The sequence below is a fragment of the Nelusetta ayraudi genome, unplaced genomic scaffold (genome assembly GCF_046127955.1).
Source record: "Nelusetta ayraudi isolate G7.1 ecotype Tasmania unplaced genomic scaffold, CSIRO-AGI_Nayr_v1 ptg000048l, whole genome shotgun sequence".
Taxonomy (NCBI): Eukaryota; Metazoa; Chordata; class Actinopteri; order Tetraodontiformes; family Monacanthidae; genus Nelusetta; species Nelusetta ayraudi.
Genome location: NW_027466098.1, coordinates 16,119,946 through 16,264,124, shown reverse-complemented (window position 1 = coordinate 16,264,124; position 144,179 = coordinate 16,119,946). Strand labels below are relative to the sequence as shown.

General features: G+C 46.0%; 2 protein-coding genes across 8 annotated transcripts in view; both read right to left on the bottom strand.

The window, feature by feature from the left end:
- arhgap42b (Rho GTPase activating protein 42b) overlaps positions 1 to 695 on the bottom strand; it is a 69,739-nt gene extending 69,044 nt beyond the window's left edge. For all 5 annotated transcript variants that reach the window (XM_076036704.1, XM_076036705.1, XM_076036707.1 and 2 more), the window contains exon 1: positions 359 to 695. In XM_076036704.1, the coding sequence (XP_075892819.1) occupies positions 359 to 512 (154 nt within the window). In that variant the 5' untranslated portion in view covers positions 513 to 695. The remainder of the gene's footprint in view (positions 1 to 358) is intronic.
- Positions 696 to 27,277: 26,582 nt separating this feature from the next.
- On the bottom strand, positions 27,278 to 127,320 carry cntn5 (contactin 5). Of its 3 annotated transcripts, none has more exons than XM_076036701.1 (24): positions 126,960 to 127,320; positions 99,775 to 99,893; positions 88,936 to 89,145; positions 82,124 to 82,247; positions 81,835 to 82,010; positions 74,536 to 74,631; positions 71,759 to 71,962; positions 65,648 to 65,750; positions 59,866 to 60,047; positions 58,174 to 58,310; positions 57,915 to 58,044; positions 52,943 to 53,087; positions 47,213 to 47,340; positions 45,739 to 45,950; positions 43,986 to 44,106; positions 42,400 to 42,558; positions 38,351 to 38,500; positions 37,408 to 37,478; positions 31,374 to 31,608; positions 30,752 to 30,861; positions 30,471 to 30,657; positions 30,270 to 30,382; positions 28,701 to 28,869; positions 27,278 to 28,275 (listed from the first exon to the last, which is right to left on the bottom strand). In XM_076036701.1, exons 2-24 carry the CDS (start codon positions 99,827 to 99,829, stop codon positions 28,172 to 28,174), a joined length of 3,321 nt encoding a protein of 1,106 aa, XP_075892816.1. In that variant the 5' UTR covers positions 99,830 to 99,893; positions 126,960 to 127,320; the 3' UTR covers positions 27,278 to 28,171. The 3 variants fall into 3 exon arrangements, with proteins under 3 accessions (XP_075892816.1, XP_075892817.1, XP_075892818.1); XM_076036702.1 differs by having other exon boundaries at positions 45,751 to 45,950; XM_076036703.1 differs by having other exon boundaries at positions 45,763 to 45,950.
- Between the last annotated feature and the right edge of the window lie 16,859 nt (positions 127,321 to 144,179).

The window sequence follows — 144,179 nt, the reverse complement described above, 5'->3', positions numbered from 1 at the left end:
GTGTGTGTGTGTGTGATCAGAGTTGAGAGAAGATTCCATCAACTCTTTGGAAAAGCCGACCCTGAACAAGTGAATTACAACAGCTCCGACAGCAATGAATTAAATGTGCGTTAGTTAAGATGGAGAGCTTCTCCCCGCCGGTGAAACGCTCTCTAATGGAGGGGGGGGGTTCAGCTCGGGGTGGAGGAGTTCAAAGAGGAACCACTCACTCACTCACACACACACACACCGACTCTGGCACACGCATACCGCGAATGCATCATCTCATTACGAGCCGCCTGTGGCTTCCAGGTATAGTTCCACTTATTAGGGCTGATTTCTGCCGCCCTAGGAGGTTCCACGGCCGGGGCCTACTTACTCTTGAGCGCCGCGATGAGCATGTTCCCGTCCTTGATGAGCTCTTTGATGAATTTATTCGTCCGCTCCAGCTCGATTTCATGGCATTTGATGCGCTCTCTGAAGTCCGGGCTGTCCAGGAAGGAGTCGCTGAACTCCAGCGTGGGGAGCCCCATGGTGGCGCGGTGGCAGACGGACGAAGTTTCCTCCTTTTGTCGGAAAGCTACTCGACTCGGCCCGGGCTCGACTTTCTTTGGCCGGTGGAGAGGCTTTTCATCCCGGTGCAGCACCAGCAGCAGCGGCGGCAGTTCAGTCACGGAGCCCCGTTTGAGTTACACTCGCCGAAAACTTTTTTTTTTTTTTTTTTCTTCCCTCCCCCTCCCTCTCACGCTCACTTCCGCTTACAAGAGTTCGCCCCCTTCGGCTACCTTTAATAAAAAACAGCGGTCGTGTGACTCCTGCTGGAGGATTTACCACAGTGTCTGGAGACTCCGTTCACGTCTCATCCGATTTTTCATGGACTTAGAATTCATCCGGCCAACTGTAAGAAAAAGAAGAAAAAAAAACGTCTCAAAAACAAAGGTGAAAGAAGATGTGGAAGAAGTAAAAATACTTCGTTACTATACTAAAGTGAAATTTAATACTTTAACTCCTTCCATTGGAAAACCACGATGGTTACTTTCGTGTTTTGAAAGTGTTTAAAAGATACAAATTCTGTTCAAAGTGGACCATTTTTAGAGGGAGATTATTTTTTTAGAGTACCCTCAGTAACCCTTTTGGGGTTACTCACTAAGACAAAGGAAAATTAAAACGAGTAGAAAATGACATTGGTCTTTGTATTTAAAAGTATCAACATCATTAACCAAATACTGATTACAGTTTGGTCCTGCTGCAGTTGTACTGAGAGTAGCAAAGCAATTAAAAGTGATGCAGAAGCCCATCAAGGCCTCTGAACTTCTGACTGCTTACCTCTGGCCAGCTCAGTCCACTTACTGTCTACAAAATGATCAATAAATCTATTTGCTGTTTCATTATTGTTTTGTTTTTTTTACTTTTTCATTAAGAACATTTCAGAACGTTCAGTACATTACAGAACTTTCTTACTTTTACTTATGTAAAATACATTTGGCAAAGTACAGAATGTTATGAAAGCAACAATACACCATGTGTTCCTATAGTTTCACACACACACACACACACACACACACACACACATATATATATATATATATATATATATATATATATATATATATATATATATATATATATATATATATATATATATATATATATATATATATATATATATGTATGTATACATACATATACTGTATATATACATATATATAACTTTAAAGGACCTGTGTGAAAGTTTCGGAGAGATTTACCACGCATGCATGTATGAGGTTAGGGTCAATATATATATATATATATATATATATATGTATATGTATACATACATATACTGTATATATACATATATATAACTTTAAAGGACCTGTGTGAAAGTTTCGGAGAGATTTACCACGCATGCATGTATGAGGTTAGGGTTAATATTTGGTCGAGGATAAATTGCAATTAAAAAGTTGATCCCAACAACCCGTTCTGCAAAAAGCAGTGGATAAGATACTAACTCATGAAAGTGGGAAAAAAAAAGAAGTATTTTTCCATTGATCGCTTGAGGGCAGCAGCATCAGAACGAGATGGAGACGATTGGCAAAGGAGGACAGATGAGTGTCTCAAAGCTGCTCCGGCAGACAGACATGATGTGGTCTGACCTTAAAGCCGACAGGTGGACAACCCGGCAGGTGACTTGAGCGGCGCTCTGCAAACACTCTTCTCTCATCAGCAAATTCCATCTGGGAAAAGGCCAGACTGCTGCTAATCCTTTCTGATGTGGCTCTTGATCGCGTGTCTTTCTTGTGCGAGCTGTGATGTTGGGCTGAAAAAAAAAATAGCAAAAACACGAGCAGCTCCACACTCTGGACTCTTGTAGATATCTAGCGGGCAATAAGGCTGCCTCCTCTTTTTTGTAGATATAGACATGAACATAACATGATCATAAACAAAGCAAATATAGTGATCTGCTAATTATTCTTAGTCATATCATTCCATAAAATAATCAAATGTTTTTTCAATTATATTTTCTGCCAATGGATCTTGGCAAATTATGCACATTGGACCTTGAAATATGATATTAATCCTTTACCTTTCAGTTACATTACAACATTCCCCAGAAAACAGTGTTGAAGAGAATTTAGTCCCTGTAGGCACATTCATTAGTTCGTTAAAGTTAATAAATAAATAAAAAGATTAGAAAAGCTTTAATCTTTTACATTCTTTTCATTACCAGCTGGAGAGTTGTTTTCCTTCCCGTGTTTTGTTTTTTAAAGTTTATTTTAAATATGTATCAGCTTTACCAAGATAAGCTCTGCTTTGGAGAATATTTTTCCATTAAAAAAACAAAAAACAAAAACAAACCTGTTTATCATCTCTTTTAAATTATTCCTCACGATGGCCCGTTTCTTAAACTGACACCCTAGGAGATGTGAGTCATCTCAACTTTTCAGATAAATGCTGAGTGTTCCCACCTTTTTGTTCTCTCCAAAATATTGAACTCTTTAAAAAAAAAAAAAAAAAGAACAAGAAGAAAAAGGAGAAAGGAGTGTCAGTGCACCATAAAGAGAGAGGGATGTGGAATAACACCTTGGTTAAATGGAAGTAATTAAACAGGAGCCTAATTGGACCCGTGGGGATTGGTCACATTCTCTTCATGGAAAGTGGGGAGAAAGGGCGGCGGCAGTAATGTCACACTGAGAAATGAGTGTTTTGTTTGGCGCCGTGGCTCAATCACCAGTGGAACTAAATCTTTTTTGCGGACGACTCTTTCCTGAACACAAGTGTGGCAAGGCGCAGAGGGCCCGGGTGGGCTTTGAACCCCAGACTCCCGGGTAATAGCCATGCGCGCTTAACCATTTGGCCAAAGGGATATCCCCTTGGCCAAGTAGCCAAGGACACATGATCAATTGGAGGCATAGTGACAGGACCGCCACTGTCACATCTCTCCCCCTCTTTTTACAAGCACGTCCCTGTGCTCCGCGCAGGCTGCCACACAAATGAGGAATCCATGGACCCACCCGTAGTGCTACATGGATCCTGCCGACAACAGCAGAATGTGGCCAAGGCCGAATGGTTAAGAGCACATGGCTATTACCTGGGAGTCTGGGGTTCGAAGCCCGCCCGGGCCCTCTGCGCCTTGCCACACAAGCTTCATTTGATTTTTATAGAGGAGGGTCTCCAAAGCACCTCTGCAGAGATGCGCCGCCGTGTGCTGAAAGCACCCGCAAATGATAAAGCGTTAATAATTCAACGCTTTGCCATCAGCGGGAGCCCACGAGCTCCGTGGCCGAGGGGCCGTGCGCGTCGTCGCTCCGCAACCTCCTTCCTTGATAACTGATAGTCGCCGGTCGACAGCTGCTTTGACTGGAGCAGAGGCCGCAGACAGATAAATCATCGGTGACAGATAGCCGCGGCGGTCCGTGTCACGCGGCTCGGCGTCGCCTCGGCCGCTGTACGTGCTAATGTCACATTCCCAGAATCAGCTTATCCAGGACTTAATGAAAGCTGCAGCAGGAAGATTTATTCAGCTCGCTGCAAAAACAACCGAGGTGTTTATTTTGATGCCGTGTTTAGTCAGGGCGAGACGTCCATTTGCCGATAGAGTAAATGGGTCGGGAGTGGCGCTTGAAGATTTCTGAAGCCGAACGGAGAAACACCGGGTGTCTCTGAAGATGTGACGCAAGTTTACCGAGAGCATCTTGACAAATTGGTCAAAGGAGGATGACAAATTGATCAACAAAGTGAAAATGCAATATATGCAAAATCTCCAGGCCGGTGTTTTCTATTAACAGCACGTCAGTGAGCTGCGCAGCAATAAGGAAACTCCGTCCTTTACTTACATTTGCATGCTGAAAAACACAGGAAATCAACGTCCCCTGTGATGTCACAAAGGGGACCCTACCATGCCAAGGCCAAGGTGTGTGCCACACCCTCTGAGACCACCTGGCAAGCCGCCTCATTAGGTTAGAGCAGCAAACGAAAATTGAAGGTTGTAAACAGCGGGCTAAATATCCCATTTACTTACCTGAGAAAAATAAGTGATGTGGAGCTGCTGAAAATAGCTGTAATATAAGGCACATTTTGGCACACAGTCATAGGTGGTGGGCGAAGCTGTGAGTTGGAAGTGTTGACTAGCTATACTTGCAAGTATTAACAGTTCAACACAACTGCCACCACACGCAAAGTGGCTAATCAGCTCGTCAATCAGCTAATCTACAGTGTCGTTGCTCAAATTGAATTGAGACGTAGTGCACAGACACACATTATTGGGGTGTCTGGATAATTGAACCACATTAGTTAAACTGAGCGCCTACATCGAATTGGCACATTCACAAAATCAGATTTTGTGAAAAAGTGTTTTGATTTGAACTGAACTGAAGCGTGCGTCACTGTCCTGATGCGATACTGCCGACGGCCCAAAGCAATCTTCCGTTGACACTGAAAGCCTGCCAGCTAAGGAAACAAACCGTTTGATGCATGTTTACCTGGCTGTCTATCAATCCATCAGTGTTGCTTGGATCACACACGTACATGCACACACACACACACACACACACACACACACACACACACACACACACACACACACGCACACACTTAGTACAGTGTTGAACAGCAGACCTCATCTGAAAGTTCAGAAATGCACCTCAGATGTCACCAGTGGTCTACCTGGCATATTCAATCAATCAATCAATCAATCAATCAATCAAACAAACAAACAAACAAACAAAAACAAAAACTAACAAGCAGCCTTTTTTTGGACACGTGTGGGCTGGCCCCCGCCCCCTGCGTGTCCATTTTGTCAGCTGACACAAACACCCGGTGCCCGTAACCCGCAAAATCAGCGCTTGATTGTCTGTGATCACAGGGTTGTTTATCGGTACGATGCTCGGAGCTCAGGTGAGGATGTGCCGGGCTGCAGAAACGAGATGAGTGTTTACTGAGGCTGCGACGGAAGAGACGCCGGCGATCCGCGGCCAATTTTCAAATTTACAACCATTTGCCAGGCTTTCCCTTTCCTATAGTGAAGGGTTTTTTTTTCTTCTCTGCATTATCTCATGCAAGTCACTGATAATATTATCCTGAATGGCCTGAATTTAGTAGAACCAGCACTCTGTCTGTTTGTCTGTCTGTGCGGCGTAAAAAAGCCTTGAATTCCTCCACGGGCGGCAGCAGCGAGCTGCACTAAAAAACATTTATAGGGACACAGAAGGTGAAGGAAGACAGACCCCGGGCGGCACCGGAGGAATCACAAATAACGGCCGCCGCATCTGTTTCCTCGCACATCTGAATTTAAGGTGATGGCGGGGAGGGGATGGGGGTTGGGGGGGGGGGGGGCGATAAAATAAAGAAAGACAAAGTCTAATAAACGTCGACAGGAGAAGCCGGGTGATTCATTGGAAGGTGTAACACCGGTGGTTGTGGCGGTCATTAAATTATTAAAGTTGCAAGCTGACCAGGTTGCCCCGATCGCCCGCAGGCTACGTGATTATTGCAGCCGCAATTATGCATGCGTTATCCACCGGGGTGGGATTGAGACGGCGGCAGAGGCGGCGGTTCAGTGATCAGGTAATTGTATGGAAATAAAAATAAATAGGACGCGCATTACGCTTGTTTGCCGCTTCTTGAGAGAATGCCGGCGTGGAGAAGCGCCGAGCTGTGCGAACCGGGGCTAATTGCCGCCTGTCTCCGAGGGACATTTGGTTTAATGATGCTCACAGTACGCAAGCATGTCCCCGCTGCGCCTTTTCAGAAGGGCATTCACACCCTCGTATTAGTCATGCAGGAGCAGCACCAAGTCCGGGAGGCGGTGGTGGAGCCCAGGCGACCGCAAATAAACCGAGAGCCACGAGCTGGGAGAGAGAGAGAGAGAGAGAGAGAGAGAGAGAGAGAGAGAGAGAGAGAAAGTAAGAGCATCCACGAACTTGTGTGTCACACACATACACACGGGTTTCACTTCTTCCTTGCACACCAAGTGATTGAGAGTGTCAGCCTTGACCTGACTGCGCTGAAGGGAACAGATCAGGTCTTGTTCAGTGGGAGTATCAATATGTTTGTTTGTTTTGGTTCAGAATTTTGGACGCACGTTTCCAAGTTAGCCAGTGTGCTATTTATCAGTTCAACGCACCTAAACTTCTGGTTTCGCTGAGTTTGCTGGTGCCAGGCTAGCGCAAGTCAACGTTTTATGCTAGCCTGCCAATGAGACAACAATCTCGGCAACTCCACAGAATATACAGAGATGAATGAACCATTACGCCAGACTGAGATTGTTGTGAGTGTCTATGTTGATAGAACAATGTTAGAAATAAAACTACCCTGGCGCCGCATATTGCATTTTGATGGACTAGTTTCTCAGCAGGGGTGAAATTTGCTCTGGTTCGTAGCGCAGCAAGCTGCACTGGATAATATCAGCCCATCGCTTTCAGTGGCCTGCTACCAGCTTCAGGAAGTGTGTTGTTTTTATTAACAGGCTAGCAGAAACCCCTTGACTAGCGTTTAGCCTAGCACCAATGAAGTCTGCTAAACTAGCGGGACTGCGTGAAATGTGTTGAAACGTTTTCCACTGATAAATAGCACATTGGCTAACTTGAAAATGAGGTCCTACTGTATGTCCAAAATTCTGTTCCGCCCCATTTAAAGGCAAGCCTCTGATTTGACAGCAGATATTAATAATCCACGGGGGAACAAGCGTTGATAAACTCTGCAGTGATTTATGCACGAGCAGAGTTAGCTTCTGATTAGATCTCCCCTGCAATCGCTCCATCAAGCAGCAGGATGCTCAGCACATTTGGGATGAGGCCTGGCCCCCTAGTGGTGGGGTGGAGAGGCGGTGTCAGTCCACGTCAATTTCAAGCACTCGTGCCGTCGCTCCTGCAGCAGCCAGTCCTCGGGGGAGGGAAAGGTTTGCAATACAGGAGAAGCAGAGAAACGCCATTCATTAGCTCAGCTGTTGCTCCCGGTTAATTGCCCCGTGCACGGCGCACGGTCGGACTGTTTGGTGAGAGATGATGATTGTGAGATGGACTCCTGGAAGAGAGAGAGAGAGAGAGAGAGAGAGAGAGAGAGAGAGAAAATTATATATGTGAGTCTTCTCTCAAAACGCGGCCCCTCAATTTGCCGTTTGAAAGTGGAGAGATGGAGTGAGATATCACACTTGACATGTGTATTATAGGCTGGGTTACAGCCAGAAGGTCTGACTTATAAAGAAAAAGAGAGAGCTGGGAGGGGGCGGGGGAGGAGTCAGGGAGGATGCGTAGGATGAAATGGAGGCGCACGCTTAATGCTGGGACACACACATCTGATTCTGGAGACCTTCAGCAGTAGTCGGCTGGTTATTAAAAAAATAGAATGAAAAACAATAATTTATGAAAAATACTCCTCCGGAGTGTGGCGTCAGCATGGTTAGCACTTTCTATGGAGAAGCTAAAAAAAACAACAAAAAAACAAGGAAAGAAAGAAACCAATAAAAGAAAAAGACAAACTGTAGTAAGACTTAGAAGGAAAATGGGTGGATAAGAGTCGCAGCAATGTTTTCTCCTGGAGTCACATTTAATCAAACAATCGCCCTCGTTGAGCGCTCGGTGCAGACGGTGGGTGTTTGGTCCACTGCTCCGGGGGAATCTAGTGCCTGTTGAGGGATTATGCAGTTTAAAAGCGCTCCACTGCTGCTGCCACACATTAAAAAAAAAAAAATAATAATCAATTATTACTTCATTATCACCGTGCGTGAGGTCTTGTTCAGCGGAATGGAAATAAAAGCCCAAAAGAATCAAGCGAGAGAGAAGAGGATCAGACAGCCACACCTCAACGCTCCATTTCTTTCTAAATCATGTGACCTGTTTTAGCCGTCGAGGAGCTGACGCCGTCACGCCGACTCTTCATCTCCAAATCAGGTGTTGAGCTAATTGCTTAATTTCCGGGTGGAAGTTTCATTGGGAAGCCTCTGAGAAGCAGACCTGTCACTGTTTTTCGCAGCTCCTGATTAATGACCCTAATTTAGATTTTTTTTTTTTTTTCCCTGCCGCCTTCATGCAATCATGTTCTGACATTTCCTATCAGATGAATCGTTCCTCACGCTTTCAGGGTTTTTTTTTCTTCTTCCTCCCTCTCTCACCCCAATATTGTGCAAGCCGCTATGCATGATTACTTCATCTTTGCGGTTCTGAAGCATCAATGGTGTTTGCAGAAATTCCTCAGAGGGAACTTTGAACACTGCGGCAATGCAGATTGTCGGTTTAGTTCTAAAAAAAAAATGAAGGTTCAAGCCACAGATGTTGGCCCTCACACATTTATCTGAATTAAAACTTTCAGATTTTTAGGAATTTGTTATTCGAGTGTCATTGACTTTGCTGAGCCAACCAATTGTTCCGGCCGATGACGATGTCCGAGCAGAGGAGACGTCGGAAAACGGAAGAAGCGGACGTCAGTTCTTTTCTCCGGCTCTCGCGGAGAAGCTATTGCGTTTCAAGGCAGAATATCGCAGACCCGCAGATCCTTCGCTGGAAAACGAGTGACTGACAAATTCCTCGTCTTCGTTTCTGCAAACAGTCAAAGTCAACAGTCACGCCGGTTCATTAGTCTCACTTGCAAAGAAACTTTGTCATTATTAGCTACGCGATGTTTCATCAAACCAGCCGTGCTGATTTAATTAACGCCGTGCACCCAGTTAAAGTTTCCTTCTGCAAAGAAACCCTGAGGCCCTGTGTGAATCCAGAAGCTCTTATGAGGCCTTGACATCAGTGTTTCTCACCTGATGATGTCTTTGGGGGGCTTTTTCCACATAATCCCAAGGAAAGACTGAGCTCGGGGAAGCGGAAGAGAAATGTTTTGCAATGTGTATTTTCATCTAGTCTTGCCTAATTTATTCAAAGAGAAAATGTTTGACGGGATGAAAGAGATATTAAGAGATATGCTTTGACCTGCTTGTTTAAGTAGAAAGAAAAGTTTGGTTAATTTGGCAAAAGTTTGAAAAACTGACTTTTTTTTTAACCAATTTTGTATGCATAAAATGACAATTAGCACATGCTAGTTCTCTTCCCCTACTGGGTGCAAGGGCCAATTCCAATTCCTCCCTTAACTCCTCAATCTCAACCCTCGCCCTTAACCCTCAATCTTTGGCCCTCAATCTTGGCCCTCAAAAATAAGTGTAAGGGCTATCTTGTGACTCAGAAATGGGACACCCCTTAAGTGCAGTTACGTCTTCAGACTGTGATGGGCGGCCTTACGCCAAAGCTACGTCCAGTCAGTCAAGAAGACGACGACGACGAAGAAGAAGGAGAAGAAGAAAAAGGAATAAGTCCTCCGTCGCTACACAACGAGGTACACAAGTAACGTGAAGCCGGGACCGCCGGTCCGGTTGACAAACCTCGTAAAGTAAAAAAAAAAAAATGTTACGCAACAACGATGTTAATAATCCATAAAAAAAAGTCTTAAACTAAGACAATAAAATGGTTTCGTAATATTTATATCTTTATTAACTAAGAAAATACTTCCATTTGTAGCGCGCTTTTACATCGCCATCTTTTTCGAAGATGTCTTGGCGAAAATACACAATGCCTTCTGGGTAGCCCTTACTGCCAAGGGTGGTGCCGGAGAATCTCAATATTGAGGGCGATACAGCCCTTAAACCCGTCCCTCAACTTGACGTTCTTAGAATCGGGATAGCACTTGCACCTCGCGGGAGCGCGCATTTTTGAGATTGAAGGTTAAGGGAGGAATTGGAATTCACCCCAAGACAGTGAAGACAAAACTTTTGTTTTTTTTTGTTTTTTTTCTCATGAATGATGAATATTATGATACATACAAGGCTTGTGAATTCCTCCTCCTTTCCTTTTTTGGAGCAAAACCCTCTACAAAGGTTTATTAGTATTCATCTAGCAGCCAGGAAAAGCTGTTGATACACTCTTGACTGGATAATTTAGTCTTATGAGTTCTTTATTAGAGAGAGTATTACACAAGTCCTCCAAAGCCTCTGAATTTCCTGCAAGGATGCCAAGCTTTAATTGAACATTCCTCCCCCTAAAAAAATAACCCTATTCCAATCACCCGGCCTTCTTCTGGCTGAATTTAAAGCCTATTAGTTTTATGTCACCTGAAGTTTCTTTATCCGGTATATTTGGTCATGCCGACAAGGGTAATGTTAGGGGGGCTGAGGGTGGGTGAGACATTAACTTCCGCTGAGCACAAGAAGAGAAATATGGCAAACAATTTAAGCGAAAACTCTAAATTGCACAGCCGTGGCGTTGAGTTTACAGAGGGAGAGGAGGAGGAAGTCATTGCAAATTCCAGTCGAGCTTCGTGGGCATACAGGCAGAGCCCATGGAGGTGGTAGTGAAACCCGGTGGCTGCGAGAACTTTCAGTCCATGTCGAATCAGAGGATGAGCGCCAGGACGTGGAGCACTGAGCGGGGGGTCAGAATCTGACCCTGGGTTCAGAAATCGCGTTCATTCGTGTCTCCACTGCATGTGATGGACCAATGAAAGCTTCAATTTGCTCTCACTGCACTTCGTATAGCTTTGGGCGAGGGAAATTGGGTAAAATAATAATATGTGATGATAATAAAAAAAAGTTCTGCGTTGGCCCTCACGAGTAACGACACGACGCTGCATGAATCACCAAATGTTGTTCCTCTGCTGGGTGAAGGTCTGGATTCAGTCCACACTTCCCCGCTCGGAAAGCATTAAAATTACATAAAGATTTTTTTTTCTCTCCCCCCCCTTCTTCTCTTTTTTCCTTCTACAGCCCTTCAGTGAGGTTTGTAGACTGTCACCCCTCAGGGTAAATGCTGCCTCAGCGCAGAAAGTCTAAAGACTAAATCCTGGGCACAGATGACAGGAAACGCTCCCAGTCTCATCAGCGGTTATATAATCCTGGAGCAGCTCAATGGACTGAGGCTGCACAGGCCTGTGTTATAATGCAGCACGGCTCACACTCTCAATCAAGCCGCAGCGGATGGCGGCTAATAACATCCGAGAATGCTTCACCCTTTATGATAGAGATACTTTTGCGAACAGCTAACATTGTCTCTCAGCTGCGTTACCTTGAAACGCCTGCCAAAAAATAGGCCGAAGTTCTGCAAGACGCCGTGAGATGTCTCGAAACTTAAAAAAAAACGAATTTAATCGCGACGACGACGACGACGACGACGCGTCTTTTTGAATTTACCACGTCCTGTTGTCGCAGTGAGTCTGTGCGCGACATTCGCTGCAATTAGAAACGCCGCGCCGTTGTCGCACCGTGTGAATGTCACGTCGTCTGCAAGCTGACTCAGTGGTTACCCCCCCCCAAAAAAAAAAAAAATTATCCTCCGCGGACCGAAGCTGTGTTTTGCTCCGAGAGTGAGAAAAGTAAACTGGACTGGGTTTGCTGTGTGTTTACTCCAGACTTCAGCATCCCGCTTTTGTTGTTGGTTTTCAGAGAGCCACTTCTCAGTCTCGTGGAACCATGATTTTGCAACTCGACGACCCTGAAATGAAGATGAGCTTCGGGAACATGCAGCCAAGTCGCCACGGCCTGATACCGATCGGGAAAAGAAAGCGATCGCTTCAGATGCAGTAAGTCGGAGCATCTGAAGCGACGGTTCAGCCAGGAGTGGTGAGTCATTCCACCCGTTTCGCGACTCACCACTCCGTTGGCGTAGGATCCGGTGACATTTCATAATCTGTGGAATTCCAGACAACTGTTCTCAAAACAGTCAAATGTGCGTGTCGGTGGACTTCTGACTGGGGGAACCTGTAGAGAAACACGATGATTTCAACACGGAGGAAGAGCGCTCGAGGACGATGGTCTGAATGAAAAGGCAGCTGCAATGTTGTCATTGACAGTCAATACGTTTTTATCTAATATCTGTTTCAAATACCAAAATGGAAAAAAAAAAACGATAAATCGTTTTTCCAATTTTAGAGTTTGCGTTCAAATGTAAAAAAGGACAAAATGGATAATGGCCGAATGTCCAATTTGGATGCTTTGATTTGAGGCGAGGCGAGTGACTGGAGTGAGGGGAAGTTTTCTACAATGTCTATGTGATTTTTTTTTTTTTCCAGACAAGGTCAGAGGCTGACGCTGAGAGTAGGAGATACGTCCACCTGCTGCTACCGGCTATCGAAACAGATTTTTCAAAAAAAGTTGTTATTTTGGCTTTTGGTTTTATATTGAAAAACAAATGAACAAATGGTCCACAGATTAGAATCATACCGGACTGGTCGCTACCTGCAGACACCAGAGCAGCAGCTTGACAATGTTGCTCCTCTACTGTCAGTGTAGGTTGGAATCCCTTTGGTGGAGTCCTTTCCATCGGTATTGTAACTGAGCACCAGAACTATTACAAAGTAGTGAACAAGACAAAACAAACCAAACGTCATCCAAACCAGGAAGTGGCCCATAGACACTCAGGTCCTCGTCAAACTCCCCGGCGTGTCAACTGTCCCCACCGTCTTTTCCCGGAATAGCGCCGGGATCGCCGTCTGCACTTTTGGAATGCGGTCTCAGTCCGGGTGTAAAAAACAAAGGCCCCCCCCCCCCCCCCCCCCGGTGAGGACCAGACTAATGACTTCCCCCTTTTCTCGGCCCGCCATCCATCGTGTTGGCGGCGCGGCGTCCTTGCACGAGCTCGGTAAACAAGCGTCGGGGAGTTTGGAGACGCCGCCTGACAGAAGCTCAATAATTCAAGGTCACGGCATTTAGCAGCCAAAGACAAAAGGCTTATCTGGCTGCGCCGCGTTTGCCTCGCGCCGCCGCTAATGCCAGTCAAGCCAGATGAGTGACAGCCACCCCCAATCCCACTATAAAGGTAATCTAAGAAGGCTGCCGAGTCGTCATGCTATGTGAACAATGTCTGCAGGAAAATAAACAGGACTATATTTATCTGATCTGCGAGCCGGTAATTATGCTACGCGGGGAAAACGCTAAATATTTGTTTTGAACGTCTCTTTTCTTTGGCCATCGCACCGTCGGCGTCTCACTTTCATCTGATGCGCGTCTGGATTTATCCTCCTCTTGAAGGCAGATTATACCCTCGGCTTTCATGTGTCGCACGAATTGATGCGCGCCGTTGCCAAACATCACTCAATGGTAAATGTGAACGACTGCGAAGGGGGACATCTGATATTCCAACGCTGAGGTGGGAATAATCCCCCCCCCCCGCCACCACCACCACCACCACCGTGGAGAGAGATGCTGATCGTTAAACAAGCTGCTCCGGGTGGGATGTGACACTGCTGACAGGTAGAAGTAAAATCAGGTGGTGCGTGTTTTTTTTTCTTTCTATTTAGTCATTAACAGATTTGAATTTCAGCTCAGTTTGCTGAGGTCAAACACATGAGAACATCTGCCAGTAAATATCGTAATTATGCGATTTCTGCCAAAATAGTTACTTACAAATGAATAACCCATTTACAAGCAGTTTAGAGATTCCACTAATCTTTAAACTGCCTAATGTCAGTCTGTTTGGACTGTGGAGGAGAGAACCTTGGACCTGGGAATCAAACCTGCGACCTTCTTCCTGTGAGGAGACACCCGCAGCGTCACGTTGCTCTGACAGCAATCAAACATGCCGTACGTACAAACCCCACGGTGAAAGGCACACCATAGTCGGACCACCATGCGCTTCAGAGGAGTTCTCTTCAAAGGAATGTACCTTTTCTAATCACACAATCAAAAACGCAGGTTGGGTTTTAGACAAACAGAAATGCACGCTGACAGACACACTGCACGCCGCCTCTGCATTCATAAGCCATCGCAAAAAAAAAGCAGCATGAAGTCTCGGACTGACAGGATGGTTGGAAAAAAAAGAATAAATCTTAGACCACGTTCTCCTCCCACCACTTTATGGTACATTTCTATCTCCCCAGGCCAGTGCGCAGTGCTTTCCTCTTTTTATGCCAGCTGCACTCGAGCCACAAAATCTCCCTTTTACTGCCGTCCTCGTGTTCCTCTTGAAAGGTTTAAACAATCAAAAAGAAATCAAATCAATGTTCATTATTACGCTTATCTCGAAATCTTTTTCGCTTTCATTTGTTTTTCACAACATACGCCTCAGCTTCATTTTAAACAGGATATATAAATATATAAATATATAGATATATAGATATATAGCTGACGATCACAGGTTTTGGCAGTGAGCGCCAGCTTTATTAATATGCACAGTGAGAGCGATAAAAACCGAGTGTGGGTTTCGACACGTCGGAGCTGTGAGATCACTGCGCTGCTGTTTCCACCCCGATGGCCTCGTGTGATCAACCGCCGCGCAACCGACTTTGCATCCCTTTCGTTTCGGGCTCCTCGTCGAGAGACCTGCCCGTCCATCTCGCCACCATCCGTAGGAGAGCGTTTTTCAGTCAATCACCAGGATCAGGGTGGAATCCATAACCAATCAACCGTCCCCGTGGTTGTGCTCGCGCTCGATTCCTGGCGTGTGCCGAGGTTCCCAGGAGGGTTCAATCTACGTGCGTGTGCACTCAGGGGGCCTAAATCCCAGGACACGCTGATACCACCCTTCACATCAAAACACCCACTTCCTCGGATAAAAACCCACAATGGCAGCTAGATGTATTTAGTAAGTGGGCTTTTTGTTGGCTCGTTAACTGTTTTGTTTTGAATCTTGGTGTGTATATCAGCAGGCTCTGACTGGGAAACTGATCTGAAGTTCCAACACCGAGGAGGCTTTGCACATTTCAAGCTGCGTTTGGTGGCACTGTTGTGTTTTGTTTGGATAAATTCATTATTCCCGTACTCCCCCCCCCCCTCTAACCCAAAACCTTTGAAACAATGGTCGCCTGGGAGCATCAGACACTAAAACTCGGAAACATTTTGCCTGGTACCACTGTCTGCCATGGTCATCTGTGGAACCTGGAGCCCCTGAGTCAAGCTGCCCCTCATAGCCCTGGGAAAAGTCTAAAAGAACAGACAGGAAGTGACGGCAGGCCTTGCTGGTCTGCTAACGCTAACCAGACTAGCCTGGTTACTGCTGTGGCAGCTGTATTAAGAGAAAGGGGTGGACTTTTTTTTTTTTTTTTACACATAAAGACAAAGAGAGTCACTGTAAACCACAGTGCACCACTGAGCTGTACTTTCCTTGCTAAAAAGAAAAATCTAAATAATTCAGAAGGCATTCTCCCGATAATGTATACAGAAAAACAATCTAGGAATCCAAGAATTAGCGCCAATTTTGGAAAATATTCTTCACCTGTTGGAAAATTCGGCAAGCATTCTTCACCGGGTTTTTAGCTTCACTCGAAATTCATCGGCATTCAAAGCTCACAATTGATTTGGTCCTTATTGCAATTTTCTTTCTTTCTTTCCTTTAGTTAATTTTTCTCCCACTTGCAGTCATCACATCTCGCCGAGTCCGTCCCAAATAGAACACAAACACGTCACAGCGCCTTCTGCGCAATAATAATACACCGGCGCTGGTGTCAGGGGATCCGGGCCTCGGGGAGAGTCCGGTGGCGAAACAACTTGAGCTGCGGCTTACATGAACAAACTGTCATTTACCCCCACAAAGAGCGAAAACCGGCATGTCCTTGTTTTCACAAAGGAGGCCCCCGATCTGAGGCTTCTAGTGGCCTCACAATTGTTTGAGTGAGCACAAAGAGTGCTTTTGTGGCGGAAAATGCTAAACTGAGATTAGTTCTCGAATTCTAGCAGGAGACGCGGCGCCTTTTAGAAGAAGCGGCGTAATCGCACGACCGCTGCGACGGTGCAGCAAAGCCTTCGAAGAGAAGCACTTGAAACAAAACTGCACAGCTGCTCCGACGAAAACTAAGAGGGAATCTCTGGAGACTACCCCACCACCGGCACATGAGAGGACATCCAGCAGGATATTCAGAATTTAGAATTTAGATTTCGTGCCACTGTGAAATACAGTAGAGCGACAGAAGTGCTCCGTCGGCGTCCGCGAGGGTTTTTTTTTTTATCCCTTTTCCTACAAAAGTCGGTCTGCGCAAAACATGGATCACATGGATGGTGAGCACTTTGAGCGCAGCTTTTTTTTTTTAATTTATTTTTTTTGTAATAGAGCCATCTATCAGCGGTGTAATGCTCAGACCGGTGTGACTCCGCCACAATATTAATTTTCGCCGCAGTGCTCGATCACTTAAATTCCGCTAACGCAGAAGCAGAAACACAACATAAATCACTTTTTTCCCTTTGCGCGTCGCGTCGTGTCGCGCGGCGTGGCGTGGCGTCTGCGGCGGCGGATAAGGATTCTCCCGTTGTTAAAACGGATAAATGCCCAACAACAATAAGATTATCTCCCCTCGGGCGCGCTCGTGTTTTTTTTCGGAGACGCCGCCGATCCTCGCCAAACGAGAGGCATCTCGTTCAGCGCCAGGATCCGCCAAGTGTGAAGCCGACGCCTCCCGACGGCAACGGAGCCGTGATTTGATCATTCGTAGTCAACTTCTCCCCGGCTCTCGTCCCGCGCTTCGTTTCGGGCTCTTTACTGTTCCGCGCTCCCGCTTTGCGGCGGCCGTGAAAAGAAAACCGTCGTCTGACCCGGGATCGGGTCTGGGAGACGCCATGGGTCAGGAGGTCGTCCCAACAGGAAGGACTTTGATGTCCGTCCCACCCCAGCAGATTGCGCCGCCATCTGCGGCCCATCCCAGTCGCTTTGAGTGCTGCATTTCATTTATTTATTTATTTATTTATTTTTTTTATTTTCAACTCCTCCTTCTTCTCGTCCTCCCCCACTGATTTAATTTGGGCTTTTCGCTTCACTATGCAAAAGGAGGGATTTGCCGGACTGATGCGCCATTCGGAGGGGGGGGGGGTGGAGGAATACAACCTGCTCGTGTGACACGCTGGTCCGAGCGAAGGGCTAAAAGGCCACCGCTCTCCGGAGCAATTTCCTCGTTTGAGCTTTAAGTCAATAAGGTCAAGCGCAGAGACATTAATCACCGCGCTTAAGAGGGGAGAAAAAAAAAAAAAAAAGGAACATCTTTACATCTCGGTACTGAAGAGCGGTGGCTTTCTGCGTCGTCGACGAGCGCAAACCCCGGTTTCCCGGTCCACACACAGCTCATTAAGTCTAAATTGAATTTCTTTTCAAGTGCCCCGCCGCCGCATATCTGTATTCACCTTGGGTGATAAAACTCTTCTGGCTACCAATTAAGGGAAAACATTTACATGCACGGCACCAATTTGAATGCACCACCGCCGGAGCAGACATGCTCAATCACCCCCCGAGTCGGTCTCATTCATCACGCTCTTACTTAAAGCTGCAATCTCCACGCATATTGATTCCACAGCTTGTGCGTACCTGTCCCCCCCGCCCCAGTCTACCAAGACGTCTGAGAGGACGTCCAGGGCTCTTGCGGGACCCTCCCCTCCCCCCCGTACCCCCCAGGCTGCCGATGGGCTTTTCGCAATCGCGCGAGTGTCATACGGAGCGGAGCCGCTGACAGCCGCTCGTGTTAGACACCGGAGGTAAATGATTTAAGCCCTGAGCGTATTGGCACTTTGCATGGTAATGATGCGCCGATCGATTCAACAAGTATCACCGTCGCACGCGCCCTTCCCTGCCGTGGGGGGCTGCCGCCGCGCATTTGCGACGCACACCGCCGTGACCTTGCGCGGCGCCGGCGCTCGTAACGTCGCTCCCCGGTGGAGGAAGTCGGAATTTTAAAGGTCCCTCGTTATGCCGAGCTGCAATTTGGGACGTCGCAAAGGGCTGATTTCCATACCCGTGTCTTCTAAAAATAAACAAATAAAAGACAGAAAAGCCAAGGCGACACAGTCTCCCGGGTTGGACTACACACGTTACAGTTAGAAAATATTTATGAAGTGAAATTTGATCGGCAAGGGATCATTTAAATCTGATTATTAACATGTATTGCACATTTGTTTTTACAGCATCATCATGTTCGACATCATCATGTTCAATCCCTGTAAAAATACCTTTTTCTGATCTCCTGACAAAAAAATAAATAAAAACAGGGCACAAATAACAGCCCACAACGATCCGCAGCACATTAAAAAGCATTCACACATTCGAGACGGCTGGGGGTTTCGCTGCCAATCCAGATTCTCGGCCCCTTTTGTGTCAGTGAATGAGACGGGACAACGCGGACGTCTCCCAGGGGCTTGTTTCATAATGCACGCGGACCATATTTGGTTCCAATGCGACCATCGCAGGTTAGTTTCCATGACAACTTGCGCTGGGAACAATTGACTTAAAATAAAGATGACAACAGGAAAAAAAAAAAAAAAAAACCCACGGAGAGAGAGAGAGAGAGAGAAGGAGAGAAAGAGAGAGAGAGAGAGAGAGAGAGAGAGAGAGAGAGAGAAGGAGAGAAGGAGAGAAAGAGAGAGAGAGAGAGAGAGAGAGAAGGAGAGAAAGAGAGAGAGCAGGAGCTACAACATGAAGACGTCGTGTATTTTAAATGTACATTCATTACACTTTTTCCAATATTCTTTCCGTCTCGTCGGCATTCCAGGTCCCTTTATGGCTCCGGATCGATTGACGAGGACAACTCGCTCAACCCCAAGGCGAAGCCGGCGCGGAATGCAAAGCGCGCACTCCGGCTTAATGCCTTGCGAAAATACACGGCGTATTAACGCAGAGCAAATATTGAAGTGGCGGCTGAGATTCCGTCCCTAAAAAAAACTGCGGAATGTCAGCGTGTCCGGGAGAGGAAAAACCAAAAACACACAATCCAGCGGTGAGCTGACACGCTTTGATGACGTGTCGCGGGCACCTTGCGGGGATCTACCCGCACCCGAAGTGATCCGGCCGTCTTGCAAGGTCGGCCTAATGTAGGCAAATACGGGGGGTTGGGGGGGGATTTCCGATAATCTGGCAATTTTAATCTGGATAAGAAAGGCGAAAAGTCGGTCGTCAGTGTGTGTCGTCTCCTCTGTTTGACGACTTAGTTTCACTTTGATGAAAAACTCAGACCGCCTCCTCTGAGCCCGGGGTTTTACGGCGGCGCTGCGGCCACCCGGGGAATCTTTAAATCAGGTAATATGTCAGCCCAATGAAAGGTTCGCCGCGCTGGGGCTTTACTGTTAAAGCAGGCAATGAAGCCGTAAAAGGCCAAAGCGATGAAGCGGATGCTGCACCGGCCCAGCCTGCTCCACACCGGGGATAAACTCGGCATTTACCGCCGTCCTCCCCGCTCACCTGCTTAATGCCGGACTGCGGCGGGGTCTTAGCGGCGGGGGTCTTAGCGGCGGGGTCGGGGCCCCTTCGATCGGCAAAGAAGACCAGTGCATTAGCGGGAAGCCGATGACGCTCTGATTTCATTTCGACGTGAACGGCGATGAATAAAACATCAGGCGTAACCTCCGGGATTTAATCGTCATTAAGATCTTGAAAAAGTCGGAACTCGTGACAAAGTCCGGCTAGCCCGACCGAAGCGGGCGCGATTTTGATTGGTTTGAAAGCAGGAAAAACCAGCTGGAATATATTTGCGGGGCGTGACGACGTGGGGCAGTAAATGAGGCAGTTGTGTGCAGCCTCACAGCGGCCACATTTAGGAGCGGGCGAGCGCTAATTTCAGCTGAAGAATGAGGAGCCGCGGCGGCGGCGGCGGCAGCAGCAGCAGCAGCAGCAGCAGCAGCAGCAGCAGCAGCAGTCAGGAGGAAATTCGCAGACCTCGACACAATTAGACGTTACCATCTGTAACCTTGCATTCCCTGCTGTCGAGACCGGTGACGAAATGTCAGAAATGTCTGTGACATTTCACTGAATTACTTGTTGTTTCCTGGTATTTTTCTTTTTTCTTTTTAATGAATCACTGAATTGTTGCATATCTTTTTCAGCCCGGCCGTCTTTTTCCCCTCTAAGCAGCGACTCTTAACAAACACGCTCCGGTTTGAACTCGTACGACTTGGTAAAACGCGTCTTCGCATCTCAAACCGGCAGCGGCCGGCCCATCGTTGTGTTTATTTCAGTTTGCGTTGAGTCACTTCGACAGCAATTAAAAAGTTTTGGCTGACTCAAAAGTGCCCTGTTGACTTTCACTTTGTTTGGCTTTCTTTTTATTTTTTTTTATTGGACCTTATTAATTACAATTTGTTCCATGACTACCGCTGCAGTTTTTCCCCGAAGTCTGACAACACCTGACTGTGGTGCGTTGGCACCAAGACGAGAGGCATCAGTACCCTTTGTGAGGTCACAAACAGCTGATTTCCAGAACCGTATTAGCGTGTACTTTCTGAAAAGCAAAGCAACTGTCATTGACAGAATGGAAACATATGATGACACTTGTCAAGTTTTTTTTTTTAAAAAAAACTCATATATAGGACAATTAAAATCAGAGCTTCTTCAGAATAACGTCTCATCTCTGGAACTGTAAACTAAGGCTTACAGTGCAAACAGTTTCGATATGCGACTGTATTGAAACAAGGGGCAAAAATTCTGCAGGGAAAACACGAGGGGGGGCGAATCTTTGAGAAAGCAAAACAGAAGACAAAGCAAATGTATTTGTCTTCTTGTCTCCTCTGACGGAGTCATAAATGCGGCTCCCCGACGATTCCTCGCAGCAGGACCCCTCTGCTCGCCGCCTGTCACAGTGGCTGCCGTCTCTTCAAAGTTCGCCTCCGACACCGTCACAGAGGGACCAACAATTAGTGTGTCGGTGTGGGGCTGGGGGGGCGGGGGGGTGAAAACGCACATTGGGTAGTGACTGTAATAATAAAGAAAAACTCCCAGTCTTTTCATGCTCATTTATTTGTTGCCTCTGGCTCTTTCTGATGGTGGTGATGGTGGTGGTGGTGGTGGTGATGTGGTTGGGGGGGGGTGTTCTGGCTGTTTTCTTATGCAAACAAGGCCGAGTCGGGAGTGCGAGGCGGCGCTATGGAGCGACGAGCAGGAGACGTACGCGGCTGAACGTCAACGCGAGGGGTCACTCCGAGGACGGCGCCACCCGGTGCATTGTGAACGCCGCAGCGCTTCATTTCTGTCTGAATGTTAACCGGCAAGTTTCCACAGTTTGCAGTCGCATAGCAGCACAGCCGGAGTGTGAAGTGCTTGGCCTGAGGGTGTATGTATTAAAGAAGAGGGGTGGGTGGGGGGGGGTTTATCGCGTGGCAACCGGCCGGCACTCAAAGATGATTGTAAAATCTGCTAATTAGATTTTATATTTTCCATGAGCACCATTTGCACTTTGCTCTCAAGCTACAGAAAAAAAAAGGTGAAAAGACTGACAACTGAAAATATCTACAGCTTGACTTTCACTGCAGGGGAAAAGTTCTCGGGATTAATAAATGTGCAACCCCAGAAGTTCTACAGAATCAGGCTTCGCCTTTTTAAAAATGAATTTTCCGAGTCGCAGCGAGGGAAGCTTCTGACTTCACCGGCGCAGACTGAGGGAAGTTCGGCTGGCAGGATCAGAGCTGGAACCTGCGGCGCTGCCCGACTTGACAGCTGGGCCCCGGAAGGTCAAGTCACCAATCACGACACAAGAAGGCGAGACCAGGCCACAAAACCACACAAACAGAGAAAACACACAACTCGGTCACTGCTGCTGACAACGGCTCTGCTGACTTGGCGGATGATGCAAAAACAGATCGTCTGGGTTGTGTTGTTGCGGTGGCGAGGTGACACTGGAGCTCTGGGTGACAGAACCGGACGGCTTGGCTCGGCTGAACGCAGACTTCAGAGATACCGCTGCTGGTTTGAGTGGCTGCTGGGTTAATGAGCTGCGCGATTTCCAGAAACCGACCATCGCCAACAGCTCAAACCAAAACAAAAACAAAAAACGCTGCATTCAGTTCAAACTGACTTGTAAAAATAGACATAAAGATTTATAAATACAGACGTGAAAACCTTGCATGACAGCACAGTGAATCGAACGACGATTCCGCCAAACAAAATTAAACAAAATCTTTCTTTAAGCCCCACAAACCTCAAGAGCGGAGAACTCTGTTCTGCTGCCCGTTCTCTCTCTTTGTGTGCATGTGTGTGTGTGTGTGTGTGTGTTTGTGTGTGTGACAGTACTGCAGCTTTTAGAGGTCAGAAGACATCTTCAATTATAACTTCTATATTTACTGGACTGGAGCAATTCAAGGCTGACTGTTGACTCGGCTGTGTGCGAGGACGGCCCCTCTAATCCCTCTGTTCACAGGCTTCAGTGGAACGCGGCACACTTTTCTAATTCTCATTCTTTGCCACCGCCGCCTGCTGCAGCCAGGGGGACCGACCGACGGTCCAAAAATCCAAACATCAGAGAGGGAGAAAAAAAAACAGGGGGGCGGGGGGAGAGAAAACGCCCGCAGCGCAAACACACATTATAGAGAAGTTCCAGCCGTTCTATCCCCTCCCCCGGCCCCCCCTCCCCTCCGCCACATTCGTACGGCGGAAAGAAAACAAACACCTGAGTCATTTCACGTGTTAATTCAAAAAAGCTTCCAAAAGGAAATTTGGCCTAATTAAAAAACAGGGAAGGCACAGTTAGAGTCTTTCATGTGTATTTAAATTAACCCGACTCGCGTTGCAACACTCTGCGCCAGTCATTAACTCTTTGATTGTTTTTTTGTTTGTTTGTTTGTATGTTAAGGGGAAAACGTGTTTTTCTCCTCACTGTAGGCTCCAGGCTGTAAACACACACACAGCCCCCACAACACCGCAGTGAACTACCGGCACGCCATGTGTTGTTGTTGTTGCGTTCGTTTTCTTTTTTCCTTTTTTGTTTTTAATAAATGCAAAACAAAACAACGTTCCGCTGCAAAGAGAACATCAAGAGTCAAAAAAAAAGAAAAGAAAAGAAAAGGAAGAGGAAATGTCACATCCCACAGTCGGCGCCGACTGTACGATAGCGCACTTCTTCATCCCCTCCCCGTGGCAGCGGCATCTGTCGGAGGGGCCGCCGGCTCCTGGGGCAACTTCAGGATGAGTGTTCAACTGTGACCCCGCTGAGAAGCAAAGTCGCAGCTCCGCTCTCATTTAGCAAACGCACACATGAGCGCCGCCGCTGCCGCCGCCGCCGCCGCTGCCGAGTAAACAATTTACTGCTCAACTCCGCTGAGGATTCTAAAGGTGCGTCTGGGAACAGGCGGAGACGACTGGTGGCGTCTGATGCGTTCCTTGTTTGAATTTAAAGGAACCTCAACATATGTGAACACAGAGCTGTGTTGAAGGGTGACCCTCACGATAGTCCAACCAGACCAGGGCTGGGCAAACCTTTTAGACTGGTGCGTCGCAGTGGGTTCTAATATTTGACAGAGGGGTCGGAGCAGCAGCAGCAGGTCGATGGAGTGTTTTAGGCGATTCACCTCTTGGCAGGAAAAATATATATCATGGGAATCTGTAGAAACCGTCGTGCTTCGATGTCAACTGTAGATGAACAAAAGTGTTTCAACACAGCAGGTGTCTTTGAAGCCCCATGGTATTAAGCTCTTTATTGAAATCATTCTTAAAACACTAAAAACAGATGAAATACAGCTATTTTATTACTTAATGACTCATAAAATGTCTTTAAATTCAGCGGGCTGCATATGGTCCCCGGGCCGTAGTTTGCCCAATGCCTGAACGAGGCCGTTGCTGAATTGCTGAGTGTTCTTCCGGCCGACGCTTCCCTGGATCAGACTCTTTGTTCCGTTCTTCTGAATCGGCGGTCAGAGATGAAATATGGGGCGGGACTTGACTTCGCAGATTGACACGTGGTCCATCCAGTCAGATTTGTGAGAACAATGTGAATGATTGATGAATGAATGAATGAATGAATGAACACAATGAGGTATGTTTTTGTCATTCAGCCAGTCTTAAAACACCAATTGGCACTGCATTTGTTTCCATACTGCAATTTATTTCATGCTTTGCATTGTGTACTATTGTGAATATGATATAGTGAGTACCAGGGTACAAGCGGTGACACCTAATCAATTTGAGGAACTTTTGGCTGGGCCTCACTTTTGCTCACAAGATCATTATTTAATTTTAAGTTTGTAGACTTAAAAATAGGTGAAAGTCAATGTGTGTGTGTGTGTGTGTGTGTGTGTGTGTGTGTGTATTTATGCAATAAAAAAACTCTGAGGCCCACCCAGATATCGACCGACTCACGCAGCATCGGTGTTCTCCATCTGCCGCTGTCACTTTCCTCTTGAATAAGCAGAAAATTCAAGACAGAGGTCACGCACATCATAAACAAGAGGATGCTTCAGAATCACCTGTCGATAGGATCAATGTTTCGTTTGTCACTCAGAAATGCCACGCAGCAGCACACCTCGGCACAAGTGATGCCGGCCACTCTCAAGCAGACGAGTTTACGAGTTAAGATTCCAAAATGTGACAGAATAGAAATGCAAATGTTTGGAACTGACTTTCTGTGCTATCAAACTTTTCAACTCCAGTTTTTCCCCAAAGACCCCCCCCGTCCTCTCTCTCTCATTTTGTGCTGCCTTCACTTCCCTTCGCGTGTTTGTCCCAGTATAGTGTGAGCAAATGCCTCTGGAATGTGAGATAAAAAGCTGTCCAGTAAGAATGAAACAAGTTTTTGAACAGTTTATATTTTTATTTTTAATGAAATGAGAGAGTACAAAGTTATTAAAAATCAGAGAGATGTGAACCCATTTGATCCGCGCTGTCGTCTTCTGAACAGCATCAGTTTTTCTTGGAGCACTTGTGTTTAGTTAATTGGAAGAAGTCGGCGTGGACGATGTTGCAGGCACCATGGAGAACCAGATCTTCTAGGCTGAGGAGTAGGGCCACAAGAAGTGAAAAAAATATTACAGGGAGGAGATTTTCACTGAAGTTTTCTTTTCGAGTTTTACGTTGAAATTTCGAGAATAAAGTCAAAATTTCGTGAAAGAAGTCCACGTAAAAAAAAGACGAAATTCTGTGAATAAAGTTACCCAGTTACCCGCAGTTAAAACTGCAGAAAACAGATGTATCCCACAAGGTTCACCCACAGTAATCAGAAAACTGGTGAAAACGGAAGTACTAGTACCCTTTCCACTTTATTCACGACATTTTCACTTATTTCACGTTGAAATTAATTGCAAAATTGCGATTTTGTTCACGAAATTTCATCTTTTTTTTTAACGTCAACTTCAATTTAGCTCAAATTTAACTTTTCAACTTTATTCTAGAATTGGAAACTTGAAAAAAAAAATCGATCTTTTTTTTTTCTCCTCTTATGGTCCTAATCATCTTCCGTAGTGTCGCCCCAGATCCACTGAATAAAGAGGAGATTCGAGGTTGTGCTCAGGGACTCCCTCTTCTTATTCTTAACGAGAGGTGGTCGGCTGCGTTGTCCAGTTGGACTGCTTTTGATCCGCCTTTCCGATCAACAATCTGCGCTGCTCTCGTCTTCTCACGCCGAGGAGCCACAGGAAAACAGCAGAACCATAAATAACGAGGGATTTAAGAATGCGTTCTTTAATGGTGCGTATGAAAACACTCTGCAGGTAACGTAGTAGCGTGTAAGGCCGACGCCTACGCCGGCGCGCAACCCCCGGCATTTACCAGAGGGGGAGTTCACGTTTTTAATTGCCGACACTGTACGCGTCTGGCTCTCTGGAAACCTCCCCCCCCCCCATCGCTCCTCCTCCACACCTCCCTCTCGCAGGGAGACATCATCCATTATCATATATCAGATCCCGCAGCGCAGACAGGTGCCGCATGAATAATTAAAGGTCGATACATTAGCACTTGTGCGGAGGTATGTGTGTTTGAGCAGATGTCATCCGCCGCGACTAAAAGCACCAAGAACCTCTCCATCCGCATTAAAACGCCTGACGCTCCGCACTACAGAGCACGCGGAGGGATGACGCACGGGCTGCAGAGACGAGAGGCTGACACACATACACACACACACACACACACACACACACCTCTGAATATATCCAAACCTGAGTGGTCTGGCTGAACAGGAGTATCTGCTGAGGGATTGGGGCGCTCGGAGCAGCGTCTGTCCTCCTGCTCCTTATCTGCTGCTCCTGAGCTGGGTCCCCTCGCTTAAACTGCAGGTTCCTTTGACTCTCTGCCGAGGAAGTCAAACGCTGGTGGCTGGAGGCTGGAGGCAGAGGGGAGCTCGAGAGAAGGCAAGTTAAAAACTGCCTTCTCACGTTAATTACACCTGAGGCAGAGTCATTTGGATTTTTGCCTGGTTGGAGATAAGCTGCTTCTCCTGCGCGGAGAGGCCGGCCGAGGAGCGATACCGCTCACGTCGCTGCGCCGTGGCTTTTTATCGGGGGGGATGTTTTGCAGGGGGAATTTAACGCGGTCAGATTTTTACGGTGTGCAGGGGTTGGGGAAGTCACTGGCTTGTGAATTAACAGATTAGACTTGGATACGATGTCAAATCCTGGTATTGTAAAGTGGATTTACCAACAAGAAAAAAATCCCCATCCATCCATCCATCCATCCATCCATCCCTTAGAGAAACAAACACATTCGCACTCACAACGATGGGCCATACAGAGTTGCCAGTTAGCCTGTTGTTTAGGGTCGGGCTTCTGCTGTTCCCCAACCGAACTGTCATGTTAACGTGTGTGAACCTCTTCGTCCTCTGTCCCTCTGAAACCCCCCCCCCCCAGCAACAGCTAACTGCTAACCCATGATGCTAATGACAATATAGCATGCTAAGATTGTTTCCAAAATGTACTTTACAAGAACTCAGAACGTTAAAGGGAATGAGCAACATGAACATCCTCTGGCTGCAAATACTTACTTGACTTGGTTGACTTGACTTTGTCCACATGACAAGTGAATACGTCCCCATAACGTCCTTGTTTATGGAGGTTCAGCGCTGGTGGCAACACCACAGGCCAATGAGGAGGTGCAGGTTGCCGGTTTGTTTTGGTGGGACAGCTAGCGGTGAGACGGTATCGTGCACAGCCGGTAAAGTCATCAGAAAAGCAATTCATCCACAGGTGCTTAAAAAATATACATCACGTTTATTTTCACTGATACCAAGAGTCCACACAGTTTTTGTCTTTGTCTATCGATGTGTTTTTGGGCACAACCTGTTTCCTACTTCCGTACATCCAACAGTCAACAAAGTGTATCACCGGGCGTTTATCACTACCAAAGACAAGAGAGTTTCAACGAAGCTGACACACATCACCGTGGTGTTTTAGTTCTAAAAGTAACACAATGTACAAAAAAATCAAGTCTTGAAATAGCAAGATTCTCGGTTCCATAAAAAACTTTGTTTTTGTTTTTCTTCTTCTTTTTCTTCTTCTTCTTCTTCTTCTCCATCTTTTTCTTCTTCTTCTTCTTCTTCTTCTTCTTCTTCTTCTCAATGTCTGGATAAGAAAACAATGCACTTATCTCTACGGAGCTTCTGCCGCATTACTTGTTAGGCAGCCGAGGGGTAAATTGATGCAGATAAGTACTGAAAAGAAACAGGCCGGCTGATCCCCGCATTACCGCCGCGGCAGCTTTCCAAGTAGTCACTCAGTCACTGTGGAACTCCGAAAAGCTGCGGCAGAGGCCGTCTGGAAGTGGTTAGAATGGAGGAAAAGAGTCCGAGAGAGGAGGAGTGCGTGACGCTCCGGCGAACGGTGGAATAAATCTTCCCACAGATTGTACAGGACAGTACGACACCATTGTTACGTCGGAAAGAGCTGTGCAAATTAGAAGTGGTAAAAACAAGACAAAAAAAAGAAAAAAAGAAAAGAGAGAACCTGAGGGATGGATGAACACTGATGGGCTGCGTGTTAAATGGTTGATTAAAGCCCCTTTGGCAGTCCTCGGGCCCCGTCGGGATGGAGAAGGCCGAAGCAGGAGCGCAGTCGGCGGGGAAAGAGGGGAGCGGCGGCACAGCGGCCTCAACAGGAAGCTAAAGGCACCAGGAGAACCAGGAGCAGCGTCGTCCAGGTTCGGCTTCGCGGGCGGCCGTGCACGGAGCGCTGGCTGCTCTTCGCACGGACACCTGAGGGAAGACGAGCGGGTTTAATTAAAAACTCCCAAAAAACACATTTATCTTTAACTGCATTGAATTGAGGGAAAAACAACTCCATTTCTCAGTTGGAAAAACATAAAAATCAGACACCCAAAAAACCAGCAGCCTGTTGCTGTGAAGCCTCCCTGGTCATGTGACACACACACACACACACAGGCGCGCGCTGCTCAGAACTTTGCGTTCGTCTTGTTGCTTCGAGGTTAATTGGCTGTGCCAGCGAAGGAAGGCTTGTGTGGGAGAGGTAATTAAAAGAGTATTAGCCAAAGAAAACTTAGCTCGCGCAACAGCTGCACCGACTTAATTACAGAGCTGCAGCCTGCACACAGCGGCTGGATTCCAGAGGTCGTGTGTGTGTGCGCGCGTGTGTGTGAGAGGGGGGTCACTCAGTGCCTTACCGGAGGAGGTGACCAGTCGAACTTGGGAGCTGACCGCGCCCTCCCCTCCCTCGCTGAGAGCGCGCACCTCGATGATGTAGGTGCCCCCCTCGGGCAGCGACAGCATGGTGGAGGGGTTGATGGTCCTCGTCACCTGCCTGTGGCTCCGCCCCTCCTGTTTGAGCAGCACCTGCGGGTTTTTTTTTTTTACAGAGAACAGTCAGAGTGCTCAAGTGGATGCGAAAGAATTAAAAGGCCCCGTATTGTTTTGAAATCAGGGCCAGCCTCTCAAAATTAATTCTCACAAAAGGTCTCCAGAAAACAGCCATATTTAGCTCCTTGTTTACAGCCTTCTGCAAAAAGAATTGCATTCAGCTTCCAGTTAGAGCTGATCCTTTGTTGGACTAGAGCAGTGTTTTTCAAAGTGGGTGGGAACTAATAACGTCGGAACTTTTTCCACGGCGGAACAATTAACAAAAAGTTTTCAGTAGGTTGTAGCAAAGAAAAACGCTGCTCAGGTACACAGGATGGACAAATATTTGACAGGGACGAAAACAAGGGCATGAAAATTTTTCTTCCTCCAAGATGTGGAGGGCGTGACAGAGAAAGTTTGAGAACCACTGCCCTAATGCCATGCAAGTCTATGGGGTCAAAAGTCAACATTGTCCTAGAGACATGGGGCCACTTGCAGGTTCATCGGGATCCCTCAAGACACAGCCACGTCAAATTTGGGGCTTCTATCCCATGAGGAACCTCGAAACCCTAACCCTAATTCCAGCAGTAACCCTAACCCTAACCCTAATTCCAGCCTTATCGCTAACCCTAGTGCCATGCAAGTCTATGGGGTCAAAAGTCAACTTTGTCCTAGAGACATGGGACCACTTACAGGTTCATCGGGATCCCTCAAGACACAGCCACGTCAAATTTGGGGCTTCTGAAAAATTATCTTCCTCCAAGGTGGGGTGTGACAGAGAAAGTTTGAGAACCACTGGACTAGAGAGAGGAACCATCACACACTACACTAAATTGGTAACGTTAAAAGCAGGATTTGTGTTTAATATAACGGCCAAAGGAATGCAACTGAAATGTGGGTTGAGTTATTCTGGACACCTTGGTTAATATTTATGGTAATATCACATCAATTCCAGGTCACTTCTGCTTTTATGGCCCCATTTTTTTGGGAAACTGTCCTTCCTGATTTTCTAACATTGTGTCTCAAGGATGCAAGTGAAATGAGAGCTTCACCCTCGACTGCTTTGCTTGCTCTACCTTTCAGCTGTAAAATCAGTTAAATCGGGGAGATGTCACAGATAGCAATTTAACGTTGGCTAAGACAGGGTGTTTTGAGGGATGCCGTAAACAAAGGGTCAAACGTTCATCCATGCTTATTTTCCGCAGATTTACATGGATTGTAAAGGGGTTCAGTTGACGCTTTGAGAAACTGATGGTGGTGATGTAGCGCAGTACAAGTAAAAGCTGACCGATGGACTGATTGGTTGAAAAAAGAAAGACCAAAGAACAGTTTTTAATGGGACCTTAAAAAACAAAAAACAAAAAAAAGAAAAATATGACTTTTGCACAAGTCATTACCATGTATCCAATGACGTCCGACTCGTTTTCTTTCGCCTTGACCGGGTCCCAGCTCAGGGACACGTTGTTGCCCTCTTGGATCCACAAGAGGTTGTTGGGTGGCTGTGCGGGAGCTGGAGGGCAGAAGAGCAGAACCCTGGAGCATACCTTTCTCCCCCACACACTGTGTTGCGTGATTAGCGTCGGCGCGGCACCACTCACGGGTTCTCCTGGTGCGGGCGGTGACGGCGGCGGTGGCGGGACCCTGGCCGATGCTGTTGAACCCCTTCACGGTGACCAGGTACACGCTGTTGCCCTCCAGTCCCATCAGGATCATGGACGTTTCGTTCTTGGCCGTCCTCTGTTTCCGACCTGACTCCTCCTGGTCACTGTCTCTCCAGTAGCTGACCTGGAGACGGGCAGCGAAGAGCGTCTCAGCACCTCGGCTCCAGAAAAACCCAACAAAAAAACAGATGTGCGAGCGCGGCATTTAACAGTCCAACCTCGTATCCTTTGGGCCTGCCAGGTCCCGGGCTCGGCGGTTTCCAAGTCACCCTTATTTCCGAGGAAGAGATGCTGTAGGCTTTCACATCAGAAGGCGCCTCTTTTGGCTCTGAGGGAGAAAAAAAAAATTATGTGATGAAATGAAAGAAATGGTGACAGTTGAAAATGCGCCTCCCAAGAAACTTTTTTCTTACTATCCATCCTTAAAGGTTGAGTGTGTAATATTTGGAGATTTGGAGAAAAAACAGCGACACCAAGTGGTTACATTTTAGATTGCAGTGCTCATTGGCTCTGCCTCCCTCTCCTGAGCTTGCCAGTAAACTACAGTCGCCTGTGCCCACAAACCTGGATCCCTCGTCCACCTTCTTCTAGTTGGATTGCACACTGGGCTTCCTTAGAAACATGGTGGCGCTAGATAGCAGCTAACTTGTTCCGTGTATTTTCTTATATATGAGTAAGAACCGTTCTATGGGTAGGAAAACCAAATGACTTTTATTGTACTGCAAGCATACAAAGCATCAATGTTTAACATTAAGCTTTTACCAATACAAAAATCATAAATCAAGTCAGATTTTACACACTGGACCTTTAAATCCCCGACAGGCGAGCAGAAGGACTCACCCCCCTCGGCGGAGTGGATGACCACGACTCTGCTGAAAGGCCCGTCGCCCTTGTTGTTGTACACCCCGACCTTGACTTCGAAGGCGGTGAGCGGCGGGAACGTCTCGTCCCGGTATTTGTACATGGTGGAGTCGGCCGAGGTCACCATCTTCTCCTTCCAGCCTCGGGTCCCGTTGGCGCGGAACGCCACGATGTAGCCGAAGCCCTCGCCGTTTTGGAACTCCTCGGACACAGGCTGGGGGAGAGAGGGAGGGAGGGAGGTGTGGCGGAGGGATGGAGGACAATCGGCCCACAAAGATTAAGAATCAACTCGCCTCGATGAGACGTTGAGCTCTGTGACTGAAGGCGACGTATCGTCACGGAAAGAAAACAGGCCTTCCTGCACGTTTGGAAAATCCCATTAGACCAGCTGCATTTGATCAACAATTGGCCGTGATTGCCTGCCATTGTTAATAAAGACGCAGGGAACCTTAAGTAATGGAAACAAATCGGATCTGCCTAAATTGTGTGGTTGTCTGGTTATTTATCTTTTGACAGAGGGCTTTGGGACGCTGGTTTTCCAGGCTCTGCTCCAGCTGCTCTGCGCTCCATCAAATCAAAGGCTGTTTTATTGGTTGAGCTTAATTTTTCCCATTCATATCCGAACGACAGGGATTCGGTCTTGTGATAAATGTGATGAATGACAAACACCTGCGCTTTTCATTGTAGATCTTTCAGGTGGACCTTTCAGGTATTTGGACTTTACTTAAGTATTTTCGATCAAGGTGCTCATCAGGACTCATCAGGACCTCTGACCTCTGACCTCTGGTCAGCCCAGTGCTCATTTTTGAAAAATAAACCAATGTATTGTTTAATTCATAGCAATTTCTTTTTCTTTTACCTGCCTTTTACCGACAAGTACATTTCAGAGTTTGTACTTTCTCACTTTCACTTGAGTAAAGGAGTTGAATAAGTACTTTGACATTCACCAGAGCATTTTTTTTATACTTTACCATGAAGTACGAAGTGTGAGTACTTTTATCACCTTCTGGTAGCGGCTTCCAAAACAACACTGCCGTGTGAAGACATCGCCCAGATTAGCACAAAACACTTCGAGGCTGCGGGGCGGGGGTGGGGGCGAGGGGGGGATCACATCTCATCCGCCGACCAATCACCGTGACTGGCTAATTACGGGGATGATCAGCGATAATGAATTACCTTCCATCACGGTTATTATTGGCGCTAGCGATGCTCTTTAAGAGACGGTGAGGGATGTTGGTGGGGGAATGGGGGGAGGGGGGGCGGGGGGGGGGGGTCCTTGACGAAAAACAGCGAGAATTAATTAGCGAGTTCGTGTCTTGAGACGCTCGCGGGTTTTGTTTTGGGGGGGGGGTTGTGGTGGATATTTTCGTTCAGTCGAGGTGCGAGCGAGGCGGCCCAGGAGCATCTGGCGGTTGAGGCCCCGTGGCCCCCCGCCGCTGACAGCGACTCCGGGTCCCGCACTAATGGCCCTCCCCGAAGAAGAGGCAGCCGGTCTCTCACCGTCGACTCTAATGAGACGGCTGAATGAAGCTGCGGAGACTATTTAGTCATTCATCCTGCTTAATAACGCTGCCCACCGTGACCGCTCGGCCTCTGACAACCTCGACACAGATGACTGGAGAGGAGGAGCGAGCCGAGCTCGCCAGCCTCAAACTGCCAGGGAAAAAGTGGCGCCAACGTCGCCGCTCCGTCTCCTCTGATATCCGTCCTCGTTCATCACCGACACAGAGTTCTTGTTTTTTTTTCTTTTTTGCGCTCAAAGAGCTTTTAGGGATGAAAGGAAAAGAGGAAACGAGAACCGGGGAGGACGCGGAAGCTGCGCTTACAAATTGCGTACTTCTGTTTGAATACTTCAGGCGCAGCAGTATTTAATGCAGTGCACTAACTGGAGAGGGTGATCCAGTCCCACATTGGAGTTTTTGCACTTACTGAAAGTGATTTTTATTTTCCTCCAACTCGCACACGTCTCCGCGAATGACTTGTTTCTCATTGAGCCGTATGCAAACATGCAGTGTCGTATTCATGCTCTAAAAACTGTCCAAGAATTTGAGTGTAAAAAAAACAAACAATGGACCCTTCACACTTCCAACAAACACCAGATGGGTGATTTAGCCTAAGTGGTGCGATCGTGCTAGTGTGTTTGCGGGAGTTACTATCTGCAAACTACCTAACATTTTAATCAGGCATTAACACCGCGGTAAGCGTGTGCTTCGTGTGTGATAAACTGATGTCCGGGCTGCCTTTACCATCTGTTTGCAATTGGCTGTAAAAAAAACAAAACAAAACAAAAAAAAACAAAAAAAATGGGGGCGAAGTTATTGTAAATGAAAAACAGTGATACGCAATATTTACAATATTGCCTATATAAAAATGAGAGCACCGCACAATATGTCCACTGCATTTCAGCACCCAGTGCTAACAACAGACTGCAATTTTGGACAATGATAACATCAGACTTACTAAGATGAACATTCGCAACTTATCAGAGTTTTAATGCCAATGTCACCGTGCTAGCTATGGGCATGTTAGCTCGCACCTACAAACATGAACTCGCAGCCCCGCAGCCATTTCAAATGTTCAGAATTTTGGACGATGGTTGAGATCTCCAATATTTCACGCACTCAATCGTTGGAGTGTTTTGAGTGCGAAATACGCTGAGTAATAACGCCGCATTCGTGCATTCTCCTCAGCGTGGAGGCCCTTCACGCTCAAGTGCTGGTGAGCTCTGCGATTCGGATCACACCTCGTGTACCAACCACGTCAGATCCCCGCTGTCAGCCCCCATTCCATGGCGGCGGATTCGTCCGATTAACAAGAATGTTTCCCCAACAAACAGGCGTGCGACATATGTCGATACCGCGTCGATTCCATTGTTGATACCGTCTGCGACGCTGATCCTTTTCACTTCAGACGCCTCCGCTGTCACGGGTCTTGCAACCAGCTTGGTTTTCAACTCGACTTCAGGCGTCTTTGTTCTCTTAATACGCGGCCCTGTCGGCCTAATTATTTGTAAGGAGGTTGTCACAGCGTTGTAGCGGCCCCTCTAATGACATTCTGGGTTTATAAATAGGAAATGGGTGACTAGCAAACACCATCCCATCTGGAAGAGACATTATCCCCCATAATGTGCCACGGAGGGGCTCTTCTCCTCGTGTGAAGGTTATCTTCCCAGTGGCAGTTGGGCTTCCATACTTAATAACTACAAGAATAACTGTCAGTCGCCTGCACATCTGTTCACCGCTCCCCTGTTAATATATCCTTCCGCTGATCTCAATTGCAAATTTCTCCGCTTTTGCTCATAGATATTCAGCCGCTCGCTGTGCCCTAAATCTGGCGACGCGCCAAGCTGTCCGACTGGAAATAGCCTCGCGCCGATATCCCGCTAATGCCACGCGATAAGCTATGAAAATCTTGCAGGGGCCGGCGTCCACGCGGACGTGACGAGCGCGAATCCGTGTTTGGGGGCGCCTTGTGGGACGGTTGTAAGGACGACCCTGAGCGCGAGACTCAAGGCCCCGCGTCGTAATTGCTTGTCTCCGGTGGGAGCGCCATTAACATTCACAACATTCACAACATCTTAATCCACCGCCGGTGGCTGACGGAGCAAAACCAAGAAGAAAGTTAGTCAGTGAAGCGTCATTGACCAAAATGTAATAATTGTGAACAAATTCTGCCCCCAACAGGACTAGTGTGCTGCCTCTGAGGCATTCTTTTATTTATTTATTTATTTTTTTTACTAATTTCTTCTTCTGATGATTGTTTCCTGCTTATTTCTGCCAGAAGTTTGAGTTGATCGTGAGAATGATTTATTTTGAAGTTGAGTCATTTATGACAGTGGTGCCCAACGCCCGGGCCGCAGACCGGTACCGATCCATGGGTCATGTGATACGGGGCCGCGGGACTTTAGCTCGATTTTCAACCCCCTGCTGCAAAATATTGTTTTATACTAATATTGACATTTCTCTATCACACAAAATCTCCGCTACAACACGATAAAAATCACTGCCAACACTACAAATGGATGTGGATCGAACCGTGTTTCGGTTTGCCCCCCCCTCCCCAAAAAAAAAAGAAAATAAAAAAAGTCTCCCAATCAGGAGAATCAAGAGCCGTCTCTTAGATCCAGTTGCTTGTGCTCGTCAGCAATGAAGATGTTGTTGTTGCACTACTTTCAAAATCAGTCGGCACATTGAAAAGACTTACAAACCTGCGCTGAGAATAATGCAAATTCTTTATACCATCCCTCCTTCGGAAGGGTCGGCGCTGCCCGCAGGCTACGAGTGTCTTTGCTTCCTCCCCGAGTCACGCTGCTCGACGTGTTGCAGAGGTAGCTGCTCAAATATTAAACCATTGGCAATGTGCTGCTTTGTAGCAACTGTTCGGTTTTTCTTTGGTGTTGGCAAGTGACTTTGGCAGTGGGTGGGTGGGTGGGGGGGGGAACCGTGTTTCACAGCCACGGCAGACGCAAACAGACGGACACACACGAACAAAACAAAATATAATCCTATTAAATATCATCAGCTGATTGTTTGCTTGGGCATTCCATGCGTGTAATTCGCCCAGCAAATAATGTAACAGATTTTTTATTTTTTTTTTTTTGCCTCTAATCAGATATAATCCATACGGTTGCTGCTCAAGTTCAATGTTTAGCCCAGTAAAAAAGACACTCCCACTTTAGAAGATCCGCAACAGATCTATTTTCACACACCCATTTAACTGCATCTCCTCCGAGACTATTCAGAATGCTTCCAGACTCTCTCCATCATCTTCTTCCCTCTTGAGCAGCCCTGAAATTCCTCGACATTTTAATTACATCCTACTTTGAAGGTTCTGGGAGTAACAGAGGAAAAAGCAAACCCCCCCCGCCTGCCGAGTCCAGACTGAGCCCCACTCGTCATACTTCACCTCCGCTGAGCGCAACCAAGTGGAAAGTGATTCAATCCTCTGTATATCTCCAGAAGCATCAGTGCATTTCATTGGAGCTTAGAAAGCACAAGGCCCAGCCATGTGTCGCATCCCGCTTCAACAAGTCCCAGGCATGGAAAACTAAAGCTTTTTAATGACGGATTTAGGCAGCAGCAGCCTCTTCTTATTACCCACTCGTATTTACGTGCAGGATTTATTGCTGACACTCTCAAGGGAGCTGTGGCAAAGCTGCAAAGTCACAGAGAAAGTTTCAAGAAAAGACAGTTTTAGCAATTTTTTTTTGTTCTTTTCAATTTATTCGTCTACAGAAACTGCTTCGAAACGGCAATGGAATAGAAATTACGCTGATTATCATTTGGATTCATGATCACGGTTGCTCTGCTGGTGACTCGAACTTTCTCACATTTAATAATAAAGACCTGTGTGGGTCTCCTCACATATTTAATCACGCAACCTTAACATTCCCGGCAACTTGTCATGCTGCGCTCTGAATTTGTTCACTTAACGGAAGTTAATATCCTGCCGCTGTTGCACAGTAAGCAGCTAAAGTAGTTGGAGTTCAATTAAGAATTGTCGTCTATAGCAATTTATAAATTTTTGCTGATTGGTTTTTAACACTTTAAGATATCTTGAACATTTTTAAATGGTTATTTGTTGTTTTCTTTGCTGAGTATTTTTCAATATCAGGCCTCTTATTTTGTAGTTGGTCTTGAGAAACAAGAGGTGACGGTAAAGATTTGATCAGAACTGCTTTCTCCAACCTGCAATGCTTTTATTACTTTCTTTATATTTCCAAAATTACACTTAAGTCCTGAAATAATTATATTGGAAATAAAAAGGGATGACCTGTGTTTTTTCTCTATTATTTCACCACTAACTGTGGAGCCAAAACAGTTTGAGCAATTGGATTTCAGTGGACAAAACCCTAAATGCTTGTGCTGTCTTTAATAAGATATGAACAGTACAACAAATAAAGGTTATTATTGGTGATGTGTAAAAAAAAAAGGAACTCAACCCAAACTCCAGACTCAATATTGTATTTGTGTGTAACACAACTCCCGCTAAAGTGGCGTGTTCGAGGGCTCACCTCCCACAAGATGACCAGCTCGTGCCTGCGGCCGTTTCCTCCGCTCACATTGGCCGGAGCCACCGAGGGAACTGTTGGAAACGGAGAGTTTAGTAGCGGATCGCTGAGAGTACAGAAAACTAATAACATCAGCACAAACCTTCACGCCTGCAGTGTATCTGGGGACAACAATGGCTCAAACAAAACTACAATTCTGGACGTTATCCACATTTTTAATAACTACTTAACTAAAGCTACAACTTTTAATATTATGTCTGATTAAATAAAAAAATATCAATTACCAAAATGTTTGTAAGGTAAAATCAAATTCTAATTAAAAAACAAAAACAAAAAAAAACAATACACCTATTTGCCTGCATGAAATAAAAGCTCAAAGAAAATATATGCACAAAAAGATTTTTTCTTTGGGAAAATATTTTAGCCCACATTAAAAACACCTGTCAATGGATCTGGCGGATGACATTTGGATGGTTTAATTATAACTTTTGGGGTGCATAAATTAGCACGAGTCCGTGTCGCCACAGTAATTAGCGTGTTAATTACGCCGAGGAGATAGGACTGATTAAATAAGCCACTTACGCACGACCAACGACCTTTGCAATTATTACATTCTGAGATGACAAACGAGCCGTTGGCGTGCGCCATCCAACCCCGGCTCAGTAAAATTTGGCCGACCATAAATCTTGCAGTTCGCTTCACCTCGGGCCGTTAAGGGACCGGGCGGTTTTGGCAGGAACACTAAACACTTCCAAATTTGTGTAAGCCACTTATTTTTTTTGGACTTGTGACTCAATTAAACTTGAGTACATTTAACGACGGGCACGTAATGGTCAGAAGTGGCCTTCGGGTGCACAAGCTCCTGTTTGGCTCTCATTTCAATCTTAGCAGGAATACGTAGTCGATACGTGACGTTGATTTTTCCAGGACGGGGTGGAGAAATTACCCGCTTCTTTGGTCCTGACGGCCCTGGACGGCGCGCTGGGGTCCCCGGTGCCGATGGCATTACTGGCCACCACTCGGAACTCGTACTCCACCCAGGGGTTGAGCTGCACGGCCATGGCCGACTCCATGTCTCCTGTCACGGGGTCTGGGTCTGCACACAGAATCAGGGTAATGGTCGGTACTCAGGGTGTGGTTCTCCCCGCTGTCCACCTTGCGAAGAAGCCATGGAAGGCAAAACCAGGCAGTTTTGTTAAGCTATGTCACTAGTCGCTACAGTCAAAGTCTTCCATGAATTTCCTGTAGCTAGCTTGACGACAAACCACCCACTTTGAGAAACACTGCTCTATTGTAACATATGCGCTAATTCATTTAAACAGGCTAAACGTCTTCCTGCAGAGTTGCGTTTCTTCCCACTTTAGTCAGACCCAAGCTGACAAGTCAAGATTCTCAGTCGTCTAGGTCATTGTAGTCTTGAGGAATATGTTAAAGGCGACTGAACTGGTTTTGGTATCGTGAAGATGTTTTGCCTCTAATTTTGGAAGGATTCTTCAGTTCGGAAAAAACAAACAAACAAACCAAAAAAAAAAAAAAAAACGGGATGGAGAGTCCCCTATATTTCACCACCAAATTGGAGCAAAAAAACTTGGAGGTGGTCCTGAAATGTTTAGCCACCCTATCAGCAGAAGGTGTTTTGTTACGCTGACACAGTGAAACCCATGCAGGTGGTTATTTCCGAGCGGTGAGATCCAGCTGCTGTACGACGTACGGTACAGATCACCTAGCCTCAATCTTCGAAAACGGTTAGGGGAACGCACACCGCCTCACAGGGGGAAATGTGTTTATTAATTTTTTTTCCTAATGGCTGAACAATTAAGCGGGAGTTCCGGGCGGCCGCTGTCTTGGGCTTAGCATAGCAGGTGTTTTACTGCCTAATGCCGCGTTCAAACGAGCAGGAAGTGAAGCAGACTGGCAGAGCGTCATCGGGGGAGGGAAGCAGGTGTCGTAGCCGAGAGACGGTCATTAAATGAAAAACCTGTGTATGACGACTCTGAGACTGCGGCGAATGCGTCCAGTTTGCAGGACTTTGCTGAAATGGGCCGATAACTCGCTCCGTCGTCACAGCCGCACAAGCTGCGGCTTAACTGTTTCACCTCGCAGCCATTGTTTCATTTCTGCATCCAGGTTGCAGCCGAAAGGAGCCAAACACAACCCCACTCACCCCCCCACTGTCTTCATTCTAATGAGCTGCACTGTATCACACTGCACCCACTTGGCATTTTCCCTCAGCATTTTGAAACCATTTCATAGACACATTTCTGCCCCGCTGCGAAGTCTGAAAGCACATTTACTAGCAGCTCTTTTAATTGAAATAAAATAAAGATTTAAAGGTCCCACACTAAACCCAATTTTCAGGGCTTTATCTTTCATGCCAGACTCCCGAGTGGAGCAGCCCGGCACGATTAATTGTCCCTCCAAAAATTGTATCTGTAGATCTCCAGGAAACAGTCAAACAATCAGACCAAATTGTACAGAGAACTGCAAGAACAAATAACGATAATAAGAAAACGCTTTCCACTTTAAATGATGCCCTCTTTTTTCTAACTTCCACTTCCCGCCCAGAGTGGCACAGCAGGGGTTCTGGGAAAATTCCCAACGAGCTGGTCTGGTCTGGTCTTATTCTTCTTCTTCTTCTTCTTCTTCTTTTTTTTCGTTTCGACTCCAGCAAACACCAGCACCTCGCCTTGTTGTCCAGTTGAACCAGTGGTGCTCGTTGGAGGAGAATGAATGGAGAGATGAGGGCTGAAACACTGAGAGCTCTGCAAACTGAAACATCTCATTTTGCCAAAGCGAGGAACTCTTTTATTAGAACCAGCTGAAGGTTTAAAAGGTCAAGTGCCAAATGAAGGTAATAACATCGGCGGGTTGAGTCGCTGGTGCATGTGCTGTGCAAAAATTTACAGCGCTGCCTGTGAGGTCCAAGCCAGTTTTCCCGAAAGTAAATGAATCCTGTGGAGTTATGTCATACAGTGTACCGCTATGGGAAATATTTGGCAAAGACTATTTTACACTGAATTAGAAATTCTGATATCTTGGAAAAAAAATACCCTGATTGCTGCACACTTAGAAACAAAGCTTGTAATTATAGCATTTAATTCTAATAGGTTGGGGATTAAAGAGAAAATGGGTCCAGCTACAAGATGCTTGGAAAGAGACAAAAACAACAAGCCTGGCTGTGTGTGTGTGTGTGTGTGTGTGTGAGTGAGTTGCCTCTTATGTGTTTTCGCGCAACCCCCCCCCCAAAAAAAAAAAAAAAAAAAAAAAAAATGAAGCAAGAAAAATAAGGAAACGGGGGTCTTGTCTCCAGTCTGGGGAGTTCCCTGGCAGGATAGAGACACAGATAAGAGAAACGGATGGGGAGCAGTCAACTTTAATGAGCGTGCGCTTGGATGCACTTGCAGCCAGGTAACGCCAGTTGTCAAGGCTCTTCAGGGCTGCTGTAATCAGGCTTTGTCAATACTGATCCGGCTGCAAAAACAAACATTGACTGAAAGCATTCCCATGTCAGAAGCGGGCAACTCGGGGTAACGTTTCGGCGGAGCAGCCGAGCTCATGTTTTAATCAGCTGCTGCCGCCGCTGCCGCCGCCGCTGCTGCGCTTGTACCCTGAACCACTCAGACGTGGAGCTCCTCCTCCTCCTCCTCCTCCTCCTCCTCCTCCTCCGGGTGCGAGCAGATAAGTTGGGCTCGCGAGCCGTCTGGGGTTAAAGAGGCTGATCCACCCGGCTTTGTGCGGGTTCAACACCGGCGATACATCACGTGGGGGCCTAATTGTTCTTTATCAAATTAAAGTGGGCTTGAGCAGACATGATGCGAGGAGCGTATACATAAGTGTGATTCATTCCTCCGGGGATGAATGATTACCGCAGACCAAAATTAGGCTATTATTAGCTATTACCATCATGCCGCGAATTAAGACGGATTACACATGCTCGGCAAGCCCTCCGCGCCAACGCTAAGTAATTGATGGGTTTTTCTGTCAAGGTTCGGGAAGGAGGGGTGGAAAAAAAAAAGAACCCCGAAAAAAGTAGGGAGGTAGATTTCTGTCTGAAGCGGGTAAAAGTGCTAAATGGATGCCGACAACACCTTTTAGTTCAGGCCCAGAGAGGTTCACCTGCCACTCGCTGCTGCTGCGGCAGCGAGAAAAATGAATCGCTCTGACATTTCATATGGGCTCAAATGAGATTTTGCTCGGTTCGGAGGAATAAAATGACGGCTGAAAATAAAAACGCAAGCAATTATCGCGCCGTCACACCAAAACATGTGCGACCGGCTGATGGCAGCATGAGGAGGGCTGAACCTTTAGAATGAAAAATGAATAAATAAAACAATTCTATTCAAGTCGCAGTCGTGGCGCAACGCTGATTCACGTCATCGGGATTGGGAAAGAGGGGGAAAAAAAAGGAAAAACATGCTGAATAAATGTCACGTAACACACACGACTTTGCCGCAAATCAGTGGAGAATCTATTTCGGAAGCGCATTACGAGGAAGTGGCTTGGTCGCAATGATATCAGGTGGATTCGGTGGATTCCAAAATATCACCCGAAGTCTCGGTTGACTTTGTGGCGGGCAGAAAAATGGGCGAACTGTGCCTTCAAAGAATAGTTGAAGTCGTCAACAAGCAATCAAGAACCGCAGAGTTTCTGCTGAGAGTTTGATTTGGTTAGAACTCCTGCAGAGGGAACCGGGAACAAAAAAGTGACTAGTTCCTCAAATAGTTCTCCAACTATGAATAATTCTTCCTCTGATCCGGAGATCAGACACCAGCGTTGCCGTGACCTTCAGCTCGCGGACCTAAAATCGCTGCTTAATTCCGCCTGGCGACGCCAGTCACCTTGTTCTTTAACTGAGCCACAATCTGCGTGCGTGACTTTGGGGCGGCTGAGCAGGTCTTAGTAAACAGCCTTCCTCTCCCCCCCCCTCTCCCCCTCCCCCTCCCCCGCGTTAACCTCCCGGAGCCCAGACGCTGCAAATTGCACCTTATTGATTACCTGTTTTGACGGTTTGCCAGCCTAATGAGAACGGGCTGCGCGCCTGTAAATTATAGGCGATGATGGGGCTGTGGTTGTCCAGGCCGCGCGTCCACGACAGGGTGGCCGTGGCGTCGCTGATCTCCTCCACGATCACCACTCCGGGAGGGCCGGGGGGACCTGGGGGGAGCAGGGAGACGGGACGGAACCATCAGTTGGAGCGGCCGCAGGTAGAGAGATGATGCGTGGTGACAACAAACAGGAGGAATCTCTGCTGCTGCTGCTGCTGCAGTGTGTGTGTTCATCATGCACCATCGATCTCGGAGACACAAAAGAGTGCATCCATGCAAACAGGAGTGACGCAAGGTGACAACATCACTTTTCGGCTTTCAATGAAAACAAACAAAAATCCCCGGCATGTGCGTGATGTGCTGAATTGAAACTTGATTTAGGGCGACACAGATTTGACTGCCATGTACAGTGAACGTCTGAGGAGCCACAGAGGGGACCAGCTGTGAACAAGGAAAGAAAAGAAAAAAGAAAAAAAAAGACAGCTGGTGCGTTCGCGACTGTGGCCATGTCATGGCTGCACTGAACGGTGCACAGATGCAGACCCTGGGATCTACACTTGAATTATTAGGCCATGACAGGAAAGTTCAGCACTGGAAAGATGTTCTGCTGCTGAATGTGACTCAAGGCAAAATAACTGACTGGTTTTTTTGTTGCAATGTGGAGACGTCTTGAAGCACAAATATACGGAATACGAACAAAAAGCAGCAAAGAAACCGATGAAACTGCTAAACACACCAAAATGAACGGCCGCCAGAAAGAAAAAAAAATAAACAATTTAATTTGGAGGACTGGTCTGAATTAAAAAAAGAGAATAAAATCAATAAATAGATATAAATAGGTTATATTATTATATAACTAGAAATAGATTTCCATTAAAGATTTACTTCTTAATAAATTGAATAAACAAATTGAATATTTTTTGGTGAAGAACTTTGTAACTTCTATGATAAAACTATTGCGATAAGGCGCAGCAAGTTTCATAGCAATGCCAAAAAAAAGCCACCAAAGACCAGGTCAAATGCTTAAACTAATGTCTGTTTTCTCCTAGTGAATCATCAGCACACTCATCAGTAAACTTTGGACGTGATTACCAGACTTTGCAGCCAAACCCTTATTTTAACGGGCCGTCTGAAACTCGCTGGTGCGGACCGACCGTCTGTCCGGACCGCGATCGCAGCGTCGTAACCGTTGGCCAAGTTGGCCGAGAGGAGGGAAAACTGTGGAGCTAAGCTGCTCTTTAATTGTCTCCAACAAAGAAAAAACAAAAAAGAAAACGCATTTCGACAGTTTTCAGCGCAGCGCTGGCTAATTTGCTACACTCTGGCAAAGCATGTGTGCATTATTTAACACGACACCACAAAGTTAAACAACGAAGCAAAAAAAAAAAAGACAGAAAGTGAACAAAGGTTATTGTCGTATTTTTTTTCCCCCCCGAACCGGCTGTTGAATAATTCAAGGTGAGAGTAAACGTGAATATTTGCTTCGGGCCGGGTCAGGAGTGTGCGAGGCGGCGACGACGGACGGCCCCGACTCACCTCGGACCAGAAGCTCCGCCTCCGAGAAGACGGCGTCGGCGCTGGTCTGGGCGCGGCAGCCGTACTTCCCAGCATGCCTCAGGAAGATGTTCCTGATCATCAGGTCCACCGTGGAGGACTGCTGCGAGTGGGGTGGGGTGAGGGGGGGTTGGGGGGAGGGGTGAGGAAATAAAATGAATAAATAAAGTTTTTTTCTTTCTTTTAAAAGAGAGAAAAAGTTGGACGGCGTCAGGGCCCCCGACACGGCAGCGCCTGATGCCCTTTACAACTTGTAGGAGCTCGTTGCGGCTTGAGAGAGATTCCTGTTTAATTCAGCGCCGCTCGCCCGCCGCTACATTCTTCGGCAGCTTTGCCGAGGATGAGAACGCCCGAGGCGAGACTGGGAATAATTCAAGGTCTGCAGACGGCCGTTTAGCACGGGGGCCCCATTAATATTGCCAACCACGCTCCGGCCAAGGAGTCTGTTGTGCCCGTAGGATCGTCGCCGCAAACACCGCGGTCCGAGTGGAGGGAGGACAAGGAGCGCTTTTTCACGTCTGCACTTGATAAAAGAGCGCTGACGTAAATGTAAACCGGCCGGCCTGCGCTACGGCTATCTTATCGTTAAAGGAAAAAAAAAAAAAAAAAAAAAAAATCTAAACAAACATTGAGCTGACATTAACACTTGTAAAGCCTTTGGAAAATGAATGAAAATTATTCATTTGTTTCTATGAGCAAACAGATGGACAGTAAAGCAGTTTAAACAGAGCTAAAGTGTAGCCTAGCTTCGTTGCAAATGTAGAATTTTAGGGCGGGGCTTATCCTCATCACAAGTTCAGAATAAATCCATTTTATTTAGTCATTACATTTTCCAGTGTGAGTTTTCATTAACTGGAAGCATTAATAACAATGTTTGTTTTACATGGACGGGCGGACGAATGCCAACAGCGGGGGCGCAAACGTGGGTTAAAAGTGGTGCACAGAAAACAACAATGCTTAAGTAACAGCGTCGAAAAAAATGCTTTCAGGTCCATGTCACGACATCGTTACTCCACCCACTGACCTGACAGGAAGAAAGAGTCGTAGCTTTGCTCTCTGGTTCTTCTTTGTCGGAAGAATTTCCTCGCTCGCTACTTTTCTTCGCTAACTGGCCCTACTGATTATACTAACGATGTCGACAATAGAGATAAAAAAACAAAAAAACAAAGCAAAAATAAATGTATGCGGGCCACGCCGGTGCATTTTAAACATCTATAGAAGCGGCAGAATGCATTCTAAAGGAACGTCGGACGTTTCCATCTCGGCATAATTTTCTCATTCATTACACCGCTTCGTATTTCTTATTCCAAATGATGGCTGGCTCCGTTTCAACTCTAATTGCCTTCCAGGACCTGCGTGAGACGGCCTCCTCGTTCTTATTCCCCCCCTTTTAACAGGCAGACCTTCGGTGGCCGATTTGAATAAAAGGGGCTTTGACGTACCGTTCACGACTACATGTCACAGCGCAGGAAACACACGGCCTTTGATGTCACGAAGTAGCGTTGGAGCGTATGTCGCTTATGTAGCTCACGTGTATATATTGCTTTCCTTTTCTTTGCAAGTCAAGCAAGATTTGCAAGAGCGCACAAAGACATACAACCAAAGCACACACACACAAACACGAGCACACACAAAGCAACCCACACCATTTGCACTCACACACACACACACACACACACACAGTGGAGTTGGGGATCACATGCAGGCAGGCTGACGAGGCTTCTCTTGCTCTTACTTTTGCTCTTACTCTTGCTCTTACTGTTTGGATGAATTCAAAGTGGCCGCCGCCGCCGCCGCCGTCGTGCTGGAAGGCGATTGGCCGCTGGTTGAAGAACCACTGGAAGGCCACGTCCAGCGAGGTGTCGTGCGTGGCCTTGCAGCTCAGCACCACGCTCTCACCCACCGTCACCTCCACCCGGCTCGGGCTCAGCTCCACGCGCATGGCATCTGCAAGCACAAAGCTGCTGCACTGTCACCCCAGGCTAACACCATGGATGAATTAGAACAGTGCTTCTCCACCGGTGGAGTCTCAAGACCCGCATTTTCTTTCTTATCATGAAGTTGCAAAGTCAAGCACTCAAATTTATTCCACAAAAAAAGAAAAAAGAAGAAAATTGAAAATGTTGAATTTAGTTCTGTTGTACAAAATAAATGCCCAACATTGTCTCTCTAAATATATATAAATATATATAGAAGGACGGAATGCTGGACTGGTGGCTCAGCGATTTTGTTCGCCAGTGGCCCCTCGAGGTAATGCAGCCAAGAATCCCATGAGGCCCAAAAAGCAATTTTCCCAAATACCGCAATACAAAAAGAAAGGTGTGTAAATTGGCTGACAAGACAATTCTGACCTAAAACGCACTTCATAATAAATCTTTCTACTGTAGATCATGGAAAAGTCATAGACTTTTAATCTTTCTAAAGGCAATTATAAAGACCAGAAAAGTTTTATATTCCCAGCTTGTTGTATACGTGCTCTGTCTTTTAGCTCATTCTGATTGGCTGATGCGTCCTGATGCATTATGTGACTTACAGAGGCATGATGGGAAGTGACACTACAGCGCATGCTCATTGGGCCGCATCACGCTCCAAAGTAATGGATTGGACTGGGGCCTTTGCCCTATGACAGCTGGGATAGCCTCCTGCAGACCCATGCAACCCTGAGTGCAGGAACAAGGGGGTATTGAAAATGGATGGATGGATTGGAATGGGCCACCATATTGGATTCAGGGGGTCTAGCTAACAGCCAGCAGCTAACAGCCAGCAAATAACTGTTAGCAGCTCACAGCGAGCAAATAACACCTAACAGCTAACACCCACTGGGACTGAACTGAACACCGGCGGCGAGAAGGCGACGGCTTTGGCTAAATATCCCCTTTGTCTCGGCTCCGGACGGAGCAGAGTTCATCCGGCAGACAGCAGCCTTTGTGCCGCTAAGTGTGTCCTTGTAATATGATTCTTGACTGCGAGAGCTGCCGCTTCACGGCTCAGCGAGCACAATAAATTTTTCCAGGCGGCCCGAGCAAAAGGTGGTGCTGGGGGAGGAAAATGACATTGGGGTGGGAGGGGTGAGGGTGTGGGGGGGGAGGGGGGTCTGTGTACTGGTGGACCCAACTTGTGCTAATTTGGCAGAAAATAAATCCCCACCGCCCCTCCCAACCCAAATCCCCCCCCCCCCCCCCCCCCCCACCCCCAAGGGCACGGCTTACCTTTTACCCACAGCGAGGCGGTCATCTCCGCCGAGCCCAGCTGATTCTCGGCCCGGCACACGTAGTTCCCCTCGTCAGCGCGGCTGGAGTTCACAATTTTCAGAGTGTTGTTCCGTAACAACATAATCCTGCAGGAAAGGACACGGCAATCGATACGGGAGCGAGAGACAAATTCATACGCGAGCGGCCGTGCGACAGAGTTCGGGGCTTCTCGAGGTCGCCGCTGGTCGTGTCGACTAACAAGAAGCAGTCAGCGAGAGAAAGGGCAGAAAAACAAATAAATTGTAACGTGTGAGGTTGCGCCTGTATGGAAGGTGGATCCACTCGAAGACCTTTGCTCCTCCGTCTTGCCGGCATTCGGGGAAATGCGTTTTCTGTTGGCCTTGGGATGCTGTCATCATTCATTTGCCTTTTAAAGTCCCCCCCAAAACAAGATGAAGATAGAAAAGAGGAAGTGGATGCAAACCAAGCCACTAGCTAGCTAAAGCGGTTAGCACGGAGGAGGGTGCCGCTAACTGTTATTGGAAACTCGTTTAAACTTCATTGCCGACACTCAGTTTTCATTTAGCGCCACCGCGGCTCACGGCGGCTCGGCGACGTGAGGCTAATGCTGCTCCAACAGCAGTTTAAGTCGACCAACTGGTCAATTTGAATGCAATCGATGAAAAGGTTTGTTCAGTCAGGCTTGGTCTCTCCCTTCTAAACACTGTCGATGAGCGCTTTACCAGACGGTTATATGATTATATGAATCCAAAGGATTTAAGCCATGTTCCGTGTTTCAGGTATTCAGATTAGATTAGGTTAGATTAGATTAGGGAAAAAAAAGTCATATTTAACAGAAGTGAACAGAAGTCAAAAAATGACCGACAGTTGTATCTTTGCGTTTAAAAAACAAAACAAAACAAAACAAAAAAAATGCGGCCATTGTCCAACCTTCACCCAGGAAAGGCAGGAAACCAGAAAAAAAGAAAATCAATGGACTATTTAAATGTGCTAATGAAGCTGATGTGCAGATAACGATGAGCGGCTCGATCTGAAACAGGGATGAAAACACAGATGGTGCAGAAGATACAGTCTGAGCCGATGGGAGGACAAAGTTTTCAGAACAATGAGACGCGGTGATTATCCTGCTGACCTTTAATCAAGGTAGACGCGCTGGCGACACATCTAACGTGCTGCTTTTGTGAAGCCGCGATAGGCCGTCTGCTGATGTAATGGAGCCAGTTAAAGGGCGACTCCAGGACAAAGTTAGTCCAAAATAATTATAATAATAATAGTTTAAGAATAGGTGTCATGCTTCTGGGTCTTCAACGGAGCGTTAACCGTAAGTTCCATTCAGAAGGGTCATTAAAGGCCGCACGCAATGCAAAATTCACCTGACCAGTCAACACAAAAGTCCCTCCCTCACTTCTTCTTCCCTTCCTCCCTTTGTGATGTCACACGGGGCACTGATACTGAATCTTAGCCAGGTGTTTCCCACGATGACTACCCTGTTTTCAGGTTTTTACCGCCCCACCTCCCTTTTGGGGGTGGGGGTGAGAGGGTGCTAGTGCAGTGGTTCTCTACTGGTGGAGTCTCAGGACCCACATTTTTTATCCTTATCATGAAGTCTTATCAAATTTATTCAACAAATATGAAAATGTGAGCTCTGTTTCTTTCATGTCTAGTAAATGAATTATTGGATTTATTGAATTATTTTAAATTATCTGCCCTCCAAAATAAATGTGCAACTTTTTCCCTTGCAATAGTAAACTGCCCACGAAGCCATGACCCAATCAAAACAGCTCTACGACCCGAGTGGGTTGCGACCCACCAGTTGAGAAACACCGTGCTAGTGCACCTGAGTCCTCAATGGGAAAATAAAAATCCACTCAAAGTCTATAAGGCTGCAAAGCTGCTACGTGCGATAGTTCCTGAGAACACTAGTCTAGTGGAAAATAATAATAATAAAAGTCCCCCTGGAAACACACGTGTATTGGCAAGCAGCAGATTATCCAGCTGAAGGACACCGGCAATATGCTATTCATATTTCACTGTGACTCGCAAATAACAGCTTGAGAAGGTTGTGCTTGACATCAGATAGTGCAGACTGTGGCAGCACTGGGAGCAGGTGTTGCAGCAGATGGCTTAAGAGCGTAAAAAGTAGTATTGTAAATTACTGGGAGGCCGCTGTTGTCGCCCCGGCGGCACCCAGCACCGCCGGCTCCTCCATTCTCCCGGTGTTTCACATCATTTCTTTTCCTGAAATGGACCAATAGGGCCGGCGGTCCGGGCTGGATGGGGGGGCGTGGGGTGCATATTTACAGCGTTATTTTTAACGATGAAAATCTATTTAATCCAAGATCAAACAATGTGGAATGCTATGTGGCCGTCTTCTAATTGAATTCATATTGTCTGGCATTTGAACCCGGAGCGGCGAGGTGCTGCCTCATCACGGCCGAGGTGATTGAAACTGGCCGGGGATGTTTGAGGGTGGTGAGGCGCGGGGGGGAAGGGCTGCCTCTCACGGAGGCGTGACCAAAAAGCGTGGCCACACACAGACTATTTCAGAGGCAATCTGCAGCCAGGAGACATTTTTCAAATTAGGGGAGGGAAATTCTCGTGTGACAAGGACACTGAGGCAGAGAGGACAAGAGAGGCGCCGCGCCGGCTGCATGCAAATCGTTTTTTCTTTTTTTCTTTTTGCTCAGGTGGAAGAAAACGTAAAGGAAACATTAGGTGACGATGATGATGATGATGACGCCCCGAGTGCGTTGTAGTGGTGCTCAAAGGGAGGCGAGGCGCCAACTGAGTGCGACGGGAAGGAAAATCCTTCATATTTTGCGCCGACGAACTGATTTCTCTTTTGTTAAAAACTAAGAAACAAAGAGGGCCGGACTCCAGCTCTCAGACTAATAGGATTAATAGTTTCTATTTAAGAGACCAAAAGCCGCCGCCATTAGCGGAAATCCATGTTAATTACAAACCTTCATTAAGTCAGCACAGCTGTCAATGCCAGATAAAACGTGAGGCCGCTTCGACCCCTTCGGCCTCCGCTTCCCAATAACACGACGTCCATAGACTCTTAAGTCCTCGATGGCTAATGACAGAAAATCCAACTCCGGGTCGAGACCTGAGAGCTCACGGCTCCTCGGCGCCTATTGTGGGCTTTTTTTTTTTTAAGATAACAATCGCCTTTTCAAGCAGCTTCCCCTCGACAAGCTGCGGTCATGGAGCTCGTTCACTCAGCGGATTGATTTCAATAACAAATACCGAGTCAAGGTTTAACCCCAATATGTTTTTCTCTCTCTGTTTTTAAAATTCATAACCTGTAGTTGTAGTTCAAAGGACTCACGTTGCACCCGTCTTCAGGCATTTTTATAGTAAAAAAAAAAAAAAAATGAAAGCAAAATAAAAGCCTTCAGAAGATTTCAAGAAAAACGCCATATTTAGCCCTCTGTTTACTGCCTTCTGCAAAAAGACACCATTTTAACTTCCGGCGAAAATGTACATCAAAGGTACAGCATGGCTGTATCTTATAGAGCAGACAAAGTCAATGCAGTGCCCCCAGCTGGGGGTGTCAGCAACAACGAGAGAGGCGTCAGTTCCCTTTGTGACATCACAAAGTGAAGAATATAGAAGTACAGCTAGAAAAACTAGTCAGGAGTGGGTTTTTCTTATTTCTGGAGGGTTCAACAATAGGCCGGAGACTTCATATTTCTATTGTGGGGGAAGTGCGTTTGGCAGAAATTGGGCCTTTAAATTTAATTCTGAAAAAAAACCCCAAAAAACCGAACAAAACTCATGAGGCAAATTAAACACATTCCTGGCCAACGGTAAAAAGAGGATCACAAATCAGCCCCACTTTCCTAACGGCTGCGTTAATAATTCCTTTTTGTGGAAAACCCTCTGCGCTCCTACGAGGTGAACTTTATCTGCGGATAAAATAAAGAAGATCAAAAGGTTCGAATGGACGTGAACCTCCCTGAGGTGTTTCCCCAAACTAAAGGAACTGCAAAAGAATGGACGTGAGAGGTCCTGACACATACCTCAGAGGCTCCATGAGACGCAGGAGAGCCGGCGTCATTAATCACCATCGCAGGGCAACACACTCATACTCATCCCCATTGATCAGCTCTGCTGAGCAAACACCCGTCACCCCGAAGAACCTCCCACCTCTTCCTTTTTTATTTCTGTAGTGGAAAATTTAAATATCTAGCAAAAAAAAAAAAAAGAAAAAAAGTGCTCTGCTGTGGCTGAGTGCCCTGTTATACACCTGTAAGGAGGCTGAGCGATGTGCCAGCGGTTGTCTGAAGGAGAAAGACGAGGTGGCGGATCTGATTATCGGCTGCCTGCCCTTGCTGCTCAACAGCCTGCTGACTCTTGGCTGATAAAAAGAGGGGAAAAAAAAGACGGGGAAAAAAAATCCTCCTGTTCTCCGACTGAAAACCTTGAGATTCTCTGGCAGCCGGCTGATAATTTCCAGTTGAGTTTGATTGATGGAGTCTCACCTCAGTGAGCGCCCCCCGCCCCCTCCCCCACCCACCCTGACCCCTCCTGCCCTCCTCTCTCAGGCGCAATATAGCGACGCCGCTCATAAAGCAGGATGCATCATGGGGCTGCTGCGTGCGAATTCCAAATGCAATTGCGCTCTCTAAATTGTCGGCGTCGTCTGCAGAGCTGAACTACCGGAAAGGGGTGGGGGGGGTCTTGAGCGCCCGCCGCTACCCGAGGTGTCTTATTTTAGCGGTGACACTTAATTTCAGTTACTGTAATGAAACTGTGACGTGCAGCAACGAGACACGCACGCAGTGCCTGCAGGGCCCCCGAGCAGAGCCGAGCCGAGCTGAAATCGACGAGCGGTCCTGAGAAGGAACTGAATCCACTAATGGATTTAGTCAGAATTACGGCAAAACAATTTGTCTATTTGCTACCAGAAGCGAGTTAGCTTTATGTTTTTAGGCAGGCTGTGTAAAAGCGGAGCAGTTTGCCGCGGTCAGGGTTCAGGTTGTAAATAAACAGGAAGCTACCGCATGCTAGTAATAGAAGAGCTGCGGCCGCGGCTGCAGCCTGGACGCTGCAGTGACGGCAGTTTGTCGAGGATTGCAGAGAATTATATTAGTAGTATGTAAGTCATAAAATAGCTGTGTTTTAATACATTTTTCCAGTGTTTTAAGAGTCTTTTCAACACAGAGCTAAATACCGTGGGGCTGTAACGCTTTTGTTCATTTACAAATCAAAGCACATGTTTTCTACATATCCCATAATATACTATCTTCTCATATGAGGTGGGTCACCAAAACACTCCATCCACCTGCTCCACCTGCTCCATTGTGGTCAACCAGGGCAAAAAGTTTGTGCAGCGCTATTCTAGATGCCGTGTGTTCATCTAACATTCCTGCTGCTTCCTTCTGCCTGGCCGAAGCTTCAACAAGTAACGCGGAACCCTCAGTCCAGAACCGGACATTATTCAAAATGTTCATGAATTCAAAACTGATATTTCGCACCTACAGCACATTGTACACTGTTTATATATATATATATATATAACCGTGAAGAAGATTTGAAGTTTAACAGGCTCAGTCTTCACAGCCACAATTCCTTTGTTTGCACAAGCAACCAAACCACAGCCCTGCTGTCAGCCTCCAGGAATCGACGCAAACCCCCCCCCCAACTTTTCCCTTCTAAACACAACACTTTGTCGTTTGATCTCCGTCTGTCTCCCGATGCTGCGGGAGAGATTTGCTGTACCTCTTGCTGGGCTGTATCCGTCTGTCGTTCCTCTTCCACGTTATCCGCGGTTTGGGCGACGCTCTGGGTTTGCACTCCAGCGACACGTCTTTTCCAAGGGTGGCGACGACCCGCACGGGATTGTTGACAAAGACCGGGGCGGACGCTGTGGGACAGGAGCACACATTGACAACATTTTTCATATATAAAGAAAAAAAAAAAACCAAAAAAACGAGGGCATTTTAATCACTGCAGCGTTGTTGCATTAAGGTTAGACGGGTGTTTTGACAAGCTCTTTTTTTTTTGTTGAGCGCAATGCAAAATGTCCAGTGTTTAACACATTTTTTTGGACCACCTGTCATCAGAAGGAGAAAATAAATAATTTACAAATTCAAAAACCTGTTTGGATTCACTTTTTTGTATCTGAACGTAGGCCGACTCGCTGGGCTTCTCTGAGAAGCAAGAAATCAATTGAGCACAACGTTCAAGCGCTAAAACAGATTTTCCTGTACAAGAACGCAGGTAAATAACCCCAATATTGAATCTTCATCAATCAAATAATAATGTGCTTTACTATTTTCCGTACGTCAACAAATAATAGGAATATTTTAGCACTAAAAATACGATTTCAACCAAAGAGCTTTGACATGTTGGTGCATTAGACGTTAGAGAAATATTTAAATATTTACCACTGTGATTCATTTATGGCAGCTGAGGCGTAATCCTTACATCTAATAAATTTAATCAGCGCGGCGGCGTTTTCCCTCTCAGTGGATCAAACAGGAACTTAGTTTCAGACTGTTCTGGCCTTAATGACAGAAATGTCACTTTCATGCAATTGATGAAAAACGATTCCGACCGCATTAAGCAGCAGTTTATTTTCACATGAAGCGAGTACGTAACAAAAAATATATATCTAATGAGTTCGCTTTGAAATCTATCTGTCCCTTTGAGTGATAATTTAAAAAAAAAGTGTGATTTTTCTTACTGCTAGAGTGTAAAAGAAAAACAAAAAACAAAAAAAACAAAACAGTAACGACTGTTACGCCCCCTCAACGGTGGCATTTAAAAGCAATTACATTGCTTTTCAAAAAAAATAAAATAAAAAAAGCTGGAGGGGTTCAGAGTGACACGTCAGTTCTAATTCAGCCGTCACTCCAGTGACATAAATATACATGGCGTCGCGCTGTCAGGCTAATTATTAAATCGCATGTCGTCATGCGAATAATGACACGCTTGTGTAATTGGTTGTGTTTTTAAATTTTTTATTTTTTTTAAACGAGATTGTGCTTAACACACGCTTCACCCCGCTGAGGCGGTGGGAGTAATAAGTACAGGGAATAAACATGAGCAAAAATTATGTCTGGATTTGTTTTTATAAGCCAAAAAGTAATACAAGGTCTTCCAGGGCGTCCTGCTGGGCCGCTAGCGCGCAACCTAGCTCGGCATCGAGGCCACCTGCAGGCCACAAGGATTTGTCAACTACAATTATTCAAATCTGGCTGTGTGTGTGTGTGTGTGTGTGTGTGTTACTCTTTCTCTCTTTTATTGCTGACATTATCCACAATGACAATCCAATCCCATGCGTAGCCACCGGCGCTGTGTCTCTGAGCCGCTGGTAGCGTGAGTGGCAGAGGTCCCCGTGGACGCCGGGGAGGGGAGAGAAAAAAAACAAACCGAGCAGTTGTCGCCGGCGCTCGTGCGTCGTAATCAGGACGGGAGGCAGCCCGCAGCTGGTGACGGAACCCGCCGCCCTCCTTCCCCCGACCAGCCAGGGCCCGGTCCTGGGAGGAGAGCGGCGGGGTCGCCGGGCCGCTCGACTGCGGGCTGTTATTAGCCGCGTAATCCGTCCTGATGGTGTTTGCTTACGGACGTCTGGGCGGAGGCCCGGGTCACGCGGAGGAGAAGCCTCGAGGGCGGCTCGCACCAAAACATTCATCGCGCGCCCGCTCCCCCAGCGTCGTCTCTCCAGCCGCCGCCACTCCGAGTCCAGTGGGGTGCACGTGGTGGAGTGTTGCCAACTCCCCAGCGAGAAAAGCAGCTATTGGCTGTCCCGAAAGTCGCTCCAAGTCGCTCAATGACGTCATCGGCTAGTTTGTAATGTGCGCAAGTCATTGTAAAGGGCACAGTTGGGCTGCGTGTGAAAGAAACAGGGTCGTAGGAGAGACAAATAAATATGTTGCTTCTAAGGGGAAAGAGAGAGTCTGGCCGGAGTTACTTTTTTCTCTTAAATTTAGTTTGGTCTTTTTGACTTTATCGTCAACGTAGGAGCCAACAAGGACCATATGAGTAACCAGAACCATAGTAAATGAAAACAGAGTAACCATTTTACCACATTACCACATTTTCACACAATATTCAGTTCATTCCCAGACTGGACACTGGGGTATAAACATGTACTGTGACCCGCTTAGAGGGATGGAGAGATACATGGTTTCACATCCGAGTCGGCAAAATTCTCCAAGAGGAGCAAAAAAAGTCCCTACATTTGTCACTAATTACGTTTTTGAAAAAAGAAAAAGTGGCTGGAGTGGTCCGAATATTTGCTAAATATATCGAGAAAATTGTCACTAAGTTGGCAACACTGTTTACAATGGCACAGACAAACCCGTGATGTTCACGCCTCACGAAAAAATGGTGACAATGAGAATCCTTGTTACTGCTTGCAGCACTTTATTGGGTGTTGTCTTTTTACAGCTCCGAACCCATTCAGCCATTTGCCGTTTGCTCTCTCTGCTCATCAATGCACTCGTGGCCACAGGGAGTTGGAGCTACTCTACTCCGCTAACCGCGAGTTGCCAGTTAGCCGAATAACAGTCACTACTTTGGGCAGTGGGAGGGAGCCGGAGTGCAGAGACAACATGCAAAGTCCACGCATGAAGGTGGAAATCGAACCCACAACCTTCCGGCTGCGAGGCGGCAGCGCCGACCACTTCACCGCCGGTTAAACTCCACTCAGGCCACTTTGGGTTTCTGGTGGGTTCAGCACTTGCGTTGATTTGAAACAGGACTGGTCTGGAATTAGAATGAGTCTGGAGTCTTTTATTTCAGGAGGCAGAACCGACTGACAGGACTGCCTCTGCACGTCATTAGGATGGACACTCAACCAATCAGGGGATCGATGTGAGCGAGGAAGCAGCAGCCGCAGCAGCAGCAGCAGCAGCACCACAGCAGTCAGACTAAAGTCAACAAACCAAGCAACAAAACTGGAGTGCAGAGGATTACTGAACTCATCATCGGCTAAAGTGACAAAGTGTCTTCAGATTGGATTTCAACTTTTGTAACTGAAAAACCAACTCTGAAAACAAGACACTGGTTTGAAAAGTGCATCAAAGGGTAAGACTCCATCAAGGTCAAAACCAGAACCAAAACCAAACCGAGGTCCGGGACCGTGATCCGAACCAGGACCTGTTACAACACTTCCATGCACAAACCAAACAAAACAACAGGATACTTTTCCATGTAAGCAAAGCCGCCGCTGCCAAACACTGATTGAGTTCACGGCACACTGACCTGAGCCTGATGGCTGAGAGATAAACATCTGACAATGTGTATCTCCAACAAAAGGGAAGAGCAACCAGAGGAGAACGGAAACCAAAACTTTGTTTTGTCTGCCTCCATTGTTGTAAGATTTTCAAAATGTCACAGATTCACCCTCAACAAAGGGCACGGCACACACACACGCACGCACGCACACACACACACACACACACACACACACACACACACACACACACACACACACACACACACACAGTAAATCAAGCTGTCGCTCGGGGAGAGCTGAAAGGGGAGTGGGTGTCACCAGATGTGTCCCGCTATGGAAGATGACAAGGAGAAAATAGTGCATTAACGCCGAGCGGAGGACGGCCTTCAGCCCGAGGAGCAGCGCTCCTCCTGACCCTCGCCGTCCTTGGCTTCTCCACGTGTGGGCGAAACACGTTTTGAAGACGCTGATTTTCAAAAGGCCGAGTTGAAAAACCAAACAAGCAAAAAAAAAATAAAAAAAAATCAGCTATCAGCTATCAAATAATTGATAGCTGATCATCCAGTAACAACAGCCGACGCTGACTCCATAAATATGGGATGTCCGCAGTGAAGGTTGTTTTTCTCTCTCTCTGGGTGGGGACGGTGATGCGGGCGTCGCGCTGATGACAGACGATGGAGCGGAGATAAGACCCTAATGGACTCATTAAACTCCATCAGAGGAAGCACTGGTGTGTCTCGCACAGTGTTTGCTCCCATTAGTATAAATCTGTACCTACAAGTCATTGCTTTTCATTCCTGCGAGCTCCTGCGGCCTCCTCCTGGCTTCGTGAGCACGTCGCTGTGACTATGAGGGCCCTTCTGGTCTTCCTGTCGTCCACCGCCGCGGTTAAACCGGGGACCGCTGATTGGCAATCAGCGCACCTTGTGGCCCAGCGTGTCTCCTCCACTCGCATTTAAATTTCCTTTACCAATCACCTCTAAAAACATTCGCTAAGGTAAAAAAAAAACCCAAACAATTTTCATCCTTTTCTTTTTTCTGATTAGCATGAATCTAAAATGACCGGACAACACAGCAGTGCAGTGCATCCGGGGTTCTGTGGTACTTCCGGCAGTCCAAAGACCACGCAATGGAGTAGCTGGCAGTTCGAAAACTCAACGAGAACTCCTACCCAGACATGGGCGGCCCGGCGAACTTGAAGAATCTCTGTTGATAGTAAGTAAGTAATCACTTTTTTCACTGTTTTGTTTCAATAAAGAGCTAAATATCGTTTGGCTACTTTGATTTATGTTCTTATTAGGAATCTCTGTTATTGTTACAGAAACCACACAAACATACACACACACACACACACAAACAGGAGAATGATAAAAGCCCTGAAATGGACTCCGCCTCTATTTTCTACCTGAAAGAACATCACTCTGCCTGGACCGGACATCCTCAATAGATTGCTGCACATCCCAAGATCCGTCCAGCTGTAACATCGCACGGTGCGGATGAACCTACCTAAAATCTTGAGTTCAGCGCTGGAGTAGACGGCCCCGTATTTGTTCTCGGCGACGCACTGGTACATTCCGGAGTCCATAGGCAGCACCTTGTGAATGGTCAGCTCTCCGTTCACCACCTCCAGCCGACTCTGGGAGAGGTAGAGCGAAAGGAAGAAGAAGCGTCTGAGCGAAGATATTCTTTGCACATTGAAAGGGCTGCAAATGCAGCGGATTCAGATGTTTGAAGGTGCGAGAAGACACAAGGCCGAGGTGGGCACCTGGGACGTCAAGGGCAAGCCATTACGAAGCCAGCGGTAGGTGGGCCGGGGCCTCCCCGTGGCCTTGCACTCCCACTGCAGCTTCTCCCCGCTATCCATCTGAGTATCATTAATCATTCTGACCCACTGAGGGAGGGCTTGGAGACAGCGTAGGGAGGGGACGGAGGGAGAGAGAGAGAGAAAAAGAGAGATTTTAGAATAAGTAATTTATCCTTGAGAGCAGACAGGTACGGGCCGCCACATTTAGATGTGGAGAAAGGAGAGCGCAGCGCCGCCATCACGCATTATTAAAGGTCACGCAGCCCATTTATTCAATATGTTAAGTTGAATAACAAAAAAAAAAAAGGCATTGAACCGAGTCAAGCTTTGTCTGGATTTATGCTTTTTCAAATCATTGTGTCTGGCAGCATTAGACTCATTTTCATTTTCATTTTTATATTACACTCCAGACTGCGGCGGAGATGCCTCGCATGAGTCATTATCAAAAGACACCTAAAAAAACCCCAAAAAACAGCCTGTGAATCCGTTTATAGCCTCCTAACTGAAAAAAAAAGAAAATATATATTTATATATATATTAAAAAAAATGTTGACATAGCACTCGCAGCCAGCAAGCAGCAAAACACTTGTGTGATCTTTTGTCAACATGCATTTGAATAGCGATGATGACTGTATATAAATGCTGCTTTTTCTCCCACAAAAAGCCTCCTCATTGCTATTCTCTGCATACGGCGCCTTCGGATTCCTGTTTTTTTTTTCTCCTCCTCCCCCTTTTTTTCGGTGGAGGTGTGATTGAATGATTTGGTCAGGAGGGTCCGGCTCACAATGAAAGTTCACACAACCGGCCCGACCTGTGTAAATTACATTTAGCGTGAGGCAGCTACAAATTAGCCTCCCCCATTCTCCCTGTGATGTCAACAGAATGGAGCTTGCCAAGAAGTGCAAAGCCTGGGAAATGTGTCCCACCGAGGCCGGGCCGGTTCCATTATCTCGCTCCTGTGCACATGGCACACGCTGAAAGGAGAAGGAGGGGGAAAAGGAGGAGGAGGCAGGCACCTCCGAGATTGGGAGGCGATTTCGGTCGCGGATGTTTGTAAACATTGGTCGGGGAAAACTTCCAAACTGAAGGCGGCGGAAGTTTGCTGTAGCGCCGCGGTTGTGCTTGAGAAGTTGAAAACTGTATTCACGCGCTGCTTGACACTTGGAGGCTCAGCCATTTGAAATGGACCGTTTTCCTTCAGATTGCACTCAGACTTACACTGTGGATGTATTTCTAAGAACTGGGTACCGTACTGGCAGTTTGGTGGCACAACAATTCTTTTCCGGTGGTCATTCGAGGTACTGCAGCCAAAACCCTTATGGGCCTTATGGTTACCGGGGGCTTGGCGGACACTCACTGCTCGTCATGTAAAAGACCATCATAGAATTTGCAAAAACGCGACAAGGCTGTATAACCGCCGGCATCAGCAAGCACTTTCAACTTCCTGTTCTTCCACTTCCTGTAGACACCCGTCTACGGCGGAAGGGACGGATTGTTACACCTGCGGGGTCGCAATAAAAACACTCTCAGACACGCGCGAAAGCAGGCAGATTACTCAAGACGCGGCTCATCAGCCTGCTGCGGCTCTCGTGCGGCCGCTCAGGGACGTAAATTAGATCTTTTTCTTTTCTTTTTTGCTTCGCTCCGACTCACTGTAGACCTGCAGGTGTCCTTTGAAAGCGGTTCCTCCTCGGGGATTCTCGGCTTTGCATTCATAAGTTCCCGAGTCCTCCAGCTGAATGTTGGGGATTTCCAGCACCGCCTGGGACTTGCGGAGCCTCGCCTTTTTGGGGATGTTGCCATTTATCTTCCTCCATGTGATTGTCGGCACTGGACTGTGACGAGAGAGGAACGGGGGATTAGCCGTGAAGCGGGCGAGTGTGAGTGCGTGGACACATACAGTCAAACATTTCATCTTTATTGTATTAGCCTGTGTTAGTTTCTTGTCTGAATTATTAATACTGTATATATGTACACAGATAATTTTGCAATGTACAATTTTCTATCAATTAAGATTATTCACAAAGCCTAATTACTTTAAGCCCCAATCTACATTCAATTCACCGCCTTTTAAAAAACACATGTTCCAGCGCAGTATGACTTCCTCATTAGAGCCGGCTTGGCTGCAGCAAGAACATCAAAACCCCAACAATAGCCAGACTGATTCTAATGGTGGGTATTTAAGCCGCTGCCATCCGCGGGTGTATTTTTTTCCTTCTTCTCTTCCTGCTTCCCTCCTGTTAGATCTCTGTAGTTGATGTCTCGCAGCCGACACTGGCCGCCTCGCCGCGCTCTCGCTCGCTCGCTCGCTCACTGCAGCATTGTGTGACAACGAGACGTGACAGGTGTCTGCAAAATGGAAATGTGACACTGTGCAAACCTCCGCTGAACCCATCAATCACCGAGCCCCAAGATGGAAATCTCACATCGCCACGTTTTTCTTTTTCATCTCGCTTTCAATTCACAAGGACGCACCGAGCGCGTCGGCATTCGCCGCACGTTTCATGTCGGACAAGAGCTTGTGGACGTCTCCTTTGGCGTCGTGCAAAGCGCGCTTCTCATTATCTCACAGTGATGCATGTCACTCACGTGTTGAAAAATAAAATATACTAGTATACAGAATTTTTTTTCATTCATTTATTCCCTATCTATCTATATCTATATCTATAAATGCACATGAGATGATGGCATTTAATGGCAAATTCAGCAACACTGTGATCATTTACTTCAGTTTATTTTCAACCAGTTAAACACGAATCCAATCACATAATGACGAAAGGCAGCTCGGTGACGACTGGAGCCCCGGGTAAACACAAATATCCGTGTTCCTAATGCGGATTCATTCGATAAGACCTGGCAGTCTCATTGGGCGGACAACTGGAACAAAACCACAGCCGCAGAGATGGCATCGTTACTCTGGAATGTAGCATTGAACCGCTGCTCTTCTACTTTGTTATTAATGGGGGATTTTGTTAACCTCCGCACCAGCTAAAAAGTGCCGACAGCTACACAACTGAGCAAAATCTATAGAGACCTGGGAGGGCTGCGAACGAGAGAGTGAATCTCTCCGAATCCATGACAGAGTTTCTCTTTGCAGACTAAATAATGAGCCCCGGGGCCTGTACATGTTCACAGGACTGAGGGGGTGGGGGTGGGGGTTGGACTGATGGCGACTGATGGGAATAGACTCTAAAGTGAGTTCAGAAGCTGGAAACTCTGCCCGTCACTCCCCTCCTCGGCGTGTGCAACTGTGGCTGTTAAATGTTGAGCACCGTTTTGCAGGCGTCCCTCAACCTGGTCGCCAAAGTTTAGTTTGCAATTTACACGACAACAGGCGAGCTCTGCTGATTGCATTTTAATTAGCGCTCCACACAATTACTGCACTCTGAACGGCTAGATCCAGGGTATGAAGGTTGAAATCAAACCCTTTACAGCCCCCGCCCCGCACAGAAAAAAAAAAAAAAAAGATGCTGGAGGATCGGTTCCACTATTCAAATCAAGATATCATTGAGCAGAAATGGTCCTCTGCCACTTTCAGGTACCTGGGACAAAAGCAGCCGCACTTTATCTGGACGTACTGAGCAAAAAACTGCGGTCTTGTAAAAAGAAGAAGAAAAAAAAAGGTCGTAAGCAGGCGGCGAATAAAAACGTGGCGTCATTAAGAGTCGCTTTCCGAGGCTGCTGACACGGTGGTCCTCGGGCCTCTGCGCAACTCAGTGAGGAGAGCTAAAAAGGGTTTTAAGGGCTTTATTTCCTCCGCAGCCGCTGCAAAGCGTTGGACCTGCAGTCGGAGGCAATTTCAATAAAACAGCTCCCACCGCCGTGCCGCGCATTGTGTTCTTTGAAGTTGAAGTGTTCTGAGTGGGGACGAGTGGGAGAATGCGTTGGCCATTAAACGCGCGCGCTCGCGCTGTCTCAGAACCACAGCGGCGAACGTCGTGCCTCGTGAAAACGAACAAAGCGAGTCGGGCCGGGAGTGCATTCGTCGCTCTGCGGTTCTTCAACTCTCCAACGCCCGCCTTGGGTCGACGCACAACCAGTCAGCCTTCCTTCTGTGGTGTGACACAAACAGGAAGTGGCTGCTGCCAGGCGTCGCTAAAGCCAAGCGGCAGGAAGGAGCTAAGAGAGCCGAGCTGCTGCTAAAGGGATTAGCATGGATGCTGCAGCGGTGGCAGTTTTATCAGACCTGGACGGTATTTCTGCATTAAAAGAAGAAAAATAAATAACATTGGAGAGTTTTCTCTGTCAAAAAGATTTGTTTTACTCCCCGACTGGCTTTGCTAATATTTTAGCTGAACAGCAGCAGGAAGGTTTGAGCTTCTATGTTGCTATGGCTAAGGATTCCTCCAATCGGCTACCGTTGTTGTTGTTTTAAGGCCCTCCCCATTTCAAATGTTTGCCGTTTTATTATTGGTTTTTACAACACACAAACCAAGTAACCAAGTAAGTAAGTAAAATATTTTATCATTTGTTTCAGCTGAAAGGACGCATTAAACTTGCCAAATGTGCTCTTTTGGCTGCCACGTAACCCCTCAGCGTCTCTGTTTACATCAGGCCGACTCAGACAAACGCTTCCAGGCGTCAGTATGGTAAACATGTCAAAAGTGTAACTCCCAGTCTGTAAACCCATAAATATTTCATGGATTTGAAAAAAAAAAAAAAAAAAAAGGAAAACAAATATATATATATATATATATATTCTGTTTGAAGGCTGAGCTAAAGTTCGGCTCGACAGCATCAATCAATTTTTTTTTTTACCCATAATGCCATCTGTGCACAGGCAAACAAAAGACAGGTTTCCTCACCGGGTCCCTGTCAGCCTCGGGGTCTCCTCGGCTAGTTGACTTTCAAAAGACAAACTGAACTCCCACGCCCCTCCCCCCATATCACGGTTTGTTGCTGATGACTTGTGTCGGGAGACTGAACAAAACACATTTTTACAAACAATCCATCTGGGGTGTCAGCTCAAATAGTGTGTTTCCATAAATCTTTTGAGAAAAATTCCAACTCGAACAACTGAAAGTAATCCCCCCTAATTTCTCTCTCCATTCACCTGCAGGTTTTGTTTCCCTGTTTCCTGCCTTAGCCATGTAGCTCTGTCCTGTGGGCGAACTAGGCTTTACGTTGCCTCATTAATTCGCATTAACACAACACAGCACACACATTTTTGATTTATTTTTTCTTTTTAAAGCCAATTTTCAAAGGATCTCTTAAATTTCACTTGACAGTTTATGTAAACGCATCAACAAACCCCTTAGAAGATTTTTCAAAATCATGGAAATAATTTGTGCAATTAGAGTGTTTTACAAGTTTTACATAACATGACCCGGTAACTGTAAAATCTTGCGTCTGTGCTGCAAAAAATAAAATAAATAAAATAAAATGAAATGATTGTGATTTGGCCTGTTATTAAAGAGGTTATCAAAACGAAGAAACTGCTAAATTGACTTTTTCTAGTTATTTTACTCCAACCTAGTGCCTCACCGCTGCCCTTTGTCTGTGGCCTGCCAGCGCCCTGAAGTCACAGGTAAATATCACGGCAGCCAACTCACACACGAAACTCTACCCTGTCTTACGGCACTGCGATCATAAATATTGATCAAGAGGAAAACAAAAGCAGTTTTAACTTCATCCTCGGTGCTATATAAAGACTGGCATTTCTTAATGGGGTGCACTGATAAATCATTCATCTCAATGTATAAAGGGTAAGTCACCGGGACGCTCGTCTGACTGAGAGCCTTGGTGCACAAATTGCTTCAGTGAGGACCGTTCAGGTCGAGGACTCCAGCTGCTCGCATCCGTATAAAACTCATGCATAGCCTGATGGGAAAAACTGGGAGGGGTGGTGTGTGCATGTGAGATGAAAGTGCAGAGACAATATATTTAGGAAATGACTTCCCATAATGTGGATGATTAATTGACATCAAGGTAAACAATTAAAAGGTGCTTAGTCACTGTGGATCAGAGTCTGTTTGGTCTTAAGGTGCAAGTGAGCACGGAATAATTCATGAGGAACAATTGTAAACAAAATGGAGTTCAGTGGGGGTGGGGCGCAGGGTGGAGAGGGTTTTCTTTTCCAGGACTTCAGCATAACATTAAAAGTTCAATTTTAGAACTTTTTATTTATTTATTTTTTTTCAAGTGCCTGCCCTGCAGTGCAAACCACTTCCACGTCAGTCTTCGCAGTTACTCAGCGTCGACTCCGGAGCGATCCAGAAATTTCGTATCCATACTTTCACTTAATTAATCAATTAATTAATCTTAAAAAAACAAAACAACGCAATGTGCAAAATTCCGATTGTAAAATGAAAACAGTCGTCAAGTCTCTGGACTTCCAGCGACGTTGACAGTCGACTTCACTATTTACAGATAGACTTTTTGAGATCTCGAAAAGACCGCATTTAAACCTCAAAAACAGATCTGTTCTGCTAGCATTTTACTGACCTGTGATAAAAGTGAAAATGTTGAAAGTTGTTTTGATGCAAAGAGCCTCAAGTTAGACGTTTCTTGACTCGAGGACAAGAACAAAGCAGCCGGAAGGTGAGTGAATGAAGAGGGTGGATCCAACTAACTTACTAACCTGAGAGAGTTACATCATAAAGGGTTGAAAAACTTAATAAAAAAATGAAACCAGTCAAAAGAAACAAAGGAGGAACTTTTCCCTTTTCTGAGATGTTCGGGGGCGAAAGTGGAAAAAATAGAAAATATGCGCAGTGCTTTTCTTCACTCGAGGCCTGAAATATCTAAATGACTTCTGATCACGGTATCCACTTTCAACGACCAAACAAGGTGACCCGCGGCACATGGAATCCAGTTTGTGTTTGGATGACAGACCTTATTTCCGCTAATATTCAGGCCAGACTCTTGCTAACATTAGTAACTGTGGCGAGTGATGTGGTTTTCAGTCTCCGCGGACCAGAGTGTCTTTTCCCTCCTGGCAGGAAAACCCTTCCCAATTTCACCGCCCCCCCCCCTCCTTTCAGACATAACCTTGGCTTCCCACATTCATAACAGACCCTGAAAGCACCCGGGAAACACAGATACATTAGGGCTCTCAATTATGAGACGCACGGGTCCCTCGGGCTGAATTCCCTCTCCAGTTCAGTTCCCCAACCTCCACACACACACTAACATGCCATCTAACAACTGGTCCTGGCCGCCCTGCACTCTACACTCACTTAACAGCCTGCCTGGAGATAAGAAAAAAAACAAACAAACATACATCTGCCTCCCATTCAGGTAACACAATAATGCCACTTAAAGAAGATGGGCGGGTGAAACAAAGCAGGTATTACATGAAGGATCCCTCAGGAGCACAGCCGCGGCGGCGGGCTGCGGCGGGCTGCGGCTTCCTGTTCCGGCCGATTAGCATCGCGCAGCTGTGATAAACAGCAGTGCGCGTCTGTATGCGGCGCGTCGTCGGGGGTGCACTTACTTTCCCAGAGCGAAGCACTCCAGCCTGACAGTCACTCCCCTGGCAGCCAGCACCGACGTGGGGAAATGCACCTCGATTTTGGGCTCGTACTCGCCCATGACACCTGGATGAGGTCGAGGACAGAGGAGAAGACTGTGTAAATAAGCAGGTTAAAGCTGTATTCTGGACACGACCAAGAGTGAACCTTGTCAGACCCGAGAGAGCAGCCCTTTGTGATGTCACTGAGAGGGCTGGCACTGCCTCCTGTTCCGCCTCATTTCCATCGACTTCCGAATTTGCCGAATTTGGCGAATGTGCAGAACGTTCAGCAAAGCAAAGCATCGTTTTTAAGGCAGGAAGCTAAAAACTGAGTTGAGTTTGAGATTTGGTTCTATTTTCTTTTGTTGCTGGAAGCTGTGATAAGAGGGTAACAATGCAACGCTTCCTGTATTTTTTCCGGGTGATTAATTATTGGAGGATATTTCACTGGCATGCAAGATGAATAAACAAAGGTCTGAAAGTGAGCAGAATAAGAATTTGCAGTTTAATGCACTCCCGCAGTTTGCTCATTATCCTCACGAACCACTTACTGTTCAGTAGCAGGTGCGCTTTACATTAAACAGAAACACTTAAGCATATTCATCACTTAAAGGCTCCCAAGTAAAGACAAAGTGCGACACGATGAATGACACCGAGGGTAGGCAGGGGGAAATCTGCTGGCCGCATCTGAGCACACAGCAGAGGAGACGGCAGATAAAATGTTATCACTCTTGATAAAAATCTCCAGTGTAAGCCATATCCAGAGCGACGGGCCTCCCCCCCCGCTCATCACTTGCACCCATTTGGAGAACAATTTTCTGGCGAGCGGCCGAAAACACCTTCAGAGGGGATTTTATCCCCATTATCTTCCTCGACGTGCACATTACGTGGACATTTTTAACCTTTGCAACAGAAAACACAAACTGGTCGGGGCTGAAAAGCGAACGCGGCGTTACGCATGCGGCACTGCGACGCTGTCACGTACCCGGTGAATGTAGGACAAATGACCGCTGTGACATTTGAGAAACCATAATCACTTCTTTTTAAAAAAAATAAATAATAAAGTGAATATGTGACCGTCCACAAAAGGAATAAAGGGAGTTTTATGATATTTGTTCCAAAGAAGTTTCGAATTTCAATCTAGTTCTCAACATTTATGGCACCAACGCAGCCTTTCATACATAATGAAGTCGTAATAGTTCATCGGCTCGTGGCGTGTTCCGTATATTATTCAGTCTCGGCGACCGTGTGCGCGACGCAGCTCAGTGGGAAATGAGTCCTGTCTCGCTGTCCTTCAACACTGATGGAGCAGAGTGAAAAGAAAAGGTCCTGTCTCGCTGTCCTTCGACATTACCGGTAGTGCAGCCTACATCCGTGCTGCCATTCCATTTACCCAACATTGCATTTGTCCGAAAAAGTTTTACTCAACGGTAAAAAGCAAAAATCAATCTTGAAGCAGAATGACGGGTTTAAAACAAGGCTGGACTACTAGTTTTATCATCGGCGGCCCTCAAAGGCTCCAGCAAACAACTTAGAACACTCAGACCAAAGAAAGTAGGAAGTACGTACAGATTAACTTGGCAGTTGGCAGAACAAATGCTTCTGTTTTAAACCATAAAGGTATCGAATCGGATTTCTCTATTGATCAAACAACATTTCTCTCCTGCTTTTTCCATTAATCCACACATTTGACAGGCGGCCTGCACTCTCCTAATTAAACTGTCACACTTCCGCTGTAGTGTTATTCAGAAAGCCCGCAGGAGCAATAACGCAATACGATGTGACGACTACTACCACTACTATTTTTTTTTTTGTTCAACTAAATATATAAAGACTTGGATCTTGGGCAGTAATATAAATAACAGGAACTTCAAATAATGTAACACCTGTGCTGTCAACTCACTGGCAGAAAGTAAGTGAACCCAGACAAACAACCACCCGGTGGACTGACACCGTGTCAGTGAAAACAACCGAAATCTAATACAGCCGCGGCCATAAGGCCCTCAATAATATTTTGCTCTTAATAAAGACACAACGCCGTAATGGAGGCAGCATATGGCTGGAAGCGGCGCGTTTCGCTGCAATGGTAGCGAGGGAATGATGACAATAACAACATCAGCGCTGCAGTTACACTAAAAGCTTCGGCACCTGTAGGAAAACGGAGTCTTTTTCTGCTGCGTGACGGCAAACGGAACGGTGCATTGGGGGATTCGCCCATTAGATCTGAACCTTTCGTGGTTTTCATTCTGCCTCGTGCCGTCTCTTTAATTTAACAGCCTGTTGTCATTCCAGCTTTGGAATGACAGCAGTTTGCATTCAGAGGTATCAGCGGAAATGCACCTCTTTAGAAAAGGAAATGTTTGTTAGAATTTTATGTCTATGTATTGGTGGTAAAAAAAACTATAAACAAAAAAACAGCAACACATTGGTAGGATTTTAAGTCTTAAACATATAACGGCGCTTGTCTGTAAATAACCTCCTGACGTTTCGGCGTAAGGAGGAATTTTCTTCCTCCAAGGTGGGGCGTGACAGAGAAAGTTTGAGAACCACTGCCCTAATGCCATGCAAGTCTATGGGGTCAAAGGTCAACTCAGTCCTAGAAACATGAGGCCACTTGCAGGTTCATTGGGATCCCTCAAGACACAGCCACGTCAAATTTGGGGCTTCTAGCCCATGAGGAACCCCGAAACCCTAACCCTAATTCCAGCAGTAACCCTAACCCTAACCCTAATTCCAGCCTTATCACTAACCCTAATGCCATGCAAGTCTACCAATTGCAGGTTCATCGGGATCTCTAAAGACACAGCCACGTCAAATTTGGGGCTTCTAGCCCATGAGGAACCCCGAAACCCTAACCCTAATTCCAGCAGTAACCCTAACCCTAACCCTAATTCCAGCCTTATCACTAACCCTAATGCCATGCAAGTCTACCAATTGCAGGTTCATCGGGATCTCTAAAGACACAGCCACGTCAAATTTGGGGCTTCTAGGGAGGGCATGACAAATTTTCTTCCTCGAAGGTGGACCGTGACAGAGAAAGTTTGAGAACCACTGTCATAAGCTGCGTTTCCATTACCCCTAGATTTGCACAAAACCTAAATACCGCACTAAAAAACTGGTAATGGAAATGTCTGAACTTTACAAACAAAAGGTTTTTACACTCTCATGAGGTGGTTTTTCAGACGTATCCATATGGAGGTATATCGCAAAAGTGTCACGGAAACACTTTTCCTCATTTACACGTCAGCGGAAATGACGTACGGGGTCTCGTGACCAGTTTACTTCAAGCTAAAACGGCAGGTTATGTTTGGCTGGAGAAGGAGACGGAATATTTTTTATATCAGTAATCAAAAGAGAAAAATAAAACAACCATTCTTGACTGGAGACAAACGCAAACAAACAAAAGCGAACGTAATTCTAGAACTACAACTTTTGCGCATCAACACCATTAAATGGAAACACCTGCAAATCACAATTGTACTTTGTCGAAATTTCAGAAATATTGCTTTTATTTTGCGAAAAACACATCAGAATATCCAGTCTAGCAGGAGGCACATTTTCTGCTGGAGGCTGTAAACAGAGGGCTAAAAGCTGAGTGCTCCAGAGTTTTATGGGTAATTAACCACACTAGTCTGCTCCACAGGTACCCTGGATAAAAAGCGCATAATGTGGGATCTTAGCCATATACATGAAAGTAATGTTTGCATGTTTGAGCTCCGCGGGCGTCTCAAAGCTGCGGCGCCTGCTGTTCCGTGTTTTTGCTTCCTTTTCAGACGCGCTCGTATGAAAGGGAAGCACGTTAAAGTTGCTTTTGTTTGTTGTTAAAAACAGCGCATTAGTTCCAAGCTCAGCACTTAGCCGAGCGTCACTCCGTGCCGCTGTGGAAATTGACAATCAATGGCTTCCTGCAGGCTGTAATGGAGGCCAGGGGCGGGCTTTGATTAAGAGAGTGGCGGCCGGAGCCGACAGCGCCGACGCAACCATCCAGCTTGAGCTGTCGGTCGGGCGACAATCACTCACTCTCACTCGGGCAAGCGGCCGTGGCGTCTGATTGGTCCGTTTCCAAAGGCTGTTCCCTTCACGACACGGCCACATTTTGAACGGCGGCTGCGGGGTGAGCCAACACAATTTTATTTTTGGCAGCTGAGGCACTAATTCGCAGTGTAGACGGGCCCGCGGAGCGTCCCGGGGTTTGTCAAGCTTCATGTGCCAGGAACACTCGCTGGCATATTGGACGCACAGCTGCGGAGACACCGGACGCATGTTGTCGTCCGCTGCCGCAGGTAACAGCACGGCCAGCCGGCCGGCCCCGTCAAAACACGTCGCCATCTGCGCACAGACAACAGACGTTTTCGTCTGTTAAAAATATGAAATGATTCGCGATGAACAGAAACGAAGCACTGACACATTTCCAGAAAACGACGTCTTTTGCATTTTGCTTAACAATCAGTCCAGTGTGGTACTGACGTGTGCACAGTCTTACTTTGGCATGTCTCTGGAGCATGTTTTTTTTCTTTGTATTGTGTTATGCATTTCTTATGCATTATGTATTATGGCAACATATAAAGCAGCAGATGCAGCAGCAGAAGCCGTAGATGCAGCAGCAGCAGCAGCAGCAGCAGCAGCAGCAGCAGCAGCAGCAGCGGCAGCAGCAGACTAATCCTGAAGAGATACATTTGTCTTGTGACATTAGGAGGAAACCTGGTTCCGAGGCACAAAGGCCCTTTCACAGTTTCGCCGGGGGGGTTGAAATCTCAGCGGCTCTTTCAAACCCCGGACAATGACAGCCACTTGTGTGAAGTGATGGACGTGTCTTTGTCTCGTCAGATGGCGAAAAAAACAACAAAAAAAACCAACACAAAACCCAGAAACCCTGCAGGTGAAATCCACACCTGAATGCAGCAAACAGCACGGCTCCTGAGAGGGAAGTATAAAGGTGCGACGTCTCGTCTGCAGCGACGGCCATCGATTCCGGTAATTTTCTATGCTGCGCATGATTTCCCTGATGGCCAGTTGCATCAAAGAGGAGCTGCGGAAGCTCCACATGCATTGTTAAAGGACCGCCCGGCCATCGAGCCGCAGTGTATATATTGAACACTTTCTGTTGGCATGAAAGTTGTTTTCGTAAAAGACAAGGCTGTGCAAATCTGTCTGATATCAAAGGCCCCGTTTTCAGATCTTCATTTTTCATTGAGGACTCGGTGGGTCAGTCTCACATTGTTAATGAACTAAACTAAATGAGTAAAATCTAATAAAATGAAACTCGAGACTAATGGGGAAACGAGGATCGGGGCCACAAGAAGAGAAAAAAAAAATATTACAGGAAGGAGATTTTTATTTAAGTTTTCATTTCGAGTTTTAAGTTGAAATTTAATGTCTAAAGTCATAATTTCGTTAAAAAAGTCGAAAGATTACATTTCGTGAATAAAGTTTCACAATTTTTGTGAAAACAAGTTGACATAAATAAAGTGGAAATTGGCGAGCAGACTGGATGAATGGTGGATTAACCCAACAATTAAAAGTAAACTGCCGAAAACAGGTGTATCCCACAAGGTTCACCCACAGTAATCAGGAAACTGGTGAAAATGGAACTACTCCACTCGACTTGCACGCAGAGCCTTTCCACTTTATTCTCGACCATATACCAGCCTGAAGGGGGCGTTCTTGAGTGCCCTCCTTGTGCTGATCCCCAAGCCGGGATAAATGCAAGGCTTTGTGTCAGGAAGGGCCTCCAACGACAGAACCTTAAACCTTCACTAAACAGTCTAATCGATTGGCTGTGGGAGCCTTGAAGGGAGCAGCTGAGAGGATTTGCTTGCAACTCCAGAAAAGTTCTTTTCTTGTGCAAGTGTGTTTATATAAGTAGATATGTGCGCACACACACACACACACACACACACATACACACACACACACACACACACACACACACACACACAGCAACATTTTCACACTTTCAGGTAAACAGAAAAAAAGGGTGTCTGAAGCTCTGCAGTTCATGCGTTAAAATCCTGCAGATTTGTCCGGCCAGGACCGTTCAAACGGGTCAAAGCTCATTCTTTGCAAACGCTGGCGCGGATCTGAGAAGCTCACCGTCGGTCCGGAGAGTCAGCGGTGTGGGAGGGCTCAGGACTCGGGCATTGGTCGCCGTGTTCTTCACCAGGCAGATGTAGCTCCCCACGTCAGACGGCTGCACCTTGGAGATGTAAAGGTTCCCCGTGTGCTGGGAAACGAAGCGGCGGCTGTCCTCAGCAACGAAAGAGGGGAACTCGTTAAACACCCAGCTGTAGATGATCTCTGGAGGGATGAAGCGGGAGACGTTCAAATTACTAAAAATAAAATAAAATAAATGCAGTCACTCAGTGCAGACTTTGCTAGGAATACTTCCTGAAACACTCAGCAGTAAGTCTGACTAAAGTCATTTATATCTGTTCTATTGCAGGAACTTGGATCAGACTTGGTATTTGTTACTGACGCATCAAAAGTCCTGAATGATAAAAGAGGTATCAAATTCAAATATTTCTATTGGCTCATCTTCCAAACGACGACAGTGTGTTCCCAAAAAGAAACAAAAAAAACAAAACAATTGAGGTATTTTTTAAGCTATTTGCAACGCAGCAGAGCACTTTTTAATTGCGTCATTGTTAATCACTGCTCAATGCCGCTTACAGCAGCAATCATTTAATGAGGTATTAAGTACGGCATCGGTGCGGCAGCGGGGGAGCATAAACTAAGCTCCCGTCAATACAAGAAGAGGGAGATAAGACAGGGGTTCTAAACGACGACATGAACACGAGGCCGGGTGAGCGTGTTGAGAATTAGAACAACCGTAGAAAAAAAAGAAAATAAATTAGAGATCGCCGGGTTTTCAAAGAGCGGAAAATGTCCAAACGAACGTGCGTAACACGGAGCAGGATGTAAAGGGAGAGCAGGAAGAGTCGGCCAGGGAAACTGATGGATGAGTGTAATGATGGATGGGAAGCGGCCGCGGCGTACAGGAGATAAAGTGTGACAGCGAGCGCCGCGCTCCGGGTCCGTCATGCATTGTTCTGCGCAGTCAGATCCGTCTTGGTGTTTCCGAAAAAAAAAAATGAAAATGACGACTGTCGAGCGGCGGGACGTATTAATCCAGTCAGCGCTGTCCGACTGTATTTCACATGACTAATTCAGTGTGTCCGGTATTCTGTCTAATTCTGAAAAAAAAAAAAAAAAAAAAAAAACAGGAAAAAAAAGAGGAGGCAGGGAAAAACAGTATCAGTAGCGTCTCGATGAATAATAGATGAAGGTTTTAAAATTGATGTCCGGATGTGCAACATCGACGCGGTTTGATGAGAGTTAACGGCTGCAGCCAGGCGGAAAAACCAACCAGAATATTAAAACAAAAAAGATTACAAAGGGATTTATCAGCAGAAGCTGATTTTGACTGGTTGACTGAAACTGTGACATGAAAACAGGCAGAAAGGGCAAAATGACTCAATCAAGCCGTCGTATTAAAAGCTGAATACAGGATGAACTTCCGCATGTTTCAAAGGGTTTTGTACAAGATTTACTACAACAGAGGGGGGCAGCGTTTATGAAGGGCACCTAAAAAAAATGACCACATGAGCTCCTGATAAACGCCAAGGCAGCAGTTTCACTGTCTGGCATCATTTCCCTTTGTCTTTGCGACCTTTCCTGTCTGTCCCAATCAATGTCCGACTCGTCTGTGGCAGTAAATTCTGCTGTCTTAAAATACAAATGCAGGACGCCGGTTTTGCCGTCAGATTCTCGCTTGCGAGTCCGCGTGAAAATAGCATGAGCGAATATCACACGTCGACTCTGACGGTTGAGTTATTGCTCAAGGCAAATTCTGTATTGACCCAGTCGCTAAATGCTGGTAGGAGCAAGGAAACGTGGCCCTGCAGCAAGCGACGGTGACTCGGTGTCACGTCACTTTTACAGCTTAGAGCAGCAGGACTGGAACAAACCGCTGAAACGACAGAAAATCACTACTTCCATTAGTCATGTTTCACCCCTCCGTAATTTGATCCTGATCTGGTGTCGGCTTCAATTTCGAGTACCAGCTCTTAAAATAAAGGGGGATTTATTTTTTTTTTTTAAAGAAAGAAATAATAATAAATAATATTAACAGTGAACACTTCCCTTTAGATTGACCCTTACCGAAAGCTACGGAAAAAGAAGTTGGGGGGTTGAGATTATAACCTGCCAATCATCAAACATTTTCCATGACCCAGTCGCTGTTTTAAATCATACAATATGTCTCGGACAGGACTCGCGATCGTGTAATTCAACCTCGGGGGGGGGGGGGAAATAGCCGAGGAGCACTTGGCGAAGGTTCCCACGGGACGGGGCGCGATAGTGCTGCCGCAAACAGAAAGGCCGGATGATTCATGGCTCGCGCGAGAGCTTACAGTGGCAAGACGAGCTTGGAGCGGCATTTTCAAGACGCGCCATTAAAGAGCCGGCCTGGCGAAGACTCCACGGAATAATTGGCAGCGTAACATTTCTCGCCGTTTCTAATGATCCTGCAAATTTGATTCCTGAGTGAAAAAAATGCCTTTTTGCTGTGCTGTCGGAGTGAGTTAGCCCGTCTGCGCACGGATGGATGGATGGTTGGCAGGGAGAAACGCACCGGCGTCACAATAAATAAATGATAAGGACAATCATTCACCGTGACACAGTAATAGCATTTTGTTTTGGTGATGTGTGATTAGAGGTGATGAATTGGATGTCGTAAAAAGAAAAGGCAAAAATGTCTCGCTGATGGAAAAAGGCCCAGGTTTTGGGATTTTTTACCGTAAAAATGAATGATTTCAGAAAAGCGTGGGGGGGGGGATTTTCTCACAGAAATAGCAGAATGACAACAGTACCTGGCGAGTGAGGCGGAGGGATACACATGAGCACGACGCCTTGGCCCTCCCGCACCGACATGCCACCTCTGGCTTTCCCGCTGAACGCGCCGAGATCTGAAAGCACAAATGACAAACTCAGTGAATCAGAGAGCCGCACTCGTGTTGGACGTCAACCTGCAGGGCCGATAAACATCATCCCTGCAGGCAGCTTTCGGCTTATTTCATTTGGAGCAGACCTGAAGTTTGACTGAATGGTACATGAATAAAACCTTCATTCCTCATTTCGTTGGACACTGGCCATGCTCTCCAATCTGTTTGTTTCTTCCCGGAAGTTTTGGGTTCCTTTTTCTTTGAGTCTTTTTCCAGGTTTTGGGGTTATAGTTCACTATTTTGAACTGGCCAGTTAAAAGTAAAGTTGGCAATCAATCCGTATTGGCAGAGGCTGGCAGCGTGACACTACAAAGTTCCAGGGATGCTAGCCAATGATGAGCTCAGTCTCATGGCACGCTGCCTCCCTGTTGTGTCGTTCTAGCCGTGTTGGAATTTCTGCAAGAGACAGAACACGCCTCTTTCCCTCCCGTGTTCTTCAATATTTATTTCATCTTGGGAATGGAGACAGTTCTGAAATGCAAGGCATCACGTAGACTTGAAACCAAGGTAGGAGAAGTGAGTTCCAGCCTGCCACACAGATGGCAGTGCCAAAGGGCGTAGACTGACTTGCCTCTGCACACGACGGGACAGACACACAACCAGCGAGAGGAAAACGTGGGCGCTGCGCCGTCCCTCTGGGACAGGAGGGCTTTCAGTGAGGATTGTAGCTCCTGTTCTAGCTTTTTTTTTTATATATATATATATATATATATACGAAAGCTGCATCTTTTCCAGAAACCCACTGCAGATTGCTCATCGGCAGCAGCCATTTTGGTTGTTTACAAAAGTGGCTCATTGGTAAGACCCGTTGAGACGTTTGCCCCAAAGCCGATCGAGCCTTCAGCGAGGTGAATATAATATATTGGCAAAGCGACTTACGGTTCTGGCTGCGTCGGGCTTATTCAGTTCTTCTCACCTGAACAATTTCAAAGAGAATTGTAGTGCAGAGAACGACGGCCACGCTCTCCTTTGAATAGTATTTGCAAAGAATCCTTGCATTCTTAAACAGTTTTTCTCTCCCGCACACATCGTCAGTATGACCAATGGTACCGTGTAACATTATTTCCCCAAACCACACATCCGCTTCATTGTCGTTCCCGAGACGTCAGCAGCACCCACCTGCCACCATTAAGCTGAAACGGTCCAGTGGAAGAAACATCTTTGTTGCCTTCCACAAATTTGATACCTTCAGCAGTGATGCGGACACAACCTTGACCTTTAGACCAGTAAATTTTTAATGCGATCAACCTCAGGTCCAAGCACACATCTGCGCCACACTTGAAGAAATTCCCTCAAGGTTTTTTTTTTCCTTCTTCTATTTTAAAAAATATATATATATTCAGAGGAACAGCACTGATGTTGGGTCACGGTGGCCTTGACCTTTTAAGAGGAATTGGACATGTGCACATGTACAGATGGATGGATGGATACAGAATGCCTCCAGCTACGGCTATCTCTTGGTGCCGAGTCTCATAAAAAAACAGCTAGTTGTTGGTATAACCCCATCACCATTATCACCACACACCAGTTTGATATGTATAGTGCACAAATAGATCATAATAGACTTCATAATGAGCAGATAGAAAGCACTTCATCCATCTGTATAACTACCTGACCGCTGCTACGTTCCGCTAATTCAGGCCCCATCTGCTTTGAGGTTTCGCAAGGCTGAAAACACAAGTTTCTGAACCCTTTGTGACAAATGCAGGTTGGGAATCTTTCAAGATCGACTGCCTTCTCAAATTGTCACATCTCCCACCGCGATTCGCATGCATGGAAAGGTTTAACCGACACGGTAGGAAACTTTTAAATTTGCTTTTGAATCGGTGTTGGATAGAGACAATCAGTCTGCTCAGACTGAATTGGTACCACTGTCATGTTGTTTACCTCACACCTCAGTTCTGTCAAAGCTAATTTGCCATCGAAGTTGGGACAGCAGCCTTGTTGAATATCAAATGACCTGCCTTATATTCTGCTGAAACAATGCCAGGGTGCGAAAAACGGAGCAACGAGGTGCTGACCCAGGAGGGCTGACTGTGCCTCCATCGCTTTAATTGCAACACTTCATGGTGCAGTGTTAACCGTGTGTTACCCTGAAACTTTGCAGCAATTACACTTCAGTTCAGCTTTTGCTAAAATTAAGTTATTTTACTACGGCCTCTCTGGTTCAACACTTTCCCTGTTCCAGTAACACAGTACTAACCAAAAACTGCTTTGGTCAGTGAGGTAGGACCCCAGTAGTGGAGACCCAGAGACTCAGCACCAAACCTTTGATCCCATCACTTTTCAGTTGTATGAAATGAAACTGTGCAAACACTGTTACTGCTGCTAATAAATCAGATGCCTGGATATGACACACTGGATGCTTTTCTAGCCAACTCCCTTTCATAGATGCGCTCTATAGGGAGGATATACTGTATAAAACCAATCACAATAATTTAGGAAACGTCTCCACCGACACCATTTGACTCTTTTGTTTAAGCCGCTAAATTGTGTTGCTTGGTTACCATTATTAAGAGAACCAGGGGAGTCCTGTTCCGACGCCATTCTAATTAATAAACTGAATTTGTTTGATGATGAGGTTCACTGCGAGTATAACAGATGAGAAAGATTAGAATAATACGGCGATAACAGATAATTAAGTTTGCAGCAGGATGTTAAATATCAGTCTGACTGTTTTGTGCGACTCTGTTTTTTCGACGAGTGATTAAATGTGTTTTTGTGCTAAGGTAGTGAGTCAGCGAAGGAGGGCACACTGTGAGGACATATAATAGAGAGACTAAAAGCCTGTGGATAGACTGAGTGAGCAGTGGGATGGAGCTGCTTTTTGTTCACATGTACGTCCTGTACGGTGCCTGTGAGGACATTCGATGCAGCTCCATCGCATCAGAAGATTAGCAACTTATTTGGAACCAAGGACGAACATATTTATGAGCACATTCTGTTGGAAAATATGGAGGTTTTGCCTTTTTTCCGCCATCTGCAAGTGCATGACTTGGAAAAAAATCTGTTAAACCAATGGTTTTCCACAGGGAGTCATAAAATACCTTAATTAAAACACCTACTTGATGTCAGAGGGGGAGAAAGTAAAATTCATTGAACATTAATTCTGAAAGTTATTAGTTAGCGTGAATGCAGAAGATAAGGTTTAAATTAATTTCTGACTGACCCATTATGTACTTGGCAAATTCCAGTTATATAAGCGAATTGACAGTAATAACTTTTTTGCAAATTAAAAAAAAAATAAAATCACTGTCATTAAAGTCCCCCTCAAAATACAGGAAACTCAAAGCCTGCAATGTAAATCAATTGCTTTAAGACCAGAGCGAGTCCAACGAACGGGCGTTGGACGACTGACAGTATTTCAGATCGGGAGAAAATGTTTCGGAGCGCGACATGCACGTCAAGGCCTCCCGTTAATTTCATTAGCAGCAGCGTGCCGAGAGTGCCTCGATACCTGAGCCTCAGCCAGACTCACGTCTGCAGAGACGGCAGCAAGAACTCTTCAGGGAGTGAGAAAGATCAGAGACCTCCCTTCTGACGGCTGCCTTCAAAGTGGCGGCTGCAAAGCAGCCCAGGAGTGAGTTCAGCAGCTCAGAATTTCAAAACAAAGAGCGACGAGTGGAGAAAGAAAAAAAAACACAACAACCATTCCATTGTGAAGCAGAGGGCCAGCTGGTAGAATACTGAGAGGCCTGACCGAAGCTTTCCTCTGCAGCCCGGCTGGTCCACTCTGCCCCTTCGTTGATTCCCTGCATGAAATGGGTCACGCTCAGTTAGCCAGCCTGACTTGACGAGCCGTGTGGACCCGAGGGTATACTGCTGCACAGGCAAATCACTTTGACTCCGGCCAGACCCTCAACATTCCTGGAACGGTAGCAGGTGGATAAACAGAGTGGCAAAGAGAAGTCGCTGCTGCTGACGCTGTGCTATTTGTTGCTAAGTTGTTGTTTTTTTTTATATAAGAGGGGAGGAAACAAGGTGACACCAAAATAAGTGGCCGTTGGTGAACAATAGATGGAGCAGTGTGAACCCTGCTGTTTGGGAAATTTAACTGTGGATTTCCCTTGGGGGATGATCTATCTATCTATCTATCTATCTATCTATCCACGGTTGGTATCTAAAAACGTCTTTGTTTCCTCATTGCTCTACACATAAGAGAAAAGAAGGGTGGAGCATTTTACCATGGAAAAAACGCTTTAAGTCAACCTTTCAAGGTTTTTGTGTAAATTTAAAACGTTTCACTTTACTTGTGGTGTTACAATGCACACAAAGACACACAATTCATTTTTTCTTCCACCCATGCTATTTCAAGCACCGGTGACGTAACCCCTGACAAGATTTCAAGTCTACATTGTGTCGGATCCGTCTTGAAAACCTCACACACACACACACGCGTTGACGGATCAGCGTTCCTTGAGGCGGGAGAAACAGGGTGTTGGTGAGGTGAGAACAGGAAGAAAGGATTAACTCATTAAAGGAAGAGCCATGAGCAATGCTAAATTATTTTATTTTTGTACTCCAGCCTGGCTTTTGGTGAGATCGCTGCATCAAAATTCACAATGTTTCTGGGAGGCTCCTCTTCTTTCCAAACTTCGTTTCCACTCTTTTTCGTGTTTCTTTATACACACTCTGCGCACGTGGAAGAGACTTACTCATGCATTTTCAAACGAGCGAAGGCAGTCACCAGCTGAGTCTATGCATGAAAACGTGCCGAGGAGGAGAGGAAAAGGGGGGAGTAAAAAAATAAAAAAATAAAAATAAAGTAGTGCTCCATGCTGTGTGATAAATACCCGCCATTTGTTATGCTGAGAGAGAGAGAGAGGAAAGGTTCTGCATCCAAATGCTGTGCTGCGGGGCACATCTCTTTGTTTGTGCGGCTCTTGAAGGGTCACATTTCAAGAAGGAGCGCCTGAGCGAGGGACTATTACACTCTGGCGCTCTGGAACAATTCGGCTGAGGAAAGAAGCGACTCAGACGCATCCTTCTTTTCCTAAACAGACCCGCGGCGAAAATTACATTTAAATCTGTTCACGTCATGAAATAAGCAGTTTACCATCATCAATATATTTGTTTTCCCTCGTCACAAACAACTCCAAACCAGGCAACGGCAATTGATAAATCCAGCGGGAAACGTTTTCAGCCTCCGTCTCCGCATTCTCAACAAAAGGCTGAGGAGCGACGACTCCCTTTCAGAAAGTAGAAAATTGATTTGAAGCCGATGCAAGACAAACAACCCGTCATCACAGCCGTCAATCCCGACAACAGAACCTCTTGAAAAGCCAAATAGAGAGGACAATTTCACCCCAATCTGCCTTAGAGCTGCATCTGCTTTTAATATCTCCACCACAACAAACCAAAACATCTACTTCTGTTTATATTTATTTCTGCAGAATGAAACGTGACCGACGCGAGCGTCTCAATATCTGCTGCGAACGAAGAGGCTGAGAGACTCGACTTTTGTACAATAATGGGATTCCAGTCTCGGAAAAAAACAACCAAAAAAACAAAACAACCAAAAAAAACAGGCAGACTGATTGCACACAGACATCCGCGATATACAATCATAAACATCAGCCGTTGTGGATCTGCAGCCCACGGTGGTGTCAGGCCAATGCATAAAGCATCCATGGCACTCTAAAAATAGATCCCCGCGTCTCGGCCCGGAGGTCACACTAAGTGAGTGCATACGTGTTGCACTGCTCATTCTCACTCCCAGCTCGGGCTTCTGCATAGGCGCTCTGGTTTTTCACGAGTCAAAGATCCGCCGAGTCGAGAGGACAGTTGAGAATCACAAATTTCCCTTGGAAATAAGCAGCAATTTTTCTTTTTATTTGAAGCTAGTCTGTGCTTAACCATGTGGCCATGTGTTTTGCTAGCTAATGCAATCTGGGTTATAGTAAATTTAGGACAGGTCTTTCTTTCCTTTTTTTTCTTCTTTGCCCCCACCGCCTTATGCTATGTATGTAACAACCACGACACAAAGTGGTTCTGTTAGCCTGCGGAAAAAAAGTAACAGACATTTCTTGTTTTTTCTTTTTTTTTTTTTTACCCGCCTCTCTGATGGCCAATCCAACCCTTCATTCCCAAAGTAATACCTGCTAAAGGTTGCTGGTCCCCATAACAACGGAGGACCGTGTAGCACACTGTACTTTGTAGCAGGGGCTCAATAAGTAAGACTAGTAATCTCCCCACAGACATGCCAGCAGGGCCATTATGGTTATTGTTCCTAAAGAAAACCAAGAGGAAACCAAAAATGCGTTTCCCCTCCGAGCATCGCACAGCTGTTTTTATCTTCCTCTGCGTGTGTCCGTGTGTGTGTGTGTGTGTGTGTGTGTGTGTGTTTGCGTGTGTGCGCGTGCGTGCAGCCTGTGATTGTGTTTTGGAGCTCTTCCAGAGGATTACAGTGGGGGAAAATATGTGCTCCCCCATCTTGCTGGAGACGTGACATTTAGGAGCAACGGCACCTTGTTAGCAGCACTGCTAAAGTTGGGAAACCTCGTGGAGGACAGCGCAAGGTTGACTTGAGTCAGTGAGCCGACTGGTTACTCTGGTTAGCTCCCGCTAAAGGAGAATCTTTCTGGGTTTATTGCTAATTATTACAAAATAACGTCAAATGATTCTTTCGTGATAAGAAGCAAACAGATGGGTCTTCTAAGAAGACCCTACGAAGTTCTATGAAGCTGACAGTTTTTCGCAAAATAAAAGCGATATTTTGAGAAAGGACCATTGCGATTTGCAGGTGTTTCCATTGAATGGTGTGAAGCGCATGAGCCGCAATTATCGTAAAAACCTCGTCCCGTGAGGCTTTACGAGAATCATGTTTTCTTTTGTTTGTTTGAGTTAGTTTGCTGTGAAGAATGGTTGTTATAATTTTCTCATTTTCACTTGAAATGAACTGGTCACGTGACCCCACATGTCACGTCCGCTGACGTGTAAATGCGAAAAAGTGTTTCCATGACACCTTTGTGATATACCTCTATATCAATACGTCTGAAAAACCACCTCATGAGAGCGTCAAAACCTTTTAGCCATATTTGAAAGATTTTTTGAAGTTCAGGCATTTCCATGACCGTTGTTTTTACAGTGATATTTCGGTTTCGCGGAATTCTAAGGGTAATGGAAACGCAGCTACTGTTGGTCAGTTTTCTTTAAAAGTCCACTCACATGCAAACTGCAGAAGAGCCTCCCGACTGAACACGGCCCCAAAGCTGTTCTCCGCCCTGCACTGGTACATCCCGTAGTCGCTGATCACGCTCCCGTTGGCGATGACGAGGTTCCCGTCCACGAGGCTGTAGCGGTAATCAGCCAGCGGGTCGATCTCCGTCCGATTGACGTACCAACTGTGTAAAACATCAAAAGAGTGAGAGGCTTATTTTTTATTTTTTTGCTTCCAACGGATGTGCACACCATCTGCAGGATGAGGACACTGCAAGCGGAAGACGTTCTGTCACACCTGTATGTGGGCGGCGGGTTCCCTCTGGCCTCGCAGTGCATCACCACTCTCTTCTCGTCGGCGTCCAGAGGGTAGATGATGTCATCGGGCTCCTGGAGGAAGACGGGGCCGAACTCTTCACTTTCTGCAAGGGGGGCGAGAGGACGCAACGACAAAAAGATAAGCTCAATCGTCACAACTCGAGGGCCGCTTGTGTTTGACATGCGATTTGTCTCCATCTGTGCCATAACATCTGTTTTGTTACTGGAGAGTCGGAGGAGAAGAAGAGCCATTAAGTTGGTAGCGGCGGCGGGGGAGCGTATGTTTCCCTTCGGTGGCCACGACTCTGCGCTCGCATATTGTATAACTGACCTACTCTTTTAATGACGGGGCCGGACATTATCATAATAATGGCGCCGTGTCTACCTGCAGAGTCCAGAGAGGGGCAGCCCGCTGATTAAAGGAGTTGTGAGAGAGACTCCATTAAAGTGGACGGAACCTTGGACGGACGACGTTACACAAGCTCGACAAACCTGTTAGCTTTTGTCGACTGTTTGTCGTGCGAATCTGTTCCTGACCTTGTACGAGCATAAATTCCAACAGAACTTCTGGTAATTCTTTCATCCGTCGGCCAGGAAACACAATCGCACAACAACCGTTTCTATAGCGTTGGAGCTCCGACATTGTTTGCCTCTGTCTTCCTAATGGTCTGTGGCGGAGCTGTTTTATTCTTTCTTTCTTTTTTTTTTTTTTTAACCTTTTTTTGATAGGCCGAGCTGTGCAAGCACAATCTGAAGAAATAATAAAAGCCTTGTGAGGGTAAAAGAAAAGAAAAAACAAACAGAGGACATACAAAGGATCAATAATTACTGCCAAACCTATTTGGGCAGGAAAGAGTAGAAATCTATTACTATATGCAAATGGCTGTAGGAGAAAGGCCTCTATTTTCACCCCGTATGTCAAGAGTTTTTATTTAAATGGAAATGCCTGAAATGAGAAAAAAAGAAAAAAAACATATATACATATACAGTACATATATTGAGAACTGCGAGTAAGAGCAGAGAGTTTTAGATTTAAAAGTCCAGTGTGCGTCTGGTAGTCTTGAAGGGCTAGAATAAAGCATTTTCTGACTTGATTTGCAAAATGTTCTTGCGCCCACGTCGGTGGCACCATGAAACCGTGGGCACAGCCACCGGCCTGCTGCTACTGTATATGTGCAATATGATGACCACCCCCTCCCATACGGACCTTTGCGAGGAACTACCAATCCTTTTAATTGACATATGAAAACCTGGCGGTAAATTATTTCAGCTGACCTTATCCCACTAAAAGAGAAACCCACCTCTCCTGTGCCCGCGGACACCTCTGAAGTGTTTCACACTGGGCCTTTTTCCAGCGAGTCTCCTCTTATTACCTCGGCTGTGACGGCGATGTCGTTTCCACAAAGTCGCTGGTGCCAGCGAGTTCGCCCACCTTATTAATTGCTGTGACGACGTTAATGTGGAGGATGCTCGACATCATCTCCCTGACTGAAAAATGTGCTTAACAGTACCGTGGAATGCTTGATAATTAAAATCTGATTGCTCAACTTTTGATACGCAAACAGCAAAATGGCACGCTGTTTTTCATTTTAATGCAATTACATTTACATTTGCACAACACAAAGTTCATTGGGAGGCCTTTTTGATTATGGACTATTTGAATGACAAAATTCAAATTGTCGCAGTGCCCTTTAGGGGCCGGGAAGCTTTGCTGAGCCCGGCCTGGCGGTGAGCGTGTCAGTGATTCAAAGACCGACTCTCCTCCTCCACTTCTCAAAAATGCACCGGCACGGTGGCGCTGGCTGACTGGCTGGCTGGCTGGCTGGCTGACTGGCTGGCGCACTTATTTTATGTGACAGTCCTTGTTGCTCTCCTCCTCTGTTCCTCGGGAGTGATCCACTCTTTGATCTAGCAGTCTGTTTACACAGACGGGATGCACTTAAAGTGGAGGATCTTTCGAGGTGCATTGCATCAGACTAAAGGCATCTGAAAAGTCCTCGACGCAGGAATTGTATCTCTCCACGACGTAATGAATTCAAGGGGGGCCGCAAACCTTGTAAACACGGGTGGTGGATGGCCGGCGAGGCGCTTTTCGGCAGAGACGCTCAGGCGTGGCGTTTACCTTTGGGTGATATTACACATAAAGCGGCGCATAAATAAAAGTGGCAATTTAAGGCCGGGGCATTCATCGCTCTTTAAGAATGATCTGGTGACATAATGAGGAATCGTGGCGTTTTCTCAGGGCGCAGATAATCCCACCGCCGCCGCTCTCCGGGGAAATAAACAGCTTTTTGAAATAATACCCTAATCAGCGGGGGGAAATGAATCAATATTAAGTTGCGTCGCCGCGCGTATGAAGCCAAAGCCGTTCGTCGCCGGCGGTGATGCGACTCGTTGCTTAAGTGGCGTCAGATCACCGCCGCCCCCGATGCTCCCTCGGCACCCTGCGTGTTTACACGGACAGGAATATTCCACATCGTCGCAGCGAAGGCGATAGTCCCGGTGAGACAAAGCCGTCTTAATCAGAACGGAGTCACGTTCAGAGAGGCAATAACCAGGTTAAGACGAGCTGATCTTACTCGGATTACTCAGACAGGTAAACATCGTAATTGGATCCGATACGCCTGCAGGAGTTCTTTTTTTATTTTCAGCTTTTTCGTCATTTGCTGCAATATGTACGGCACTGTGATGGTTTTTACGGCTGTTGTTCCAGGAGGCCTCGTGTCTCTACTAGCTGTTGAAGAGTGAAGCAGGACAAGTGTCCTGCGTGTATTATGCAAGACAAGGCCAAAAATTGCTTTGTTGTTGTTGTTTTGCATCTTCTTTCCAGTAAGCAACTGTCCTGCTCTCCTCCACAACACCATGCGATTAACATATAAACACCTTATTTGTAGGATTGGCCCAACCTGAATATGGACCTGGATCACACACTACGCAGCACAGTTTTCTGAACAAGGCATCACTTCACAGACACTCAACAAAACACTTGACTTCAGGGCAACTGGCCCCACCCCTCTCCCCTTAATGGGTGCTAAGTGGCTAGATTTGGATTTTGGATTGAAAAGGTTCAGTGGGAGCTTTTCAAAATGGATCTCCAACAATTTGGAAAGCAAATCACTAAGCACAAAGCCGTCCTTCGAGGATGCACACTGTGGCCCGAAGACGGACTTGACAATGTGTTCATCCTGCCTACGCTGTTTGCTGGTTTGTGTGTCAGAGGTGCTTTCCAAACACTTTTTTTACCTCCCGAATCACAGATTGCAGGGTGTTGAGAAAATAACATATAATCAAAAAAAAAAACGATGGCTTAGTTTTGCTTTAAAAGGTATAATTTTTGGGAAAACTGTCAGGTACTAAAAGGAAATCTGTTGAAAGATGTTCCCTTTTCACCGTTTTTTTTTTTATTTTTGTTTGTTTCTTTTAGCAGCGTTTGAATAAGAGACAGAGGACCTATGAACTAATACTGCAACTAATAGTAATAGCGGAACAAAACTAATCATAATAGTGTTTCACTTTGTTTCTCAAGCAAACAAACACACATGCACACCAAGACATTTGCACATTCAGGCAGAAAGAAATCCTGCGATTGTAGTTTATTTCAGCTACAGTGCATCCACCTTCCTGTCTGCAGCGTTTCCTCTCTACATGTGTGAAAAGAGGCGGGTGCAGCGTTTGTGAGCTCACTCAGACAAAGAGTAGCTAGAGGGGGGGAAAAATGCTGCCACGCTTTTCTTCTTAGTCTGGTGAGTTTGGATAATAAGAGCCGCCCAAGAACTATTAACGATGACACCAGCTGCACTAAAAATCAAGAAAAAAAAAAAAATCTAACACAAGCAAATAAGCAAAAGTGGGGTTGCAACCCACGGGATATTAATACTGGGGGGAAGAAAAAAAAATCAAAATTATCTTTGGAAGAATTAACAACTTACTTGATTGAGTCAACACTCCAAATGATCATCACATTTTAATTTCTAGTTTGATGCTGGAGAGCGAAAAGACAGGAAAGAAGCAACTCGAGTTCAGGCGTCATAGACACAGTGGTGTGAGAAGGCTTCTGGGTTGCTATGATAAAGGGGACTGTAGTGTAAGAATTCTTTCAAAATATCTTGTTTTTTTTTTATCACAAACAAAATGCAACTGAAGAGTAATCTGGCTGCACCAGTGAACAGAGTCTACAGGGAGGTTTTTCAACAACTTGGAAAACAAATCACAGATGTTTTGTGGCTGCAGATGGAAAACCTCAAATTTGCCTTCTTATTTTCTATGTTTTGCGGTTTTGTGGGCAACATGGGGAAAGTAGGGCAACCCCTCCATATCTGCCGCCATGTTTAAAAATATGTTTAAAAGCCAAACCGTCTGTCTGTCTGTGTCTTTGCTGTGGCCTTTGCCGGTGTGAACACCGCAGGAAGGGGCCTCTTAAATCAGTCCGCTTCAAGTGCCGTGGCCATCCGTCAGTCACTGAGACCCAAGAGCAATATCCCCTTTGAGCCACGAGAGGTGCATTACTTTTTGCCGTCCATTTCAGAGCCCCGACATCAATCCAGGCCAACGGAATAATACTCTTGTCACCGCTGTCAATGCAGACGCGTTACCGAGGCATCACCTTGGTTATAGAGATATAGGACCCTCTATGGCAGGTGATGATGCTGTCAGAGAGTCCAGAAGACTGAGATGAAAGGAGAGGCACAAATAACAAGCCTCAAATAAATACTAATAATAAAAAAAGGAATTTTAAGGAAAAACATAAATGAAAATGCCCCTTCGTTTCATTCCCTCTGACTGCCAGCGTGACCGTTTCATTACGCTGCCTCAAAATCCCTCTCTGCACTGATTAAAGCAACTCCGCCGTGCAGTAATGTGAAAAACCGTTTAATAAAAGCACGCACGTCTCACCTGCGTCGCCCAGGAATATCGTCGCGGATTTCCGACAATGTTTTCCGACGCTTCGCTGGGGATATTAAATCTCCCTCCGTGCAAAAGTTATCCGTCACATCACCGGCCTCTATCCTGACAGGAACACACAGGGAGCTGGATATTGCCATGATCCCACTTCAATTTCACCAAGGGCGTGACCCGGGTCCCCGCTGGGGGCACGAGCGGCGCTGATTGAGAGAAGCCCGATGATTCCCAGGCCCAAAATGTAATGTGTGAGAAGCTACGGCTGAGTGTGCGGTCGCGGCAACTGGGTTTGGGAGAAGGCTTGAACTGATGCCAACTGATTCACTTCCTTGTGTTCACATTAGCAGCTGAGAATGTTGCCTCGCGGGGCAATTACTCGAATTTCAATTTCAGCCACGACGAGGGCATCCCGCTGTCGTGAACACGAGATAATCACAGAGAAAACGTGCAAGCTGCTTTTGAATGTTCCACATTCGCTCGTTCCACTGACCAACACTGTCACACGCGCACCGACCTGAAATCCCGTTGGCCGCAATGCACACAAGGCTGTTGGGTGCTGATTTTTTAATTCAGAAGCTCTACGTTTTCCAGCTGAGATAGTTTTTGTTTTGTTGCACAAACACAAACAGGACCAATGGTTAACTTTAATGAGAACAATGCTGTCTCCATGGCCACGCTCCTATAGCCAACTGTTCCCATGAACACTGAGCAAGCACTGAGGAGCAACTGACAAAAAAACTCAGAAATATCGAGTGAATCCTGACTGATCAATTCAATGTTTGGAGGTCATGTAGCATCTCGCACAAGGAGGGGGAGCAAGAAGAGAAAAGCAGCAGTAAGTTAGACAAAGTTAAGCAAAGCCAATAATAACAGTAGCAAACTAGGACAGAAGAATAGTTTGAATACAGGAAATATAGAGATAAGAGACCATTGCACATTATGTTAATGTGACGGAGCATCTTTGAAACTAGATACAAATCTTTGCCAAATGTTAAATCATCAGCTGCTATTTTAATACATTAATTAGAAAAATGTTGTAGTTCAGTAGTGTTTTAAGAGCAGCATCATTATATTGGACCACTTCAATCAACCAAAGTTCTTCTTCGGGTTTCAGTGATTAATTGTATTTAATAGTTGGAATTTTAATGGGGCGACACGGTGGCGCAGCGGTTAGCGCTGCCACCTCACAGCAAGAAGGTCGTGGGTTCGATTCCGGGACCCGGGCCTGGGACCTTTCTGTGTGGAGTTTGCATGTTCTCCCTGTTTCTGCGTGGGTTCTCTGGCTTCCTCTCACACTCCAAAAACATGCATGTGAGGTCAATTGAACATTCTAAATTGTCCGTAGGTGTGCATGTGAGTGTGAATGGTTGTTTGTCTCTATTTGGCCCTGTGATGAACCGGCGACTTGTCCAGGGTGTCACCCTGCCTTCGCCCTAAGACAGCTGGGATAGGCTCCAGCAGACCCCTGTGACCCTGAATTGGAATAAGCAGGTATAGAAGATGAATGAATTAATTTTAATGATGTAAAAAGACATTGACAATAATGACTTTTAGCCACAGTTCGTGAACTATGTGTTCCTGCTGAAAATAAAAAAAACAAAGCCTCCTAAATTTTCAAAAGGAGGCAGATGCTAAGATTTAATATCCAGTGATTCGTTTTCTTTTTTTCTCTAATAGTTTCTCGCTGAAGAAAAACTCTCAGTTCGAAATTGCATAGGCGGCCGAACCGAGCGAGTGTGAGCGCGAATTTGAATACAACAAAACAGCGAGAGAGAGAGAGTGAGAGAGAGTGAGAGAGAGAGAAAAAAAAACCCCATCTTTTTCAATTCAGACGAGAAGCAAACAAAGCGCTGGGCCGGCTGGCGGCACCATTAGTCTTTTTTTTTTTTTTACCTTCGCTCCTGTAGTCCTCCTGGGAGCCGAGCACACTGAGGGCTGACAGGGGGTGACTGGAGAAAGCAGGCCAGTCGGGAGCGCCCAGCCCACCGCCGCCGTGCTGCTGTCGGGGTCTGCTGCGTGAACCCAGCACTGACGAGCTGTCTGCTTTCATCCGCAGCACGGCGGCGTATGACACGGGCCGCGCTGCCACGGCTCCGGCAAAGTCTGCAAGTAAGAAGACGACAAAAGTCAGCGGGCGCCACCGCTGGTCACATGCGTGGTGAGTTGTTTCTGCCTGTCAGGACGATCCCGAGCGCAGATCGGTGACGCATCGAGTCCAACTGTCGCAAAGAGTTCTCTTCCGGGCTGAACTGTGAAGTTGTTGTTGTTCTTTTCTCTCTTTTTTTCGACGCAGCAATGTGAAATACTTGCACAACTATTTAGATTTAGATTTTTTTTTACATTGAAATCTAACTGATGTTGCTGACCTACAACACACAACACATTTTAATGGGTGCTGGCACCATGTGGACCAGGTTGCTTAATGTGCACTGAGCTACTTGCGAGACACCAGAGAAGAAGAGCAGTTGGTAGACCAGGACGTAAGTTCACATGGACAAGTTTGATAAACACATCTTCATTTTAAAAAAAATACACATAACAAACTGCTGCGAATATACAATTTGAATGTGATTGAATGATTTTCTGAAGGAGATGAAACAAATTAATTTAGATTGGTAACGGGAGCGTGGAGGAGCAAAAGATCACCAAATATACTTCATAGTTTGCGTGTGACAAAGAGGATACAGCGTGAACAAAATAGCATATATTTACAGGCAACCATGATACTGACTGGCAACATGATTGGTCATTATCCAAAATATGAGGACACTTAATAACGTCTATTTTTGACATAATGATCCTGTAATCTTATTAAACGTTATTGTTTGTCATCTCTTTCTTCGAGACACTCTAAACTCCATTGTAACAATTTGCAGCGTTTCCTTCTTCATGTAAAGCTTCAATAAACTCTAAGCCAGATTTTATATTCCAATAGTAGCAAGTAATTTGTTTTTCTTTAATTCTATACCATCCGTTAGTTTCATTAAGAGGATTATCCACAAGCCTTATAGTTGTGGGGACAGAAAAAACAAAAAACAAAAACATATTTCTGGAAAGACAACAATGGCCAGAGTCTGACGCACAAAAAAAACAAAAAACAAACAAACTGGAGACGCCTTGTGTGGAAGTGAAACGCTCATCAAATTCAGCTCCCAATTAGCCTCTGTCACCCTCGTAAAAGTCACGCAAGGTTATTTAGTTGCTGTCATGATGCAAACCCGCCGGTGTTCGGTGCAACAGTGAGGCGCACGGTTTCAGGAGGCCGATGAACACAGTCGCACAGCGCAACGGGTTTGGGATTCTGCGAAAGACGTGCGTATCATCCAGGTTAGCAACGTTACGAGACTGTATTTCTGTACCCTAGTGTACCGCAAGATAATGTCAGGTGTGCTGTGAAAAATATCCAATTTCACTTAATTGGTCAAAAAATATACAGATATTGTTGAGTGTCTGTGCTTGAAAGGGACTGTGAGCCTATTTCCCTCCCAGGATTTCAGCTTTCTGGGCATCTAAACAGGCCCAGGTTTCATACTGAGCGAGTACAAATAAATTAAGAGACTATATTGTCATTATTTGGCTAAAATGTGTCATTTTATAACATTTTTGGTTGGTGGTGTGCCATGGAATTTCTTCCATGTAATAAATGTAGGGGCCTCAAAAAAGGTTGAAACACACTGAGCTGGCGATTCCAACAGCGGCGGACAGGGATGCGATTTACTCTGAGTCCACGTGTCTGACTTATACTCTGTATTTGGTTGGACACAAGCTGGCAACCCTCTGACTGGCAAGTGCACAGTGACGGATTTAGTGAAGGGGGAAAAAAAGAGAAAAGGTGGCAGCGATGCCGCTTCTTCCGCATTCTCTGATTTAGTTCGACAGCTGCGGAGACTTTTGACATCCAGCGGAGAGGAAAAAAAAAAGAAAGAGGCTTCTCGTCTCATATGATACATCGGCGATGTAAACATGCCAAAGCATCGACCGATCTCACCGCCGGTTAGAATTTCCGTCACGGCAACGCGCGGTACAGCAGGTAATTTGATCGAGCCTCGCCTGGAGATCAATAGTAATTATTATGTTAAAGTCAATTTCATTACGCTCTAACAAATGGAAAGGGAATACGGCCACGTCGCCGGCACCTCGGGAATTGTTTTGTAATTTAATCGCGGCAACCTGAATCAAAAAATCTCATCATCGGATGTTTTGGGCCGACAAAGTGAGGTGTGCAAAAATGGGACAAAGACTGAGCTGAGGACAAGTATGCGTGTGGTTTTTTTTTTTCCCCCCTTCTTCTCCACTCTCCTGGCAGTGTAAAGAAAAAGCCCCTCTTGACTCGCAAGGGCCAAACTGTGGAGGAATCCGCCGGAGTGTTTATCGCCGCTCGACTTGCGTCACACTCGATGGTGGGGAACACAGGGATTTTAGCGGAGCAATCAAAGCTCTCGCCGAGGTTGACTTGCCACAATCCCGGCGTTCACTCTTCAGCTGCCGCCCGTGCGGGCGGAGGCGCTCGGAGAATGGAATCGTAACTCCGCGGCGCGTGTGTGTTTGCGGAGCGCTGCTGAAATTGCCGCGTGGTAATTAAAGACATTGATCATTTTCTTTTGTCGTCGTGCTCGAAAACTTCACCCCCCCGCGCAAATGGGAATGAAATGGCAAACTGTGGCAAGGCTGCCACACAGTTTTACACATTAAAACATTAAAAAACATTATTGTCCATGCCCTGCACCCACTGTAGGGTGATATAGTGCAGGCTGTGCCCTAATAAATGTCGTAAAAGCCGTAACATTCCAAAATTAAGTTATAAATTTGGCGGGACAGAAAAAGGCCCCCAGGAGATTATTTAAATCTTTAAACCCGAGTGTTTCACTGAACCGGGGTGTGCGGCTGGCTGTGAATAAAAATATGGAGTGGTAAAAATTTCCAAATGTGACCGCCTCCGTGTCTTAAATCATCAGTTAGCGGTCTCACTGGACGGTGTGCGTGTTCTGCATCCTTCCACCGGCGTTCGTCTAGATGACATTTCCGACACCAGAGGCTTCAGTACATACAAGTGTGTGACGCTTGTTCCAGGCACAGAAAGACCAGTGGTTTAAAGTTAAATGAGGCTGTTAATGGGACAGATGATGAGGGGCGGTTAAGGCAGAGGGACCACGATCAAAAGCTCATATACTTGGCTCAATGTGAAGTGAGGCTCGTTAAATAGAATTAAGTTTTAAAGAAAATGGGACATGAAATTCTGCTTTGAATAATGTCATTAAAGGAAGTAATGCAACAGGACGGTCGCAACGCCTTTCCACTTTACTGACGATAACACATCCTGCATGCCTCCAGGCAGTTAATCATGAAGAAGAAAAAATCCTTAACTTCTTTCGCCTGCTCCACTTTTCATAGAGCGTGTGCTTATAAATGCAGTCTTGGAAATCAGTGATCTGTGATGTCACAAAGGGCACTGATATCCGGTCCACCACAACTGCAGCCAGATGTTGTTTTCATTTCACACTGTTTGGCCTCCATCCAGTACAAAACAATGACGGTCAGTTTAACCAGGAAGCTAAAATCCATCATATTTGCAGGAGGCTGTAAACAGAAGGCTAAATCAACAGTTTTTCAGTTCAGCTAATCTAACAAGGCCGCTCCTGGAGTGAAAGACTAAGATCAAGAAGCTGCCACAACATTTGACCTTGACGGCTGGAAGACCATGTGGCTGGATTGTAAATAATAAGACACTATTAAATAGATTTCACTCCAAATCACCAAAATTGCATCTGCGGCTCAGACCAGGTAGCCATGAACTTGGAGTGAGTTCCTAAATGGTCCCAGTTGCCCCCAACACGGCTGACTGCAGCAGGCCGGGAACCCGCTTAGCTTTCTGTCACCCTTATCTGATCAACGTACTGACCCTCTCAGATCTGCAACGATTTACCTTTCACAAGGACAAAAACAAGAAACGCCGATTGTGGCAGAAACGGCTGCACCTGTTTTTTTTGTTTTTTTTCCGCTCCATATATCAACACCATCATAGATTGTTTCAAGTCTTCACACCTTGACGGAATCAGCCGGGGACACAAAGGCCCCTTTGTGCTCGAACAAAGAACACAAAGCCAAATGTCCCGGTTACTCCGTCTTCATTCGGATGTTAAACTGTGCATGTAATGACTCTCTTCACTATGTGAACTCTGCACAGTCCAATTTACCCTGCTTTATGGCCTACGGAGAAGACGAACATTGACTTGAGACCCGTGAATTCTGAACAACGGGGTTGGAGGGGCGACTTAAGAAGACATGTTGCCGGTGAACCATAGGGAGACTTCCAGAGACGGTGAGGAGCTCCTGAGGTTTGTCTGCACACACTTGAAAAGACTGCATTGAAGAAGCTTTGACTGGAATCAAAGGTTTGACCCAACTTCACATAATGGGACTAGAACTTGCAGTTTCAAGGACAGTGTGTTGTGTGGCGAAAGGGGAGGGATTCACAACCAAGAGAAAAAGATGTAATGGTTCCTAAAAGCTTCAGATTTATGGAAAGAGAACTGGGCAAATCTTTAAAAGTAACTGGGGGAAACTTCTATCACATCCAAGTGGACCAATCGAATTTTTCAACACCAGCTTGAGGCTTCCAATTGGGGCTTGGGGGGGGGGAAACGTTAACTTTTAGCCCTCTGACTCTAGCTACTATGCTAAAAATGGAACTTTGTTGTGCTACTTTAGAAGCAACCACCGTTTCTGGTCCGAGTTTCTGCCTCTCCATCCTCGAAGGAAGACAACCGGTCGATGAAATGTAAACACCAGTTAAAAATGCTGTTTTATGGTGTTTGGCAAGACGGATGAGCAAAGTTTCAGCGTGGAAGTCCCAGCGGCGCAAATGCAGTACAAGGTTAAAGAATCTAGTTGCAGCTGCAGCCGCAGCTGCCATCCCATCAGCCACTGGGGAGCTTCCTGTCCTAAAGCCCTGCACCGCTGCCCTCTATATGCACGGCAGGAGCCGGTCACTATAATGCAATCAAAACTTCTTATTGAAGGTGAGCTCGGCACATCCTATCTCTGCACGCACACCGCGCCGCTCACACTAATGCTAAATGTGCTGGCTGGTACGACGGCACACAAGTCGCTGCACGCCTACTAATCGCCTTGATAAAAAAGAAAAAAAAAAAGATTTTAAAGTGTGCCAGGCGGGTGGGTGCGACGTCTCTCTGCATGGCCGTCACACTGGTTCTGATGCAGCCTACGGAGTGGCTGAGCTGAAAGGCAGACCAGCGCATTTTAGGGTCTGTGCACGCTCGCAGGGCTTCACTTATGGCACTGCAGCGTCACTGTCAGGGTGGCGACAACGGCAGCAACAGCAAACTGAGCTGTGAGCTAATGTTGGACACTGAGCAGGAAAAAAATGAAGTTCATAAAATCAGAGGAGACAAAATGAGAGGAAACACTGCAGACCAGAGCGACACGGAGACAGCAGTACAGAAGCGGGACACAATTTCCTATTCAGGCAATTTTTCTTGTCATCCTTTCCGTACAGGTGAGTGATCTTTTGGCGTCTGTTGCCAGGCAGCGCACAAACGAGCTTATTTGTTCCGGATGCGGTCTTGGTTGTGTTCTCATCGCTCCGGGGCTCTAACAGAATCGGGCCGAGACCACCACCTCTGGCTGATCTTAATCCACTTGTTTTGTTCCACATCACAGTGTGTTCACAAATGCCCATATGAAGCCAATTAACTGCCGTGTAAAAGAACCCCTGAGCATTTCAACAACACAGCTACATAAACTTTTTAGTTATTGGTGCATCTAATATTTTTTTTTTTTTTTTACAGCAATACTTGGGCAGTCAGGGCCACCGTCTTCTCTCTTCGACAATTCAAAAAGTTCTACCGGAAGCACTTTTCCCTTATGAGTTGCAGTTTGCCAGTCACCATCATTATAATTACGTTTAATGATTATACCAAAGCAATTTAGTCAAATAATTGGTTTCAGAACTAAGCAATTAGAGACAATTTTGTATTAAGTTTTTTGTTTGTTGAAGGCAACACCACCAGATCCAATAGTGCCATTGCTACCTGTTTAACAATTGTTCTATCTATCTATCTATCTATCTATCTATCTATCTATCTATCTATCTATCTATCTATCTATCTATCTATTTATCTATCTGTCTATCTATCTGTCTGTCTGTCATTTGTGTGATATGTGTTGTGTGAGAGGAGGTAGCTAACTGCACACCATACTGCGTAAACAGTAAAAAAAAGGGTCTTGACAATGCCCTGGTATGCACTCTCTGTGCCTGCTGAAAACCAAGGTCACCTTCTCTTCTCGTCCTCTCATTTGTACGGATTGAAATTTTAGATGATTTTGAGCAGCCATCAACAAAAAAAGCAAAAATCTTAATTTTAACAAAAAAGGACAGATTTTATTTGAGAAAAAAAAAAAAATCAATATTCTTTTGAACTACATTCATTAAAACTCCCACACGGAATCCTCCTCAATACAGTTCCACCTTAAACAAAATAAAAAGAGAAAAATAAATCCTTCACTGCAGATGTCTCTATGATATTCTGGATTCACAGCTGGGCTAGCGGTGATCAAAACAGCGCAGCGGGCCCCGTCGCCGTCTGATTCGGCTCAAACGAGCCTGCGGCGTGAAATTTGGGCTTCGTCTGAAGCCAGCCGAGTGCGCAGAGGCAAAAAAAAAAAAAAAAAAATTAATTAGAATCACATATGGCAAGTAGGTGAGACACTCGCGGGGGCTCAAGTAGACGGACATGATTAGCCGAAGCCCGCAAGATTAATGAAGACCTTCACAGGGAGATTATGTTGACTGAAGCTGATTATGCTTGAGACCATTTATTCAGCGGAATATCATTATGGAGGGAACAATCCATACATCATATGCAACCTCAGCTCACCTCCTAGCACACCAGACTACTTATTAAAACCCCATCTTTTCTCCCTGATCCTCGGCACACGTTGGAGATTGTGTGAGCCCCTTCAACCTTTACGCCGTGTGCAACTGCAGCTGAGTGGAGTGATGTATGATATCACATTCGTCCCTGCCTCAAAATGGTAACGCATCCCATAACCCCCTCCCCTCTCCCGGTCCGGCGGGCTCGGTTTCTGCACTTAAACAAACAAACAAGTTCATGCACAAGGTGGCACAGATTTGGCTCTAAATGTGCATGTGTGCTGTATAATGTGCAACACTGACACTTTTCGACGCAGCAGAACTTTTGTAATCATCGGAGGATCATTTTGGACTTTCAAAGTATGAGAATTTCAGTGTAAATACAGTACAAAGTATTATATCCCGGGGTTCGACTGCCTCCAAACCACGCCAGTGTTCACTACTTCACAGCAACAATAGTGATACACTCTGCTTCCAAAAGGGACCACTGGCTACTGAATGCATGTTAAATTAATCATCACTAGAGGAGAAATTTCATGGGAAATAATTCTCAGCTCAACTCCGGGCTTTATTTACAGCCTCGCTGAGACAGTTTCGCTTCAGCCAGCAAATATTTTAACTTTGCAGCGGTTCCAGCAGGTTTGCGCTCCACGAGCATCACAAAGGGGTTGTAGGACTGAAGCCCTCGTGCAGCTCAGATTTACCAGAGAGAACTCAATGTAACTTCAGTGCGAGACTCCTGCTCACCAACATCAACAATTACCTTATTTCCCTTTTTTTGGGCCCCAATTACGACAGACTGCCACCAGTTGGATGGAGTCCATCGGCCCCTGGTGGCGGCACTGCACGGATTGTTTTTTTTATGTGCAGGAGAACAATGAGAACCTGCAGATTACAAACTTTGCAGGATTACGGCATGTGATCTGGGCTGGTAAGACTCTGGAACACAGAGAATTGCAGTTAATCTGTGTGACTTGGCAGCGACTCTCAGGCTCTGTTAAATATTTGAGTGTTTATTTTTCAAAGTGCGGCAATATATTCATTGCATGGTCCGGCTCTTCGGAGCGCATGCAAATAGCCAAACACACACACATGCACACGCTCACACACGCACAGCCACCCGTACCCATATTTCCTGTGCGCGACTCTTTTGCCCTTGGTGAAAATGACTTCATGCATCACTTATACCCGCTGCACATCTGTATTCCCAGCAACCCACTTTTAATATTGAGGTACCTCTGAGTTGAGTGAGGAATTACAATGCAACACATTAAGAAAGTCCACGCAGCGTTGTACTACTAGACCCACAGGTGGAACCAATGACAGGGAGGGGGAATTGAGCCAGACACTTGACAACATGGTTTAAATTAGAACCATAATTTGAATATCTGTGGTGCAAAAAGAAGACGATCAAGAAGACAGAGTGCGACCTACTTCCGATGGCAGCTTTTGTCCTGTGGAACATGAGAGAGAACCTAGAGTCTGGGCTTTTTAACATAATGATCCACCATATGGCAAAGAATTATTGAGTAAAACACTGTCTTGTAATTCTTTCCACCGCAGATTTCCATAGATCTTATGCACTGCAGACACAATGAGCAGCAAACGTTTGACTGATTTGACTCGAGCTGTGGATGCACCAATGTTTTTCTTCCATTTTTAAGCGCGAGTGTTTGTAAACAGCAACGACCTCTGAAATTTCTCTCAAGGCCAAAGAAGGAATGAAGCAGAGGGAACGAACGGCCTGCCACTGCAAGATAACTGCGTTCCTTAGGAAAATGCTGATGATTATTATTGTCTAGCTCCCTTTTGGGCTTGATTAAGTTTCATTGCTGCGCACTGTGGTATTTCTCTTGACTCTCATTTTACACAAATGCGATGCAGACGAGTTCATGAAGTTCGAAAAATATGAAAGTTAGAAAATAGTCTGCGGAAGATATTCCGACTGTGCGTCGGCAGTAAGGAACTCGTTGTGTGGCAAACACAAAGAAATTTGTTGAGGGCTCAACGGTATGAAATAAGGGGCATGTAAAGACAATGTTTATTGTTGCATTAAATGTTTTTATGTATTAATGTATTAAGAACACAATAGCAGTTGATGAGTGGGTGTTTTGACAGTGAGAGGAAGGCCATGTGCGCTTTCCTCTCTTTTCTCATTAGACATGTGTAGTTTTATTGAGAGTCTTCTATACTTATTTTGAGCGGTCACAAAGACAACATAGGACATTTCAGCGAGTAAGTAATAGTTATAATTTAAGAAAATACAATTGACAGTAATAACAGCATGAAAAAAATACCCTGCGGTAAAATGTGTGACTTCAATTTAGTTTGTTGCTGGTGGTGTTGGTGATGCAGCACCACCAACCACACACATTTTTTTTTTTTTTTTTTTTTTTTTTAAATCAACCCATCTGCTCTGTGCTGAACTGCTGCGCTCCTGCACCTGGCTGAAACAGAAGCCCTTCGTACCCGTCCGGATCGCTATGACGGTGCTAACACACAGCCCACACACACACAGCTGTTCGCAGCAGGTGTAATTTTGGGATAAACTTTGCTCAGAACGAGATCTTCCTGATCTTGGACACACATGTCCCTGCACACAAAAATCAGGCTGAAGGAGAGAAGTTAACTGCCTACCACTTTGATTGGCATTAACACTCTGCATTTTCCGTCAGAAAAAATAAATGTGCCTGACCTTCACCATGGCACATTTGCAAAAGAAAATATGCTTATTGTAAAAAAAAAAAAAAGTTAGTAATTGCTGACTGAGATGAGGAACATCTCCGTCTGCCATCTGTGTTTTATTTTTCTTTCGTATCTTGAATTCCAGGAAACTGGGAGCACCATCTGATGGACCTGGCCACATTCTACTCAAAGCCAGGGAGACTGAATTACACACGAAAACTGTCTCCTTGTCATACTAAGAAAAAGTTGAGGTTTAAGTTAGAGTCTCCATTGTGGGGCACGGGATACAGCCCTGTGGGACACCCGAGTTAATGGACTTGGGTGGGAGGATGGTGTCATTAAATCTGACTTTATGGGTTTCATTCTAAGGAAATCATTTATCCAGTAGGTACAGTAAGAAATCTGTGTTTCCTGACCAGCAGGTGGGGCTGTATGGTACTAAATTCACAGCTAAATCAAAAAACATATAATTCACAGAAGTGCGATGTTGCGCTAGATTTCCCAATATACCATTAAATAAATTAATGAATAAATGAAAATTTTAAGATGCATTTTCTTAGGTTTCCAAGCCACTTCATGTATCTTTGCCAAGTCTTGTCAAGAAGCACCTCTACTGAGTCTCCTTTATACTTCAAATGAACACTAGAAACATGTTTAATTCCACACTTTGGTTAAATATTTGGTTCCTCCGGAACTAAATATTTAATTAGCACTATGCACAAACACATGAACCCTTCCTGACTTTCTTCATTTTGTTGTTAGCATCCAGTGCAGGATTCATCAAGTTCCACTGGAGAATAAGGCTGTCCAGATGGCGAATACATTATGGACTGATACATCAATTAGGTTCCCAAAAAATGATCAAAGGCCAGTGTTCATTCATCTGCGAGGCGCCCGTCAGATACCATATTGTGTTTTGTACATCCGTGCAAGTGTGGTGAGACGGAAGCGCGACTACTTTCTGTCTCACATCTGTGATCAAAGCCTGAATGCCCGCACTTTAATTTCACTTTTGGTTTTCACATGCTGGCCCTTTAAAGGAGCCTTGTGACAATGAATTAAAAAAAAAAAGAAGAAAGAAACGAACGACAGAAACTTTCCAACACAACCATTACTTTTTCCATCAAGTACGTAGGCAATTTAGAAATTCTTACCGGAAAGTCCGCCAATAATGGACAAGAAGAAGAGAGGTTTCCATGGTGACCCCATACTGGTTGAAAAGGGTCCCTCCTGCAGTAATGTTAGCAGCTCGGCTTCTTCATTAAAGCTGTGCCTTTGAGACAGAGGAAGAAGACAAAAAGAAAATCAAGTGTTAAGAGGCCTCCAGTTAACCTGACAAGCCAGGATGATGTTTCACTTATCAGTAGAAACTCACAGAGGATGGAAGGAAAGCAGACGCCCTTCTAAAAAATAAAAGCGGCAGCTAGAGTGGCAAGAGACCAGAAGCCTGTGAGAGACACAACCTGAAGCTTAATTACACTAAATTGTAAGAATGCCGACGATGCTCGGGAGGTCCAGATCACCGAACCGGTTGTGAGTCTTCTGGCTCACTCACTCCACAGCTCAAAGTCCCTGACAGATCTGTCATTTTGAGTCGAGCCGTCTCCACACTCAGGGATAGGAGTTAATGCAGACTTGACAATACGCCAGTTCTGAATGGTTATGTCAGACTAATGAGACAAGCGAGTCAGGATGACCAGGATCATGTGGTTTGACGGGAGACTGTTCAGCTTTTCAAGGTGGTCGTGCAGGAATACCACCACCTGCGAAGACTAGGAATCCTGTTGACTTCCACGGTAAACCTCCACTTAGCACAAAGAAACTCTGTCCTTGACAGCACAAACTGCACTGATGAACTCAGCAAAGGTCAAGTTTGCATTTCAAAGCAAAAAGTGTGTTGCAATCATAAAATGAAAAGAAGAAGGTGCAGGTCATTTTCCATTTTTTTTTTCTTGTCTTTTGTGTGACAAACAGCCCTTTACCACTTGCTTAAATATGTTTTCCTTCATTTCATTTAAACACTGAAACTCTTACACGGCTCCAGGTTTTGTCCCTTACTTACGTATTCATTTTCCGTTTCTGACAGCTGCGTCCCATCACAGCGCCGCCGATGAAGCAGCGAGCGTAGTGAGATCTCACGTCAGACTGAAACCCTGACAACATTCCTGCGACAGAGCGGGAATCGAGCCTCTGTTGCGTACGAGCGCACACACAAACAATTAAAATAAGAGGGAAAAGTGAAATAATGCCTGCTTTCTTACAGATGCAGTTCCGTGTGTAAACAAGGCTAATTGGAAACATGCCTGCTGTGTGGGCCGCCGCTATCAGGAGACTGACCTTGTTACCCCCCCCCCCCCCCCCCCGCCCCGAATACCATTCATCTCCAGAGCTTTACTCCTCCATTCATCTGATATTTTTAGCCTCTTTGTTAACCTGTTTTTTATTTAATGCTTTCTGTCTGTTTTCTCTCCTCCACCTCCTCCTCCTCCTCGCACTCCTCCTCCTCCCCTCTTATCTCAGAAACAGGCTCGCTGCTTCTCGCCGAAATTGTCTGCACTTTGGATTACTATTGCGGCAGCACAGGCGGCTCTGAGGGGCTGAGGGAAGCATGTCCACACCCAGCAGGACTCGTCTGGCGTTTATCACGCTTGCCTCTTTTGTCTTTGCTCCGCTTCATTTGCTACCTATTCTCCCGGAGCGCAGCAGCCGCAGCGCCGCTGGGCTTTAACGCTTATGGCTTGACAATTTGGGCTATCTGTTAATTAGAAAATGACAAACAAGCATAACGATGTGATGATCACAATGAGCTTTTTTATGCTTTTCTTATGCAACATTAAAAAAATGACTTTGGAGTCTACATGGAATCCATTCTCTTCGATGTAAATTCAGGCCTTTTTTTTTTTTGACAGACTTTAAAGGTCCCACATTATGCAAAATTCCCCTCGCCGCGATAATTACAACCAGCCTGTCAATGAACTCCCCAGAAATGAGAACAGTGCGTCCTTTACTCCCTTTTGCTTGCTCCATTTTTCTAAAACTCTTTCCTAAAACGTGACATTCGGGAAACTTTCCCTTTGTGATGTCACAGAAGGCTCTGTCATCTTTTCCCGATTTGTGACAACAGCTTCAGCCTGGTGTTCCAGAGTGTCACAGCCACCTAATTTTTTTCTGTAGAAAGTCCATAGCAAAGCAACAAAATGTTGGTAGAATTATTAGAAACAAGGCTGTGGTGCTGTTTTCTGAAGATCTCTTGATTTTCTAAATGATAAATCCTGCTCCCCTTGACTGGGTGACTGGACATAGAAGAAAGGCTTTAAAAACCCCAAGTTTGGAAGACACTTTGTATTCTTTATTTGGTTAATCGAAGTGTTAAGGTCTTAATAAACTGGTTGTGTCAGCAGACCCCTGTGACCCTGAGCTCAGGAAGAAGCAGGTATGGAAAACGGATGGATGGATGGATGGATGGATGGATGGATAGATGGATGGATGGATGGATAATTCTAAAAGTTTCGAAGCTGAAAACTTTCTGCGACAAACAAGTGTGTGGCCTGCGATCACGGTGATGGAGTCGCCCTTGAGCTCCAGCAGTGATGAACAACATGTCGTCCTTCTCCTGGCCAAACAGAAGGGGAGCTTGTGAGTTCATCTCATTCTTCAAGCCCAGGACACAGAGACGGGGTTTCGCCTCCTCATACAAGAACTCAAATTATATCACAATCGGTTCCAAACGTAGTTTCGGATGTCAGCGGGACAATCTGAGGGCCTCCTGCGTATTACACCGTTCCATCTTAGAAAGGAAGGAGGACAAAGACCGGCGACTGACCTTAAACAGAGGGCAATTCGAGGCACAATAAAATATCGAGCCATCATATGAGCCAGCAGTAAGTGACCTGGTGACTTATTGTCTGGTTGGCTGATCCGTCTTCATGGAATAAAAGTAATCAAGCTCGAAGTGGATGAAAAATTGCTCCACTTTGTGTGTACGCACTAATTAAACAAAGCATAATTGGAAAGTAAATAATTGTATGAATGCATTGCACGAAGAACCAGAGTCCTTGTGTAAGGAATGGCCTGTAGACGGTCGCCAGCGCAGATAAATCAAAAGTAGTTTTCTTTCCTGGAACCGAGCTTCTTTCCCTTCGCCACCTCAGTTTGACCCGTTTTTCAACTCATGCAGGGAAAATATGCAATAGCGGTGCAATGGAACATGGCGACCTGCTGTTCATACACAGCTGTCAATCCGACAGATCAAATGGTGTGTATACATTTTTGATGTCCCGCTCAAGAGCAGGCTTGACACTGTATATTGACTGCCATAAAGCTTCGCACCACGGTAGTTATAAAATAGAAATAGAGTTCTGGATGTGTTTTTTTTATACAAACATTTTGACGTACAAAGATAAAAGTATCGTTTGATCGTCATCTTTTTTCTTTTCGCCCTCGTGCATACCGAGACCCTTTTGATTATCCTGGTAACTGATATAGGTGGGAATAAAAAAAAAGAAAAAAAAGTGAGACGTACTAAGACGTAGTTAATAAAGCAAAGGCTTTCTGCCCACTATCCTACTTTAACAGGTGTGCTATATTTCAGCTGGGGCTGTGAAGTGGCTCTCAGCCACACTTGAGTCAGAGTAATCACAGCCCCGCCAGATGGTTATTAATGAGCCAGTGCTCCGGGTGCAACGCCGTGCCCCCGAACATTCCTCCGCGCGATGCCTCTTTTCAGTGGCGTGGCTGCGTTTCCACAAAGGTGTGCTACACGTGCAGTCAACGCACACGTTAGCAGCCATGCACAGGTTGGACGAGCCAAGCGGCAAACGGAGACTCCGAGAGGGAAAAATCAGCCTACTTGAAGCAGAAATGTTGCCAGATCGCAAGCATTATATTAAAAAAAGAAAGGTGCAAATATTCACATGTAGTCACACTGCTGGTTCTCCTACGCAGGACTGACTGTCTGCGTGTGAGATGACTGATGTTTGAGCTTTTCAGGTATGAGAGACATGCTATCATCTCCTGAAATTTGCAAAAATGTTACAGCATATGAATCATAAAATACCAGCGTGCTGAAGTTGGTGTGACGTACACTTTCAACTCCAGGTGATTTATTTCACTTTCACGATAGATTCTCTCTTTAAATGGCTCAGAATCGATGCCTGCTGGGGCTGGAAAACTTTAAGAGTCAAACTCAGCATGAAGAGCCACACCACTATCTATTTCTTATAACTTCTCTTTTTTTCCCCTTGTCCTCTACTGAAAATGTCCTTTTAGAACAATATAATTTACATAAGAATAAAACTGTTAAATCTGCATCTAATATGATATAAATGGGATGTAAAAGACTGCAACTGTGTGTGTGTGTGTGTGTGTGTGTGTTGCAGGAGAGGGGTGTGGGGTAGAGGGGTAGTTGAGCCCATACACACTACTAAGCTCTTCTAATCCGAGCGCAAGGGGAAGAAGTTAAAACAAGATAATACAGGGATTACTGCGGACTTGACCAAAAACAAGCCCTTTGTTGATACTAAATTCTTGCTAAATCAGTCTAAGTCTTTGAAAACCAGCCGAAAAGAGGCAGCAGGTGCATGCAGGGGCACTGTTGAGTGGTGGGCTGCTGACTAGACTTTAATCGCGTCCGGTCTGACTAGCGTAGATAAGACTGACCTGGCGGGGGAGTTGGGGAGGGTGGCTATGTATCACGGTAAGAGCAAACACATACATCAGGACGGGGGAAGTAGCCGTGGCGTTTGAAATAAGAGCTAAAGATCTTCCTCGGGGAAAGTTTCCGAATAGCACTTTTGAAGGTTCGCTCCGACCGGCCGGTGAGGACCCTGCAGAATCCAACGATCCGATTACTGACAAGAGCTGTGGAGGCTGCGTGAGCCCGAAGCTCCCAGTGGAGAACATTAAGCAGCAGGAGAGCAACATGGACAGGCCAATGAAAAAAAGAAAATCAGACTGTTGCCGTGTCCTCGTCTTGGCCGAGACCTGCCTCAAACTGCACAGCATCCCCCTGATCAGGCAGCTGCGCCTGACGAGCCGGGCCGTGACTGGAGCTGACAGGGAGCAGGACTCCGGCAGGAACTCTTGTGTTTACATCCTCGCCGATGCTCGGTGCTCAAACACAGTCAACTCCGACCGGTTGCGCTTCACGGGGTCAGGCTTCTGAAGTGCAAACATCCGTTTCGCCATCGCCGCTCGCTGCTGTTTACCCAGATAGAAATAAGTGAAAATGTATCATCGGCATAGAAAGAGGGTGTGAATATCAGTGCGGGTTGTTGCCTCTGATCTACGGAGTTCTATGGATTTGCAGCATGTGGTTCGTGTGACCCTGTTCAGGTGTTCTTCCGCCTCTCAAGTGGCACACAGATCCGATCTGTGGCACGAATACGTGAGCAGGAAGCCTGTCCACAGGTTTGGATATTGTCAAATTAGATCCAGGCCTGGAGAATAAATCAGATGAGATTTGGTTATCTGCAAATTTGTCAGCAGTCTACGCAGACAGACTGGATAAGTCGGTATCTGGTACTTACGCAAAACTCAGAATCTTAAGAAGTTCCGTTGTGTATTATTCATGCCCAGTAGAATATACGGCTCATGTTGACATAACTTGACTCTTAATTCTTCAAAAACAGTTACAGTCCACCAGTTGGGCAATTGTTTGGTGCTCCACTAAATTCTTTTATAGCCGTCCAGCGCCGGCTTATTTGATTTCCCAGGGTGGCAGCCAAACTGCATTTGGCTGTATGCTGGTTGTGTCAAGCATAAGAAAAGTTTATGCAGGTGCAAATTCAAATCTCAGATATGAGTCACTTCTAAAATGTAGAATGCCGTCAAAAGAAGAAAAGAAAAAAAAAAAAAAACAGGATATAGCCCGTTAATCTGATTTGAGCATCAAGCTGCAGTGTAAATCCAATCTGGGCAGACGGATCAGATTTTTCCCGGTACTGTGGCTCGTACCTTGAAAAGGCAAGCCATGCCAGTCTTTACACTTAGTGTGTTAATGGGCTTACCTCTTTTCTCCCCACTTTTAAATGCAAATACAATCCTGACGATGCTTCTGCACTATACACTTCATTATCATGACTGCTTAATGCAGTTTATTTCTGTCGCTTGGCCACTGGCTAATTTCCCTTTTCCCAGTTGGCTGCCAAACCGCATCTATGAATGTTAGCTGTTTGAAGTGCATGCAAAGGTATAAGCAGGTGTAAATGTCAATATCAGATATCAGATAAAATAGACGTAAGAAGAGAGTCGAGACGACGGATACAGTCAACTAATCAGTGCTGTAAACACACAACTCGCTGTGTATTTGTAAGGGTCGTTCAAACGGAACTAATGCTATAATGGACCATTTTCAATCCTTTGAAGTAAAAATATAATCTGTCTGCAAGGCTCAGACGTGCCTTCGCTTGTCACTCAGGCTGATTTGTTGTCTGCCTAGACCTGGCTGGCAGCCTGGGGGTGAGGCAAACAGCATCTAAACAGCCATCAAAGGTGTTGTAGGAGCAGACGCAGCCAATCGGTTTGCTATGTCAACATTCAGCTCTATCTTTCTTAAACGTCATTCTGTCTGATATAAATATATATATATATATATGTATATATATATATATACATATATGTATATATATATATATATATACATATGTATATATATATATATATATATATATATATATATATATATATATATATATACATATATAAATATATATATATATATATATATACATACATACTGCTCAGTGTCCTCCTTTAGATTTAGAGAAAAAGATTTGGGATGATTAGAAATGTTGTCGTTTTGGTTTGTTTTTTTCAGCTTTGATTTTAGCCATCAGGTAATCAATATTGGAAGTGCCATGACATTTATCTTTGGAATAAAATACTACCAACAATTGAATTAAAAAAAAAAACAAATTGAATATGCAACAAAAGAGCTCTTTTTGTAAATGAAGTAGCAAACTAAGGCTGGTTAGCATTAGCAAAAGACAAAAAAAACAAACTAATGGCCAACTGAATAAGACGAGAATTTATTATTATTTTTTTTTTTAGAAATATCCTTTCCTATCCTTTTTTGTGATGTGCATGTGAAATGTCTCCCCTTGACAAGCAGGGAGCCAGCGAGGAGTCATGATGTCATGCACAGACAAATCCTCGGAGCTGCTTTTGGTGAATAATGACACGACTGCTGGGACGCTGTGACAGCACCCCTGGTGATGTTAGCGGGGACACTGGGACATTTTCTGAATCACGGCGGAAAAGCCCTGCATTCAAGTCCAACTCATTTTGCAGGCAATATTTAAAAACGAAAATCCTCCGAGCCCGACCGTGTCGCTTTATTAAGGCGCTCCTTGCAGGATCGGCCGCGAGAAAGCCGGGCGGTGGCATCACAGAACGAGTCTCGAGCTCCGGAATCGTCAACACTTCATTTGAGGTTTCTTTTTCCCCGCCGAGAATCATCTGCACCGTTTCAGCCTCTTTGACAGTTTGACGTTGATTACAAAGATATTCCGCCACCGAGCGGAGTCAAGGCGCGAATGGATGGCATCAGTGCGATATTGTCGGCGATGAGGTTTCCGCACACGCGCTCCGCAAATGGAACAATAGCCTCTATTAGCGGCCCCCGAGAGGGCCACGGCTTCCACTTGTTCCCAGCCTTTCACTTCATTCCCGGCACTTGTCCTTTTGAGTATAAAAGAAACATCATCAACAATTCTGACGGCATAACATCCGACGCAGTATTGATTACAATAGGGCCCTTGATGATTGGCCAAACGGGTAATGAATATCTAAATAGGGTAAACACTGCTAGGCTAAGTGCCGAGACCGTGCCATTTTCATTAACATCAAACAATTCAGATATTTAGCGACGTGGAGATGGACGGCCAAAAGCATGAGGGATCATTTCTAGAAGGGAATAGCGCATGGGCCTTTTATGTTGGCCTGTCGTCATCCGCCCGGGCCAAAGCCCAGCAACATTAAAGCTTTTAACTTGCCCGAGGCATGACCCACTTCCTGTCTGAGAAACACGCACTTCCTGTTCCCCATGGCGATACATTAGACGCCAGATGTAGCTGAAGCCAAGGGCTCCATAAGACTTTTTTTTCTTTTTTTTATGTACGTCTCTGTGCGATGCATGAGACGCGATTTTCATCTCGGTTGGCTGCGCGTCCCAAAAGAGGGCGCTGTGGGAAGAAAGGGCGGTGTCAAATTCTAAATTCTTTGAATCTGAGAATAAAAATAACATTCTTGTTGATACAATAAGGGCCTTGCTGTTGTTGCTCGGACCCTAATCAGAAGAAGACATAATGCACAGAAACAGTTTGGCTGGGATTCATTGTACAATGTCACCAAAGTTTGTCCAAGTGTATCCGTTTCCCAACCCCACCCCCTAAACAAAACACTGGCCTGATTTTGACAGGCTGACTTGGCTGAGAAACGCGCGCCGTCGCCAAGAATCAGCGTTTTGCAAAATTAAGCCGATTAGTCTCGTGGCAAAACAAGGGGATCGCATCACGTTTGGCATCGGCACCGGCAGCTTCTGTAGGCACGCAAGAAATCCTCGAGAGAAGTTTAGTCATCTTGGCAAACGCCGCCTCCTGCAGATTTCAAGACTTGCCAGGCAGCAACATCTTTCTTGTGTAAGATGAAAGTGATAGCGCAACTCCGTTGTTCTTTGCTTTGGCATCGGATTGTTTCGCTCCCGCCAAGCTCGCTGCCGTCGTGCCACCCGGGTTCGAGGCGACATCACAGGCAGGAATTACAGAGCATTAAGTTTCGTGATTAGTGACGACACCCTACTGCTGCCTCCGACAGATTTTGCTCCTTCCTTTTGTTTCCGGAGAGGTGTTTGATTAACATCTTGTGGATAAGTGGCGAAGACAAAGACGTTCTTTTTCAGCAACTTTTTTTTCCGCGGGATCTCCAGATGAGCAATTACCTCTTCACTGCGGTTTTGTTCATGGGCTCTCACGCTCGGGAAGAGCTGTCTCCCCTCCCTTTGACTCGCCGATGATTCTAATTGTCCCGATGACCTCAATCAAAAGGCAATTAACCAAAAGGTAGAGAGAGGCGCTGGCAGGTTACTGCTTTCGCGATGAGATGGAGGAGCCGACACCTTTTTAAAACTGCGCCGATGCCGTCCGTGACGTCTGTCGCGATGAAGAGAAACGCGCCTCAAACCGGCAGCGTCTGTGTGAGGTGGTGAGTGTGAGGGGACGCCGACGACTCCACAAATGAGGGAGGCGCGATGATGTCAAGTGGCACACGTGTGAACCTTCACACGGGGAAGGAACCCCCGGGGTGAGTTGAGGAGCTAATAGGTTAATAGAGGAAAGCAGGAATAAAGACACTTTTAGTTAATAACAATACTTCCCCTGAATTGATTTTCTCACCGTTCCAAAGCGAGTCGCAGATTGTAATTGCGGGAGAAAATGAGGCACATTTCATAAAAGTAGCTCGGAATCGCTGTGAATTGCGCAGCTCGGCGTTATTAAAACTGCGACGTCGTTCCGAGAATCGCTGGTGGCGAGATTTCGAGGGTTGGGGGGGAAACGGCAGCTACTTTGGGAGCAGGGAGAGGAGTGAAGAACCTACAGGTATTAATCACCTCCGTAGCTGCCGGGCATGGAGCGGATACAACGCAGGCAGATTTTCTAACTATACAATCAAAAAGACACGGTGTTGCATTCCTGCTGATTTGGCCAATTTTAAAGGCCCACCGTGTGACATTTAAAGGGCACTACTGCCAGGAAATAGAATAAAAAAAGCACGCCAAAGTTTGATATCACACCCATAAGTTTGATATCGAATAATCAAAAATGATTGTTTGTAGTGAGTAGTAGTAATGAGGATAATAATAAGCATTTATTTTTATATAAAGAGCAGTTCCACTCGTACCAAGACGGCCATATTGTATCACAGCTGCACGAGGTGTGGGTGCGGCTTCAAGTTTCATCATTTCACAGCTGGTGTTGGAAAGATGTGAGCTCAAATGGGACATCAGAAAATAGGCATTTAACAGCAACACTGCTCGGTCACCACTGGATGCCACTAAACCTTGCACCTCATCACTAAGATCATTATCAAGGTCCACCATTCTGCCTCTTTACCAATAACAAACACCTATTTTTACTGGTGTGTCCGAACTTTCGACTGGTAGTGTAATTTATCTGTAGACCAGTGGGTGGAACTTACGCATACAGAAATGTGAGAACAGCAGAAAACAACACAATTTGCAAAACGTGCTTTCCGTGACATTGTGAGCCTTCGGATCGTCACCTTCAAGCCTTTTTAATTACGACTACGTCGCCACACCAGCTATGCCTTCACACGTAAGCGCAGTGCGTTATTTATGCACCGCTGCCTCCTCACTCAGCCGTCACCTGCGAACGCTGCGGCACATTAAAGTGGAATCGACGGTGAAGCGAAGTCACTCAACGTGGGATTTATTACAGGAACCATCTGCTGGGAATCGCCGCGACCCGAGGTGGAGACGGGCGGCGGAGGAGTGCACACCACCGCCAAGTCTGCTGAAAGGTTGAACGGCCGGGCTTTAAAAACAACGTACACCGTGGCTCATAAATCTGCCTTCAGGATACCTAAAGAGATAAGTAGGTCAACGGTGTCTTTTCTGTTGTGTGTGTGTGTGTTCACAGTCGAGCGACTCTAAAGGACGCTTTGCGCGGTTGCGATATCTTGTGCAGAAATCGAGACGGCAGGAAATTTTTGCGATACTGTTCTTCAGGGAGGTTTGTTTACTCTGTGGAGCGCCGCTTTAGCTCACGGGCAGAGGCAAAGGCTGCGTCTATATAATACACAAACAGACCTTTTGGAGTCCATTTTGGATCACAATTAGAAGTAAATGTGGCCATAATTCTGGTAAGGTTTGGAGAAATGATGCTGCAGGTAGAGATCTATGGTGAATTCAAACAGTTTTAGGAACTAATGCCGCCAGAAAAGAGCAATCAAACAAATTGCCTAAAAAAACAACCCCCCTAAAATAATTATGTAACTATAAAAGTTTATTACAGGGTATATAATATGTTTCATTTTCCACTTCATGCCGATGGATCTGTTTGCGTTTATGTGACGCATATGCTACTGGTTCTCACAACGTACTATTTAAAGGTTCTCATTATATGTATATACGTCTGAAAATAAAAATGGATTCAAGCTAGCAGCCGCGCTCAGAAGCTGTCCGAAAGGAAATTGGGATACTGCCACAAACGATCCGCCGAGAAGATTTATTCAGGACTGTTTGTCTGTTTGTCTGCGGGATTTGACCAAAACTAATGAATGGATTTCCACGAATTGAGCTGGAAGGACTGGGCAATAACAAAGCGGTTTGCCAACAAGTTATTTGCTCGGCAGCCGGCATGCAAAGGGAACTTGAGAAACTTTTTCACCGGTCGTCATTTCCAGGCGATGCAGGAGGACATGTGGTCAATAAAAAAGAAAAAAAAAGATTGGAAAGGGAATCAGAATTCAGATTCAGTCACAGCTGGCGAAGGTTTGCACTGTTTTTTTGGATTTCTTTTTTTTTTTTGATGGTGGTGGTTTTACTCATTGCAGTGGACCAGAAATTGTACCAACTAATCAAGGCCTGCACCCTGAATGCTATCGGCTGAATTGTTGACAGCAGTGGAAGAGGCAATAACTGGAGGCGACCCAGGGTCGGTGGTGAGAGACGGACCGTCTCGGGGGGGGGGGACGAGTGATAAACCATCTGACGTGGCCCTCACGCTCGCCACTTTGAGCCGCCGCCTCTGCGTCTCCCCGAAAAGCCTTTTACACAGAAACACAAAACTACGTAAATATGTTTGATGACGGGTGTTTACCTTCAGCATCATCCTGTTTAATCACAGCTGAGCTTCATTAAAAGCTTTGATTTCGATCAAACGAGCAGCTGCGCGCACGCATTTTCCTTTCGTCTTCGTCGCGACAGCTTTTGACAACATTTGCATTATTTATGCCTTCGGTCCACAAAATAAAGTTTTGCCCGTGGTTTCGCGGTGAAATCAAAAGAGGAGCCAGAGGGATGCGAAGCCACGGCGAGCCGGGACAATCACAAGATTCTCTTCAGGACAGACGAGGAGCTTGAGTTGCTAAATATAGATCAAGAGTGACTGTGCAAATTAAGCCGAGACTTTAGGACATCCTGCAAAGTCTGTTTTGCCGCGCACGAAGATAGAAAGTGAAGTTTTCAAATTTCAAAAGACGTCTTCGCTTCGGAGAGCATCTTGAAGGCCGTCAAGTACATGTGTGCGAATTAAAGGAGCGATCCCGGCGAGACTGGCAGGCTTAACAAGAAGCAGTTCTGGACGCTCTGAACAATAATCGAGCTTCAAGCGGCCAAAACACAGACATTTGGAAATATTCATGATCCATTTCATCTGGAAACATGAAACATGAATGCCAGCTAATATTAATGATTCTAAGGAGTTGATTCCACAGAGATGAGAGCTTATGTGACTTCACTTGAAGAACAAATGTCGACATATGTCGGCCCACAGCAGCAGCAGCAGCAGCAGCACATTTTCATAAAACATCCAGCGCGTTGCTGGGTGGGTGACGCGGTGCACGCCCGGCTGTTTGTTTGTTCAGGTGACTCTGGTAGGGCTCGTTCGGAGCGTTTTAATAAATTCTTCAGTGTACAGCGCACACCCTATAGAATATTGTCTTCTCAAACACACACACACACACACATACACGCACGCGAGGTGAGTGACTTCATTAAACCTGCAGCCAATCAAAGGGAAGAGCTGTTAATAAAGGCGGATTTCCTCTCACTCGCACGCTTTCTTCCCTCTAATCCATGTCATATTAAAAGCAGAGTTCAACTCATTATGCATTCGCCGGTTATTAGCACTTTAATAGGCTGTAATCTCAACAGAAACGGCCAGTGATCAGTAAGAAATGACCCCCGGTGGCCTCCGGAGGCGCTCGGGGGCGGGCGGCTGCTGTGTTGGGACGGCCGCCCTGCCGCAGCGCGACCGGTGCAAATATTCCGCTTGAAGATAATTGGACGGTTGAGACTCTGTGCATCGCGCTCCAAGGATGAGGTATGAGCAGCACACAGAGGCAATGTGTTCCGCATGCAGTCGGCTGAATGCCACGAAACCTACAAGTAAATAAATAAAGTAAAAAAAAAATAATAGGGGTGGTGAATTTGCAGACGTCTCCACGGTCTGAAATTATGACAAAATAATTGAACGGAACCTGTTAGAATCTGTCAAATTAATTGAAAGCGTCTTTGGTCGAAGACGATATATGTGTATTCACGAATTTAATCATTTCTTTCGCTTTTAATGACAGAAAAATGGTCTGAAAAACGGCTGCACAGCCTCACCGGTTGAGCCTTAATAACTCCTTTTCATAGACATTTTAAAGATGATCATTAATGAAAATGTTAATGTTAAATTTTCTGCATGGATCCAAGCCAACATGCAAGATGTTGGAGCATCCACCAATTAACTCTTGCGTGGTGAACGTTCAGCTCACATGGCCATTGAGCTCCGGTGGCCTCTCGTTCCGCGGTTGTTCTCCAACGTTTGCCAGCCGCCTTTGTTTTTGTCGTGAACTGGTTCCAGGAATTTAAATCAGCGCGAGCACTAAGAACAGTCTCTGCCGGCTCTCTTAATTGCGGCCACCGTGGCTTCATTTGCTCAATTTTCAGCTCGCCGACCTCCAAGTGGTGTGATTTGCCTGCAGAAGTCGCAGGAGGAGGCAGGGAGCAGCTTGAAACAGCTGAAGGTGAGAATTAATTAGTGTGAGATTTGACACGTGTGGGGCTTTTTTCCAGATTTATTTTGGGTTTTTTTATTGTTAATTTATTTTCTAGCGAAGCTCGACAGCACGTGAACTTTTACATGCTGCAATGAAAAAAGAAACTTGGCAACGGCAGACAGCAGAGAGAGAGAGAGCGGTGTTGGTATCACAAAATGAAAACAACACAAAACACCAAACAACAACGCAAGCGTGTTCCTCACGAGAGCGTCACAGAGGAGCGGGTCTGCGGCGAGACCAAATGAACAGTTTTTAAATAATGGAGCAAACCAATCCAGCGACTCTGAGGCTGCGCCTTCAACACCAAATAACAGATTAAATTACAACTTTTAACTTTTTATTTCCTCCTGAATCTCTCTGATGGGTTCTTACACAGGAGCTGCAAGACTAATTGAACTGAAAACCAATATTAGAATGTAATGCAGCATCATTAATATAAAGATATACATACATATATAAATATTTTACACACAAGCAAGAAGGCTCTTTCTTGGAAGTGATTGGTCCCAGGGGCCGTTTTCACACTGCAGTATAGCCAACATCAATACTGCTGAATGAAAATGGCCTCCGGTGGCTGAAAGTGAAAAAAAGAAGAAAAAAAAAAGAAAAAGCTGAGTTCTTTTTTCTTTTGCTCTGGACGTGTGTCTTATGCTGAAATGAGAAAATGTTAAAGAGAGCCCGATACTGTACAGAACTATCAAAGACATGCGGCGACGCTGCACATGGTTCCTTGAAGTTGGCCTGCTGTCCTTCTCTGCACCAACCGCATGACCAGCACTGATTAAAAAATTGTACAAAAAAAATAAAATACAAAAAAAAAAAAATAACTTGTATGAGAGCATGAAATTATCCAGTCGGCAGCCGAGCTCCGCAAGACGTGTTGCTTCTCAAAGGTCCCGCAATATGCAGAAGTCACTTTGCCACCTCCTGTTAAATAATCATTCCTTTGTTTTCTCAGTGTCTCTCTCAGCGCTAGAAATGAAAAGAGGCATCAGGACTGTGCTGTTTATGTCGTGATGCTGTTTTTCATTTTTTCCATCGTCAGGTTGGCTCTGCACCGACACACTCCCCCAACATACTGCAACCTCCTGGTCTGTCTCTAGGTAGGAGAAGATATACCTATCCCTTTGTGACCTCACAAAGGGTCTGTTGCCTGACAACACCAAAACAGAACGTGTTTGTTTGCCCTCCAACACCACGTCGTCTTTTTGAGAGATTTTTAAGATTTCTTTTAGTTTACTGCAGCTTTCAGATTTTCATTTTTTATTGTGCATTTCGAGAGATTTGAGAGATTTCGAGAGGTTCGAGAGGGCGCTCCGCTGAAGTCCAGGATGTGAGGACAGGCAGACGGCTTCACGACCAACCCAGTCGCCCACGCTACATCAAAAAAAACATCGCTAGCACTTATTTTTCCTCGCCCGGGTCGTCGTACGCAGCTGAAGGCGACGGCAGAAACGCAAAGCTGGTGGCGGCGGCTGAGCAGCGGCCGACAAGCAGTCGGCGGTTTCTAGCGACGCGCACGTGGTCGGCTGCATTTCATCAACAAAGACTTCGAGCTGGAATCTGGCAGTCGCCGCGGCCACTGGGGGGTGGGATCGCGCGTGAAACCGGAGACGAGCAGCTGGGAGGCGAGTGGGAGGAAAACCAGGAGCAGCAAACTGCAGGAAACCAATGATGAAGACGAGGAGGAGGTGGACATCTATCTATCTATCTATCTATCTATCTATCTATCTATCTATCCGTCTATCCACATTGTATTTATCTATGTATCCATGTAGCATCCATCTATCTATCTATTTATACAAATACCAAATCCCCAAAGGGTTCCATGAGTGCGGCTCTTTCATTCGGCTCACGTGACGCTCGCGCTCGCTATCTCTTCCCCCTGTGTGCTGCACATGGCTTGTCAGTGCCTGAGCGTAGCCTCGTCCTATGATGTGTCTACCACTTTTTGCAGCCTCATTCATTTGCATGGAATCGTTTAAGGGAAAAGGCGTAGGTATTTATTATTTTTTTATTTTAAGACGGTTTTCAAAAGCTTAAGATTTTCCTCGACATTTAATGGAAGCTCCCTCTCACATTCACACAGCAACATGCATGTCATTGAGGTGAGCGGTAGGTATAGGAGAAGCCGGTTTCAAAACCTGTAATATCGTACCAATGAATTAATTAGACATCCAGTATGCTCTGCTAAATGTTTTCAGTATTCTCTCTGCTGTTTACAAAATAGCATACGGTGTTTGATATCATTCACATTTAAAAAAAAAAAAAAAAAAAGGTGTTTTGTTTTTTGTTTTTTTTACACCCAGACATTTTAAGATGACACATTACAAGTCGTTATGCAGTGAAACCTGATATTTAAGAATCATCACGCTGTCAGAGCGCCACACCAGCACATCGCTGCTGTTAAGAGGAGGAGGGAACGAGGAAGGGAGGTGGAGAAAAAGACTCGTTCTCAAGTGGCTTGTCAGAAGGAGTGAAGAGGAGTTCCTTCAAAGCCAGAGGAGGAGAGCAGGCTTTATTTGCACCCCCTCCAGGAAGGAGGGCTTCACCTCCTCAGCAAAGAAGTGAAACTCGAACTGTTTTAGGACGTGGCTTCCAGGGGTCGACACTGTTACTATGTAATAACTATGTAATAACTATGTAATAACGACAATTACATCAGTTAATGCGGGTTCATCATGTGCGTCTTGTTTGTCAAACAGTGGCTGCTGCTGTCAACACACACACATACGCCGATAATGAGCTGTCAGCAATTGTTGTCCATGTTGTTGTGGGGGACGAATGCGACTGTTCTGCTCTGCCGTTCATTGTCACCGGCCCGATCACACGACTCGCTTCGGCTTCAAACGTCAAACGCTGCTCCAAGGAGGGGGGGGAGCAGTCCGCAACTAACAGCGCCAACTCACTTTAGCTCAGCGGTGATCATGTGATCGGCTGCCTTGATGCACGCGACCACCACCGGGACAACAGGAGTAGATTCACTCACTCCTCACTCTGTCATTTCTAAAGAGAGAGAGAGAGACGCAGGAGCTAAAAATATTCTGCTGCAGTTTAGTTGGTTGCAGGTGCCGCAGCCTTTTTTAGTTTGAACCATCTCCACAATGGGGACATAAAACAAAATTTTCCTGATTTCCTGACAAATCCCAGAAACAGGAAGTGTGAACAGGAAGCAGGAAGATGAAAAACCCAAGTAAGTTGCAGGTTTAGCCTGACATTATTTTTTTTTAAGAAGCCATGAAAGGAATTGCTGATTGAAGAATTATTCATTTCAACTGCCCCAAACTAAAGCATTTCACAGTTTGTAATTTTTCCCTATAGTTACCCGCTGCTATTGCATCTATGTGTATGCAATTTAGTCAATTTCGTCATGCACCATGTATGATGAGAATACAGGAAATTCTATTACATAGCTACTGTGTTATTTCTCTTCACTTCACTTCATTTGGCTTATTTTCCACATAGTTGCAGAGCAGAGACGGCGTCAAAGCTTTTCCTTTGCCGTCAGCATCAGCGCTGCCTTTTTAACGTGTGTTTTTTTTTTTCACTTACTGTAGACATTCCCAGCCTAATGCTTCCCGACGGCGTCCTGGCGCGCACCGGTTTTGCGCGAGGCGGCGCTTGCGTCATCGGGGCAGGTGAGCGTCACCTCTAATTGGCCTCCTGAAATTCAGCGACACGGTGGGACTTTGAACAACACAAACGCCCTCTAACATCAAAACAAAAAGCGCATCTCGGCGCGGTCGGGCTCGTCCTCTGAACCTGTTACGGGCTCATGCATGAATGCATGAGAACACGGCCGGCTCTTTATCACCGTCCATACACACACACGCGCCGCTAATGTTCTCCCACTCGCCGATTCTCTTTAATCCATTATACAGTACGACAGCGGAGGGACAATTTTTAAAAGAGCGAAGAGGAGTAAGCGTTCTTTTTAAAAAAAAAAAACAACAACAACATATAAGCGTTTCTCAACTGGTGGGCCGCAACCCAAAAGTGGGTCGCAAAGCTGTTTGGACATTTAAAAAAAAAAAAAGGGATTTTAAAAATATATCTACGTACAGAGATAGAGGATGTGAGAAAAGTGGGCTAGCAGAAAAATGTGGTTGCTTCAGTGAAATGTTCCTTTAATCTCTTTAATTTCCTATTTCCCGGCGCTTCTGATGTTGGACCGGAGACGGTTTAGCTCGGGAGGAGGGAGGAGCGCGGCCGAGAGTCGCAGGTTAGCACGAAAAGACTGGCCCGGTCGGCTTCCTGCTGGAGTAAAAGGTCGCCTGGAACATCGCAATAATGCGACCTGATTTCTTCCGCTCATATCAAGGGGCCCAGGTTGCCATGGCAACCATAGTGCGGGTCCAAATATTAGCGGCGGCTGTAAAAGGAGCTTTAGAAAACGGGCCCTGGCGTCCTTTCACCTTTGAGGGGGCGTTTTTTTTTGTGTGTTGTTTTTTTACGGTGCTGTGACAGAGAGATGGGCGTGGCTGGTCAGAGGCGGTCACGTGACTGGGAAATACAGAAATGACAAGCAGCCGCAGATCGGGCTCACCTGAGGCCGCCACCCATCAACCGCTGAGTCACTGGCTTCTGTTTCATTATTCACTCTGCATTCATTTACATCTCTTGTTTACTATTTATCCTCAGCTACTTGACGTTTAGATAAGTGGATAAATAGTACGTGTTGGTACACACATTTGACATTTGAATACAGTGTGTGTTTTCGTGAATGTGTGTAAAGTCAGGAACTGGCCAGGTATTGAAATCAACTGATGGCTGATTGTCACTAAGTCGTTGAGAAGGAGACGCATTGTGTGAGCTGTTCTTGTGTTCAAAATTAAACATCTATTCATTCAGAGTAACACCTAACCAGGTAGAAATGTGTCAATATTCCAGTGACTTGTGAATGCTAATAAATGCTGTAAATGTAATTCTTGTGATAATGACTGCATTTGTTTTATTCGATCTGTAAAAATGAGAGTGAACAGGAGGATTTCATGACTGATTTTATTTGCGGGATCAGTTGGTTTTTCTTTGATTGTACAAAGCTTGTTCATGATAAAAGGGGAAAAGGAGGCACAGAAGAAGAAGAGCACGCCACCCGCCTCATGGAGAAACAGTGGGGATAGAGTCACATTCACGCAGCTTCTTATCCTAAAGCGGGTTTATGGTCCTGTTGCAGCCATCACTACTTACGTTGGGTTTTTTTTTCGGTTTTGTTTGTTTACTGCGCCACCAAGCTAATCATCACAAGCCTCCTGCTGCTTTCCACTCGGAAGCTGCTCCGTCACCGGCGTAATGACGAGGCTGAGAATGTTTAGGGCTGTCGGGAGGATCTTACGGAGCATATGGGGGCTCGTTGGGTTTCTATTAAGTCGTTATTTCACTTGACATAACCGTAGCGTCTGTTCTCAACAATTCTCTCATCTCCCCTTCAGCACCCCCGTCCAATGCCAGCAGGCGCTCGCCGGCGCGGCTAGCACGAGGCTATACTGCGTCCCTGCTCCTCGTCCAGATGCTTATTTTACGAGACCACGATTTGGACGTTTGACGGGAGGGCCGAGGTTGGGTTTGTTGCTCCAAATGTCAACGATGTAAACAAATTAGGTAGCAAATTGAAATTTCCTGCTTTTTAAAGGCCTGTAAAAATCGATGCGGCCACCCCTCCCGCCAGCGCTTATACCAGAAACGGCGTAAGAAAACAATACGCTCAATATCAGTCCGAAGCCGACTCACATAAACCATCTTTCTGTCTTCATTTGCTGCGCGACGCATCAGTGCGCTCGTCTCACCGCCACATCAATGGAGCTTAATCACATATTGACTTTTTTTTTTTTTTTTTTTTTTCCTTTGGAATAACAAATAATTTTTGGCATTTATCGCACGTAGCAAAGCGGGAACTTCATCACAACCTCCACGGAAAACAGTGCAAACAGCGACGGGGGGGGGGGGAAACACAACACTTCCCACCCGAGCGGCACAGACCCGGTGTTTGTCACAAGACAATGAGCCGGGAGGTGCTGCGCGAGCGCGGCGGAGCGCTGGCAGCCCTGTTAGCCGTGCGCTGACAGATAGCTGCGCACGCGCCTCCTCTCTCGGGAGGGGAAAAGGGAGGCATGAGAGTGGAACACGGCAACTCATCACGAGCCTGCAGGATGCAACGGCGGGAGCGGAAGGTGACCCACAAGAACACTCGTCCGCCTCCCGCTCCTAATGCGCTGCATTACCGCCTTCCTTTCACGAGAGCCCACCAGAGCTGCGGGAGATGTCACAGTGCATCTTCGACATGAGTCGGTGCTCGCCGACGGAGCCTCAGCCAGGAACGCACCCGAAAATGTTGACTTGGGCGACTACGGGGAACTTTTGCGGTGGTTTGTTGGTGATTTAATTTAACTAGGATGGCATTCATGGTTCTTACCTTCTCATGTAGTAAAAACACAGAGGGAAAATGATTTATTCTTCTAGCCAGGACCAATGTTTATACTATTTACAACATCTTGTTTCAAATTCTGCCATCTGTGCAAACTACACGCTGGAACTTTACATTACAGGATTATGAGTTTCTGATGTAACCTGCTGCAATATTCCCGCTCAAATCAACAGTTTGGGGATTTATCATCAAGGAAATTGAATTCTTCAAGGAAAATGAAGAAGTCTTCAAAATGATTGAAAGTAACTGACAATTTTAGAAAGATGTTGAAATCTTACATTACTTTCAAGTTTTTACATTACTTATTTCTTCTGACTTACATTTTCACCTCCATTCTTACATGCGTACTTACTTTTTATGTTCCTTGCAGCCACTTCAGTGAATAGAAACTCAGTTTTAGCTCTTAAATCTTGGATATACGACAACTTTATGCCTGGTGTAAACAATGCATCATGCAATGTGCATATACACAAACAGCATGCTATTGCAAGTCAAACTAAAAACTATAACAATAATAATAGCAATAATAACAATAACCATAATTGATCTGCAGAGGATATAAAATCAAATGAATAATTGCACATATAATCTTCATGGGTTACTGCACCGTGTCTGTTTGTGCAGCGTGTTTTTACAAGAGGCTGAGAGGCAATTTCATCTTAATGAGTGCGCAAACAGCATCGTTAAGCGATGGGGGCCCAAAGACATTTTCATTAGGGTTAAAGATCATAATGCAAAAAGGTAATTCCACATAATTACGCGTCGGAACAAATGGTACAAGAGAATTTGTTGACCTTCTCAAGGTTGTGTCGACGCGCCTGACGCGAGTCCAAGGCAACACTGGGAGAGCACAAAGCGCTGTGAACGCTGCGCGTTGGGGCTCGGGGAGGAAATTTCTGCAGGCTTGAAAATGCTAAAACAATTATTGAGGCGACTGGTGTCCAGACAGAGACGAGACAAAGACAAACATGCAGCGAATAGACTTCAAGGTAATTCTTATTTAATTGAGAAAAAAAGTGTTGAAACAATAGTCTGACACAGTCAAATCCATGCAATTTAGATGTCATCTCTCCTTTTAATCAGGCAATGCAATGAATCATCTATTCACTCTCAAATTTGAATCCCTTTTTTTTCCTTTACTTCCCTGAGCCAGAAGGTCAACAACGAGTCAGTAATTTCCGCTAAGCTTTCACTCCGCACTATCGGCCCCATGCAGATAGGCCTGCGAATGCGTTTGGCGGCCGTTCGACTCCCGCGGAACCCACGCCAAGCGTTTTTCACACCTTCATCTCACTAATCTGTCTCAAGCACAAGATTGTTGGGATAAGATTAGGGAGGGGGGGGGGGGGAAATCAAAGCGCAGTGCTTCATCGTGGCCCTGGAAGATAAGGGGCCTTTACTGTCACATAAAATCAGGAGCTGCCTGCTGAAAAACACTCCAGTCCCAAGGCTATTCAGCACCGCCACCACCACCGTCGCCATCGCAGCTCCCACCTCACACCGTCTACGCACTTCGAACATCTTGATGTTCACTTCACGATTTCTATTGAAATCATAACGAGTCACAGTGATCGCATTGATCGTAAACACAGCTAAGGCTGTGCATGGACCGCATGTACGGTGTTGCATTTGGCCGGGATAGTGACATCCTTTTCTGCGATCCACGTTGAATGACTTCCCTCAGTGTTTTGTAATGACCCGATTATTAGCATGTGGCTGTGACACATTCTTCCCACCAGAGGGCAGTTTAAGGTTGAGGTTAGTAGCAATTTTCCCCGCTTTTGGCTACAATTCTCACTAGATTTGAGTCGGCCACTGTGAGTGGGATATCTTTCTTAGCTTCAGCTTTGGCTTTGTTGTGGCGTCAATGAAGTCTTCACTGATCAAGTCTGGCTCGCCAGCATTTACTTGAGAGTCTCAAAGGTAACCAATCTGACAGAGCATTGTGTAGAAATGGGAGCGAAGAAAATCAGTGCATCCCTTTATGCAGCTTTTGTGGTATGTATATTCCAAGCATCTATTGTTGCTGCTCAATTGTCGGCCATAAAAGGACATGGTCAGACACAGTGTATCCGAAAATACAGAGGCAACCGTTGTGAGGAATGACTCAACAGATGCAACTCAAGAGACAACTTGAGGGCACTTTGAGGAAAAGACCCGCGGAGCCGCGCAAACGTAATGAACATTACAGAAACGCTAATGCACGATTACCGTGACATAAATAAAACATTGCAGCTTACAAACAGTCTCACTCACACATATTTAGTGCTAGAGACTTTGTTCGTAAAAGACGCGTCGCATTCTGCAGATATCGACATTCTGCAGATATCGACATTCTCCCTCGTTATTCTTCCATTTGTCGACAGACGTTGAAAAGAAAATTACACGCAAATTGTCCGGAAATTGCCATCTCCGTTGTTGATAGCGCAGCAGCTGATTCAGACGTTTTTGCACGTGTGCTTAAATTGTAGGCAGCGGTAGGAGGCACGTTAACAAAAAGAAATTGAAAAAAACGCGTGCGCGCAAACACACACACACACACGCACACACACACGCACACGCAGACACACTCCAACCCTGATATGAATATCAACTAGTTAAGTTTTGAAACATTAAAATCCCACTGACCCCCGAAATTGCTTCCAAAGAGCCCCTGAGCGCCACAGCGATGTGTCTCCGCCTGCGGGCGGGCGGGCGGGTGGACGGACGGAGCGACGGCGCCGAGCGGAGGGCCGCGAGACATTTCCATCAACCCGCGACGCGTTATTTCAGCCAATTAAATCAACTAATTACAGGGCGAGGGAGGCAGAGTGAGAGAGAGAGAGAGAGAGAGAGACGCTGTCACGCCACTCATGTCAAACAGGCCGCCCCGGGAACACATGTGTGAAGACTCGGCCCCACCGCGACCCGCCACCCACGTCACGGCGTCAGGAAGCCTCGCCCCCTCGTCCAATCGGAAGCCGCCTTGTTTCCTTCTGCCGCGCTCACGCGCGGCCCGCGTGTGGCAACATCGGCGGCCGCCTAAAATTATCTCGTTTGACTCACTGGACGTCAAATCCGAGTCGCTCGTAGCTGTGACAAGTGAGGGTGGGGTGGAAGGGGCGGATAGGGGTGGGGGGGGGGGGGGGGGGGCAGGGCTGGAGGGGGCTTCATTTGGAGCGCCCGGGAGTCACTGTTTCCTATGCAGATGCTTCCGAGCAATTATATAAATGATGTTGTCAGATGTGTCCCGAGGGCTGTTTGTCTCGCAGGCTCTCTCAAGGACCAGCGGGACGCGCTTAATAACATAATCGCCAGGGAAGGAAGGCGGCCAATCGCCGGAGTCGCCCTCAAACGCCTCACACCGAATCACGTCTTACGAGGTGGGGCCGGAGGAACAGAGACACTTTTATTTTATTTTGTTATTTTGGGGGGGAGAGGGGGGAGAGATACCCAGCCAGGAAGGAGAACAACGGCCCGCTCGCCTCCTCTGGACACCGAACAATACGCTGTTCACAGATTTGTTTTTCTCTCCCAAATGCCCGGCGTGATGCACACACGCTCGCACTCCACACTTTTGCTTCCTTTTGTCGCCGTAATGGAGGAATAAACACATTGTGCCCGACGGTATGTGACTCTGTCCGAGGGGCTGCAGGAGGCGATACGGCGCTCCCGCCCGCTTGCTTTGTGTGAATAAAGGTGGTGGTGGTGGGGGGGGGGTGGTGGTGGGGGTGGGGGGGTTGTTGAGTGGAAGTTATGATTTCGCGCAACACCTGCTTTCCCTAAATCGCCCCTGTTGTTCGCCGGTGAGAGCGCCAGCTCCCTCGGGTGCCGCTGTCTCGCTGGGATGGTTTCTATCCTCGACCTCTTGCCTGTCACTGCTGCGACTTTTCCTTTTTTCTGATTTGTTTTGTTTTGTTTGATTCTCCCGCACGTCTCGTCCTCCCTCCTCCTCTGCAACTCCCAACCCCCTCCGAGTGTCTCTGGGGCGAAAACCTTCGCTGGAGTTGTCATTTTCAATTCGCAGTTAGCCAAGTACACGTCTGTCGGCTCTTGTCGATACGCGCAGACGGACGGCGGGGTCGGGGACACGGGGGCTGCAGCTGAAAGGAATCGAGGCGCTTTCAGAACATGCGAGCTCGTCAGGATCAGACTCGTGAAGCCCCCCCAACCCCCAAGTCTCGTCTCAGAATGGAAACCTCGCCGGTCTGAACTGAACCGCCGGATGCAGATGAACGCTGCTGTTTTATGGCATTTTTACAAATGTTCTGCTAGCACCAACCACAGAAAACGTAAGAGCAAAATGTTTCACGTTGGCTTCATTTTAACCATAGATTTGTGGTTTTAACTACGTTTACACCTAAAGAAAACCCAGTGTTTTTGGTACGTGACAACATTAATACATCAAAATAACTGCGCGCCCCTTGGCTGGTGTGAAACGCTCTCTGGGCCGAGTTGACTCCCGATGTAAACCTGATAAACCGGCCGTGTCGGGATTCACTTCTGGGAAATTTATCCCGGACCTGGCGAGACGCGATCTCGGAATTGGAACCAAACTGGGACGGCCGGATGGGTTTTCACGGGTCACGTGCCGAGATCACGAGATCCGGACACTATGGGCCAACGGCCCGAGACTTTGCCGAGCGGATCGGAGGCATCAGAGTAGGATCCCCCCCCACCCCCCCATCCCCACCCCCAAACCCACCCCCGCCTCCACTTCACCCCCGAGTGGATTGTCTTTAAAGCGTGCGCTGCCAGCAAATAACTGATTTACATCTGATGAGGCCGGCGGTGATGGGGATGGCGGGGCCGAACCTCTAATCCCTGCCAAGTGAAACAGGCACAGCTGCTTATCCCCCCTCCCCTCCCCATGCACACTCATTCCCCAGATACACAGGTTAAGCTGCATTTGGTTAGCATGAACCCCCCCGCCCCCCACCACCACCACCATCATCCATTCTGCCTATACCCTCCTCCCCATCCAACCCCCCACCCATCTCCAGATAAGATGAAAGCGTTTTCACATTAACTCGGGAAAAAAAAAAAAAAATTAAAGCCGTCGTCGGAATGGGTTCCATAAGCGCTGGCGCGATGCAATATGACAATCGTTTAGGCACATTAGGCCTAATGAAATATCTATCCAGATTAACATTGCGGCAAAAATTACCTCCACCCCCCGTTTGAGAGCGCGCACGCCGCTTTAAGTTCCCCCGTTAAAGTTTTAACGGCCGCTGTAGAGCACCGGCAGGGAGCGAGAGGGTGATTTTTTAGTGTGTTTTTTTTTTTTTTTTTTGGGGCACAGTTTCGCTGCATTTTCGGTGGAGGCTGGAGGTGCGTTCCCACTCATGAATGAGTCAAACGCACTCTAGGATTCATCGGCTCAGACGGAATCGGTGACACGCCTGTCGGCGACGGAAAAAGAAAAAAACCCAACAAAAACAAGTGGCACTGAGCATCCAGCGCTCGAGTGACGCGAGGGGCTCAGTTTTAAAATCGTTACTTCACGCTGGGTAAGATATAGGCGTACGCGTACACGAAGGGAAAGTTGAAGAAGAACAAAAACGAAGCCTTTCCGTCACAACTGGCAAAGTGGCAAAGTGAGTTCTTTTCTCCGCCTTCAACCCGGCCACGTACGCCAACCAAACACCTGTCACCCTCTTTGGCCTTTGTTCACATCCGTAATGCGCCTTTATTGCGAGGTTGGAAAAGGGGCAGCGCCGTTTGTTCTTCGGCACGAAGTAGCCTACGTTTTTTCTCTTTGCTTTTTCAGAAACCAAAAAAAAAAAAAAAGTTAAGTGGCTCTGAAGTTCAGTTTAAACCCTTACAAGTCTGGAATATTGAAGTGACACGCTAACAATAAATACAATGCCAGACTTAAAATAGCACGCCGTCTCCTGCCGTCTCAATGCGTCTGTGCTGGGGAAAAAGAAAAAAAAAAAACGAAGAAGGAAATCAAGTAAAAGGTAAAGCAGCGGGGGGATTTGCTGACAGCAGGCGCACACTTCAAAAGACTGCATTTCCCTTCTCCTGCAGGACTTTATTCTACCTGCCACACTTTTCCCTTTTCTTTGGGACTAACTGCAGTCATTGAACAGAACTTCTGACTTTTTTCAATAGACTTTTTCTTATATATATATATATATATATTTATATACATAGAAAGAACTCTAAAAGCACTCTCAACGAGCAATTCTCGCAACACACCTGCAAAGACTGCCGTGGAGGAAGAGGAAGAGGAAGAGGAAGAGGAAGAGGAAGAGGAGGAGGGCTCACAATCAATAACATCAAAAGGCAGCCGGTGAATCTCCCCAGCGAGAGACGCGCTGGCCCGTGTCGGATCACAGCGGAAACATCTCGACTCCAGAAGAGCCGCAAAACATTCAAGTTTTGGGGAGGGGAGGGGAATTAGCATGTCTCTGATTAGAACACTCCTGTGGGTCTACTTGTGAGGTAAGTGGTGTGTTGGAAGCCTCCTGCTTGGCTAACCTCAGGGTGCAAGCGCCTCTGCAGCAGGAGTCTCACACACACACACACACACACACACACACACACACACACACACACACACACACACACACACACACACCCTCAACAACTGCTTTATTTTTTTTTCGACCCCTTCTTGGATTTTGGTCTCTTTGATGATCCAATCAAACAGCGGCGACGCCTCCAACCCTGCCTTGCCTTGCCTTGCCTGCACTGCACACTGTGAATCCACTGGATCTCAGAGCATCCCCTCCCTTTCATCTCATCATTGCGGGACACATTTGAGCTCGAACTTAAACAACACACACACTCTAAATAAATAAATAAATAGATAGATAAATAAATAAGCAGATCTTGCCAACCAGATTTTTCTCTCTCCCACCGAACCGCCAAAAGAAAGAGAAAAAAAAAACAAGGCGGAACCACGGTCACAGCGGAGATGTTTCATGAGAGACCCCGGTGCTCCACCAGCACCTCCAAGTTGGATCAGGGGGAGTCAGGCGGAAGAGCGGGAACGACCCGCATCTCAGAAACTTGCCTCCCCGTTCCCCCTCGCCCCCCCCCCCTCCGTTTCCGAGCACGAACCTCCGCGCAGCTCCGTCCACTCAGGTGGCGGTTCATGGTTAATGAGCTCCGACCGACTGACGGAAACGCAGTTTGACTCACCAAATCTTCTCGAAAGTCCTTCTCTTGCTCTCTCGCCTCCCCTGCAGCTCCGTCACGCTTGGCTCGGATCAGCCCGCGCTGCGCCTCCGTTCGCCGGAACGGCAGCAAGTCCGACTCCTTGTGTCAGTCTGCCTCAGCCGGTTTCAAAAATAAAATAGGAAAAACACACACACGCAGGGCTACATCCCTGTCAAAGAGCAACTGAAGGAGGTCACGTTTCTCTCGGCGTCCAGCTCCCCCTCCTCCTCCTCCTTCTTTTTTGTTTTTGTCACCTTCCACTTCCGCGGTGCGCGTGGCGTTGCTCGCGCGGTCTGCGCCTCTAGGCTCTCTGTCAGCCGGTCTGCGCCGCTGCAGACGGCGGTGTGCTTCTTCTGCAGCGCAGCATCCACACTCTCTCCGTGGAGGAGGAGAGGAGGAGGAGGAGGAGGAGGAGGAGGAGGAGAGAGAAGGGTGGCCCTCACACAGTTCAGAGGAGTGGCATCGCATCACTTTCTCTCTCTCGTTCTTTCTTTTTTTAATGCCCTCTCCCGTTAGTTATCCGGATGAGAATCTGCGCACTTTATTTTGTTGTTGTTGCGTGTTTCAGATGATTTTTTTTTTTTCGTGGAGAGAAATACTGTAGATGTAGTTTGTTTTTGTTGTACATTTTATTGTTCTATCCTCCATTGCTGAACATGCACATTGACATCCTTTTGTTTGTTTGTTTGTTTGTTTTTTTGTCTAATTGTTTGATTCAGTTTCACCCTCATGTTTCATCCTTCTACAAATATTGACACATCTTCTGTACAGAAATTTGGTCAACTGTTCTGCAGCTTCATCATAGCCACATTGCTTGCTCGACGCGTTGTGCATTACATTGTGTACGCGCAAATAATTATTGCATTAATCATCTTGCTGATTATACTAACGGTCACCACAAGAGGGCAATCATAAGCGGTAGAAGCGAGTATTTATTACATAATGTGCTATGCGAATATTAATAGACCCACACTACTAATAATACTTGGGTGATTTTCCTGGGAGCCAGGAAAGTTGTTGTATTAGTTTTATATAATATCACTTCTTTTTTTTTAACCATAACCGTAGATTTTCACATGAGATGATTCGTGTTTTGTCAACATTTTCACAAATAACGTACGACAGCTCAACAGACTTAAGTAGATAGTATCATCAATATATATTTCAACAACAGTGGCTTCCATGAGAACAATGCAATGCAATCACAGTTGACACTCATAGTCGTAGTCTGACAGCTGCATGCAGTTTCCGATAAAACGTTTAAGGGTGCAGTTACACATTCTGTCCACATGTGGTAGTCAGTCACAGGAAAACAGCTAGCTGGGATTAAATAAAACATTTAAAGCTGTGAACTCTATGCAGTCATAACTCAGTGTGACATTTCTGTAAAAGTTATTCATTATGACTTGTTGGCGTGTTAATAGATAAACTGTTCAATGTAAACAGATGTGATATGTTAACAGAGCAAGTGTTCATTGATGGTCACAACTGGCGGCGGGTCCTAACCGGTTTCAGATAATCATTAGGCCTTTTTCCCACCTGAATTCTAGTCAGATTAGGGAAGGTCCATTTTATGATTATGACCTTTCATTTTATTCTTGGAACGAATTGGTTCAGGTTTTAGAATTATCATCAAATTTATTTTCTTTTTTTAATCAGAAGACAGTGGGATATCGGACTGTAAAACCACAGGTTGGACAAAAATGTTCTCTTCTCATAGCTCCATTTGTGGAATTACAATATGTGGGCAACACCTGACATTAATAATAAGGTTCGACTTGAGCCGATGTCGTGTGATGGTTGGTTTCCTTTACATATTTTAACAGCCAAACGTGTCACCGAGACTCAATTTAAATGCAGACTGTGCTTTTAAATACGTCTGAGATGATTGCATTTCCATTCAATGCAGTCTTTTGTTTTGTTTTTTCCACATTTAGAATAAAATGTAGTCTGTCACGCAGTGGCCCTCTCCCCTCTTTAGAGAGCATCATTGAATGAGACTGCAGAGTATAGATTTGTTCCATCTGTTTCACATATCTATTACATAGCTCATATTGCCTCCCTCTGCGAGCGTTTGACTGACAATACCAGCGCTAACAGCCTATCTCTACCCCCCATCATTAATTAAACAGTACCCATGACTGAGTGTTTCCCCCATAGCACAATTGATCCATTCCAGCGCTTGCAGCTCTTATCGGCTCTCAGATGCCGCCTATTTAAAAGTGGTATTATGGGGGCCCTTGTTACCTCTCTGCCTCTTTTTCATTTTCTTTTTTTCATTCGACACGCTTCGAAAGGCGTTTTTGGGAGGACGGCGCAACATTCATAATCGACGTGACACACAGCCTCGTTGTTTGGGATCTGCCTCCCATTCTTGACTGATGTGAAGATGCAATAGGTATGAAGTGTTCAATTTGTCTTGTAGTTCGAGCAGCGCAGCAGCAAACCTTTTCAGTGCCGCCATTATCTCTGAAGCAGCGACGTCTGTTCAAGAGAGCAGACATGAAGAGAAACAGTAAAATATAGTAAATAAGCCACACTGGCAGAGACCACTTACAGTAGCTAACAGGCATTTTGTGTGCAAAGCTTTGCAGCGTGGAAAAACACATATTTTTTTTATTTCCGAACTTCAGACTCAGTCGTTAGGCTGTGAATTTGAATTGCTCACAGTCGATTTGTCTCGGTGTTACACCTAACTAAAGAGCAAATCAGATAGGAAGCTCTAATTAAAATAACAATAAGCTAAAATTGTCTCCCCCGGGCCACAAAAGCGCAATTTATCACATTTGTTTACTGGAAGAGATAGATAGAAAAAAAAAAAATCACACTTACCTTCAACTAATAATCTGATGTGAGAACACGCCAACTTTGCTTTCATTAAGACTGTTCTGCAGGCAGGTGTCACAGCTAAGAAACAGCTGGGATTTTTTTCAGAAATTCGCTCTGCATTTAGACCAAAACAAACCGGCCCCCTGCACATCCTCATGGCCTCCGTTGTAGGAGCGCTGAACTTGCACTCAGCCAATGAGGACAAAACAGATGCACTGCGACCATCAGTTAATGGGGTAAAACATGGCATTGCAAATGAGAGGAGGGCCCTCTTGGTGTTTCTTCTGTTGTTTTGTTTCCCTTTAAATTACAACTTCGGCATCGAGGGGAGTCTGTTCGGCGCTGTGTTTTTGTTTACTGAAAGTGTGAGGAGTGTGAGGGGAGTTACAGTTCTGGAGGCAGGGAGGAAAAGGAGATTTGCATGCATTAATACTGATAAACAAGGAGCAGGAGAACAACAACGCACAGGGGGCACTGTGGAGGGCCTCTCCCCTCGACGTGTCATGGCACACACATGTTCTGTTCACATCAACTGAGTATATCATTGATATATAACGTAGCTCCTTCAACATCCAGACATCCAGAGCTGCAAAATGAAAGTTTTACCCCAAGTTATTTATCATGTTCTCGGACTTTGTGCTGTCGCTGAAAAACATTCAGTTTAAATTCTAAACCAGCTGCAATAACACAATTTCATGTCAAGTGCAACAACAGCTGCTGATTATAATTGGGGACCGTTTGCAGGGCTGTGGTTTTCTTCAACTTAGGTGCTGAGTAACTGCGTTTTTGGCAAAGCAGAGGACGACAACACGTTGATGACGGGAACACGGTCATCGCACACACGGTGTAATTAGGGAGGAGGCGACCGCAGCCAGAGAAGAAGGGTAAGAAATTACAGCCTGTCAAAGAATGTTAAGTGGTCGGATTGGTTGTGCGATGTAGCAAAAAATACTTCTTTTTTTTTTATTAAAAAGTTGGCTGCTAAAAGTGTATGAACTGCTTGTAGAACAAGGCAAACAATTGGAAACAAATTTAACTCTGTCCCAAACACAACACAATTTGTTTTATTTATTTATTTTAAGTTCCACGTGGGCGTCCAGGGAAAAAGAGGCGACTTGTGAAGTTGCAACAGAGGTGCACTTCATTTAGGAGAAAGTCTGAGGGCCTAAGTGGATTTAAATTGGAATGAAGATGCAAGCAGACCCAAGCCGGCAGCAGCAGAGAGTCCTGCGAGCTGACGCCTGTTAGGAATCAACAGCAATCGCTGCGACACCTGTCTGATCAGTCACATCGCCTGGCGGAAAGCGCTCTTTACATAATCCTCCTTCGCTCAAGTCTGTTTCTGCCTCCGTCACCGCGGGAATGAACGCCTTCACACTCGACGCGTCTGACATCTGCGAGTGTGATGTTGCGGCTGACTGAATCCTAATTTCCCAAGAAAAGGGTTTGAGGAGACGGCGAGCGTCAGCGTTTGGGCTAACACAGCACTATCAAGGCGCGAAACGTCTTAATTTATCTTCATTACTCAGCGCGAGGGCCACGTCGCTGCTGCGTAGCGTTCCGCTCCGCTACTGTTCTGACTGAAACGGCCAACTTGGGTTTAAACTCTGGGGGTTGCCTTCATTTTGCCTGGTGTCACGCAAAATAAAAAAAGAAAACTCTTTTACATGAGTACTGAGATGCCGTTTCTAATTTTCTTCTTCTGTTTTTAGTTGTTGCCGTGATCTAGCAAAGAATGTTTTAGCAGCCAAGTATATTTATTGATAAGGCTCCTGCCACATAGACATAACTCAGTGAAGCTACGTACAGATGGCGGCTTGCATTAACATGCTTAGCAAATTTTAGCAATTCATATTTATTGCTCAGCAGATGCCGACTGGATGGAGGTGGCAAATTATAATTTGGTTGGTGGACTGATTCTTTTCATTACTGGTAGCAACTAACATCTGCTCGGTGGAGTGCTTGTACATGCAAGAGGGCAAAATAAATAAATAAATAAATAAATAAAATAAAACCCTGGCAAGGGATGAAAGATTGAAGATGCATTAAAGGAAGAGTATAAAAGGGAAATCAGGCAACAATTCTGCACGCGGGAAGCTCGTCAGAACCGTAGCGATGTCTGGCAGCACAACCATCTCTAGGGTTTACAGGAGGATGGTGCCGAAAAAGAGAAAATATGCATTCAGTAGCAGCTGTCTGGGGGGAAAATGTCTTGCTGATGTCAGAGGTCAGAATGGGAGACTGGTTGGAGGCCACAGGAAGGCAACAGGGACTCAGAAAACCACTGGTTGCAACCGGGGTCTGCAGAATAATACAACATCTCTAAATGCGCAACGTCTCAAACCTCCAAGCAACAAGTCCAGTGTGTGTATGTATATATACACACACACACACACACACACACATATATATGTCTGCTCACTGGCCACTTACCCAGAGTTACCAGGTGGCCAGCACTAGCAAGGTGCATCATTGCATCATGTTCGTCATCAGCAGCAGACCCCAGTGCTGAGCACTTCAGCACTGTGGCTTTAGTGGCTCCGGGTCATTACGGGCACCTGACAGCGACAAGACCTCCTCCAGGACAAAAACTGTACTTTTTCCTCGGCTGCAGCGAACTGCAGTGGCCTGCAGATACCAGCGGCCTATTAGTGTCCATCATCCCCCTTCTTCCCCACACAGGTAGTCGGGCGAAGGTGGCGGATGGAATCGACCGAGTGACCAGTGACATGTTTGTGAAACTGTGTAAGTTTTGATGACTTTTAAACAGCTGATTTTTTATTTATCCAAGTCAAGAACTCAGAAGGCCACTTTTTTGATGAGAACTATTAAAGCCAGAAGTATTTTTTTTTTTTTTTTAACATAGATAGTAATATTGGGGAATAACTATCGATTGCATTGATGCAATTGTTTTAATTTATTCCTCTTAGATTATTGCAATAAAGATCATACAGAGGGCTTGTGGACTGTGTTTTGCACTGACCAAGATGGCTTGAATCAAACCTGCCTGCCGCCTCTCAAACCAAACATCAAGAACCATCATGAGAAAAATCGGAGCCCTTGATGGCTGGACACTTTCCCGCTGATACAAGAGCATGACATCACCGGGCCTCGGACCATTAGAGTGAGTGAGCGGCAGAAACGGCCTGCATCAGCAGTCTGTCAGCACCACGTTGGAAAAACTGCCAGCAGCAGTGTTGCTGGAAAAGGTCAAAGGCCAATCACCGGGAGTCGCTGGCCGGCCGCGGGGTAATCGAGCAGGATGTTTACATCCTGTTATGAACACAGACAGGGGTTACGATCTCCTGGTATTTCACGTACAGCTCGGCCGGACGGCGCGTCTCCGTCTGCCGAGGTGCAGCGCGGTGACGCACAGCTGTCTTTATTTCCAAGACGGATGACTATTATTAATACAAGTTGCTGCAAGACAGAAGAGTCTGTGTGTGTGTGTGTGTGTGTGTATGTGTGTGTGTGTGTGTGTGTGTGTGTGTGTGTGTGTGTTCTGCCGCATCTCCTCCTAATGAGAAGCAGCAGCAGGTTGGAGGCAAATGCTCTTTTAATCAGCTGTCGCTGTTTTTTCCTCCACACTCCATCGGCTTTGAGGACGTTTCTGACTTCCAAAAATACAGAAGATGCGAAGTTGACGGATCCCTTTTAAAAGCTTCCTTCACAGTGTAAATGTAGAAACGGTCACTTGCGTGTGTAACACGCCATTTAAACAATATGAAAAACAAATGTAGAGGAAATGTTTCTTTTCAAATGGTGGTGTCCGTTGCTTTGTGGTGAATGGGAACTATAAATTGTCTGTAGGTGTGTGTGTGTGTGTGTGGGTGTGTGTGTGTGTGTGTGTGTGTGTGTGTGTGTGTGTGTGTGGGGGGGGTGAATGGTTGTTTGTCTCTATGTGACCATGCAATGAGCTGGCTACTTGTCCAGCGTGCCACCCTGCCTTTGCCCTTTGACAGCTGGGAGAGGCTCCAGCAGACCCCTGAGACCCTGAGTGCAGCAGGAAGCTGGTATGTTAAATGGATGGACTGGTGGCTTTGTTTCTTTATGTTCACGAATAACATGCTTCGTGAACAATAATAAATCAGGATACATATATTGAGGTCTGGAGGTATCCCTGTCCTGGTTTCAAGTTATTGTACTGATTATGTAATTGTGAAACAATGATCTAACACCTGCTATTTCGTCTACCGCTACAAAACCTGAACAACTCAAAGGTACATGGACCCTTCAGGTCTAATAGAACACAAAATTACATCAAATTATGTCCCCATCAAGCGACAGCTCCTTTAAAATAACAGGCTTCTGCCTCTGCCTGCCGCAACCTGCAGTGCAACGCTGGCATTCAGCGGCGCGAAACCTGCAACAAGCCACCGTGGTCTCATTTTCCAGGCTTTAAAATTGCTGCTGGTTGTGCTTTAAAAAAAATAATAACAAGCATCACTAGCGCCTGTGGAAATAAGATGCAGTGATCACAAACGCGGATACTAATATTAGTCATGTGCACAGGGAGGTGGATATCCAGGTTTCCCCCCACGTGCATGTAAACACCCCGTGTAGAATGTAAAAGACTCACAACCTCACAACCAGGATGTCGAATCCATGTATATGCTGTTAGTGTTCGACCCGGTTTTGGCCTGACGGGAAGAAAAACAAACACACCTGACAGCAAACAGATGACAAGAAGTGTTTGGTTTAATTTCAGCTTTCAAATTAATTGATATGTACGGATGGTCAACTTGTTTATAACCTATTACCTCATCGGTTCAATAGCGCCATCACCTGCGGTGCAAATCCAGTTCCTGAGCGTGGAATAAAAAATTCAGTGATTCAAAATTAATGCAGATTCTGAGCCCTCATGCTGCTGCTGCCGCCGCCGCTGCTGCTGCTCACTGAGAGCGAAGTCATCCAGCTGCCTCAGCGGCCGACAAACATCCACCTGCAGCGAGTGCAAGATTGTCTTCCCGTCTCCCCGGCAGCGAGATACAGAATGTATTTTGTCTGCGCCTGGCGCTTGCATCTCCGAGCCGCCGCCATCAGGACCATCACGTGCAGATAGTCACTCCGGCGCTGAAATAACACACTCTCCGACTCTACTCGGCCGTGATTGGAAATAACAATCATAATTAGGGCCGGCGTAATCGCGTCCCTCAGCCGTCAGCGGCTGCCACCGGAGAATTAGGGCCACTCTGGCGTCAAAACAAATCAGCTGGTGTCAGAAAGTGGTGCTGGAAGAGGACAAGAGGTGTTATTCAGTGGATTTATCTTGTAATCAAAAATTAGCCTCAAAAAATTGCTTTGCATTCATTATGTGTTGATTGTTGAAATACCCTGAAGAAATATGTGTTGTGTTTACCTGCAAACACTATAAATGCGCAACCTATGGAGGGGCAGATGAAAACAAAGGTGGTGGTGGTGGGGGGGGGGTGTTGCTGTCTTTCACCCGCTGCCTCTGGTCCTTGTGCGAGGATTTCCTCCTCTCCCATGTGGCAGCCCATTTGTCCTGCAGTAATTCATTACCTGTTCACTCAGTAGTGACAACACCTCAATTCCATCTGGCTCCACCGTCTCCTGGGGGCCCCAGTGGCCGCCCCGGAATAATCAGGACAGCGACTGGGCAGCATATTTGCTCACCTATTAAGGCGGTAACTATGTGATGATTGATTCCTTGTTGAATTATCCGCGTGTCGCGTGGCGCCGCCCGCCGAGGGCCTCTTTGACGAGCCGAGGACCTCTTCAGTCAAAATCAAAGACGGGGGAAACTGAAACCTGATGGAACGTTTCTTCAGTTTTTTTTCTCTCTCTTTTTTTAATTTGCCTCAGGAATCCATCTGGTAAAAAAAACAAAAGCAAAATCACGTATAGGAAAGAGAGACAATGATTTGGAAAGGGAAGCAAACTTAGAAGGTGGACCATTTAAACCATTTGTTATTGTTAGTTCAGTCAGGTTGCTTCAGCTTGACTGTTCTCATATCACAATGTAGTACAATTGAATGATTATATGTTATATGTTCATCCCATATTAAACGTACTGAGGTGCTGCCTGTGCGAGTTTGTGTGTGTGTGTGTGTGTGTGTGTGTGTGGTTCACGAGCTGCACGGCGGCTCAGAGGGAAGCTCTGCAGAGGGTCATTAACACTGGCGCCCTCTCCTCTTATTGGACGAACTAGACAGTTTCCCACTGTGCTAAAATAAATAAATAAAATAAAATAAAAGGAAGAGGAAGAGGAAAAACGCCTGGAACCTGGCTGGACTCTGGCTGTTTGAACTGCTAGAAGACCGAGTGGAAACGCTTTTTAATTGGAAGTCAGTGGTTCAGCATTCAAAACGGAGCTGCCGTGCAGCATGAGGTAAACACAGAATCGGACCAAATACTGCGTGAAAGCCACAGTGATGGAGGAAGCAGCGTTTTGCGCAAAATACACGTGTCACTTGTATTTAAGGACTCGCGAAATGACGTTCAGCATTGTTAAGCCCACTGAGTGCCACGGAGCCCAGTCCTCTGTTAATGCTGCGGATTATGAAAACATTTCCTTTGTGATATTCTAACGTTTGTTGAATAACGTAAGTCACCACAACAATGCGGCCTGAATTTAGAGCGTGGAACGGCGCTGAGTTGAAGGCGTCACTTCCTACTTAGACTAGCATTATGTGTACACGGTGTGAACGATGTCGTCAGGCTAGGCTAGCCGGCAAAATTCCCATTAGGCAAACAGGAAATAGGAAGAGGAAATCCAGGAATAGCCTTTCGACATCTCTGACATTGGGGGCAATATTTCAAATGCCTGTAAATTTCCCGCTCTTTTGCCAAGTGAAAAACGAGGTTTCGGTTTTAAAACTTTCCACAAACACATCAACACCATTAAAAAAATAAAGCGGGGGGGCGGGGGGGGGAGCAGCTGCTGGGATTTTTGTTTGTTGTTTGAGATGAAACGGCTGCGCAGCTACATGGGACTCGCTGCTATTTAACGGGGTCTTCCCCAGCCCCGCTGGAGCCCAAACGACGGCGCCCCCTCTGGGATCAGGGGGGTTGTTGCATCAACGCACCACGGGCGACACCCGCCGAGCGGCGTCGCTTCACAGGGCCACCAGAAGCTGCGCCTGACAGATGGACGCGTGTTGCCGAAGCCGTCGCCTGCAGAAACGCTCGGGGAGGTTCCCTCTGTGTCCCGGAGCTGCGCTTTGAATCCGCCGCTTGATCACAGCGCTGCGAGAGGAGGCGAAACCAGGATGGATGCGAGACGCTCGGGCTTGATCTCGGCGAGACGACTCCCATTCCAGAGTGATTTTCAGTGAGCAGGAGGGGGAGGGGGATTCCGTCTGATTCGGAGGGCGAGCAGACATCAGAGGGTCGGGCGGAGCTAAACTCCTCTGATTGCTCTTCAGTCTCCGTCAGAGGAGGGGATCAACAAAGTACAAATACTTTGTTACTTTGCTTAAGTAGATTTCTTTTCAAGTAGTGAGTATTTCTTTTTCTGGCGACCTTTTACTTTTAATCCTTGCATTTGCACACAAATATCTGTACTTTGTGCTCCTTAAATTGGAAAAACATGCCGGTTACCTTTGTGTTGAAAAGAGTTTGAAAGAGGGGCCCTGCAATGAACTGGCGACTTGTCCAGGGTGCCACCCTGCCTTCGCCCTAAGACAGCTGGGATAGGCTCCAGCAGACCCCCGTGACCCTGAATTGGAATAAGCGGCTATAGAAGATGGATGGATGGATGGATGGAGTTTGAAAGATACAAATTATTTTAAAAGTAATTCACTTATTGTTACTTCAGTTGTTGTTGCTTGAAGTGGAGCTGTTTCAACTATGCAGTTGTGTTGGAACACATATTAGAAGGAGATTATTTTAGCATACCTCAGGTTATCAGCGAAAGTGTTATTCTATTTTCAGTAAGTGCATTCCAGAACCTGTGCTTACCTTCACTTGAATAAGGTGTTTTTTTTTACACAAATATACATACTGTATTTTGGCCTCCTCTGGTATGCATCAGTCCCCCCCGCTGTTAAATTGTGGTCCACAAGGCATCATTGCTATTTTAGTTTGCTCAACTCAATTAGTTTCAATTCTCTTTGACACCGCCGCCACCACCACCGCACATTCCTCATCCTTTTGCTCCGACAGCCATGCGAGCGGGATCCATCTCCTCCAGCTCGGCCAAAACTGATTAATAGAGTCTTGAATTCCACAGGATGCCGAGCGACTGCAGGCTCTGCTTCAAACGAGCTCCTCCCAGCCTCATCATCAAAGACGCCTGTTCTGGAGGAAGCTTAATGAATAAGTCGTTAGGACGTGACTATGATTGATCTGCTGCAAACAAACAGGCCGCGATCGGCTGCTACCGCAATCGGCGCCGGGGCCGACCAGCCGAATCGGGAAGAAGGCACGTCGTTACCGCCGAGTGTGCGCGTCGCCGCGCTGTTGACAGAGTATTCATGTGCGCTTTGCTCTCTCAAAACACAATTTTCCTTCTGTCACCTTGCGGCGCCTCTCTGTGGATGGAGCAGCGGAGCCCAGCGTCCCCTTGCAATTGTTAAAGATGATATTTTTTTGCGTGGCAGGTTTGGACCGGCAACAGAAGTTTGGGAGGCTCAGGGGGAAAATAGAGAAACTTTCCAGGCAATTTTTTTTTTTTTTTTTACTTTTTTGCACAACCTTGTCTTTTGAAATTGACTTCACATATTGTGAATTTGCTTCAGTGGCTACAGTAATATAGGAAGGTCTGAAATGATCAGACTTTTGTTTATCCGCTTGCAGCCTTATGGCTGCAATATTTAGGCTGCAAGGTAAACATTTGTATTTATTTATTTATTTATTTATTTTCCGGAAAAAGATTTATTGACATAAACTTTGCCACTTGCATATTTTGTCTTCGGTGTGATGTGGCAAATACAAAAAAAATCTACTTGGTACTTTGGATTTCTCACAAAAACTATATAGATTTGCAATCATAACTCCTCCTCGACGGAGCAAAACTTCCTCGAGGAGTTGACATATAAACACAGCATGTTGTCCTGCTGCCCCCGCTGGTTAAAGGGCAAACACGCTGCGATTCCCTCTGTGTCTTTATTTTCGGCAGCGTGTAAAAATGGCGTCATCGCAAAAACAAAGTAGACTTGACATTCTGTCCTCCTCTGAATCCGTCTCTGGCTTTTTTTTTTTCTTCTTCCAACTTCTCAGGCGGATGTTACATTTTTTTTTCTTTGTGCCTGCTGAAGTGTCATTTTCAAATGAAGCACAGGAGAAGAGAAAGACGATCGTGTTTCAGTCACCAAACAAGAGTTCCTTGAGCAAACCTCTTCAGATGGTCCCACAGTGGGCTGATTGCCAATCTCAGCACAGCAGCACAGACACACACGCACACGCACGCACACGCACACACACACACACACACACACAGATGGGGGTGTTTATGCAGCTGCTTAACTGTGAAATCAGTCTTGCAGAGGAACAGCCTGGTCTGCTTTCCAACCATCCTTAAATAAATAATGCCTGATTGCTTTATAAAGAGATAGTGGACTATAGAATCCATGGATCTATTCGGATCATGGATCTAAGTTTTGATTGATTTTTTTTTTTCTTGAAAATCGAATCCCTTTGGGAGACAATGACATATTGTTTTTTATTTATTTTCTTTTATTGTTTGGTAAAACTCTGACTTCTCCCTAAATGGACCCACAGTGTCCATCTGCTATCTACCACATTTTAAGCACTTTCTTCTTCTTTGCAAAGGGGAGAGAAGACTTGGAAGGTGATTGGGTGAACTTTCTGCGTATTGAATTCAGGCAGAACACTCAGACTTGATGATGCTGGTTCAAGCAGACATCCAGGAGCTGACTGTTCATATAATCCAGAGCACCAACGGAGCGGTTTATACTGTAGCTTGGCAACATTTTGAAGAAGTTGGCATCAAGTTGCCCTTGCAATTATCAAAAGAAACATGCAAAATTAAAAAAAAAAAAAAAAAAAAAAAAGTGTGGTTGAGGAATTGTGCCTGTGGCCAGAATACATTTGGATCTGTTATTATTACAGAGTGATGAAACCAGGGTAAATCCCATCCGAGCATGCAAGGCTCCCTGCGTGCGGTTGGCAAAACGTTTGAACCTGTCTGACACGACGAGAACCAAACAGCCGCCTTGATTGTGGCCCCCTCAGATTATGGAGTGGCTCCTGACCTTAACGCCGTACCTCAAATTTCGCCACATTCTCCTCGGCTCAACAAGCTATACCTATCCCCCCCCCCCCCCCCCCCCGCCCCTGCCCGCTTGCCATGGAAACGTTCTTTATGGAGCTCCGAGGGAATTATTCACAGTCTCCATAGGGCTCTGACAAGGTCGCAGGCTTTCTGTCTCCCCTCCGTCTTGCCTTCTGTTCTGAACCATAATTGATTAGGTTAAGCAGCGAGAGAGGGAAGGTCACGTCTGCGGCGGGTGATCTGGAGCACTCGACGGCGCACACGGCCACGGACCCGTGCTCTCCATCACCCAGAGACAAGCGCGGCGCCGGCGCGATAAACCAACACCTTCCCGGAGGATTCGCTCACAACAGAATCTTTACGGCCGCCGGATGCTGCGGGGATTTTTGGCGTTGGGGCCTCTCGGAGGCAAAGGAGGCTGATGCTTAATTCAAACTGCGTCATTAATTCAAGTAACAGACACTAGAACGTGTTAAAATCAGACCTCCCACTTTTCAAAAAGCTCCTCATTTGTGCTCCTGGAACGCGCTCGCAACTTGCGCAAAGGTTTACATTTTATTTGAGACGAGCTCGGCAGAGACAGTCCATTGAAAATCACTGCTGCAAATCATTGCTGACGCGTCTAAAGTGACACGCTACCAATCAAAAGCGTGATGGCATCTTCTCAGAATCATGAGATTCGCTTTACTCTGGAAAACCACTAGAAAACCGAGTCATTCGAGACGATTCCGACTGTCGATTCAACGAAAACATAAACAGGATGCCTCTCCTTTGCACGTTTGTACTGGACTTTGATATACCTTTGATTATGAGCTATGAGTGTGATTTTGTAAGCAGTCTTTCCTATTTTAATGTTTAAAGTATTTGTCAAGGTTTTGAAGCCGACCAAGGCCGTACCAAAGACCAGGAAATTCTACTGGGTTCCGTTGTTTTGCCACATCTTAAATCTGGGCTTTTCTTTTGATTAGCAGGTGTTGCTTGTTGAAGCGCTCTTGACTCATTCATCTCACTCCTTAACTGATGAAGGTCCGCAGGGCCGAAAGTCCGTTCGCTGAACGAAAGTTTCTCTGTGCGGGATTTATTTCCTTCTGGGTATAGTTTGGGTAATGAGCAACTATTCCTCTTTGCAAAATGCAGACATGTTCATGGAAACTCATACATATTCAACAAAAACATTTCAAAAGAGGAGCATCCGATCACAAATTGGTGCAAAAGAAAAAATATATATAACAAGAGCGTTGTTCCGGGGAAAGCAAATGAGACTACGAGGAAAAGATGTCGAGCCAATTGGTGCAGCAGCCTCGGGGTCAGTTTGGCTTAATTAAGCACATTTCCGCTTATAGAAAAAGACATTCGAGGAGGGTCTGGGTGTCTTTTCTGTGTTAGGTCGTTAAACTCCAGGTTCTTCAAGTGACATGCTGACTGTAAACACAAAAACTTTTCCCATCTTTGCCACTGAAAGCAACTTATTTTTCTTATTTTTCTTTCCCTCAGGGGAAAAAGGTCTTTGAAATAAAAACATTTTCATCGGATTGAAAAAGTCTTGTCATCAGGTGATTGAACTCCAAAATGACTTCAAGCGAGGGGCAAGTTTACATCTACTTTGGCAAAAGCAAAACTATAAAGACAGAGAACACAGGCAAAACAGGGATGTTATTATTCAAATGAAGCGCTGACATTTAGCGCTTTGGTACGACTTAAAATTATGAATCACAGAGTCATCGGGATTCAGGTGTTGTTTTTAATTTGGCGTGACCGTGCCGGGGATAAGACTCGGAGATAAGATGTACGCTTCGCGGCTGCATGCGGATGAGCGCCGCGGTTATTCCCATGCAGAGAGTCGCTCGTGGGGGAGGCAGGCCAGAGCGATGATGAGTCCATCCCTGGCGCATAAATTGTGGCTGACTTTGTGGGGCCTTGACGGAAAGGAAATGGAATGGAATGAGAACGCGCCATCGTTATGCTGTGGGATGGCGTCGGGCGAAAAGATGAGAGGCGAAATGGTAATGGTAGGTGAGGGAGGCGGCAACGGCTCCTCGAAAACCTCCGCCTGGGCGAAGGGCACGCGGCCACAGCCACCAACGGCAGTGGCAAGGAACATCCTGATTTATACGACAGTGTCAATCTGAGATGGAGGCGTCCACTTTTATCAATAACCCGGGTGGAAAACAGAGAAAAGTGAAGAAAAAAGAAAAACGAAAGTGGTTTGTGTTCAAATGGCCAAATGAGAAATAGGCTTTTGACAATATCGAGAAAGAACATTGACTGACAGACGTTGTTTAAATGTAGCAACAGGATCGTGCGATTCTGGACACGGTGCACATTACCACAATACACTTACTGTGTCGCACACTGATTGGAGCACAGGTTGCGTTATCACGCCAAGCATTCAGAGGTGACAACAGTTTGCTGAAAACACAATAAACAACATTTTCTCACACATAAAACAAAGACACACACCGGACTCAAGCACGTTAGCTAGAAGGCTAATGCTAGCATGCCATAAGTTATGTCACATCCATCTTGTCATTGCCTCACGATCAATTTTTTTTTTTGGCATCTTTTGCTCTTGCTAATAAGGAATTCTAATAAGAATTCAGCGGAGACTTGGAGACACCCTTCTGCTCTTCTCCTTTGGCATATGTGGCTGGTCGGGAAAAAAAAGATTGCCCTTTTTCCAACCGTCCATGTTTGACTTCATCAATAAAACATAAAGTATTATTTTAAATGACGAGAGGAACAGGCTAAAGGAAAAAAATAAAAGCAATAAAGGGGATGGAATATTACAAAGGCGGAAGTTAAAGCTTCAGGGAATATTACACCTCCGAGAGGAGCAGCATTCCGGGGGTATGTAGCGGTAAAAGTTTAGCAGCTAAATCATTGAAACCTCCTACAGCGACAAATGAGCTAATTAGCATAAAGCTACTTCAGCATGACACACAGGTGCTATTGTCACTTCGTTGAATAATGAAGAAAGCGACTCTTTTTGTTTTCAGGGGCCTCGTTAGTTAACCGTAACTGAGCGGCTAAATCTGTCCCGCACTGCAGGTGAGCAACAGTATCAACTGGTACGAGACACCTTTTCTTTTTGCTTTTGTTTTGTTTGTTTTTAAAACTAGAATGCATTTATTTTTAAGAATAAAGATAAACAGAAAGCCAGCAACACTCGTGTCCTCACTGTCGAGGTAAGGCACTGCACAACGCCACAAGCTCCTCCAGTCACTGAAGAAGGCGACTGCTGTAGTGCCTTACCCTATAAGTGATGATTAAAAGAAAATCACTTTAGAAGGACGCATCTGACTTTCTTTTTGTTTATTTTGATTGTTACTCTGCACAAATCTTCTCAAAGTTCATTCATTCATCCATCCATCTTCTATACCCGCTTATTCCAATTCAGGGTGACGGGGGTCTGCTGGAGCCTCTCCCAGCTGTCTTAGGGCGAAGGCAGGGTGACACCCAGGACAAGTCGCCAGTTCATCGGAGGGCCACACAGAAACAAACAACCATTCACACTCACATGCACACCTACGGACAATTTAGAGTGTTCAATTGACCTCACATGCATGTTTTTGAACTGTGGCAGGAGAACCCAGAGAGAACCCACGCAGACACAGGGAGAACATGCAAACTCCAGAACAAAAAAAATTGAAATTAACATTTGGCAAATGGAGCACTTTTTAAAAAACAAGTGAATTCAAAGAAGGTTTGACAGGAAGTAGCCGACTGCTCATGGCCAGCTGCGGCTCTGGCAGATTTTAGAAGCCCCACGTATCGGCCTTGTCATCTTGGATCTCTCTGTGGTGGTGGTGGACGGTGGAGGGTGTTGGGGAGCTGCTGGGGGGGGGGTGGTGTCAGTGTGCCACCAAGACATGGGGACGTGTGGCTGGCTACACAGAAGAGGAAGAAGAAGCCCCCTTGCAGTGAAGCCACGGTGCTGTGCACAGGGACAGCATGATAGATGAGGAAGGAAAGCTGCAGGAGGCCATAAATCAATATCTCCACTTTCATCCTCTCTTTTAAGGCGGATACTCCCGTGCACATCTTTCTTGTCCCGTCTCGTTTTTAAGATGATGGAGCAACGCCCCCCCGAGCCGACACAGCAGCAGCCTCGGACCTAACCTCCAGACGGCTGTTAGCCGCCTCTTATTGCGGAACGACGGAGCTTCAGAGGTGGA

What these genes read in the sequence shown, in the direction of transcription:
- cntn5 (XM_076036701.1), bottom strand. Translation starts at nt 99,829, where the DNA reads ATGGGGTCACCATGGAAACCTCTCTTCTTCTTGTCCATTATTGGCGGA. An exon ending in GCTTGCCCTTGACGTCCCAG is followed by an intron (nt 58,045 to 58,173) that starts GTGCCCACCTCG and finishes TACCTCTCCCAG; the next exon opens with AGTCGGCTGGAGGTGGTGAA. An exon ending in GAGCAAGAGTAAGAGCAAAA is followed by an intron (nt 44,107 to 45,738) that starts GTAAGAGCAAGA and finishes CCCCACTCGCAG; the next exon opens with CAGTCCTCCACGGTGGACCT.